This window comes from Eumetopias jubatus, unplaced genomic scaffold (assembly GCF_037043125.1).
Source record: "Eumetopias jubatus isolate StellerSeaLion01/CBP00866 unplaced genomic scaffold, mEumJub1_p1.0 scaffold_9, whole genome shotgun sequence".
Lineage (NCBI taxonomy): Eukaryota > Metazoa > Chordata > Mammalia > Carnivora > Otariidae > Eumetopias > Eumetopias jubatus.
This window is the reverse complement of record NW_028274815.1, coordinates 63,802,041-63,946,219: the sequence shown is the minus strand read 5'-3', so window position 1 is coordinate 63,946,219 and position 144,179 is coordinate 63,802,041.

Genomic DNA, 144,179 nt, shown 5'->3' with positions numbered 1-144,179 from the left:
TATGTGGTTTAATTGCCAAACAGATTAAGATGAACAATGACAGTGCGTAAATATCAGCCATGGCACAAATTTCATCTGTTAAAAGGTCAAGCGTGGTGCCATTGTCTCCCTGCCGGGGAAGTGGGAGGTTGGTTCATTGCTTTGGGGTCAGAGCTGGAGGACATCAGGATATCCCCAATACTTTCCCGGATGCATCTTCACACCTTCTTCATCCCTTCTCTCTGCTTTCTTGGGAAAAGTCTTGAAAGCAGAGTAGAAAATTTGAGGAGAATAAAGAAGAGGGGCTTTGGATCAAAACACACCTGGGCTCAAATCTCAGTCCAGCTATTTTCTGGTTGTGACACCCTGGGTCTGGTAGACACTCGCTCTGAGGTTTACACATCTGTTCAATAAAGTAACGCGGCATAGTTTCCAGAATCGTTGTAGGGTGATTGAAAGAGAAAACCCCTATTAGCTTTCTTCACACTACAGAAAGGTTAGCTATCGCTAAAACCCACAAATATCCCTGTGCTAGGTGACGTTACATCATCCTTTCTGGTTCCACCTTTATTCTCTACTATTTTCTTAAACTCGTAAGTGGTCAGTGCCTGAGATCACAACCATTTCTTAAGATACAAAGGCTGTTACTACCTAAATCTAGTTCATCAAGGGCTCCCTGTTCTGGAAGGAGTGGGAAGCTTCCCTTATTAGAGAAAGGAAATTAAAAAAGCCAGTTTTTCAGGTAGAGAAATTAATCAGCCAATTCTGAATGGCCAGGTAAAGTGGATCAAATTTACCTGCCAGCCTGGGAATGTGTAGGCTCCACATTCTGCCTCAGCCTCCTGCCCCACCATGTGTTGATGACTGGTGACCATGTTGTGCAGCATTTCCCTCACAGCCATGGACTCCACGTCAAAACCTCACGTCTAGCTGCTTTGTCTGGCCTGTTGGGCATCTCAAGGTGTGGCTGCCCTCTGGTGGTAGCTGTCTTCCCCACACCCAAATGTAATGATTTTTTTGTTTGTGTTTTCCATTTTACTTCTGTCCCACTGCCAGAGAGCCCAGGCAGCTGACCAGTTCACTTACCTGCTTCCTAGGCTGCAGCTCCCTGTGCAAACTTCTACTGAGAGGGAACCATTGACTTTGAGCTGCATTTTTCTGCTGAGATGTTTGTCTCCGGAAGCCCTGCCAACAGCTGAAGACATTTACCATTTCTTTCTTGCATTTTCTTTTCCAGACTAAGGTTTCATCTCAGGAAAGGTAGCTCCAGCTGCTTTCGGGGGATCTTCCAGTGCTCTTCTAAAAGGTGACATGTAGAACTGAATATTAAACCCAGCTGTAATCTAATCTATACAATGCAAAGCAGCCCTGGGATGCTGCTTCCCAGGCATCCAGACTTGCAACTCCCACAAAGGGACAGCTGAGGAGCTCTCCTCTGCTCTCCAGATCTCTTGCTCCAGCCTCTCACTTGCATCTCATACTGCTCACCAAACATCTGTCACCTGGGTGGTCTGAGGTGCACCTCAGACTCCATAATATAAAATCACACTATTTCCCCCCAAACTTGTTCTCCTCCTTCTGTATTCAGTGCTTTGGATAAAGGTCTGTTGTGTCAGCCTATAACTGTTCCCTTTGGCTCCATCATTTACTGCCCTAATTATATCTGATATGCATACCTAATAGTGATAACCCCCTGCTTAAAATAAGTTTTTACTGTCGACAGAATAAAAGCCAAGCTCGTTGGCAGAGCACTCTGGGCCCTGAGTAATCTAGAGGACCCATTCTATTCTCCAGACTCACTGCCTCCCTCACTACACCATCTGATGAACCATTCTCCAATTATACCACACATGTTTCTTCTTCCATGTTTGCCCTTCAGCCTAGAGAAATTCTATCTACCCAGATCTAAAATTCCCCTCTAAATAATATCTCCACTCTCAAAATGTCCCAGGTTCTTCTCCATTGCAGCAGAAGTAATGATTCTCATCTTGAGATTCATATAGCATTTGTTGACTCTGTTATAGGACATATTATTCTGTGTCCAAGCTTCAGACAAATTCTTTCAGCCTTGTAGGACTCTAAGTTCCCTGAAGCTATGAGTCCATCTTATAAAACTTTGTAAATCTAACACTAAGCACAGTGCCAGATTTGTGGTGGGTGCTTAAAAATGTTTTGTGGGGGTTCATGGGTGGCTCAGCCAGTTAAGCGGCTGCCTTCAGTTCAGGTCATGATTCCGGGGTCCTGGGATCGAGTCCCACCTCAGGCTCCCTGTTCTAAGGGGAGCCTGCTTCTCCCTCTCCTTCTGCCTGCCACTCCCCCTGCTTGTGCTCTCTCTGTCAAATAAAATCTTTTTTAAAAATGATTTGTGATTTAAACCCAAATATCAGCACAGTTTAAAGTTATATAAGCTTTTAAATACATTGTAGTTATCCTTGTGGTTGACCAAATATACCACCTATTATGTTTTCACCTAAACTAGTATAAAGTGAAATCTCTCTTTCCTGCAGTTATATAGGTGATTTCTTTGGGGGAGGGAGAAGTTGGTCATCCAACAACTGCCAAATTCAATGTTTGGGTTCATCTGCATACCTTGGTTTTAGTCTGAGCATGGTGGTTAAAAAGGCAATCTCTGAAGTTAAATGTCTACACTCAAACACCCACTATGCCTTTTATTAGACCTTACGTATGTTATACCTCTAGAACTGTAATTTTTTTAATCTGTAAAACTGGAATAAAGAAATTACCTATCAAGATAGTTTCAAGAATTAATTGGAATAATCCATGAGAAATATTTACACAGTGCCTAGCACATAGAAACTGCTCTGTAAATGTTAGCTGTAGCAATAATTATCCTACATACATCCGTGTCTATATGCACATTTATTATACATAAAATTCCACAAAACAATGTGAGTCACAGTGTGTAAATACCTTGATGAGAATAAAATTCAACTGAGAATTTCTTGATTTTATGAATGTTGCTAATTTAACTTAATTCACTGTAAATACTAAATGCTGCATTCTCCCTGTAAAAACGAACCTTACACAATGTCCACATTAATAAGTAAATAATGTAGAACACTGAACCACTGCTTTATGGGAGCTAAGTTCCAGGAGTTGTAATGCAGCTCAATAAACAAATAATTTCCTCAGCTGGAATCCAGTGCTGAAGAACCTAGAAAATTAATGTCTCCAGATTGAAATAGGAGATTTCATTATTCTCATTACATATGTGGATACTGCAACTTTTTAAAATTGCAGGAGATCACTGGTATGTGCTTGGTAACTCTGTGCCTCAGTGTCCTTACATGTAAAATGGGAATCGTATTAACAGGAACTACCGCAAAGAGATGTTTTGAGGATTAAATGACAATATATTTAAAGTGCTTAAAACAGATTTCTGGGGAAGTTGGCAGAGTAGGAGGACCCTACGGCCACCTTGACCCACGGATACAACTATGTAACACCCACATCCATGTAAATAACCCCAAGAATAACTTGAAGACTGGCAAAACAGCCTTTCCATGGCTAAATGTAGTCCACACCCAGGAGGGTGGGAAGGGCAAGGACGGGTTGGGGATCTAAACAAACCCGCAGGGCTGTCTATGGGAGGGAGGGACGCTGTAGGCTTGGAAAGAAGAGAAAACAAACCCTCACACCAGGCATTCCAGGCACACTGGACCCACATGGGAAAGACAAATCCCCATAACATTTGGCTTTGAAAGCCAGAAGGGCAGAATTTTGTGAGTTCTTAACATTAGTGGGGCTTAACAACTAGAACCTCAAAAATCAGCAGGCTCAGAGTCAGGAGGTCAATAGAAAACTGAGTCTCCACCCTTAAAAAGCCAGTACAGCAAAGAGACCTTCAGCAACACAGCATAGAAGCGGCAGTTTCAAAAACACCTAGGGTATATGGGAGGGAAATTTGTTTACAAATCTCAGAGAGTGTGCTGGAGGGGCCGGGATCATTGGGGGACTTCAGACACAAAGAAGCTGGCAGGCACCATTTCCCTCCCCTGCCTCCCAAGCTAGACACAGGGACACTTGTGGGAACCAAATCTATACCAACACTCGCTATGTAACCAGCTAACAGTGTGCCCCACCCCCGTGTTCTCCTGCAGACATGCCCCCTCCAGCCAGACCTCAACTCCAGGTCCCCTCCCACAGGAGACCCATGCAAACCTTGCAATACCACGTGCCCTGCCTTGAGTTCCCCTGTGGACCTTCCCCCTCCAATCCACCCATGGCTGGAGCCCATCCCAAGTGGTGGTACAACAAGCTTGGCAGTGTGCAAGCAGCCCCAGCAGGGTCCAACACCACTCCAAAGTGACTCCTGCCCCCAGGGAAAGGGAAAGATAACCACACATAACAGTCAGACTGCAGCCCTAGCAGTGGGTTGGGAGCGCACACCTGGTCTGACAGCAGGTCTCACCTGCCAACTAAAGCTTCTCAGGGGACAACACAGGGGAAAGTACTTCCCTGCAATTCAGTGCTACTGCATCACTGGCATCACCAGGGCTGACTCAACTTAAGTCCAAGGTGGCCCCAGATTGGCATACTAACAACACAGGGATTAAAGAGGCAAAGAGATACATTGCAGATGACTGGACTGAAAGTAAACATGGCTCAGCCACAACAGCAGGGCACATGCAACAGACATAAGAGGCACCCCTGAAACACCAGGTTCTGGTGAACAGAAGGACCTCTTCTTCATAAAGCCATTACTTTCAAGAGCAGGAGATATAGCTGACTTTCCTAACACATAGAAACAGACACAGAGGATTAGACAAAATGAGGAAACAGAGTAAGGAACAGGACAAAGTCACAGCAAGAAGCCTAAACGAAACAGAAATGGAGATGAATAATATGCCTGATTGGGAATTTAAAGATTGTGAATTTAAAGTAACAGCCATAAAGATATTCACTGGACCTGAGAAAAGAGGGGAGGACCTCAGTGAGATCCTTAACAAAGAGATAGAAAACAAAAAAGAACCAATCAGAGACGAAGAATTGAATAACTGGAATTAAAAATACAGTGGAGGAATAAACGGTAGACTAGAAGAAACAGAAGAACAGATCAGTGACATGGACAACAGAGTAAAGGAAAGTGAGAGAAAAAATAATACAAAATGAAAATAGACTAGGGGAACTCCATGACACCATCAAACATAATAACATTTGCATTATAGGGACCCCAGAAGGACAAGAGAGAGGAAAGGGGGTGGAAAATTTATTTGAAGAAATAATAGCTGAAAACTTCCCAAATTAGGGAAAGGAAACAAAAATCCAGATCCAAGATGCACAAAGAGCCCCCAACAAAATCAACCCAAGGAGGTCCACACCAAAACACATAGTAATTAAAATGGCAAAAATTGATGATAAAGAATCTTAAAAGCAGCAAGAGAAAATAGAACAGTTACATACAAGTGAAACCCCATAGGGTATCAGCTGATTTTTTCAGCAGAAATTCTGTAGGCCAGAAGAGAATGGCCTGATACATTCAAAGTGCTGAAGTAAAGTGCTTAAAACAATGACTGCTCCACAGGAAGCTTAAATAGGTATTAACTATTAATTTCATAATACATATGGATAACAAGAGCACCTCAGGAATCCAGAGCAGATGAATATACAGATGTCAAGTAAAATAAAAAAACAAATAAATAAAGACATTTAAAAGACCCCCATAAAATCAGAACTTTTCCCTCCTAACCTTATGAGAGCATTTGCTATTGGAATTATGCAATTGTTATGGTGGCATTCCATACAGCTACTTAACATATGTTTAAATAGGTTAAAGTTTACACAAAGAACTTGGCTATTATGGAATTTAATTATTTATTTTTTTAATTCAATTAATTAACATATAATTTATTATTCGTTTCAGAGGTAGAGGTTAGTAATTATAGAGGTGGCGGTCAGTGATTATAATCAGCCTTATATAATACCCAGTGCTCATTACAACACATATCCTCCCCAGTGTCCATCATCCAGTTATCCCCCTGCCCTCCCCTTCCCCTCTAGCAACCCTCAGTTTGTTTCCTATGATTAAGAACCTCTTATGCTTTCTCTCCCTCTCTGATTTCATCTTGTTTTATTTTTCCCTCTCTTCCCCTATGATCCTGTTTTGTTTCTTAAATTCCACAAAGGAGTGAGATCATTATAATTGTCTTTCTCTGAATGGTTTATTTCACTTAGCATAATACACTCTAGTTCCACTCACATCCTCGCAAATCACAAGATTTCATTTTTTTATGACTGAGTAGTATTCCATAGTATCTTTGGGGTAAGTCCCTAGTAGTGCAATTGATGGGTCATATGATAGCTCTATTTTCAACTTTTTGAGGAACATCAATACTGTTTTCCAGAATGGCTGTGCCAGCTTGCATTTCCACCAACAGTGTAAGAGGGTTCCCCTTTATCCACATCCTCACAAACCTCTGTCATTTCCTGAATGGTTAATTTTAGTTGTTCTGACTGGTGTGAGGTGGTATCTCATTGAGGTTTTGATTTGGATTTCCCTGATGATGAGTAATGTTGAGCATTTTTGCATGTGGCTGCTAGCCATTTGGATGTCTACTTTGGAGAAATGTCTGCTCATGCCTTCTGCCCATTTCTTGATTGGATTATTTGTTCTTTGGGTGTTGAGTTTGATAAGTTCTTTATATATCTTGGCTACTAGCCCTTTATCTGATATGTCATTTGCAAATATCTTCTCCCATTCCGTCAGCTGTCTTTTGGTTTTGTCGATTGTTTCCTCTGCTGTGCAAAAGCTTTTTATCTTGATGAAATCCCAATAGTTCATTTTTGCCTTATTTCCCTTGTCTTTGGAGACATGTCAAGCAAGAAGTTGTATGCTATGGCCAGGGTCACAGAGGTTGCTGTCTGTGTTCTCCTCTAAGATTTTGATGGATTCGTGTCTCACATTTAGGTCTTTCATCCATTTTGAGTCTATTTCGTGTGTGGTGTAAGGAAATGGTCCAGTTTCATTCTTCTGCATGTGGCTGTCCAATTTTCCGAACACCATTGGTTCAAGAGACTTTTTTCCATTGGCTATTCTTTCCTGCTTTGTCAAAGATGAGTTGACCATAGAGTTGAGGGTCCATTTCTGGGTTCTCTATTCTGTTCCATTGATCTATGTGTCTTTTTGTGCCAGTACCATACTGTCCTGATGCTTACAGCTTTGTAATAGAGTTTGAAGTCTGGCATTATGATGCCACCAGTTTTGGTTTTCTTTTTCAACATTCCCCTGGCTATTCAAGGTTTTATTCTGGCTCCATACAAATTTTAGGATTGTTTGTTCCAGCTCTGTGAAAAAAGTTAATGGTATTTTGATAGGGATTGCATTGAATGTATCGATTGCTTTAGGTAGCACATACATTTTAACATTTGTCCTTCCAATCCATGAGCATGGAATGTTTTTCCATTTCTTTGTGTCTTCCTTAATTTCTTTCATGAGGGTTCTATAATTTTCTGAGTACAGATCCTTTACCTATTTGGTTAGGTTTATTCCTAGACGTCTTATGGTTTTGGGTGCAGTTGTAAATGGGATCCACTCCTTAATTTCTCTTTCTTCTGTCTCCTTGTCAGTGTATAGAAATGCAACTGATTTCTGTGCATTGATTTTATATCCTGCCACTTTACTGAAGTCCTTTATGAGTTCTAGCAATTTTGGGGTAAACTCTTTTGGGTTTCCCACATACAGTATCATGTCATCTGCAAAGAGTGAGAGTTTGACTTCTTTGCCAATTCGGATGACTTTTATTTCTTTTTGTTGTCTGATTGCTGAGGCTAGGGCTTCTAGTACTATGTTGAACAAAAGTGGTGAGAGTGAGCATCCCTACCATGTTCCTGACCTTAGGTGAAAAGCTCTCATTTTTCCCCCTTGAGAATGATATTCACTATGGCCTTTTCGTACATGGCTTTTATGATATTGAGGTATGTTCCCTCTATCCCTACATTGTGAAGAGTTTTAATCAAGAAAGGATGCTGTACTTTGTCAAATGCTTTTTCTGCATCTATTGAGAGGATCATATGGTTCTTGTCTTTATTAATGTAGCGTATCACTTTGGTTGAATTGTGAATGTTTAACCACCTTGCAGCCCAGGATTAAGTCCCACTTGGTTGTGGTGAATAATCTTTTTAATGTACTATTGGATCCTGCTGACTAGTATCTTGGCAAGATTTTTGGCATCCATGTTCATCAGGGATATGGGTCTGTAATTCTCCTTTTTGGTGGGGTCTTTGTCTGGTTTTGGGATCAAGGTAATGCTGGCCTCATAGAAAGAGTTTGGAAGTTTTCCTTCCATTTCTATTTTCTGAAACAGCTTCAGAAGAATAGGTATTAATTCTTCTTTAAATGTTTGGTAGAAATCCCCTGGGAAGCCATCTGGCGCTTGTTGGGAGATTTTTGTTTACTACTTCAGTTTCCTTGCTGGTTATGGGTCTGTTCAGGTTTTCTATTTCTTCCTGTTTCAGTTTTGGTAGTATGTAATTCTCTAGGAATGTGTCCATTTCTTCCAGATGGACTAATTAGTTAGCATATAGTTGCACATAATACGTTCTTATAACTGTTTGTTTCTTCAGTGTTGGTTGTGATCTCTCCTCCTTCTCTTTTCTTTTTGATAAGTCTGGCCAGGGTTTTATCAATCTTTTATTTCTGTCAAAGAACCAGCTCCTAGTTTGGTTGATCTCTTCTGCTGTTCTATTTATTTCTATTTCATTGATCTCTGCTCTAATCTTTATTATATCTCTTCTCCTGCTTGGTTTAGGCTTTATTTGCTGTTCTTTCTCCAGCTCCTTTAGGTGTAAGGTCAGGTTGTGTATTTGATACCTTTCTTATTTCTTGAGAAAGACTTGTAATGCTATATACTTCCCTATAAGGACCACCTTTGCTGCTTCCAAAGGTTTTAAGCAGTATTGTTTTCATTTTCATTTGTTTCCATGAGTTTTTTTAATTCTTTAGTTTCCTGGTTGACCCATTCATTCTTTAGTAGGATGCCCTTTAGCCTCCAAGTATTTGAGTTCTTTCCAAATTTCCTCTTGTGATTGAGTTCAAGTTTCAAAGCACTGTGGTCCAAAAATATGCAGGGAATGATCCCAGTCTTTTGTTACCAGTTGAGGCCTGATTTGTGACCTAGGATATGGTCTCTTCTGGAGAATGTTCCGTGTGCACTTGAGAAGAATGTGTATTCTATTGCTTTAGGATGGAATGCTCTGAATATATCTGTGAAGTCCAACTGGTCCAGTGTGTCATTCAAAGTCCTTGTTTCCTTGTTGATCACCTGCTTAGATGACCTGTCTATTGCAGTGAATGGGGTGTTTAAGTCCCCTACCATTATTGTATTATTATTGATGTGTTTCTTTAATTTTGTTATTAAGTGGTTTATATATTTGGCTGCTCCCATGTTAGGAGCATAAATATTCACAGTTGTTAGATCTTCTTATTGGATAGACCCTCTAATTATGATATAGTGTCCTTCTTCATCTTTTATTACAGTCTTTGGTTTAAAATCTAATTTGTCTGGTATAAGGATTGCCACCCCAGCTTTCTCTTGATGTCCTTTGGAATGATAGTTTTCCACCCCCTCAATTTCAATCTGGAGGTGTTTTGGGGTCTAAAATGAGTCCCTTGCAGACAACATATCAATGGGTCTTGCTTTTTTATACAATCTGTTACCCTGTGTTTTTGATTGGGGGACTTAGGTCATTTATATTCAAAGTAACTTTTGAAAGAAATGAATTTAGTGCCATTCTATTACCTGTAAAGTCATTGTTTCTGTATATTGTCTGTTTTTTCCTGGGCTTTCTACTTTTGGTCTCTCTCTCTGATTACGGGATCTCCTTTAAGATTTCTTAAAGATTTATTTATTTATTTATTTGAGACAGAGAGAATGAGAGAGAGAGAGAGAGCACATGAGACAGGGGAGGGTCAGAGGGAGAAGCAGACTCTCTGCCGAGCAGGGAGCCCGATGCGGGACTCGATCCAGGGACTCCTGGATCATGACCTGAGCCAAAGGCAGTTGCTTAACCAACTGAGCCACCCAGGTGCCCTCCCCTTTAATATTTCTTATAGGACTAGTTTAGGGATCACAAATTCTTTTAGTTTCTGTTTGTCTTGGAAGCTTTGTATCACTCCTTCTATTTTGAATGATATCCTTGCTGGATAAAGTATTCTTGGCTGCATATTTTTCTCATTTAGCATCCTAAATATATCATGCCAGTCCTTTCTGGCCTGCCAGGTATCTCTGGGTAGGTCTGCTTCCAGTCTAATGTTTCTACCCTTGTAGGTTAGAGACCTCCTGTCCGGAGCTGATCGTATTTGATCATATTCTGCTTTTTTTTGTTTTGTGCTGTTTTTGTTTGTTTTTATCTTTTTCTTTTTCTTTTTTTTCTTTCCCTTTCTTTTCCCCCGGTTTCAGCTCTTTTCTGATTTGTTTAGAGTATATTTTCTGGGGACGTTTTACACTGTAAGCAGTTTGTTCTCTCATTCATCTATTCTCCGCTGGACAAAATGACAAGATGGAAAAAATCACCTCAGCAAAAAGAACAAGAGGCAGTACCAACTGCCAGGGACCTACTCAATATGGACATTAGTATGATGTCGGACCTAGAGTTCAGAATGATGATTTTAAAGATACTAGCTGGGCTTGAAAAAGCATGGAAGTTATTAGAGAAACACTTTCTGGAGAAATAAAAGAACTAAAATCTAACGAAGTCGAAATCAAAAAGGCTATTAATGAGGGGCAATTAAAAATGGGGGCACTAACTGCTAGGATAAATGAGGCAAAAGAGACAATCAGTGATATAGAGGACCAAATGATAGAAACTAAAGAAGCTGAGAAAAAGAGAGATAAACAACTACTGGATCACAAGGGCAGAATTCGAGAGATAAGCGATACCATAAGATGAAACAACATTAGAATAATTGGGATCCTAGAAGAAGAAAGAGAGAGGGAGGCAGAAGGTATATTGGAGCAAATTATAGCAGAGAAGTTCCCTAATGTGGGGAAGGAAACAGGCATCAAAATCCAGGAGGCACAGAGAACACCTCTCAAAATCAACAAAAATAGGTCAACACCCTGACAACTAATAGTCAAACTTACGAGTCTGAGGGACAAAAGGAAATCCTGAAAGCAGCTCGGGAGAAGAGATATGTAACCTACAATGGTAGAAACATTAGATTGGCAACAGACCTATCCAAAGAGACCTGGCAGGCCAGAAAGGGTTGGCATGATATATTCAGAGCACCAAACGAGAAAAATATGCAGCCAAGAATACTATATCCAGCTTGACTGTCATTGACAATAGAAGGACAGATAGAAGGCTTCCAGGACAAACAAAAAATAAATGAATTTGCAAACACGAAACCAGCCCTCCAAGAAATATTGAAAGGGGTCCTCTAAGCAAAGAGAGATCCAAAGAGCAACACAGACCAGGAAGGAACACAGATAATATACAGTAACAGTCACCTTACAGGCAGTACAATGGCACTAAATTCATATCTTTCAATAGTTACCCTGAATGTAAATGGGCTAAATGCCCCAATCAAAAGACACAGGCTATCAGATTGGATTAAAAAACAAGACCCATTGATATGCTGTCTGCAAGAGACTCATTTTAGACCCAAAGGCACCCCCAAATTGAAAGTGAAGGGGTGGAAAACCATTTACCATGCTAATGGACACCAAAAGAAAGCTGGGGTGGCAATCCTTATAGCAGACAAATTAGATTTTAAACCAAAGACTGTAATAAGAGATGAGGAAGGACACTATATCCTACTTAAAGGGTCTATCCAACAAGAAGATCTAACAATTGTAGATAACTATGCCCCTAACATGGGAGCAGGCAATTATATAAGGCAATTAATAACAAAAGCGAAGAAACACATTGACAACAATACAATACTAGTGGGGGACTTTAACTCCCCCCTCACTGAAATGGACAGATCATCTAAGCAAAAGATCAACTAGGAAATAAAGTCTTTACATGACACGCTGGACCAAATGGACTTCACAGACATATTCAGAACATTCCATCCCAAAGCAATGGAACACACATTCTTCTCTAGTGCCCATGGAACATTCTCCAGAATAGATCACATCCTAGGTCACAAATCAGGTCTCAACATGTACCAAAAGTTTGGGATCATTCCCTGAATATTTTCAGACCACAATGCTTTGAAACTAGAACTCAAACACAAGAGGAAAGTTGGAAAGAACTCAAATACATGGAGGCTAAAGAGCATCCTACTAAAGAATGAATGGGTCAATCAGGAAATTAAAGAATTAAAAAAACTCATGGGAACTAATGAAAACGAAAACAGAACTATTCAAAATCTTTGGGATGCAGCAAAGGCAGTCCTGAGAGGAAAGTATATAGCAATACAAGCCTTTCTCAGGAAACAAGAAAGATCTCAAATACACAACCTAACCCTACACCTAAAGGAGCTGGAGAAAAAGCAGCAAATAAAGCCTAAACCCAGCAGGAGAAGAGAAATAATAAAGATCAGAGCAGAAATCAATGATATAGAAACCAAAAGAACAGTAGAACAGATCAACGAAACTAGGAGCTGGTTCTTTGAAAGAATTAACAAGATTGATAAACCCCTGGCCAGACTTATCAAAAAAAAAAAAAAAGAAATGACCCAAATCAACAAAATCATGAATGAAAGAGGAGAGATCACAACTAACACCAAAGAAATACAATTATAAGAACATATTATGAGCAACTATATGCCAGGAAATTAGATAATGGAAGAAATGGATGCATTCCTAGTGATGTATCAACTACCAAAACTGAACCAGGAAGAAATAGAAAACCTGAACAGACCTATAACCATGAAGGAAATTGAAGCAGTCATCAAAAATCTTCCAACAAACAAAAACCCAGGGCCAGATGGCTTCCCAGGGGAATTCTACCAAACATTTCAAGAAGAATTAATACCTATTCTCCTGAAACTGTTCCAAAAAATAGAAATGGAAGGAAAACTTCCAAACTCATTTTATGAGGCCAGCATTACCTTGATCCCCAAACCAGACAAAGACCCCATCAAATAGGAGAATTACAGACCAATATCCTTGATGAACATGGATGCAAAATTTCTCAGCAAAATACTAGCCAACAGGATCCAACAGTACATTAAAAGGATTATTTACCACAACAAAGTGGGATTTATCCCTGGGCTGCAAGGTTGGTTCAACATCCGCAAATCAATCAACGTGATACAATACATTAACAAAAGAAAGAACAAGAATCATAGGATCCTCTCAATAGATGCAGAAAAAGCATTTGACAAAGTACAGCATCCTTTCTTGATTAAAACTCCTCAGAGTATAGTAATAGAGGGTACATACCTCAATATCATAAAAGCCACCTATTCAAAAACCACAGCGAATATCATTCTCAGTGGGGAAAACCTGAGAGCTTCCCCCTAAGGTCAGGAACGTGGCAGAGATGTCCATTATCACCACTGCTATTCAACATAGTATTAGAAGTCCTAGCCACAGTAAACAGACAACAAAAAGAAATCAAAGGCATCCAAATTGGCAAAGAAGAAGTCAAATTCTCACTCCTTGCAGATGATATGATACTTTATGTGGAAAACCCAAAAGACTCCACCCCAAAACTGCTAGAACTCATACACGAATTCGGTAAAGTGGCAGGATATAAAATCAATGCACAGAAATCAGTGGCATTCCTATACGCCAACAACAAGACAGAAGAAAGAGAAATTAAGGAGTCGATCCCATTTACAATCACACCCCAAACCATAAGATACCTAGGAATAAATCTAACCAAAGAGGCAAAGGATCTGTACTCAGAATATAAAATACTCATGAAAGAAATTGAGGAAGACACAAAGAAATGGAAAAACGTTCCATGCTCATGGATTGGAAGAACAAATATTGTGAAGAAGTCAATGCTACCTAGAGCAATCTACACATTCAATGCAATCCCCATCAAAATACCATCCACTTTTTTCAAAGAAATGGAACAAATCATCCTAAAATTTGTATGGAACCAGAAAAGACCCCGAATAGCCAGAGGAATGTTGAAAAAGAAAAGCAAAGCTGGCGGCATCACAATTCCAGACTTCCAGCTCTATTACAAAGCTGTCATCATTAAGAGAGTACGGTACTGCCACAAAAACAGACACATAGATCAATGGAACAGAATGGAGAGCCCAGAAATGCACTCTTAACTCTATGATCAACTCATCTTCAACAAAGCAGGAAAGAATGTCCAAGGGAAAAAAGACAGTCTCTTCAACAAATGGTGTTGGGAAAATTGGACAGCCACATGCAGAAGAATGAAACTGGACCATTTCCTTACACCACACACAAAAATAGACTCGAAATGGTTGAAAGACCTAAATGTGAGACAGGAGTCCATCAAAATCCTAAAGGAGAACACAGGCAGCAACCTCTTCGACCTCAGCCGCAGCAACTTCTTCCTAGAAACATCGCCAAAGGCAAGGGAAGCAAGGGCAAAATGAACTTTTGGGACTTCATCAAGATAAAAAACTTTTGCACAGCAAAAGAAACAGTCCACGAAACCAAAAGACAACCAACAGAATGGGAGAAGACATTTGCAAATGACATATAAGATAAAGGGCTAGTATCCAAAATCTATAAAGAACTTATCAAACTCAACACCCAAAGAACAAATAATCCAATCAAGAAATGGGCAGATGACATGAACAGACATTTTTCCAAAGAAGACACCCAAATGGCCAACAGACACATGAAAAAGTGCTCAACATCGCTCGGCATCAGGGAAATCCAAATCAAAACCTCAATGAGATACCACCTCACACAAGTCAGAATGGCTAAAATTAACAAGTCAGGAAACGACAGATGTTGGCTGGGATATGGAGAAAGGGAAACCTTCTTACACCATTGGTGGGAATGCAAGCTGGTGCATCCACTCTGGAAAACAGTATGGAGGTTCCTCAAACAGTTGAAAATAGAGCTACCATACGATCCAGCAATTGCACTACTGGGTATTTACCCCAAAGATACAAATGGAGGGATCCAAAGGGGTATGTGCACCCCGATGTTTATAGCAGCAATGTCCACAATAGCCAAACTGTGGAAAGAGCCAAGATGTCCATCGACAGATGAATAAATAAAGAAGAAGTGGTATATATATACAATGGAATATTATGCAGCCATCAAAAGGAATGAGATCTTGCCATTTGCCACAACGTGGATGGAATTGGAGGGTGTTATGCTGAGTGAAATAAGTCAATCAGAGAAAGGCATGTGTTACATGACCTCACTGATATGAGGAATTCTTAATCTCAGGAAACAAACTGAGGGTTGCTGGAATGGTGGGGGGTGGGAGGGATGGGGTGGCTGGGTGATAGACATTGGGGAGGGTATGTGCTATGGTGAGCGCTGTGAATTGTGCAAGACTGTTGAATCACAGATCTGTACCTCTGAAACAAATAATACAATATATGTTAAAAAAAAAAAGAAGAAGAAGAAGATAGCAGGAAGGAAAGAAAGAAGGGGGGGAAATCGGAGGGGGAGATGAACCATGAGAGACGATGGACTCTGAAAAACAAACTGAGGGTTTTAGAGGGGAGGAGGCTGGGGGGATGGGTTAGCCTGGTGATGGGTATTAAAGAGGGCATGCTCTGCATGGAGCAATGGGTGTTATGCACAAACAATGAATCATGGAACACTACATCAAGAACTAACGATGTAATGTATGGTGATTAACATAACAATAAAAAATTTTTTAAAAATGCCCTATTGACATTTTTTAAGAAAAAGGACCTAAAAAGATGTGAGCTTCTCAATGATAACAGTGCACTTCACTTATCAACTTCCCATTGTTTAGTTCTCTTTGAAACTTAGACTCTCAGAGAATATTGATCCTGTCAAGTTATACAAAGAAGGTAGTTTACATAATGAAGTTGGCTGTTTTATATTCACAGTAGATAAAAGCATCAATTAAGTTATCAACTAAACTGTCCATATTGATTCCTTATCATGAAATATTAGCATTTTCAACATCATTAAATTTCTGGTTTTATCATTGTGTGGTGAAATTAAAATAAAAAGCAGATGTAATCTCTTATTTCAATTTATCATTGAAGGAGGAACGTATAAGCAACCTGTAACCTTCCAAAATAAGCTGTGAGAAATCTATACCAGACATGAAAAGGTTGGCTTTGGAGATGTAGGGAAGCAGGCAGTGTAGAGCTGAGGACACTGACTTGGACAAAGCTGAGTTCCTGTCCAATCTGTACCATTCACTACCTATGTGGCTTTAGGCAAATCACTTAATTTCTCTGAACATCAGATTTTTAATTTCTGTCTGTCAAATGAAAACAAATGATGCTGCAGGATTGTTGTAAAGTTTAAATAATATAAAATATATTATACTTTTCAACCATGCCTGACATAGAATGTGTGCAATAAATAGTAGCTTTTATTGGCTCAAACAAAATGTCAACACAGAGAATAACCCTCATAAAAATCATGGAGTATTATTTTCCTAAACAAACACCAAGCATCCTGTGGTTTCATGTATCCATAGGAAGAACTATTTTTAAGTATTCACTATATTTGCAGAAGCGTCACTACTACTTGATTACACATGATAATTCAGGTGGACTGCATAGCTCTACAAAAAGAAATCTTCACTGTGCTATATTTCTACAAAAAGAAGTCTTTACTAGGGGCACCTGGCTGGCTCACTTGGTAGAGCATGCAATTCTTACAACTCTTGATCTCGGGGTCATGAGTTCAAGCCCCTGTTGGGTGCAGAGATCACTTTAAAAAAGAAGTCTTTACTGTGCTACTATTCAAACTTCTACATTGTGTCAGCTACAATCCTTGGCACTGTGGATACAATGATACAACCATGGCCTCTGCTGAGTTTGCAGTCAAATGGGGGGGAAAACAGATTATGATATTAACTAGACAAAGGTAGATGTTATTATTACAAATCCTGTGCTTCTCTGACTCTACATGCCCTAGAATCTGTGGGTATTTTGAGATCCAAAATTCCAACACTTGCTTGAGCTGGGTCTTTTTTTATAGCAATATGGATACTGGAGCATGGAACTCATATTTCTACTGCACTGAGATTGCATTTAATTATTTATATGTAATTTCTTAGAAATTCAATGTTTAATTTTCAAAACCTAATAAATTATTAGTGCATCAATTAATTGTATTTAATCTTTATTAATTAGCTTCAAGTGCACAATATAGAAATACTTAACTCAATGTGCATATTTTCTCAGAAATATAGTCTGATAAACTTCAGAAACAATCTCAGTGAAGTCCTCATCACATACTGTTCTCTGGTTTTTCTCTTTAGAATAGTGACAATAGCATTAAAACTGCCTCACAATTTCCTAAGCACACTTACTTTGTAGAAGAAAAGTTATTTGATGAGAAGCACAGCATAGGGAATATAGTCAATAATATTGTAATAACTTCGTATGGTGACAGATGGTAACTACACTTACGATGAGCATTTCATAATGTAATCGTTGAATCACTATGTGTACACCTGAAGCTAATATAATATTGTGTCGTCTATATTTCAATTAAAAATTTAAAAAATTAAAAAAATACTCTCAACAATAGAGAATTGTGATTGTGTAAAAAAAGAGACATAATTTAGATTGCAGGTAGTCATGGAGTACTTTCTGAGAAAATGATACTTAAATCAAAAATATTTACTTACAGTGAAGGAAAAGTGTTTCTCATAACAGCGACATCACGGTAAATGTATTAAACAAACAGAAATACATTCAATGCATTTGGAGAACTTTTAGGGGTTAGTAGAAATGTGGTTGGAGGTAAGGAGTGGGCTGAGGCTTAGATTATCTTGAAGGCTGCTATGGACTCTATGGTAAGTGCACAGGGCAGCTTTCAAAGAATGTAGTTCATGTATCAGACAGCCCAAACAAACAAATCCCAAAGTGCTCATGGTTATCAAAACAATGGTATATTTTTTGCTCATATGAAATACCTATATGGCTCCACAGGGCCTCTGCTCTATATCTCCTTTATTCCAGGACCAGAGCTGAAAGAGAAAGCATGTTAGCTGTATGACCAAGGGAAAAAGAGTAATGACAAAGCCCTTCAAAAACCGTTATATGTTTCTTCCAAAGTGACACATTTCACTTCTATTCACATTTCATAGTCCAGAATAATTCACATGGCTAAGCCTGACCACAAACAGTCAAAAACAAAATCCTCCCACAGGGAGAACCTAGTAGAGAAGGCAGAAATTATTGTTGAACAATAATAAAATGCACCACAGAACAGAGGAATGAAAACATTCAATATATATTTTTGAAAGATCTTAGGATGAAGAAGAAATTAAAAGACACAAAAATCAAAAGTGGGAAAACCAAGCAAGAGTTTGTTATAGGATTGAAGTTTACAGAAAATGATGACCTTAGCTGAGGTTATTCTGCCTAAGGAAGAAGCAAGCTGGATATTTACTTCACAGTAGAATAGACAGGCTGATCCTGTTTCAAAACTGAATACCAATGACAAGTAAGTGACATTAGCTCCAGTGGTTTGGGCTTCATATCTACTATTTAAATCATACAAAAGGAGAAAGAAGTGAATTTAAAATGTGACATGAGAAGATCCTGATTTAAATTTGGCTGTGACTTCTATTTACCATAAAATTTTTAAGTACCCTTTGTACAAAAACATAACCTTAGAAAAATTATATAATTTGTCAGCATACCAATGTTACTATTGTTAAGAGTAAAATATTACCTACTTGTTGCTATGAAAATTAAATAAGATGCTGACAGATAGTCTTTACTTCAAGATTACTTGAGTCTGAATAGCAGGGAATTACCCGTTGTATAATTTTTAAACTTTTTATTTTGAGATAATTTTAGGTTCACAGAGAGATTTACCTTTACCCAGTTTCCCCCAATGATAACATCTTACAACACTGTAGTACAATGTAACAACCAAGATACTGACATTGATTCCATTGAGATACAGAATATTCCCATCACACAAGGATCCTTCATCATGTCTTTTTATAACCACATTTACTTTCCTCTCACCCCCAGCCCTTCCTTAATCCATGACAAATACCAATGTTTTCCATTTCTATAAATCTGTCATTTCAAGAATGTTAAATAAATGGACTCATAATCTATGTAACTTTGGGAGATAACCTTTTTCACTCAGCCTAATCCTCTGGAGATTCATCTAGGTTGTTGTGTATATCAATAGTTCATTCCATTTTCTTGTCCAGCGGTATTCTATGATATGGGTGTCTCACAGTTTATTTAATCATTTACCCAATGAAGAACATTTATGTTGTTTCCAGTTTGGGGCTATAATGAATAAAGCAGCCTAAATATTTATGTCCATATTTCTGAGTACACGTAATTTTTTTCTCTGGGATAAGTGCCCAGAGGTGCATATTTGGGAGCATGGGATGTATTATAGTTGCATTTGTTTTTAAGAAACTGAAACTATTTTCCAGAGTGGTTGTATGATTTTACATGTCCACCAGCAATGTATAAATAATCTAGTTTCTCTTCATCCTTGCCAGCATTTGCTGGTGTCACATTTTTAAAGCCATTCTGAGAGGTACATAGTGATATAGTGGTCTTAATTTGCCTTTCCCAAATAGCTAATGATGTTGAACACCTTTCCATGAGCTTATGTGTCATATGTATTTCCTTTGGGGGAGAAATATTTCTTTGTATCTTTTGCTGACTTTCTAACTGGATTATTTTTGAGTTGTGTGAGTCCTTTATATATTATAGATACTAGTCCTTTGTGGGATATATAGTTTACAAACATTTTCTTCCTCTTATAGCTATCTTTTCATCTTCTGAGATTTTTCATGGAAAAAGTTTTTAATTTTGGTGACATCAGTTTATCAATGTTTCCTATTATGGACCATGCCTTTATTGTCAAGTTTCAAAACTCTTTGCCAAGTCTTAGGTTCCCCCAAATTTCTATTTTTTTAAGCTTTATAGTTTTTCATTTTATATTTAGGCCCTTAACCCATTCTGAATTAATTTTTGTATAAGGTATGAGAGTTAAGTAAAAGTTCTCTTCATTGCAATGGGTGTCAAACTGTTCCAAGGCTATTTGTTGAAAATGCTGTCTTTCCTCTACTGAACATTTTTTGCACATTTAATAAAAAATCAGTGGGGCAAAATTTTGTAGGTTTTTTTGTCCAGGTTCTCTATTCTGTTCCTTTGATACATGCCTGTCTCTCCACCAACACCACAGGGTATGGACTACAATAGCAATATAACAATCTTAGATATAAGGTAAACTGATTCCTCCCACTTTGTTTTTCTTTTTCGAATTTATTTTAGCTATTCTGTCTCCTTTGACTCTCCATATAAATATTAGAAAAATCTTGTCTAGATATACACAATTTTTTGCTGGGGTTTTTATCAGAATTAAATTTTATACATCAGTTTGAGGAGAACTGGCATCTTTATTACATTGATTTTTCCAATTTATGAGCACCTTATGTCTCTGTTTATTTAGATCTATCTTGATTTATTTCATCAGGATTTTGTAGTTATCAGCATGTAAATTCTGTAGAATTTTTGTTAGATTTATACCTAAGTGTTTCATTTTATGAGCAATTAGAAATGCATTTTTAATTTTGGTATCTGTATGTTCATTGCTAGTATATTGAAATATAACTAATTTGGTTTTTGTATGTCGGTTTGTATTCAGCAATCTTACTGAACTTACTTATTAGTTCTAGGAGGTTTGTGCTTTTTTGTTTTTGTTTTTTGTTTGTTTGTTTGTTTTTGTCCCCTGATTCCTTGGGATTTTCTATAGAGAATCATGTCATTTGCCAATAGGGACTGTTTTATTTCTTTATTTCTGATCTGTATGCCTTTTTATTTACCATTTTTGCCTTGTTGCACTGGCCAGACTTTACATCATAAGGTTGAATTAAAATGGTGACAACAGAGATCCTTGCTTTGTTCCTGTTTCTTAGAGGAAAACATTCAATGTTTTACCATTAAGTATGATCTTGTTGCCGGTTTTCTGTAGATGTTCTTTATCAAACAGCAGAAGTCCCTCTCTCTTTCTGTTTTTCTGATACTTCTTATTATGAATAGGTACTGGATTTTGTTAAATGCTTTTTCTGCATCAGTTGATACAATCACGTGATTTTTTCTTTTTAATCTGTTAGTATAATGGATTACATTGATTGATTTTTGAGTACTGAACCAATGTTGCATCCCTGGAAGGAAATTCCGTTGACCACGGCACATAATTCTTTTTATACACTGCTGAATTTTATTTGCTAATATTTTGTTAAGGATGTTTGCATCTATATTAATAGACATAATGGCCTACGGTTTCCATGGTTTTGTTCTGTTTTTGTTTGGTTTCGGCATTAGGATAATACTAGCAGCATGTAATGAAATAGAAAGTGGTACTTCCTCTTCTATTTTCTAGAAGAGATTGTGTATAATTGGTCTTAATTCTTCTTTAAACATTGGCCAGAATGTTCTAGTGAAACCCACTGGGTCTGGAGAATTCTTTTAGGGAGCTTCTAAATTAAACTCCCTTAATAGTTACAAAGTTATTAAACTGATCTATTTCATATTGTGTGAGTGTGGCATTTTGTGTTTTTCAAGTAGTTGGTGTTTTTCATTTCATCTAAGTTGTCAATTTATGTGCACAGAGTTGTATATAGTATTCCCTTTATTATCCTTTTAACATCTAATGGGCTGTTGTGATTTCCCGTTTTATTTCTGATACTGATAATTTATGTATTCTTTTTTCTTTGTCAATCTTGTCACAAATTTGTCAATTTTATCGATCTTCTCAAGCAACATTTTGTTTTATTGACTTTCCTGTATTGTTTTTCCATTTTGAATTTTATTGGTTCCTGGGTTTATTTTTACTATTATTTTTCCTTCTGCTTGCTTTAGATTTATTTTGCTCTTCTTTTTCTAGGTTCTTGAGATAGGAGCTTAAATTATAGACTTGCAACTTTTCCTCTTTTCTAATGTATGCATTTAATGCTATCACATCCCTCTCGGCATGCTTGAGCTGTGTACCAGAAATTATAATATGTTGTATTTTCCTTTCTTCTAGTTCATTGTATTGCTTGATTTCCTCCTTCCCACTAGGCCTCCACTGATGCTCAGAGAAATGAAGTGATTTGACCAAAGCCACATAGGTAGCAAGTAGTACAGACTGAATTAGAGCTCAGCTAGTCCAAAGCTTTGGCTCCTATACTCTATATTTCCTTCTTCCCCAGAGCTCTGGGGCCAGCCTTGATGTGTCTGATATCAGACAGGAGTGCATCATTGCTTCCCACATGGCCCTCACCATGGGTGGTGGGGAGGAGTGACTTCATTTAGTGGGTATTGTCGAGAGTCCTGAATCTCCACAAGGTTTCCTCTGATACCTCCCCAGTGGGGAGAGTGGGGGATGCCCCATTACTGTTGCCTCTTCTCCCTGGCCCTTTGACTAAAGACAGAAAGCTTTTGTTAGGGTGTCTTTTTTTTTTTTTTTTTCAGTGCCCCATGGTATTTTCAAGTTGCCACCTCCCTCTGCTTCAAATCTGGGATATATGAGGCAAAAGGAAAACCTAGGAAACTCACACTGTGGTGTTCCTTGGGTCCCAGCATCCACAGTCTCTCTTCCTTCTCTCTGTCTTTTGGAATCTTCTTATGTTTGTTTTATATATAATATCTGGGATTTTTTTTTACTTGGACAAAGCAGGAGGCATAGAGACAAATATGTCTCCTTCATCTTCTTGGAAGCACAAGTCCATATTGCCTCAATTTTTAAAAATTCAATAGACAAATTTTTCCTTAGAATACACATTTTTGGGAGGAGGGTGTGTTCTTCTACATTCAAGTGGAAACAACACTTCCTTCCCCGCAGATCTGAGTCCAGGTCACTAACATTTATGTTGATGGCTCTTATGAGCTGTTTTTCAATGATAAAGAGCATTTCACTGTAAACGTATCCCTTACTACTTACACTTTTATTTCAGGATATGAAAGAACACGGAGTTTCACTTAAGAACATACTCAGTATGGAGAAAATTTCAGGGGCCGTATTCAAACACGGACTCAGAACTGATGGGATAAAGGATATCTTGGCTGTAAAACACCAGCAGCATTTCGTCAAACCCATCGATTAAGTGCAAATGCATCATGCAGTGCTCTCCAGAGCCACTGTGCTTGTGAGACTGAGACCCATATAGTGACAAACAGTCACTTGATGGCAGAGTTGTAGCTGCCCTAATTTTAAAGCAGTTGACAGCTTCCACTGTTAAGTGCCATTAGCACAAAACGATGCAACACTTATCACAGCAGCTGCTGCCAACACTCTCCTCATCTCACGTCCCATGCCATGTGAATTCCAGGTAATGAATGTCAAATTGTTTGCAGGGAAGTGGTTGATATATTATGACAGAAAACATGTCCCCTTGTTCCCCTACTGATAAGAAGCCTTCCCACATTGAATATGAGTGAAGAGCTGATAGACAATTCCAGTTTCAATACAAAGATTGTTCCACTCTTTGTGTATGCAGCCATTAATCTCCACTCCCATTTTCCCAGTAGACCTAGCAAATCAATCGCCACACATTCTCTGTTAGCCTGGGTATACCAACGGTAGGATGGCCATGTTTAACAAATGAAACCAAAGAGGGGCACATGGGTGGCTCAGTCCATTAAGTGTCTGCCTTCAGCTCCGGTCATTAAACCAAGGTCCTGGGATTGAGTCCCGTATCAGGCTCCCTGATGTGGGAGCCTGCTTCTCCCTTTCCCTCTGCTGCTCCCCCTGCTTGTGCTCCCTCTCTTGCTCTCTCTCTCAAATAAATAAATAAAATCTTAAAAAGAAAAGTACCAAATACCCAGGTAAATTTAAATTTCAAATGAACAAAAAAAAAATACTTTTTTTAGTATAAGTATATCCCAAATATAGCACTAGACAATCTCATATTAAAAAGTGTCTAGGGGCACCTGGGTGGCTCAGTCAGTTAAGGGTCTGCCTTCAGCTCAGGTTATGATCTCAGGGTCCTGGGATAGAGCCCCTTGTTGGGCTCCCTGCTCAACGGGGAGTCTGCTTCCCCCTCTCCCTCCATCCCTACCCCCCGCCCACACACTCACGCTCTCTTTCTCTCTCAAATAAATAAATAAAATCTTTTTTAAAAAAGTTTTTTTAAAGTGTCTGTTGTATTTTGGAAATCCAAATTTAACATCTTCAGTTTTATCTGGCAACCCTACATCAGACTCCTTCTTAACACGGCACTTGAGGTAACTCCTGTCAATCTGTTGGAATTTGACTGTTACATAAACCATATAGGGCATCACAAGTGTAGAAAAAAGAGGACGAGTGGGTTTTAGAGAATGAATTTATGTCTAAAAACTTGAGGTGCTGGCAGTGTCTTTTCTTTAAGAGTAAAGTAAAGCAATTTCAATGTTTCCTACCCGAAGCAGCAAGAAGACTGAACATATTCCAGTTACATGCTAATCACTTAAAGATGATTACTAAAGACAAAGCCCTTTCATGAGATTAAGTATTGTTTCTCTAATATAGGGGTTCTCAAAGCATAATCCTTAGAGGAGCAGCATCACCTCTGAACTTCTTAGAAATGCAAATGATTAGATCTCAACCCAGACCTCCTAAGCCAGAAACTCGGGAGTGAGGGCCCAGGAATCCAGGCTTAAAAGCCCTCGAGGACAGTCTGGTGCACACTTAAGTTTGAGAACTACCACCCCATCGGCACAGCAAAGAGCAATAGCTGCCCTGCTAGAGAAATTCCACAATTTGAGGATTCCTTTCATTTTTCTGGCTACCCAAGTTTCTGTAAATTCAGAATGAGAAAAGTCAGAAACCAACCCACAGCAGGCTCTTAAAATCCCAGCCAGATACCAACTAGTACAAATCTGACCTCTTCGTACGGAGAAGCTCTAAACTCTGAGCAAACACCGCCTTGTCCCCCTTCCTTTATCCTTGCTGGGAAGGTGGGTGACTCATGCTCTCTCTACTGCCTGATCAGTGGCAAAGCCTGGTTATCATGACCTCTCTAAGCCTAAGTCCGGCAGCAAGTGTGCAGGTTGCCAGGGTAAAGTGTTCTCTTTATCTGAATCAACAACAGTTTTCAGTGTTATGTTTCCAAATCATCTGGTCACACAGACATATTGTCACTATCTTAAATTGACCTTGGTACCAGCTTACTGGAAAAACAAGAACAAAACAAACAATAACGACAAAATGGAGACTCCAGTCTAAAGGGATTCCACTTTTACTGACCAATGCTTATAAATTGGCACCTTCTATATGTACTCTAATTTAATCCATAGGACCATCAGAAGAGGCCAGATTTCCTACCTACAGTTTATGGATAAGAATGCAGACTCAGAGTGTCACATAGTTAGGAAGTAGTACAAGGTAATTCAAAGCTCTGTCCAATATGACATTTTCCTTCTCATCAGAGGTCTTCATGGATGGAGCTCTCAAATGAACAGAACCCACTGAAGATTCAGTTATTTGCATGAACTACTTTCTCCCATGATCTGATCAACTAAAGGATGTTTCAAAGTGTCCTCCAAATCCTACTCTTTCTTTGAGGTTCAACCTAAATTCCATCTTCTGTGAAGCCTACCAACTCACAGTGATGATTCATTTCCTATGTTAAGTAATTATATGCTAATCCCAAATAGTTACTTAATCCTTTCAAAGTTTGTTTTTACTCTGTAAGAAAATGCTAAAGGTCAAAGCTATGTCTTCCATTTCTCTGGCAGTTCCTTCGGTGCTGGGTATCATGTCATATAGAGGAATTAGTGCTCAATAATATCTGTTGCATGGGTTTTCAGCATCCTACGGCATAGCGTCTGCTACAAAGTTATGCCAAAATAAGCTTATTGACTAATCACAAAATTCTAGGAATGCAAAGGTTAAAATGGATGGTCCTTGTTTATAAGGAGTCATAGTAGAGACTCATGGGGAAAAGTACCTTAATGCAGTGGTGCTTTGGTGTACTAGCCATTAGGTCATTAGAAGCATGATAGAAGCTGCTAAATCTTCATGTTAGAGTTACAAAAGACTTGTACAAACTAACCCTTGAGAAACAACTAGAAAAATGAGTGAACAGTTGTCAACACACATGAGGAATAAAATTCTAGGCAGAAGGAATCCCGTTTGCAACGTGTGTAAAGGAAGACTGGTATGGGAGCACATGAATTTCAGTAATACTAAAGCATAAGAAAGGAAGGTCTAGTGGGTTGAATTGTATCCTCCAAAAAGATATAGCCAACTCCTAACCCCCAGTGCCCACAAATGTGACCTTATTTGGAAACATGGCCTTGGCAGATGCAATTAGGGTTCTTCAGATAAGATCATCCTGAATTTAGGGTGGGCTCTAAATCCAGTGACTGGCATTCTTATAAAAGAAAGACAGGGAGATGACACCCAGAGAAAGAAAAAGAAGGCCATATCAACATGGATGCAAGGATTAGCATTATATAACCCTAAACCAAGGAATGCCAAAGGTTGCTGGCAACTATCAAAAGCCAGGAGAGAGGCCTGAGTATTCTCCCTTAGAGTCTCCAAAGAGAACCAACTCAGCCAACACCTTAATTTTGGACTTCTGGCCTCCAGAAGTGTGAAAGAATAAATTTCTCTACTGTTAAGCTGCCACGTTTGTGGTAATTTGTTATGGCAACCCTGGCAAACTAACACAGAAGGGAATTAAGGAGCACAATGGTAAGGCATGAGCCTAGATAGGTACCTAGGCTTCAGATCATAAAGGTTTGTGGATGTTATATATTCAGCAGCTTGGATATTTCCCAGCATTGTAGTGTAAGCCCTGACAGTTGGGTTTTCTCTTTTTTGTAAAGCAAGTGCCTGGCAAGCCTTGATTGCCCGGGCATCCACTTCAAAGAGACTTTCACTTCAAATATGGATCTATCAACACATTGCCAGCACATACTAGATAGCCAGGCTTCCTCCCTACCTTGAGGCTCCTTTGTTTTAGAGATCTTGGTTGATTTCCGTAACTGGCCATTTGGGCCGCTTGTTTTTTGTTGTTGTGTTGTTGTTTTCTCTTCTATTTTAAATTCCCACCTGTGTGTTTTAAATTCACGAATAAAGGGTGACCCCATAAACTCTAGGCCTCATCCTCAACCCCAATAAAAGCAAAACCCCAGGCCCAGTACTGACTCACCCTCTCTCTCCCCCGACCACCACAGCCCCCACCTTGCTGTGTGGCCACAAGTGTGCCATGTAATTTCCAAGACTTCTAAGTAAGACACCTTTCTGTTTTTCTCAAAGTTTCCTGATGGTTATTGCAGTAGGGCATCTTGCAATCATAATAAGAACCACAAGGGCCAGTCCAGCCACAACATTGGTCATGGATAGACTGAGACAGTCTTTTTTTGAGAGGGAAATGAATGATTCGATTTGAGTACCCGATTGTTTTGGTGGTAGAATAGATGTGAAAGGCAAAAAGACTAATTAAAGAAGCTGTCTTAATACTTCAACTGGGAAAAGTCTCAGTTAAGTTCACTGGCAGCAGGGTTTGAGAGGAAAGGATATGAGAGATAAATAATAGAATAGACAGGACTCACACTTGCTGAATATGAAATTTCAGAAAGAAGAAAAAATTTATATTCATATCATTTATGCTATTTTGTAACAATTATATGTACTATTTTGTAAGCTAATAGTCTCACTTAGCAAAACGGTTGAGAATATAAAACAATGATTTTAAATCTTTTTATATAATGTCATTCAATAACTGATTAATATACTATTATAAAGATGAACTATGATTTATATAACCAAATCCTTATTTTTGTCAATTTGTAAATATTTCTATCTTATAAATAATATTACAGGGGCGCCTGGGTGGCTCAGGCGTTAAGCGTCTGCCTGCAGCTCGGGTCATGATCCCAGGGTTCTGGGATCGAGCCCCACATAGGGCTCCCTGCTCCGAGGAAAGCCTGCTTCTCCCTCTCCCACTCCCCCTGCTTGTGTTCCCTCTCTCGCTGTGTCTCTCTCTGTCAAATAAATAAATAAAATCTTTAAAAATAATAATAATAATATTACAGTTAATATCCTTGAATATATGTTTGCACACTTCTCTCATTATTTCATTAAGTCCTTTGAATAAATTCATAGGTTAAGTAAAATATATAGAGATTGTATAGATTTTTTATTTTTTAGTTTTATGTATTGCCATTTTCCCTCTTGAAAGTTTTCTTTTTATTAATTTAAACATTGATCAGCCATGCATAACAAAGGCTATATATTAACATTCTTAAAGAATTATATATCTCTGATAGGCAGGAAATGGCACAAATTATTGTTTTATTTACTTTTCTCTGATTATTATTAGACTGAACAATTTTGTATAGTCTGTTTACAACCTTCTGCACATCTTTCCTCTAGCAAGTCTTATTATGCCCCGTGTCCATTTTGCTATTCTGTCTTTTTTCATTGGTTCTTAAGATATTAATTACATATTAAGTATTATGATTCTTTGTCAATAATTCTTGCATATTTCCCTAACATCTTAATTTTCTTATTTTATTCTCTACTAAAGACTAATTGTTTGTGTTCCCCAAAGTTTATATGTTGATATGTCCAATCCCTAGTGAGGATGGTATTTAATGTCAGGATTTTGGGGGAGTGTTTAGATCATGAGGGTGGAGCCCTGATAAATGGGATTCATGCCCTTATAAAAGAGATCCCAGAGGGCTCCCCTGCTCCTTCCATCATCTGAGGACATAGCAAGAAAATGGCCATTTATGAACCAGAACACAGGCCTTCATCAGACATTGAAATTGCCAGTACCTTGATTTTGGACTTTCTAGCCTCCAGAACTGTGAGAAATAAATGTCTGCTATTTAAGCCACCCAGTGTATAGTATGAGTGTTATACAACAGCTGGATGACTAAGACATGTTCTGTTTTGATTCACAAAAGTATTCATTTTTTGGGTTATTTAATCTATCAGTATTTTTCCCTATGGATGATGCCTTTCATGTTGTGTTAAGAACATTTTCCTTACTCCAAAAATTTTTAAACATTTAGTTACATTTTCTTCTAATACTTTTTATGTAAATAGTTAATTCATCTTACATTTATTTGGGAAAAATTGTGAAATGAGGATCTACTTTCCCTCTTTTTGTCATACACTTCTCTGTTGAATTAACACAATATTTGAAGCCACAACAGTTTGAATAATGACTAAAACTACCAACCAGAAGAGATACTCTATATACTTTGAAGGTGATTATCTGATTGCTCAGTGGTAAGACAGAATAGTTGTGGGTGAAAGCCTGATTCGAGCGGATTCACAACAGAATGGCAGGGAGGTTCAGAGACAAAAAATATGAACAATTCTTTTGAAGAGTTTTGCTGTAAACTGCAGCAGAAAAATATATTAGGAGCTGAAAGACATACAGTCAGAACTTATGAATTCTCTAAAATAATTCTTCAAACATTTTTTTTTTTTTCTGGAGGTTGGATGAACAATTCTAAATAAGAGGTGTGGATACACATTGAAAGGTAATGGCTCTTGCTATCCATATAGTCTCTCTGCCTCTCCAAGATCCCATGCAAAAGACTAAAAATATACCAAACAGTTAGATGCACAGCAGTGTGAAAGATATAAAACTATGTCATTTTTCAGGGCAGGTGTTTTGACCAATTTCTGGAAGACAAAATGAAGATCACAAATGCACCACTAAAACACTAATTTTCACAGTGCAGCTGTGAGCAGAGTGGCCATGAGGGACTGCAAGCAGGAGTTTCAGGGGCAGCAAACTGGATGGATAAGGAAATGACTATCTACATGCATGGCTGGTGCCCCGCACCCCATTCACTAATCACTGTGGAAGATCTATCGCTGTAGTTCTGTGGAACAATGAAATGGATGACTGGAATGAAGAGAGATGAAAGGCAGAACTGAAGATATAGCTAAATTTCCACAAACACCCGGTAATAGGGCTGCCACATAAAATACAGGACGTATGAGCTTCAGATAGACAGTAAAACATATTTTTAGAATAAGTATTTCCCAAATATTGCATGTAACACACTCACATTACATTATTCATTGTTAATACAAAACTAACATTTAACAAGGCATCTTGTATTTTTATTTACTGAATCCAGCAACCCTACTTAAAAAGCAAAATCAACCTGGCAAATTTGGAGGTCCTGATCTCTCATCTTAGAGGAAATTCTGCTTAAAAGCAAAACCACGCATTTACCCAAAACCTCGTTTATCCCTCACATTCAGAGGTGGGAAGCTGTAGTCAAGAAACTTATCAAATGCAAAGGAAACCTTCACCAGTTACATGGTCAACCAGTACTTCATTAATAAATACAAATGATCAGGGGCACCTGGGTGGCTCAGCTGGTTAAGCGTCTGCCTTCAGCTCAGGTCATGATCCTAGGTCAAAGATCACCAATTTTTGAGGAAAAGCAAAACAGAAGGGTCATGGTAAGAAGTAAAATAAAAAAATGGCCTTAATAATGCAGGCAGAAAAAAAAAGTAAAAAAAAAAAAGGAGTTCTAAAATTGTAAAATTTCTCTTGACATGAAGGATTATTTTCCTCTGTGCAATAATACTGTTCTTCTCTTCTTGCATTTATGCCTTAATTTTAGTAGGTAGTTTTAAAGATATATAATACCAATAAAAGACAGACTATTCATTACTAATATCATGTAAAATGTAAAAAAACGAACAAAAATGTGAGGAAAGACCACTGGATTTGTTAATTACAACAAATCCTCAATTTCAATAGATACAACAGAAATCTTTTTTATATTGATAGGTTGATTACGTCCTTTAGAAAAGAAAAAAAAATAGAACTACCACATGATCTGGCAATACCACTTCTGAGTATTTATCTGAAGAAAACAAAAACTAACTGGAAAGATAGATGTACCTCCAAAGTTCACTGCAGCATTATTTACAATATCCAAGATATGGGAACAATTAATAAATGAATATATAAAGAAATTGTGATATATGTATATACGTACATATGTAGGTATATATATGTGCGTGTATATATATATGTGTGTGTGTGTATGTACATACACAATGGAATATTCAGCCATAAAATGAACAAAATCTTGCCATTTGTGACAACATGGATAGATCTTGAGGGCCAAGTGAAATAAGTCATACCAAGAAAGGCAAGGACCATATAATCCCTCTTATATGTGGAATATACAAGAGAACAGATTGGTGGTTGCAAGAGGCAGGGGGTGGCGGGTGGGAGAAATGGGTGAAGGGGACTTAAAGGTAAATAAATAAATAATAAAAAAGAAAAAATAGCTATACTTCTATTGAAAACACACTAACAATATAATATCATCTTTGTAGATACCAAAATAACTTGACATAGAGAATTGTTTCTAGATAATTTACCAATGACAAAACTATCAAGAAATCAAATAGTTTTACTTTCTTTACTTTTGTTTGCATATATGTGTGTGTATCTGTGTGTGTATCTGTGTGTGTATCTGTGTGTATATGTGTGTATGTGTGTGTATGTGTGTGTATATATATGTGTGTATATGTGTGGGTATATGTGTGTGTATATTTGTGTGTGTGTATATGTGTGTGTATGTGTGTGTGTATGTGTGTATGTGTGGGTATGTGTGTGTATGTGTGTGTACATGTGTGTATATGTGTGTATATATGTGTATATGTGTGTGTTTATGTGTGTGTATGTGTGTATATGTATGTATGTGTATATGTGTGTATATATATAATGTATGCACATCTATATAGATATATAAAGATATATCCTCTTTTGATGACATTATAGCTCTTAAACAAAATAAAAATAACTGTTGTTGGATGGTAAAACACCACCACAAAACTTACAAATACTTTATAGTTTCATATTAACATATTGATATTTTTACAGAAATGCTAGTTATAGACATTAAAATAGTTAATGAATAAATGAGTGTTACTAGGAGGATTTTTAAAAAATATCATAACCAAATTAGGTTTAATGAAAAAATAAGAAAAGTAGACAACTACACGTTTTCCCTGTGATTTCCTCTCCTATAATATAAGCTCCACAAAGGCAGAGTATTTCCTTCTATCAGTCACTGCTCTATCCCACATCCATAGAATAACACCAAGACACAGTAAGTTGCTCAATAAACATTTTGCAAATGAATGAATGAATCACTCTTTAAGGAGACTTGTCTGATTTATAACACTTGAAGAAAATTACTACCTCAGTTCCTCAACAAGCAGTGAAAAATATAGACCAAACTTAGCTCTAACCGATTCAGCAAAAATGGAATTTTGTCATGAAGTTATAATAATGTAACTTCATTTTTCTGACCAGTACAGTTTTGAATTCCCTTTGAGAGAAGAACAGGTATAATAAAATTATGAAGAAGCAGCAAACCAATTAAGGTGTTTGCTTCACTAGCTTCACTAGCTGTCTAAAGTTTATCACCCTCAAGCGAGTGAGTCAAGTAACCATGTGAATCCTGGTAAAAGAGTGCGGCCACAATTGAGCCACAGTGGCTCCATTTTAGAGGCTCTGTTATTGTACAGCTGATGTCTCTGAGTTCCTTATCGCTTTCTGTTAACACTGCTCATGTCTATTTCTCTTTCCTACTAAAAGTTAGGGTCTAGAAAATTACTGAAGTTTGTTGACAAGTGACTTTTCTTGCTGGATAATTGAATACAGTTTCCCAGAGCCTCCTGGGCTTGAAAGTAAAAACAGGCAAAGTTGAGAGAAAAGTGAGGTAAGTAAAATATGTTTGATGTTTCTCCTGATATTACAGGTCATTCATTCTTCTACCAGGCTAATGGTTGGTGAGCTCTGTGGGTCCAGAGCTTAATGCTGCAACACGATGAGTTCTAGGGTTGCTGATATTCCAGAGAGAGGATGAAGATGTTATTGATTTTTTACAATAGCCTATTGTGCAGTTTATATATTTTTTCAAACAAGAAAGTAATACTTGTTCTTTGTAAAATGCAGAAAATCAGAAACAAGAATATAAACATTGCATAAAGTATACCTTCCATTACATATTAACCACTTTAAATATATAATGTGTTTTCAATGTGTTGTCATGAAGTTATAATAATGTAACTTCATTTTTCTGACCAGTACAGTTTTGAATTCCCTTTGAGAGAAGAACAGGTATAATAAAATTATGAAGAAGCAGCAAACCAATTAAGGTGTTTGCTTCACTAGCTTCACTAGCTGTCTAAAGTTTTCTTCAAGCTTACTTTCCTCAAAAAATATTACTGAAAAATGTTATTCCTTTAGCCAATGAACTGCTACAGATCATTTTTTTTTTCTCTTCCCCAAAGGTAAGATTTTATGAGTTCTGTTGTAGTGTTGACTGTCTCTGTTTACTGAATCTCTCCCAGAGCGGAATCATATCTGTGAGTTCTTTTATGTATACAAATGCAGAGGTTGAATTTTCTCTATATTATCATACAAGAAAAAAGGAACAGGGAAATTTTTCTTTCGTACTAACACAACTTCCTTTGTCTCTCGGTACTTCTCTTTGCAATGGTATATGATTATTTAGGAGATGTTTAAGAACGCTTGGCAACATCCCACTTATTTTGCTCTAATTCTGTATTTTTTTCTTCCAATACACAAAATTTCAGCACGATAATATTCAGTATCAAAGGATGATGTATAAGTCTGGGCATATCAATCTTCTTTACTTTCCAAATGGTCCTTAGAAATCTACCTTTATTTGTTTTTAAAGCAAACTTCACATGCTGAAAGGGGAAAAGAATAAGAGAGACACAGGGAGAGGGATGGAGGGAGAGAGATGGTGGGGTAGAGAATGAGATGGAAAAAAGCGAACCTAAGATAGAGCTTTTTGATTACATCATGGTACAAGTTCCATTTTATTACTTTGAAAATAGTGACATCTAGTGGATATAAGGTATCAATATCATGGGTATCTTGGTGTCAGAATTTGCTATGATTGGAAAAAGCAAAAATAAGTCTAATTACATAGACACGGAAAATCAAGAGAATTTATAATAACTGAAATTTGCTGATCCACTTTCAGATATATGTTTATCTGCCAATAAAATTCTAGACTGAAAGTGACTTTATTAATTTGGAAGCCTCAAAGACTGCAGAATAAGGGACAATGTTACCAGTTTGGCCTTGAGGAAGGTTAAGGCAAGGGTACAGATTCTGAAGATAGTTAGCAAAATTGCACCCTCTGTATATTATGGGAACAGATGACTTTCAACATTTTCTGCCATGTCCATGTTACAGTATTTACCAACTGCAAATTATTTGTCATATATCAGTTTTCCATTTGATTCCCAATATACTGTCTACAACACATATTTTGATTATGAATGTATAAAACAGTGGTATAAGCCTTTAAATGGATAATGACTATTTAGCTCACATTATGATTCTCCATCAAAACCACCATATGGACTAATAATATGTGCAGTTTCCAAAGCAATTTTTACATACTTTCCCATTGAATTCTCATCAATACATATTAACAGAATTCCCATTTTATAACTTAGTGAAGAAACCTTTAAAATATTTAAGTAAATTAGCTGAGCTAATAAAAGCATTCTCAATAAAAAAGCCAGTGAATCCAGGTAGACAGACGATCTCATTTCTTCCCTGTTGAAATTCCAGGGCAAAGAACAAATAGCACAATGCTGGCTCTCTGCATAAAAAGACAGTCCAGATTTAGATGGAAAAACAGTAGTGAAAATGGTAATGACAGCTACTACTACCAATTATGGAATGCCTTCTATTTGGCAAACCCTACTCTGAGAAATTATTATTCTTAGTAGAAGCATCTGAGATACAGAGGGGTTAAATGCCTCACCGAAGGTCATTAGGCTGGTATCCTTGGGGTAAATATTCTATGCCCTCCTTCTCTCAGCATATATAACAAACCAGTACAACCTGAACCCAGATTCTTAAAATGAAGGTTGCTCACTTGTGTGTTTGTTTGGTTTTAATTGGGCAATTTTAGATTTTAGAAAAAGTATTTTATTTTGATTCGATTGTTTCATGTGGCTTCTATTTTTTAAACAAGAGTGACTGAAATGAGCACTAGGATTAAGATTAGAAGATTCAGGGGCACCTGGGTAGCTCAATCAGTTGGGTGTCTACATTCGGCTCAGGTCACAATTCCCAGGTCCTGGGATGAAGCCCCTGCTTCTCCCTCTCCCTCTGTCTCTCCCCTCGCCTGTGCCCGCGCATGCTCTCTCTCTCTCATAAATAAATAAAAATCTTAAAAAATATTAGAAGATTCAGATTTTATCCAAATTCAATTTTTCCCTAGGGAACTCTGTTCTTAGAAAATGCATTTAATTTAGCTGGGCTTTTTTTTTTTTCCCATCTGTAATCCAGGAAAAAAATCATTTCAAGCTCCCTGTAAACCACTGTAAGAATAAACAGTGTATATGAAAACATTTTGAAAATGGCAAAGCACTGTACCAATTTAAAATATTATTATAATAATGACATATTCATAAGAGTAGTTAGGCTGGCTTACTTTTCCAAAGTAAGGTCAAAAGATGATCTGAATAAATAAGCTTTTGGTGAGTCTTTCAAATTGCTGTTACAGAATTATAGTGAAAAGCCTAAATTTTGTTATAAAATTAAGAGCGAAGAAATCACTAAAATTCAAAAAGTTTGGCATAGATAGATAGATAAATTTATATTATTTCTGTGGGCCAAGACATAAAATATCAGATGATTTGGCTGTTAGAAAATATGCAATGTAGTCTACCCCTTTTAAAGAGGTGACTTTGTTTTCACAAGAGTTCAACTCTATAAGTGTTTTAAAGGCAATATTATATAAAAAATATCAATAGTAATAACTAATTTATTAGAATCATTACTATATCCATTAAGCAAGATTCCTTGCTCCTTAACTGACCAGTTCCTTAAGAAACACACACACACTCACACAGGCATATTTTTCATTTGCCTAATTTCTTCCTAAATATAAAAAATTCTATTTTAAGAGAAGTACATTGGTTTTGGGGGGTTAGAGAAGGGATATGAAATTCATTTGTATTTATTGCACAGTACAACATACACAGCATTATAGGAATAATAAATATATTAGGAAAGAAGTATGGGGTAAATCCTTGGGGTAAATCCTCAATAAATTCACACTATTTATTGGAGGCAAAGGGCTTATTCACCTAATAATTTGGTGAATGTCTTTAAATGTCTTTAATTTATTTAATATTCATCTTAAGGCTTATGCTGATAACTTTCTTTATTAATCCTATATCAGAAAGGATGCTGCTAGTAGGAAAATGATAGTACTGTGATGTTTGCTTAAAAAGATAACTTGTAAAGTAATGACAGCGTGGGGACTATAAGGAATAGTGCAGCTAGGAAGAGCAGGGAAACATCTAGCTTTTTAGCCTGAAAGGGTAGGGGGATGGAGCAGTAACTGGAACCTGGAGACAAACAGAGAGACAGAGAGACATAGAAAGTAGTGCCATCAGGATGCCTGGGTGGCTCAGTATCTTAGGTGTCTGCCTTTGGCTCAGGTCATGATCCCAGGGTCCTGGGGTCCAGCCCTGCGTCCGGCTTCCTGCTCAGTGGGGAGCCTACTTCTCCCTCTCCCCCCTGCTCGTGCTCTCACTCTTTTGCTCTTTCTCTCTCTCTCTCATGCACACACGCAAATAAATAAATAAATAAAATCTTTAAAAAGAAAAGAAAAGAAAAGAAAAAAAGTGCCATCCATCTGGTAGGACACTTTAAGGGACCCAGCCAGACAAAGAGAACCTCGTGTGAAAGAAACAGTATGTAAACCCAGGCTCAATCTCTATCTTTCCTCTGGTCCCTGCCATTGCTCACCACTCGCTGGACACAACCACCAGCTGGAACACGTTATTAGGCAAGAGAGTCTACTAATGTGATTCTTACAACAGTCTTCGGGCAATGTGGGGAAAGGTGGAGAATGGATCTAGAACAAAGGAAAGAGATCTACTTCACCTTCCCACAAAATTTTACCACCTTCTGTGTAAAATCTTAGAGCAATGGACATGGTGGTATACTACTTCAAAAGGCAGCTACTTAATGACATCCATCATTTGAATATATTAACTTTGCATGTTTATTTTAAAAGCAACCTTATTATCACATGAGCAAACACTTCCTTAAGTGCTGAGTAATGTTGGACCAATTACCACCTTTTAAAAAAATAGACTTTTTTCCTAAAGCCTTTTAGATTTACAAAAAAACTACCCAGAAAATACAAAGTTCCCATATATCTCCTCTTTCCCCTACCATCCATACATTGTTTCTCCTAATGTTAACGTGTTGCATTAGTGTGGTATGTTTGTAACCATTGGTGAACCAACACTGACACATTATTATTAACTAAGGTCTGTATTTCACATTAGGGTTCATTCTTAGTGTCATACAGTTCTGTGGGTTTGACAAAAGCATAATGTCATGTATCCACCAGTATAGCACCATACAGTGTACTTTCACTGCCCTAAAAATCTACCATACTCCACCTACTCCTTCCTCCCTCCCCTCAAAATTCTGGCAACCACTGATCTTCTCACTCTCTGCATAGTTTTGCTTTTTCTAGAATGTCATATAGTTGGATCATATATTATGTACTCTTGTTAGACAGGTTTCTTTCATGTAGCAATATGTAAGTTTCTTCTATGTAATTTTGTGGCTGGATAGCTCATTTCTTTTATTTCTGAAGAATACTTCATTGTATAGATGTACCACAATTTGCTTATCCATTCACCTATTGAAAGATAATTTGGTTGTTTCCAACTTTTGACAACTATGAATAAAGTGTTATAAATATTGGTGTGCAGGTTTTTGTGTGGACATAAGTTCTCAACTCATTTCAAATATTTAGAGTGTGATTGCCTTGCAAGAAACTGAAAACTGTCTTCCAGAGTGGTTGTACTATTTCGCATTCCCACCAGCAATGAATGAGAGTTCCTGATGTTCTACACCCCATCAGCATTTGGTGTTGCCAGTGTTTTGGATGTTAGCTCTCTAAAAGGTGTGCTATGGTATGACATAGCTGCTTTAATTTGCAGTCTGCTGATGTCAAACATTGAATATCTTTTCATGTCCTTATTTGCCATATGTATGTCTTCTTAGATGAGAGGTTGTCCATAATTTAGTTGGGTTGTTTCTGATTGTTGAGATTCAGGAGTTCCTTATAGATTTTGGATACAAGTCCTTTATCAGACATGTATTTGGAAAATATTTTATCTCAGTCTTTGGTCAGTCTTTTCCTCCCCTTAAAAGTGTCTTTAGTAGAGAAGAGGTTTCTAACCTTAATGAACGTTGCAACTTTTTTTCTTGGATTGTGCTTTTGGTATTGTATTTAAAATATCATCAAATCCAAGGTCACTTAGATTTCACCTGTTATGTTTCAGAAGGTTTATAGTTTTGCATATTACTCTTAAGTCTATTAATTTAGACCTCTGATTTCTTTCATCAGTTTTGTGGTTTTTCTCATATAGATTGTATACCTATTTTGTTAGACTTACCTATAATAAGTAATTTATTTGTGCTATGTTAATGGTATTGTTTTTTATTTCAAGTTACAATTATTCATTGCTGGTTTACAGGAAATCAACCGACTTTTCTATATTAACCTTATATGTTGCAACCTTCCTTATTAGTTCCAGCTTTTTGTTGGGTCTTTGGAATTTGTTACATAGACAGTCGTATCTACAAAAAAAGATAGTTTCATTTCTTCTTTCCCAATATGTATACAATTTATCTCTCTCTCTCTTTTTTTTTTTTTTGGCTTACTGCATTAGCTAGGACTTGCAGTACAATGTTGAATAGGAGTAAAGAGGGAACATCCTTGTCTTGTTGCCAGTCTTAGGAAGAAAGCATCTAGTTTTTCGCCATTAAGTATGATGTTAGCTATAGGTTTTTTTGGTATATGTTCTTTATTACACAGAAAAATTCCTTTCTCTTTCTGGTTGGCTGAGGGTTTTTATCAAGAATGGGTGCTGGATTTTGTTAAGTGCTTTTTCTGCATCTACTGATATAAATCATATGATTCTTCTTCTTTAGCTTTTTGATATGAGGGATTATATTAATTGATTTTTGAATGTTCACTCAGTCTTGCATATTTGGAATATATCTCACTTTGTCATGGTGTGTAATTTTTTAATACACTGTTACTAACATTTTGTTGAGGATTTTTGCATCTATGTTCATGACAGACACTGGTCTATAATAATGCTTCCTTGTAATATTTTTTCTGGTTTTCATATTTATGTAATGCTGACCTCCTAGAATAAGTTGTAAAGTAGTTCCTCTGCTTCTATTTTCTGGAAGATTGGGGACACTTGGTATAATCTCTTCCTTAAATGTTTGGTGGATTTTACCAGTGAACACATCTTAGCCTGGGGATTTCTGTTTTGGAAGATTAATTGTTGATTCAATTTCTTTAATAGATAAACACCCATTCAAATTATCTACTCCTTGTGTGAGTTTTGATAAATTTTATCTTTCAATTGGCCTATTTCATCTAAGTTATCAAGTTTGTGTGAACAGAATTCTTCATAATATTCCTTTATTATTTTTTCATGTCCATGGGATCAGTAATGATTGCCTCTTTTTAATTTCTGACATTTATGATTTATGGCTTTATACTTTTTTTCTTAGTTAGTCCAGCCAGAAGTTTGTCAATTTTATTGAACTTATTTAAAGAAGCAGACTTTGCTTTCATTGATTTTCTCTATTAATTCCTTATTTTCAATTTTATTGATTTCTGTTAATTGTTATTACTTATTTCTTCTGTTTACTTTTGTTTAATTTGCTTTCATATTCTAGTTCTTAACATTGAAGCTTAAATTATTGGTTTTAGATTTTTCTTCTTTTCCAATGAATGCATTTAATGCTATAAATTTCCCTCTGCTGTTTTTTTATCTCATAAATTTTAATAAGTTATATTTTCATTTAGTTCAAAATATTTTAAATTTCCCTTGAGAATTCTTTGAGACATGTGTTATTTAGAAGTATGCTTTTTGGAGGGGGAAAAGATGGCAGAGGAGTAGGGGACCCTATTCCAACTGGTCCCTGGAATTGAGCTGGATATCTACGAGACCACTCTTAACACCCATAAAATCAGCCTGATATGTAAGAAGACAGATCTGGATCTCTACAAACAGATTACCACAGGTGGTTGGTTTCAAGGTATGAAGCAGGGAGCCATGATTCTGTGGGCAGATATTGGAAGATAAACAGAAGGGAAGGGAGCCAGCCGCTGGGATCCTGCACCACTGGTGAGTAATAGCCTCCCTCACTGGGACAGGGCACAGACTCGCAGACCAGTAGCAGCAGGGAAAGGATTTTAGGGCAGCCCCCCGATGGAAACCCAGAGCAGCGGGGCCCCACGTGCGAACTGGGGACGGCTGGCAGTTTTAGAAGCACAAAGGGCAGAGACGTACCCCGACCTGGAGGGGAGGACCAGGAGCCCTGCTGAGGGGCTCACAACCCAGGATGCTGCAGTTTATAGCAGCATGGATAGAAACGGAGAGAGTATGGCCTGGAGAGCTCACTGAAGAACAGACTGCGATCTCGCCGCTCTGAGGCAGAGGGTTGGAAATGGTCTCTTCTGCTCTGACTCTTGGAAGAGATGCAGAAAGCCTCCAGGGAAAGCCGCCAGAGAACAAAAGCCCCCCAAAACCGGTTCCCACCAAGCACATCCCCCGCCACAGGGGGCAGGGAAACTGCCCAAACAGGGTTGCCTGAGTAACAGCACGGCAGGCCCCTCCCCCAGAAGACAGTTAGGAGAACAAGAGGCCCACAACCCTAAGGTCCCTAGAAAACAGGTGCATCTTGCTTGGGTTATAGTCAATAATTTGGACTCTATACATTCCCTCAACCACCCATCAACAGAATGACTAGGAGGAGGAAACCCCAAAATAGGAAAGACTCAGAGACTATGACTTATGCCACAGATTTACAAATGGATGCAGATATAACCAAGATGTCATAGATGGAATTCAGGCTAGCAATTGTGAAGACAATAGCTAGAATGGAGAAATCAATTAATGGCAACATAGAGTCTCTATGGGCAGAAATGAAAGCTGAATTGGCAGAACTTAAAAATGCTATCAATGAGATCCAATCTAATCTAGATAATCTAACAGCTAGGGTAAGTGCAGAGGAAGAACGAATTACTGACCTGGAAGACCATTTAATAGGTAAAAAGCGAAAAGAGGATGCCAGAGAAAAACAACTCAGAATCCATGAAAATAGAATCAGAAAAATAAGTGACATCATGAAATGTTCCAATGTCAGAATTATTGGAATCCCGGAGGGGGTGGAGAGAGAGAGGCCTATAAGATATAGTTGAGCAAATTGTAGCTGAGAACTTCCCTAATCTGGGAAATGAAACAAACATTCGTGTCCTAGAGGCAGAGAGGACCCCTCCCAAGATCAAGGAAAACAGGCCAACACCCCGGCATGTAATAGTAAAACTCGCAAATCTTAGAACCAAGGAAACCATCTTAAGGGCAGTTAGGGGGAAGAGATTCCTTACAAACAGAAGGAGGAATATCAGAATAACATCAGATCTATCCACAGAGACCTGGCGAGCCAGAAAGGCCTGGTAAGACATATTCAGGGTACTAAATGAGAAGAACATGCAGCCAAGAATATTTTATCTGGCAAGGCTGTCATTTAGAATGGATGGAGAGATGCAGAGCTTCCAAAACCGGCAGAAACTGAAAGACTATGTGACCACTAAGCCAGCCCTGCAAGAAATATTAAGGGGGTTGCTATAAAAGGAGAAAGACCCCAAGAGTGATATACAACAGAAATTTACAAGGACAATCTATAAAAACAAGGTCTTCACAGGCAACGTGATGACAATTAATTCATATCTTTCAATAATCACTCTCAATATGAATGGCTTAAATGCTCCCATAAAATGGCACAGAGTTGCAGATTGGATAAAAAGACAGGACCCATCCATATGCTGTCTACAAGAGACTCATTTGAACCTAAAGATACATCCAGACTGAAAGTAAAGGGATGGAGAACCATCTTCCATGCCAGCGGAACTCAAAAGAAAGCTGGGGTAGCAATTCTTATATCAGACAAATTAGATTTTAAACTAAAGACTGTAATTAGAGACACAGAGGACACTATAGCATTCTTAAAGGGTCTATCCAACAAGAAGATCTAAAGATTGTAAATATCTGTGCCCCCAACATGGGAGCAGCCATCTACATAAAGAGTCATATTGATAACAATATGTTAATTGTAGGAGACCTCAATACTCCACTCTCAGCAACAGACAGATTATCTAAGCAGAAAATCAACAAAGAAACAAGAGCTCTGAATGACACACTGGACCAGATGGACCTCATAGATATATACAGAACGTTCCATCCTAAAACAACAGAATACTCATTCTTCTCAAATGCACATGGAACTTTCTCCAGAATAGACCACATACTGGGTCACAAATCAGGTCTCAACCGATAGCAAAAGACTGAGATTATTCCCTGCATATTCTCAGGCCATAATGCTTTAAAACTGGAACTCAATCACAAGAAAAAATTTGGCAGAAATTCAAACACTTGGAAGCTAAAGGCCACTCTGCTCAAGAATGTTTGGGTCAACCAGGAAATCAAAGAAGAACTTAAACAATTCATGCAAACCAATGAGAATGAAAACACATCGGTCCAAAACCTATGGGATACTGCAAAGGCAGTGCTAAAGGGGAAATACATAGCCATCCAAGCCTCACTCAAAAAAATAGAAAACTCCTGAATTCACCAACTAACTCTACACCTTAAAGAACTAGAGAAAAAGCAACAAACGATGCCTAAGCCACACATTAGAAGAGAAATAATTAAGATTAGAGCACAGATCAATGAATTAGAAACCAGAAACACAGTAGATCAAATCAAGGAAACTAGAAGCTGGTTCTTTAAAAGAATTAAGATCAATAAACCACTGGCCAGACTTATCCAAAAGAAAAAAGAAAGGACCCAAATTAATAACATTATGAATGAAAGGGGAAAGATCACGACTAACACCAAGGAAATATTAACAATTATTAGAAATTATTATCAACAACTATACACCAATAAACTGAGCAATCTGGATGAAATGGATACTTCACTGGAAACCTATAAACTGCCAAGACTGAAACAGGAAGAAATTGACAACTTGAATAGGCCAATAACCAGTAATGAGATTGAAGCAGTGATCAAAAACCTCCCAAAAAACAAGAGTCCAGGGCCTGATGGATTCCCTGGGGAATTCTACCAAACATTCAAAGAAGAAATGATACCCATTCTCCTGAAGCTGTTTCAAAAAATAGAAACAGAAGGAAATCTTCCAGACTCTTTCTATGAGGCCAGCATTACCTTAATCCCCAAACCAGGCAAAGACCTCATCAAAAAGGAGAATTTCAGACTGATAACCCTGATGAATATGGATTCCAAAATCCTCAACAAAATCCTAGTTAATAGGATCCAACAATACATTAAAAGGATCATCCACCATGACCAAGTGGGACTTATCCCCGAGATGCAAGGGTGGTTCAACAATCGCAAATCAATGTGATAGAACACATTAATAAGAGGACAGAGAAGAACCATATCGTCCTCTCAACTGATGCAGAAAAAGCATTTGACAAAATACAGCGTCCTTTCCTGATTAAAACTCTTCAGAGTATAGGGATAGAGGGAACATTCCTCAAGTTCATAAAATCCATCTATGAAAAACCCACAGCAAATATCATCCTCAATGGGGAAAAGCTGAGAGCCTTTCCCTTAAGATCAGGAACACATCAAGGATGCTCACTCTTGCCACTATTGTTCAACATAGTACTAGAAGTCCTAGCAAGAGCAATCAGACAACAAAAAGAGATAAAAGGTATTCAAGTTGGCAAAGAAGTCAAACTCTCTTTTCGGAGATGACATGACACTTTATGTGGAAAACCCAAAAGACTCCATCCCCAAATTACTAGAACTCATACAGCAATTCAGTAATGTGGCAGGATACAAAATCAATGCACAGAAATCAGTTGCTTTCTTATACACTAACAATGCAACTGTAGAAAGAGAAATTAGAGATATGATTCCATTTACAATAGGACCAAAAACCAAAAGATACCTCGGAATAAACCTAACCAAAGAGGTAAAGGATCTATACTCTAGGAACTACAGAACACTCATGAAAGAAATTGAAGAAGACACAAAAAGATGGAAAAACATTCCTTGCTCATGGATCGGAAGAATAAACATTGTTAAAATGTCTATGCTAACCAGAGCAATCTATACCTTCAATGCCATCCCAATCAAAATTCCAATGACATTTTTCAGAATGCTGGAACAAACAATCCTAAAATTTGTATGGAATCAGAAAAGACTCCGAATCACCAAGGAAATGTTGAAAAAGAAAACAAAGCTGGGGGCATCACGTTGCCTGATTTCAAGCTATATTACAAAGCAGTGATCCCCAAGACAGCATGGTACTGGCACAAAAACAGACATATAGACCAATGGAACAGAATAGAGAGCCCAGATATGGACCCTCAACTCTATGGTCAAATAATCTTTGACAAAGCACGAAAAAATATGCAATGGAAGAGACAGTCTCTTCAATAAATGGTGCTGGGAAAATTGGACAGCCACATGCAGAAGAATGAAATTGATCATTCTCTAACACCATACACAAAGATAAACTCAAAATGGATGAAAGACCTCAGTTTGAGACAGGAATCCATCAAAATCCTAGAGGAGAACATAGGCAGTAACCTCTTTAACATTGGCCACAGCAACTTCTTTCAAGATACATCTCCAAAAGCTAGTGAAACAAAAGCAAAAATGAAATTTTGGGACTTCATCCAGATAAAAAGCTTCTGCACAGCAAAGGAAACAGTCAACAAAACAAAGAGGCAACCCACAGAATGGGAGAAGATATTTGCAAATGACACTACAGATAAAGGGCTGGTATCCAAGATCTAGAAAGAACTTCTCAAACTCAACACCCCAAAAAACAATCAAGTCAAAAAATGGGCAGAAGACATGAACAGACACTTCTCTGAAGAAGACATACAAATGGCTAACAGACACATGAAAAAAATGTTCATCATCATTAGCCATCAGGGAAATTCAAATCAAAACCACATTGAGATACCACCTTACACCAGTTAGAATGGCAAAAATGGACAGGGCAAGAAACAACAAATGTTGGAGAGGTTGTGGAGAAAGGGGAGCCCTCTTACACTGTTGGTGGGAATGCAAGTTGGTACAGCCACTTTGGAAAACAGTGTGGAGGTGCCTCAAAAATTAAAAATAGAGCTACCCTATGACCCAGCAATTGCACTCCTGGGTATTTACCCAAAGACACAGATGTAGTGAAAAGAAGAGCCATATGCACCCCACGTTCATAGTAGCAATGTCCACACGAGCCAAACTATGGAAAGAGCCGAGATGCCCTTCAACAGATGAATGGATAAAGAAGATGTGGTCCATATATACAATAGAATATTACTCAGCCAACAGAAAGGATGAATACCCAACTTTTACATCAACATGGATGGGACTGGAGGAGAGTATGCTAAGTGGAATAAGTGAAACAGAGAAAGTCAATTATCATATGGTTTCACTTATTTGTGGAACATATGGAATAGCTTGGAGGACATTAGGAGAAGGAAGGGAAAAATGAAGAGGGGGAAGTCAGAGGGAGAGATGAACCATGAGAGACTATGGACTCTGAGAAACAAACTGAGGGTTTTAGAGGGGATGGGTTAGTCCGGTGATGGGTACTAAGGAGGGCACATACCGCATGGAGCACTGGGTGTTATATAGAAACAATGAATCGTGGATCACCACATCAAAAACTAATGATGTATTATATGGTGACTAAAATAACATAATGAAATAAAATTTAAAAAAAGAAGTATGCTTTTTAATCTCCAAATATTTTGAAATTTTCCAGCTACCTTACTCTGATTTCTAGTTTAATTCAGTTATGGTCTAAGAACATAATTTGTACAAGTTCTGTTCTTTTAAATTTGCTAAGATATACACCATGTCTTTTTAGAGTTCTCTGAACTTCTGTTTATTTTCTAATTTTGCTGGTTTGGAATCAAATGTGCTTGGGCTGCTGGGGTGGCTCAATTGGTTAAGTGTCTGCCTTTGACTCAGATTATGATCCCGTGGTCCTGGAATCAAGCCCCACATCGGTCTCCCTGTTCAGTGGGGAGCCCATTTCTCTCTGTCCCTCTGCTGTTCCGTTTGCTTGTGCTTTCTCTTGCTCTCTCTCCCACTCTCTATCAAATAAATATAATCTTTAAAAAAAATGTGCTCCACAAAATCATGTCATTAAATATTTTGAAATTTCAGGGCGCCTGGGTGGCTCAGTTGGTTGGGCAACTGCCTTCGGCTCAGGTCATGATCTTGGCGTCCCGGGATCGAGTCCCACATCGGGCTCCCTGCTCAGCAGGGAGTCTGCTTCTTCCTCTGACCCTCTTCCCTCTCCTGCTCTCTATCTCTCATTCTCTCTCTCTCTCTCTCAAATAAATAAATAAATAAAAATATTTTGAAATTTCATAAGATTTTTGCTCAAATGAAGAGGGTACTAGTGAAGTGGGGAGGCATTTTGGAGAAAAGCCTCTAGTACTCTTAATCCAGCTACTTGACCATTTGTTAAGTCATTGAAGCAGAAAAAAAAAAAAGATTGTATGCTTCTTTTGGTTAGAGATGACTGCCTAAATACCTGAAATTATCCTGAAGAAATACAAATATAAGCACAGAGCAAAAAATGGAGGGCTTTCTGATTTGGCAAAAGAGGACAGATGTTGAACATTGTGTGTGAATATAGGAAAACATTAATAATTATACATTGGTATTATCAGAAGAATTGAAATAATCTGAGATGTGCTAAAAAAGTTTAAACGTCTTCCTTCTCTAATTTTCATACCTTATCTCTTCCCTGCAGGAAAGCTTTGAATGACCTTACATTTGTATAATGACTTTGCTCTTTTAAATTTTTTTTTCCCCTAAAGATTTTCTTTAGAACATTCCCCTTCAAGGCTGGAAACAATTTAGCTGGGACCTGCAATAAGGTCTGTAAACAGAAGTACATATTGAATAAAGGCTAGGGTTATTACGTCACCTGTCTGATATGTATAGGATCTACTTTAGAACCTGGAATATATGACATGGGGACACTGAGTTTCTTATCATGGCCTATCAAAGGGAAGAAGATCCCTGGAAAACGATAGTGTAAGGAACATCCCTTCCTGCCCCATCTTATTGTATGAATTGTCATGGATTTGGGAGGTGAACTGTGCTGGGGAGACAATCTATGCTGTTATTATATGTGGGGCTTTTAAATCTCAATGAGAGCTTCTACATCTGCATCAGAAGAACTGTGACATTGTCTGAGTCTCAAGGCAAGGGGTTTATCATTAAATCTCCAGAGATGGTTCCTGCCCAGATAAATTTTTAATCCTCCAGTTGTTTGGTTTTCCTTCTTTATATTTTTAAGTTATCCAGATCCCCCATGATAGCAGTAACAATGCAGATGCTGTTTGTCATTTTTCTTAAAAAATTAACCGGCCATTTTACTTAAGGTAAATTTAGTTTAAGAGCTTAAATGATTTTTATTTACCAAAAGGCATTTCTAGAAAGAGGTGTAAATTACATTATAGTGAATCCTTATAAGCCATTGTGATAAAAATTGTCTCCTTCCTATAATTGGCTCTTTTGGTTTGTTTCAGGAAACGTTAGGAGGAACTAAGTTTCCCATGCTGACTTATTAAGGGCTTTCACTTCTTCCTGCTTCCTACATTTTGGACATTTCACTGCTCATTAGACTCTCTGCCAAGAATAATGAAGGGGATAGAAATAAGAAGAATCTGGCTGGTGAAAGGGATTGTCACAATGATTGATACAATGGCTAACAAAAGCTTGCCAAGTATATAGGAATTTTCTTATTATAATGTCTCCTCATGACTCATAGTTAGCTAAGATCTTGTTATGCATACAAGCACTTATTTTACATTGTCAGGAATCATTATTTTAATTCACATGTAGTTTTCTTTGTGTAAGTTGCCTTATATTATTTACTTTATTGTGAAGACTTTTATTTCCTATGCAAAGACTTATTTCCTATGCATGGTGATTCTCAGTTTCTGGGGATCTTCACTATTCAGTGATGCTTGTCATTAGTTTTTGTCCTCTTCCACGCTAAAAATAAGTTTGGTACGCTTAAACAAAGATTCACTGTATCCTAAAATTATGAGTTTTCCTACTTAGGTAATCCTGAAAAATAAAAACCTAATCAGCAATAATGTGCTTTTTAATGACAAATCTATTTTCAAGTTAATCCTTTTAGAAATGTTATATGTTCTTAATTTATATCTAAAACTTAAGACAGAAAAAAACAAGATTCTCAATGTAGCAGCAGATAACCAATCATTAAGTAACATATTTTTCTTTAATTTTTTATGATGCCACACATAAAATGGAGTGAAAACCCTACAGGAACATCAATTAAGGAATATGTAAGTCCTATATGGAGTTGGAAAAAAGATAAGATAAATGAGATTTGACCGAAGAACCATGAGATGAATCCATTAAAACCTAAAGGTTGTATAATTCATGATGAGGGATTTTTATTTATTTTTTTTTGAGGGATTTTTTTAAATCACTAAAAGCACGAGAATCATTTACAAGTGAGGCAAGTCCTCACCTTTGCCCATCCAACTAAGAGCAAACTGGTTTGCAGAGTCTAAGTTTCAAGAAAGAGCATGTTTACATGGTTGTATTTTCTGTAAGGGGTCCCAAGAGCCTCCCCTTCTCACCGTAGCAGAAGAATGGCCCCACTTGTTAGGTAGTCAGTGATGTGAGCCTTCTCTGTACAATGACATAACATCATCCTTTCTTTCATCAAGTAGGACAAGTTCGGGCAGAAACTGAGATGAGAAAGAGGATGTACCATCTGTTTGTTTGTTTTACATTTAGTGGAGGGAGCAAGCAAGCCTTAATAAATGGCAGAAGCCTGGTTAAAAAGACAGTCTCCCATTCCTAGCCAAAGGGCTACCACAAATAGGCAAACATGGCACAGACCTGAGTTCATGCAAACAGAAGTATATGTGTAGGCTGGAGTACAAGAGGATGTTCAGTCTTACAGCGACTGCCCACTTTTCCCCCACCTCCTTCCTTCTGCTTGCAGCTTCCTTCAACCTCATCTCCAGCCTCTTATTTGGGACTTTCTGATGTCTGTACAGACCAGAGAAATGGTCTCTCAGGTGACACCCAGCTCTGAGAATTCCTCATTGGTTCTAATGGAACATTTCATTTGCATCTACTTTGTTTGGTAATAAGAAAAATCCCTGAATGTGCCATCTTAAACACTACCATCAAATTAATCATAAATTCTTCTCAATACTACTTTCTGAATATTTCTTAAATCTCTGTATATTTTTCCATTCTTATTACCTCCACAATGGTGCAGGCCACCATTATCTTCCACTTGGATTTCAGCAGTATCCTGATAACTAACTTTTCTTCCTTTTATTGAAATGCCAAGAGTATTTTATTGACATATCATTTGCTTGCAGTGAAATATACAAATGCTGAGTGTATATCTCCATGCATTTTCCCTTTAATCTAGTAGCATCCAGCACCTTTTTATATGCTGTGTGGATATTCTTATATAAAATTTGGTGAAATATCTGTTCAACTTTTTTCCATGTTTTAATTGTATTATTTTTTCCTTCCATTCTTAAGTTGTAGGTATTCTTCATATAATCTTAATATTAGTCCTCTGTCAGATATATGTTTTGAGAATATCTTCTCCTACTCTGTGGCTTGATTTCTTAATACTTTTTTGGATAAGTAAATATTTTCAATTTTAATGAAGTCCAATTTACCATTTTCTCTTTTATATTTAGTACTTCTTGAGTCTACAAAATCTTTGCCCAAACCTACACTTGTAAAAAATATTGTCTTGGGGCACCTGGGTGGCTCAGTCAGTAAGTGTCTGCCTTCAGCTCAGGTCATGATCCCAGGGTCCTGGGATCGAGCCCTGCATCGGGCTCCCTGCTCAGCGGGGAGCCTGCTTCTCCTCTTGCTTGTGCTCCCACTCTCGCTGTCTCTCTCTCTGTCAAATAAATAAATAAAAAATCTTTAAAAAAATATTCTTATATTTTCTTCTAAATGTATAAATTTAAATTTTACATTTTGGTCTATGAGCCAACTCCAATTACTGTTTGTGTGTATGAGGAAAAGATCAATGTTTATTTTTTCATATGATTATCTATTTGTTCCAGCACTATTTCCTTAAATGAATTTCCTTTCTCAGATTGAATTTGATTCCTTTGACAAAAATCAATTGATTGCATATTTGTAAATCTAGACTTAGAATGCCTATTTTGTGCCACTGATATTTTTTAATGCTAATTCCAATATGATCATGTCTTAATTATTCTAGTTTTACAATATGTATTGAAATCTGGTGGAAAAATCCTCCAAATATGTATTTCTTCTCCAAGATTGTTTTGACTAGTCAAGATGTACGTAATATGGATTTCATTTCTACATAAACTTTAGAATCTATGTATCAATTTCCATAAAAAAGTTCGCTAAATTTTTATTGGTATTGCGTTGTAAGTTTGGATTCATTTATGAGAAATAACTCTTAAAAATTAAGTTTTCCAATCCATTCATTAGCATATTTTTCAATTTACTTTGAATTTCAACTTCTGTTAGCAATATTGTGTAGTTTTCTGTGTGGACTTTTTACTTGTGTGTTAAATTTATTCCTACATTTCTGATTTTTGAAACTATCATAAGTAATTTAAAAATTTTATTTTCCAGGGTTTTTTTTTTCTTTTGCTACTCTCTATATTATAGAAATTCCATTCATGTTTGTATATTGACTTTTTAATCCAACAATCTTGTTAAATTAATTTGTTATTTCTAGTAATTTTTTTAAGATTTTATTTTTTACTTGACAGAGAGCGAGAACATGAGCAGGGGAGGGGCAAAGGGAGAGGGAGAGGGACAAGTAGACTCCCTGCTGAATGGAGAGCCTGACACAGGGCCCAATCCCAGGACCCTGAGATCATGACCTGAGCAGAAGTCAGATACTTAACTGAATGAGCCACCTAGGTGCCCCTCTAGCAATTTCTTTATGATGTCTTTGCTTTGCATTTTTGATAAAATTATGCCATTCTAAAAATAAACATTGTTTTATTATGCTTTTATTTATATATTACTTTTCTTTCTCTCTTTTTCCTTTCTCTCCTTTTCCCCCAGCTGTACCAAGCTAAGACCTACAGGACAATGTGGTATTGAAAGTGCACTCTTCTTCCCTTCAACATATTAGAAGGAATGAGATTATGTCAAAAAAAGGAATTGGAAGTTATGTCAAAATAACCCTGTTTTTCTAGAATAAAACTCTAGGATAAAACTTAGTTATCATGATGATCTTTTAAATATATTACTAGATTTAGCTTGCTAATATTTATTAAGGATTTTTGGAATGAAGAATATTGGTTTGTAATTTTCTTTTAATGTGTTTGTCAAGGTTAAAATAAATTTGGATTTTTTTTTCTTCCTCTACTTTCTGAAATGTATAAGACTAGCATTTTCTTTCTTAAATATTTGGAGAAATTTCATTTTAAAAGTAACTTTCTTTTTCTGATGAAGTACCCTCTGCCAATTTGTTTAGTTGTTCATCTCTAAATTCCTTATTTGTAATAGGTATTTTAACATCATTGTCTAAATTCCAGTATGTGGCTCATCTTTGGGTCTACTTCTACAAGTTTTTTATCTTTCAGAAATTGTAATGGGTGTCGCTTTCCTATTTTTCTTTTTTGTTTGTTTGTCTGTTTGACTTTCTATTATTATGATGGACACTGTAGATGGTATGTTGTAAAGACTATGAATTATGCTATTATCTTGCTTTTGGGGCAATTAAATTACAAGTGGACCATTTTCTCCTGTTTCAAACTTGGGATCTGGGTTTTTTGTGGGGTTTTTTGGCTTTTGGGCTTTTTTGTTTTGTTTTGCTTTGCTTTTTAAGGGTACATTTATTTCAATTTTGCCCTTAGTCCTATAGCAAAGAAGTTATTAAAGTATAAAGTAGTCCTAGAGTGTGATCTTTACTTTTAAATAGTGTGAGCTTTATTATTTGAGGATCTCAGCTGAATGCCTGGCTTAACTATTAAGGTCCAGACCCTAGTTGGGTCAGAACTCCAACATCTTCCCAGAATTCTATGATCTTTGCATGATCAGAAATTTCTACTGAGATGTCAGCCCCTCATCAGCAGTTCCATGGTATTACCATGTCCTGGGGAATTTCACCTTGCATCCCAAGAATCAGAGAAGAACCCCTTTGCAGATCTCCAGGGCTTTTTCACTATTGTCTACCTTCTACCTTCACTACCTTGTCTACCTTCACCTTGTCAATCTGCCCCACAAATTGCAATCACATTAGCAGTCCCCAGACACCAAATTCTGTTTTACTCTACCCAGTGAGAGTTCTCCTTTCTGCTTTCCTGCACTGGACATTGGTTTGGGCAGAAAGCCAGGGAGAATAAAAAGCTTATTTTATGTGTTTTTTTTTTTTTAATCACACGGATGTCAACCTTACACTGACTGGGTCCATTGCCTAAACATATTTGCTTCACAAAAATTGTTTTTATAATTGTTTAGGTGAAAAATCGAATGCCAGTTTCTCTAACAAGACTAGAACGAGAAGTCCTGCCTCCAGTATTCTGTTTCCTTTCAATCCACTTTTCATATGAGGCCAAAATGATCTGCCTTAAGTCCAACTTTAATCATGTCATTACCATCCTAAAAATTATTACATGGTACCCTATTATCTTTGTAATGAAATATATACCCCTAATGTGTCTTTAAAATTCCTGAATAATATGATCTTTGCCTACCTGCCTACTTTAACACTTACCACTCTCCATCTCACATGTCTCTGTTCTACTTGCATTAAAATTTATTCCTTTCTCATTTCTGGGTATTTACATATGCTAGTCTCTCCCTCTTGGAAAACCAGCTTCCCTTCTTTTTCTAGAAAGCTCCTATTTATTCTTCCATCAAGTAACAGCTTTATCTGAGACTCCTTTCCTCACCTCCATAATAGGATAGAATCCCTTGCTATAATGCTGTCTAAACTCTACAATTCTGCCACTATGGCATTGATCCCATATTTTGTGTTTGTTTAATCATCTGCCTTTACCATTCTATTGTAACCTGGGGAATACATTGTCACATCCCTCTAATTTAGTCCTACACTCCTAAAGCTTATCGTAATATCTGACACATGGTGTGGCATGCAACAAATACACTTTAACTAAGTGATTAACTAATTTATATGTTTCTATGTGCCTTTCATAGCATATGTCTTTACTCTTTATCTTGGGTGAAAATAACTGAAAAGTCAACTTAAAAAATATTCATAAATATTTACTATGTCCTAAGTGTGCTGTAGGTGATATAAAAGTTTTCAAAGAAGTATAGATGAGGGTTTCTTACTTGCTGAAAATAATTTCTAAAGCACTAGTCAATTTACAAAGCATTTTGAAAGAAATATAACTATATGCCAGAGAGTTGTTATAGGTAATGTTCTACTTTGTCAACGTTCACAGTTCTAATAGTAGTTTTTGCATAATTAATTTTCATAGTTTGAAAATCCCCTGACATTTTCTTTAGTTACCTTCAAAAGATTTCCTTTCAGGGTTGTGAGATTCACACAAAATAGCTATTTTTAGGAATAAGAAGTTCAGAAGCACTAGGTTTCTTCATTCCTTTCCAACCACAGGTATGGAATTCACAAACCAGCTTATTAGCTCAGTAGTTCACATGACTATTTCCTTCTCCCTTCCTCTAACTCCCTTTAACACAGTCTAAAAAGCATTTTCCAGGTTGAATGCCCAAATAAAAGAGAACCCAAGGTCAAAATCCTAGGAGACCTCACTATCTATAATCTCTGGAACCAGGCTCTGTTTTGAAAAGTATGGGAATTCAAAGTTTCTGATCATATGGAAAGATATTAGGCAATACTCCGAAAATAAAGAATTTACATAAGATCGTGCAGTTTTGATCTCTTGGAACAAAATTGACACTGGGCTAAGGCATGTTACCCATGGCAGAGCGGAGTCCACATTCCTCAGCTCCACAAAGCCGGCTGCCATGAAGAGTTCCTGAAGGGTGGTAGGATGTTTGCATTCTTTTACTTGAAAAATTGGAAAAGTGTGCAAGAGAAATTGTCTTGTTCCAGGTGAGAAGAGACAAAACCCTTCCTCTTCGACACAAATAACTATTTCCTCCCACCCCAAAACACAGATGCACAGAATAGTAATAAAAACAAAACATACATGCTGCCTCCTTTTGAAGCTTACAAAGATCCATAAGGGGAAAAATATGAGGAGGCTTACTGGAAAAAATTTTGAAGCTGTACAGATTCTCTCAGTTCCAGGCAATAGATGATGCTGGGGTAGGGTTGGGGAGTAGGCATTGTTCTGATAGTCACACGTCCTCAGAAATCTGGCTCCTCTGTGGTCTGGCCAGAAAAGGAATAGCAGCTCTGTCTGAGGACACAGCGACTGTAAGAAGAGTAGCATAGACTGGATGCATACTCTGCAGGGCCAGCTTGTAACAGAAATGACTCCTAGTAGAAGAGAGCCCAGATTCCCAACTGTGTTGAGATTGGGGGCTACCCAACACCCAAGTGTATCACAGGTCTCCAGACGCTCAGGTGCTGGGCTCATTGGGTGAAATTATTCACAGCTGCCTCTAGCAAAGGTGGTATACTGGACGCACATGTTTACCTCTCTGTCCTTCCTAAATTCCATGAAACAACCAAGAGCGTGAAATCAATCCCAAAGTACAAAAAGAACTGAAGAGATGGTGAAAACTACCCAATTTTGGCACTGGAAGACAAAAGATGAGTGGTTCCTTACTGAACAAACCAAACAGAGTGTGCAAAGAGCTAAACAAGAAGCAAGCCAATGCACATTACAGAATATTGAAATTTAGAATTTGGAGACATAAATGGGTTCTGGAAGTGAGGGTTTGGTTGGGAATGAATGCCCCACACCGGGGCAGGGAATTTTGCTTGCCTCATAAACACACATTTCCATACTATATAAAATAGTGTTTGGCATGTAGGGGCCATTTAGTAAATATTTACTGAAGAAATAGATTAATGATTTCAAGTCTGCAGAAAGAGCAACTAGACCCTTACAACATGATGGGGTAGTAAGTTTAATTACTGAGGAGTAGAAAAGAGGAAGTCTGGGTTTCAAGACACCAGATACAGCAGAAGGTGGAGGTAGAGATACAAGTCTGAATACTGCATTTTGAATAATGGGATCCCCAGTCCCTTCTGCTTGGCCCCAGAACCCTAAAGCAGCTTACATTCACTGGGAACAACAATCGAGGATTTTTCTCTGGGAAAACAATCCTAACAGGAGAGACCTACACATACTGACAGAAGTCCCTAAATAAACCTCTCTCTCTCTCTCCCTACCCCCCTCCCTCTTTCCCATGTGTGCTATTATATAGAGTCATGGATCACCAGAACTTTGAGGAAAGTCCTTAAGATAAAAGACAAAGATCAAAATCAACAAATAGGGGAAAAAAGAGACTTGGAAAATAGAAACAGTGTGGAAGGCTGAATAGAATTAGGGGAGAGTGGGCAAGCTCTTTTAGGCTCCGAGAGATAAGTAAAGTTACTGTTTCTGTGAAAAAAGATACAGTTACCAAAAAAAAAAAAAAAAGTAGAGAATTTAGAGAACTAGAGTGCTCTAAGGAAAAAAAAAAAAAGATATGACAAACGAAAGGAATAATTCAGAAGTTTTGGAAAGCAAAACTGAGCAAATCCCCAGAGACTCAAAATACAGAGAAATAGAAACTTCAAGAGAAGAGAATTCCAAAGTTGACCCAGAAAGTCTGATTACTAATAAAATAAGTTCTAGAAAGAGGTGGGGCGGGGGTGGGTGGGTGGAGAACAGGACAAAATTTAGAGAATACAATTGTTGAAGAAATAATTTAAAAAAAGATCCACTATAATCTTTGCAAAATGAATGAAGAATGAACTACAACAAAACATAATTACAAAACTTCAGAACCCTGGGTACAAAGAGATGACCCCAAGCACTCCAAGAGAAAACCATAGGTTATATATAAAATATCAGGAGTTAGAATTGTGTGAGATTTCTCCAAACAAAACAGAAACAAACAGAAACAAAGAAACAAAAATAAACATTTACATTGAAACCAGTAAACAAGAAAATAATACTTTCACAGTTTTGAGGAAAAATTATTTTCAATCTAGAAGTTCTTTATTATCCAGGTTATCATACCCCAAACAAACAAAAACATCCAAATGCCTTTTCTTTGGAAGGTTCTAAGCAATTTATTCCCCAAGTGAAGGCATTTGTATCCCGGGGATACGACAAGAAAAGGCTAGAAAGGGGATGACAGCTGGGTAGCAGGCCCAGAAGGCGAACCACCCAAATCTGAGTGGGAGAACAGGGGTTGCTTAAAAGAAAAGGAAATGAAACAGGAAATTTCTTGTGTTTGAATATACTGAGAGGGAATTTTCAGATGTCTGAGACTTTAGGAATGATTTACTAATAGGTACACAGAAGTCTAAGCAAAGTTTAAAAGAAGACATATATGAAGTCCAAGAAAAGCAAAATGTGTACAAGAAATAAAATAGGGAGCCTCGGTGGCTCAGTCGGTTAAGCATCTGCCTTTGGCTCAGGTCATGATCCCAGGGGCTTGGGATCGAGCCCCAAGTCAGGCTCCCTGGTCTGTATGGGGAGCCTGCTTCTCCCTCTCCCACTGCCCCTGCTTGTGTTCCTTCTCTCGCTGTGTCTCTCTCTCTGTCAAATAAATAAATAAAATCTTTAAAAAAGAAGAAATAAAATAGTGTAACATCCAAATACTTCTGAACCATAAATATACCTCATCTGCAAATAATAGTTACACAAACATAATGGTGGGCACACAGAGTATTCAGCAAGCCAAATATGAAATAACTGTCCTGGCTGGGTAGGAGAGACAACACGTACCTGTGTATTTGGGGGGATAGTTTAAAGAAGCTAAATCCTCATCTTGCGCAGTAGAACAGAAGTAAGCATTATATAAATTTAACTAAATAAGAAATTTGCCCACAAATATCCTATGTGGAAATAAAAAGGTAACTAATATAGGAAGGTTTTAACAAGTAAAAAGTGGTTTCTTCTAAGAATGGAAATTTGTGTAAGGTGCAAAGTACAATAAAAAGGACTGTTGATCTTGGCTGTGAGCCTTGTAGAAATTGGATCTCTTTCACTCCATGCAAGCACATCTTTGAGAAAAATAAAATCAAGTTTAAGGAATTCACCAATCCTTTTGACACGAATCCTGTAAAGCTATAAACACATATTAAATATAGCTCTGTTGCCTAAATTCAAATTATTTTATTGTCATCAGTTGTACCAGCCAATTTTTTAACCAAGGCTGAAAAGATTTGATAGCATCAGGGGATGTCCCAGAGGCTCCAGACCAGAACATGGTGCATGCGCGCTCGCACACACACACACACGTTGTATATGCATAGAAACATTTTAGAAAAATAAATAAGAATTCATAAATCTGATTAATTTCTGGGAGAGGGACTGATTCTGGGGTTCAGGGAGATTTACTTTTCATGACATACCCTTTGCACGGTTTGGAGTTTTTGTTTACTATGTGTATATATTAGCACTTTAATTTAAACAAGGATTTAATTTTTTTAAATAAAAGTATAGAGTATGTAAGAGAAAAAAGAATAATGCACCCAAAAATACATGACCAGTTTTATTTCTTTTTCCCTCCAATAATTATTTAATACATACTTGGACACAGTTGCAAATCTATTACAGATTACTTTTGAAGGAGGTTTGTGGCCAATGCACAAAACAAACTTGAAAGAAAAAAATTTTAATTGATCAAACCAGGTGAATTTACTCTTTCTCTCACTTCTAAACCCCTTGAAGCCACGTTCATGTATTCGTTTAGAATATTGTAATGGAATTTTGACTCACTAGTCCAAAACCCATGTTTCTGCATATGCTCCCTATTACATCAGGTCTATGCAGTGCTCTATTATGTGGATATACGGTGTCTTCTTTCACCATTTCCCTATGACAAATTGACTTTTTACAACCAATTTGCTCAGTGTTAGCTGTGTATAGTTTGAGTTCTATTATCTGTTGGTTTACCAGTAGGTGGTGCTGGATAGTAACTATAAATAATCTGGTTTTATAACATTGCTGGGGGATCTGTGCTCTAATAACATACTCTGTGTAGAGCAATGGCACTGAACCAAATCAGGGAAGCAGTCTGAACTGTTTTCCCAATAGCAAAGTGGGTTTTCCACTATTCTATCCATATTCTCTTGTACTCTTCCTCACATGGGCGATTCCAAATACGTTTTAAAGATGACTGCCTGGAAGTAGGGATATTGTCTATGGTCTTGAGGGGAAGATACAAAGCTCCAACAGAGGCCCCACCTCTTTATTTATTTATTTTTCCATAGGCTCAATGTGCTTTCCGTCTTCTGTTTTGACCCCAGCTCTCCAGAGGGCCCAGTTCCTTCATCCTGCCTTCTGTTTGCCAATGGACCTCATTTGGATAAGCTATCTAGATGATCCTCAAAGTGGATCTGCATTTTAAAAATGTGTCTATTTTCCTCCTTCAAAATTGCTTTGTTCCATGTCCCCCTCTCTGTTGGGGCCCCACCTCTTGGTAAAGTACTGCCTCAGGCTTCACCAGTCCTCTACTGCACTCCACTGCTCCAACCTTTCCACCACCAGTTCCTGAGCCCCGCTTTCTGACAAGCCCTGTCCTGAGTCCTTCCTGCGGATCATCCCCAGATATTTCTCATAACTACCATATCAGATCTGTGTTACTGTCCACCTGTGTTGGTGAGGAAATTGAGGCCAGAGGGGGTTAATTGACCCGTTCAACTTTGTACAACCGATATGCGGCAAAAGAAAGTGTCCAGCATCTATAGCCCAGGATACATGCGTTTGAATTCTGGCTCCTTCGCTGACTAATTAAATTGTTCATCTCTGTCAAGGGACTTAACACAACAAAACATTTGTTTACTGATCTGTGAAATGGAAGTAAAAATGTGTGTCTCGCCAAGTGAACTTGATATTAAATGAGACAAAGGATGTTTGGTTCCTAACACACCTTCAGCCTCAGTATAAGAACACTGCAAACACAAAGCAAAAACAAAACAAAAAATCCCCCACAAAACAACAAAAAAACAAACCCAAAACCAATGGATATTCTCCCTTCTGGACTCAAATGCCTTCCAGACTCACATGTCTTTCCCCTCCCTTCTAACTTAAAATCCAGAGTTCTTGCCCTTATATCACCCTCAAAATTTCTATTTCTTTAATCTGCAAGAGAGCATGACCCTTCTCACTCTGGATTAATTGCCACTTTCCAGGGGAAACAGAGGTGGTCATTTCAATCACAGGTTGTTGCTGCTTAACAGGTGTTCCATATTCTCCAGGGAGTAGAGGATGTATCGTATGTGTAGTCTATGTAGTCCTGTCTTTTAAATCCAGCCTGGTGTTCTATGTTTACTGGCTATTTCACAGTAAATAGTATAGTCTCTTTTTTTTCCTTTTTTTTTGTTTTGTTTTTGTGGGGTGGGGAAACCCTTTCAGATGTTTCTTCTCAAAGAAGTTGCTTTTATGTGATTTTTATAGATATTTTCCCCTGACTTAACATCTTTCTTATTACCTGACTTATCTTTCAGGTAATAAGAGAAGGCTCAATGTCATCATTTATCATATCTGTTTTCTTATCATTGGGGCATGCCAATGCATTATGGCTTAATCTTTTCAAAATATTTAACCTGGATATGTGACCATTAGCTTACTCAACTCATCCACTTTCTAGAGTTCACTTTTGAAAAATCTGTGTAGAATGGTCTATGTGTAGTTTGCAAATAGACAATTCATTGGCAGATAAACACATTACAGTAAGATGTATTACACCTATATTCTGAAAAACAAAGAAGTATTTCATTTTTCACTTTCTTCTCTAAGTCCCCATAGACCATGCCCTGTCTATTGCCTTGAGTACCATTTTCATGGTCTCTGAGAAGACCTGTCTGTTTCAAAATTTTTAATAGATCAAATTTGAACATCCTGGGCTGCCTATTGATACATTACTTTATTCATTTATGAATATCGGTTGCTAAGATGTGGACTAATTGTCATCAAACAGTTGGATATGGGAAATATTAGTCCTATTTAAAAATGGTCAATATTTTTACAAAATTGACAAATCTTTCTCTTATAATTGGAGCAGCTTTTCCAGCATACCAAATTGCAAGTAGAGTGAGGCAGCGGGTTTAAAACTGTTATTTCCTAACTTCCTACTATGTTTCAAAACCCTCCCAACTTAAATGCTGCAAACCCTTAATTCCTTAATTCCTGGGCTTCCCAGATTAGGGTTAATAAATCAACATGGAACAAACTGGATTAGATTGATTCAGCGGTATAAATTTAATTTAGAGGACCGTCCTGGATCTAGAGGACCGCCCTGGTAGCTGCTGAGTGATAATGTACCTTTGGTGGTTACAAGTATCCGTCTCTAAGAGATAGTTGGTTTATGTGTGAGTTTGGAAACAACTACTGGTAGCTCCTAGATTGTGCAAAGCACCATATATGACTTAGGGATCTGGTCATGCTTTGTTACTATGGGGAATGCAGTCTTTAGAGTCAAGGTAGGCTGGAAATTCATGAAGCTGTATCTTTAAACCTACTGGCTGCTGCTGATTCCTGCTATTGGGTTCGCTGTTGGTCTTCTCCTTAGTGTAACAATGCAAGTCATGTGCATATTAGCCCAAATAACACTACAACCACCAACGGAAAAGTTAGTAGCCTGCCATTAGAGGGATAAGTACTGGAATTTGTCCTAAATAGCCACTGTGCCCTGGCTTTAGCTCTTAAGTGGTAAACTGAATTTTATGTGATCATTCACAGGGTATATCTTCCTCAAGATAGACGAAGAGATATGTAATAGCTTTCTGAAGAAGCTATGACCCAAAAGGTTAACTCAAAATAGGGTAACAATGGTTAAGAGCACAAGTTTTAGAAACAGAATCTCAATTTGTATCATTTTCACTCTCTTACTGTATAATCTTAGGAAAGTTATTTAACCCCATTGTGCCTATGTTTTCTCATCTGGAAAATGGGAATAATAGTTGTTTATATCACACTGGATTGCTTTGAAATTGAAATGAGTTAAAATTTAAAGCATATTATGTCTGGCACATAATGAATGCTTAGAAATGTTAACTATTACAACCTGATTGAATGGAATCTGTTCTTATGTGGGGGATGAAGGGATAGATGAGACACCTTCATCAAGCTTCACATGGTGACATTTCTGAAAACCTGGTATTATTTCTCATACACTACCCATGCTTCCTGATGGTCCTTACCAAACATCTAGAAACAAATTACATTTTATTTGTTCTACTTACTTCCAGCACATATCATTCCTCTCCCAAAAAGCTGACCTACAAAAGTATAAGTTTTATGTAAAAAAAAATATCTAAAAATCTATCTTACACAGATGACAAGTGTATGTATAATAAAACTAAACTACAGGAAAAACTACTATAATTAATAAGTGCATTTAGCAAAGTAATTGGATAATTTATTTCTATTTGTTGGCTGCAATTAGCAAATAAAATTTTAAAAGGCATAATTTACAATACCATCATTACATCAAGTCTCTAAGTATAAATTTACTGAAAAACATGTAAACCTATATAAACATTATTGAGAGAAATTAAAGAAGATCTAAGTGAAAGTGCTTATATACCACACTCATGGATTAGAAGACCCACAATTGTCAAGACATCAGTTCTCTCTATATTGGTGTACAGGAATCAGACTGCAATAAAAGCTTGCCAACAGGCAGTTTCCTGTCACCTGCCACTTCAGCATATTTGGGTTTTCCAGCCTTCAGCTGAGTTTTTCCACCAATATCCTGACACCAACATTTGGCGAGACTTCATTAGGTGCCCCTCCATCTTCCCAGCAAAGGACTAGAGCACTTTATAACTGAACAAGTCTTTTTTCACACTCAATGACCTGTGAGAGAATTAATGCATGCCAGTTCAAAGGACTGCTAACTTTCTATTGATTCCCAATCTTATGAGCCAACTATACAAGATCTAAATTTTCACAAAGCTGAACCACTGATCTGTGAACAGCCCTGTCCATATCAGAGAGGATAATAAATGCAATCAGAAGTGTAGCCACCTCTGTATTTAGGAGAATCTTGGGCCAGCATCTGAACAACAGTGTAAGAATATTCATTTTTAAACCACCCTCCAGTCAATCCTTAAAAGCAAGCAACAAACACAGCTCCTTCTGGCTTCAGTAGGTCCTTTGTGATTAATTTTCTCTGTTACATTTTCATTTGATCTAATCTCTTTGGTTGCTGGCTTCACAATGCCTTTTAGTCCATTGGTTGTACACCTCTAGATTACTTTTTTGGTTTTTTCTTCTCACAACTTCTTCCCTGGCTTTGGCATTTCCCAAGATTTTGGGTGAGAAAATTCTGTGGTCTCTAGCAAAATGTACCCGGCCCATCCAGTTCCCCTAATCATAATATCTTGGTAGATGGGAAATGGGATATAACCTAGAACAAATACGGAAAAGATTGAGGGAAAAAAGATATAAGAAATTATTTTGGAAAGTTAAACCCCATATAGGAGAAAGCTTGAAAAAAAAAATCAACAATAACCACAGGGTGTCTTGAGCTATGTTCAGAACAAAAGCAGGAATAGAAAATCCTGCTGCTAGAAAGTAGCGATAAGGAGGAAAACAAAACTACTCTGTCTTTTTCTTCAAGGAGAATAATCTCCAAACTGCAAAAGAGATAACAAAAGTGTTTAAGAGGGAATTGAAAACTCAGGTGAGGTAAGCAAGTAGCAGGAGTGCCCCCAGAGACTTTACATGAATTTTTGTCTCTAGACCAAGATGAACTGAATCCTAAGCATTGACCCGACTTGCATTTACAATTGTCCAAAATGTTGCCAGTGATGTTTAAGAATCATGGAAAAATGGCAGGAGTCCCATAAGATTGAATATGAAGTACATTCTGAAAAGAAATAAAGATATTGGTTCTGCAAACTACAGGTTAGAGAACTAGATACCATAACATGTTGGGTTTCTATAACTGGAGTAGATAAAAAGAGGATGAAAACAAATTACTTGAACTGTACCTCACATAGTAAAAAAATTCTAGTATATACATTAACCCATCACCACAAGGTCCCTCTATACAAGACAAACATTTTTATTCCTGGTACTTTTCTTTCTTGTTTTCAAATATGGAAATTGAGGTTTGGGAGAGATCGTCTTTACGTGATATTACATGAAATTATCTGCCAGGATTGTTTTCATTATAACTCTTCAGGCTTCTCCAAGTTCCATTTTGATATTAGAATGCTGCTTTAATCATCTGTTGTTCAAATGGATCTAAAAAGATCTGATTAAAGATGAAATCAATAGTAGAGAAAGTTTTTTAGATATGACAACACACATTTTATATACACTGTATGCAAAAGATAGATATTAAAAAAGACAAATTTGTGCAATATGATCAAAAAGTTATCTTCTTGTAAATCAAGAGACAGATTAAATCTCCCAAATACAAAACTGGACAAGTGACAAGTTAGTATATAAAAAAGTTATTACTAGACATGTAAATGAAAATTAAAATAGAAATATCAGATGGACAATGATTAGCAAAGATATAAAGGAATGAGAACTCTAATATACTGGAGGTAGATGTGTAAATTTTTCATGCTTTCTAAAGCATAATCTAGTAATGTATTATTAAATTTTAATCTGTGTATAATTTAATTCGCTTCTGAAACTTTATCTTAAGATAAGGCTGGTGTAAGTACATGAAAGTATATAACCCAGTAGGTATGTGCTATGTTGTTAATAATGGAAAAATTTTGGAAATATCTTAAGTGTCAATGAATAATGAATAAATTAAACAAATTACAGTACACCTATACTGTAGAATAAAATGCATACTTTAAAAGGGACATGAAGATCACATTTTAAAATAGAAATACATGTATGATATGTAAGTCAAAAAAACAGAAGTATATAGTATGATACAAATTATATAAAATATGTGCAGTATAATTCTGGGAAGGCAAACAATAAATTGTTAATCATGGTTATCCATGGGAGAGAATTTCTGGGAAATTTGGTTTCACTGAACAGTATTTTTTTTTAAAGCATGGTATTTGATGGAATAGAATAGAGAGCCCAGAAATAAACCCACAATTATATGGTCAATTAATCTTCAACAAAGGAGGCAAGAATATGAAATGGAAAAAAGGCAGTCTCTTTAACAAATGGTGTTGGGAAAACTGGACAGCTACATGCAGAAGAATAAAACTGGACCACTTTCTTACACCATACACAAAAATAAACTCAAAGTGGATTAAAAGCCTAAGTGTGAGACCTGAAACCATAAAAATCCTAGAAGAGAGCACAGGCAGCAATTTCTCTGACACTGGCCATAGCAACGGTTTTCTAGATACATCTCCCAAGGCAAGGGAAACAAAAGCAAAAATAAACTATTGGGACTACATTAAAATTAAAAGCTTCTGCACAGCAAAGGAAACAATAAAAAAGAGAACCTGTTGAATGGGAGAAGATATTTGCAAATGACATATCTGACAAAGGTTTAGTATCCAAATATATAAAGAACGTATACATCTTTTTTTTTTAAGATTTTATTTATTTATTCATGAGAGACAGAGAGAGAGAGAGAGAGGCAGAGGGAGAAGCAGGCTCCCAAGGAGCAGGGAGCCCGATGCAGGACTCGATCCCAGGACCCTGGGATCATGACCTGAACCGAAGGCAGATGCTTAACCATCTGAGCCACACAGGCACCCAGAACGTATACATCTTAACACCAAAAAATCCAAATAATCCAATTAAAAAACAGGCAGATGACATAAACAGACATTTTTCCAAAGAAGCCATACAGATGGCCAATAATCATGTGAAAACATGCTCAATAAAACTAATCAGCAAGGAAATGCAAATCAAAACCACAATGAGATATCACCTTATACCTGTCAGAATGGCTAGTATCACAAACAAAAAACAACAAGCGTTGGTGAGGATATGGAGAAAAAGGAACCCTTGTGTACTGCCGAAGGGAACGCAGCCACTGTGGAAAACGTATGAAGATTCCTCAAAAATTAAAAATAGAATTACCATATGATCCAGTAACTCCACTACTGGGTATTCACTCAAAGAATATGAAAACATTAATTCAAAAAGATATATGCACCCCTATGCTTATTGTAGCATTATCTACAATAGCCAAACTAATGGAAGCAGGCTGTGTCTATCCATAGATGAATGGATAAAGAAGAGGTGGTGTGTGTGTGTGTGTGTGTGTGTGTGTGTGTATTCCTATATGTATATATATATATATATATATATATGTATTTGCATAAATATATATAGGAATTCCTATATATATATATATATATATATATATATATATATATATATAGGAATATTACTCAGCCATAAAAAAGAATGAAATTTTGCCATTTGCAACAAGATGAATGGAGCTAGAGAGTATAATGTTAAGTGAAATAAGTCAATCAGAGAAAGACAAATACCATATGATTTCACTCATATGAGGAATTTAAGAAACCAAACAAACAGAAAGACAAACCAAAAAACAGACTCTTAACTATAGAGAACAAACTGATAGTTACCAGAGGGCAAGTGGGTGGCGGGATGGGTGAAATAGATGAAGGGGATTAAGAGTACATCATGATGAGCAATGAGTAATATATAGAATTGTTGAATCACTATATTGTATACCTCAAACTAAGATAACACTCTATACTGAAATTAAAATAAAAAAAACATGACATTTGTTTTAAGTGACACTACCATCTTGAAACCAAGAGTCATTAAGTGTACTATGAGATCATGAGATCCCATACTTGACTCCTTTCCTAAAAAACATTTTTACCACAGCTTAATAAATTCACAAAAAATATCTTTATCCATGTTTTTCTTGACCCAAAACCAGAAGGGCCAATTCACAGGTAAGACAATTAAATTATAAAGACTGTTCTACATTGGATGATGAGATTAAATCTAAAAAAAGACAGTAAATGTATTAATTTTAGAAATGATTAAAGATAGAAGTTAGAATGGGAGATTGTGCCATGGTCATGTGGGAAACTCTAAATATTTAAATTAATGATTAGTTAAATATGAAGAAATACCAGGATTTACTTGCTAATTTAAAATTTCTAATAACATTTTAAACTACTGATACAAAAAGAAAAGAGTATTTGGATCTAGGGAGGTAGATCACATTTTAAAATGTGCAGTATTAATACCCTGATCCCAAATCCAGACAAAAACCCCATCAAAAAGGAGAATTGCAGACGAATATCCCTAATAAACATGGATGCCAAAATATTCACCAGGATCCTAGCCAATAGGATCTAACAGTACATTAAAAGGATTATTCACCACTACCAGGTGGGATTTATGCCTGGGATGCAAGGGTGGCTTAACATTCAGAAGTCAATCAACATGATAGAGCACATTAATAAAAGAAAAGACAAGAACCATATGATCCTCTCAATTGATGCACGAAAACCATTTGACAAAATACAGCATCCTTTCCTGATTAAAACTTGTCAAAGTATAGGGATAGAGGGAACATACCTAAATATCATAAAAGCCATCTATGAAAAGCCCACAGAGAATATCATTCTCAATGGGAAAAAACTGAGAGTTTTTCCCTTAAGGTCAGGAACATGACAGTGATGCCCATTCTCATCACTTTTGTTCAACACAGTACTAGAAGTCCTAGCCTCAGTAACCAGACAACAAAAAGAAATAAAAGGCATTCAAATTGGCAAAGAAGTCAAACTCTCCCTCTTTGCAGGTGACATGATACTTTATGTGGAAAACTCAACAGACTCCACCCCCAAATTGCTAGAATTCAGACAGCAATTCAGCAACGTGGCAGGATACAAAATCAATGCACAGAAATCAGTTGTATTTCTATACACTAACAATGTAACTGAAGAAAGAGAAACTAAGGAATTGATTCCATTTCCAATAGCACCAAAAACTATACGATACATAAGAATAAACCTAGCCAAAGAGGTAAAGGATCTATACTCTAGAAACTACAGAACAGTTATGAAAGAAATTGAGGCAGACACAAAGAGATGAAAAAACATTCCATGCTCATGTATTGGAAGAATAAACATTGTTAAAATGTCTATGCTGCCCAGAGCAATCTACACTTTCAATGCAATCCCTATCAAAATACCACTGACATTTTTTACAGAGCTGGAACAAACAATCCTAAAATTTGTATGGAACCAGAACAGACCCGAATTGCCAGGGGAATGTGGAAAAAGAAAACCAAAGCTAGGGGCATCACAATGCTTGACTTCAAGCTATATTACCAAGTTGTGATCATCAAGACAGCATGGTATTGGCACAAAAACAGACACAACGATCAATGGAACAGAATAGAGACTCCAGAAATGGACCCTCAACTCTATGATCAACTAACCTTCGGCAAATCAGGAAAGAATATCCAATGGAAAAAAGACAGTCTCTTCTATAAATGGTGCTGGGAAAATTGGACAGCCACATGTACAAGAATGAAACTGGACCATTTCCTTACACCATACACAAAATAGACTCAAACTGGATGAAAGACCTAAATGTGAGATAGAATCCATCAACGTCGTAGAGGAGAACATATGCAGTAACATCTTTGACATCAGCCACAGGAACTTCTTTCAAGACACCTCTCTAAAGGCAAGGGAAACAAAAGTAAAATAAGCTTCTGCACAGCAAAGGAAACAGTCAACAAAAGAAAGAGGCAACCCACGGAATGGGAGAAGATATTTGCAAATGACATTTTGGATAAAGGGCTGATATCCAAGACCTATAAAGAACTTCCAAGAAACAAATAATCCAGTCAAGAAATGTGCAGAAGACATGAACACACACTTCTCCAAAGAAGACATACAAATGGCTAACAGACACATGAAAAAACGTTCAATATCACCAGCCACCAGGGAAATACAAATCAAAACCAAAACGAAATACCACCTTACACCAGTTAGAATGGCTAAAATTAAGTAGACAGGAAACAACAAATATTGGCAAGGATGTGGAGAAAGGGGAACCCTCTTACACTGTTGGTGGGAATGCAAGCTGGTACAGCCACTCTGGAAAACAGTATAGAGGTTCCTCAAGACGTTAAAAATAGAGCTACCCTACAACCCAGCAATTGCACTACTAGGTATTTACCCCAAAGATACAGATGTAGTGAAAAGAAGGGGTACATCCACCCCAATGTTCATAGCAGCAATGTCCACAATAGCCAAACTGTGGAAGGAGCCGAGATGTCCTTCAACAGATGAATGGATAAAGATGTGGTTCATATATACAATGGAATATTACTAAGCCATCAGAAAAGATGAATACCTACCATTTGCATCGTCATGGATGGAACTGGAGGGGATTATGCTAGATGAAATAAGACAAGCAGATAATTATCATATGGTTTCACTCATATGAACAAAAGTAGGAGCGCGGAAGACCATATGGGAAGGGAGGGAAACCTGAATGGGAAGAAATCAGAGAGGGAGACAAACCATGAGAGACTTCGGACTCCGGGAAACAAACTGAGAGTTACAGAAGAGAGGGGGTGGGGGGACTGGGTAACCGGGTGATGGGTATTAAGGAGGGCATGTGTTGTGATGAGCACTGGGTGTTATACACAGCTCATGAATTACTGAACACTACATCTGAAACTAATGATATACTACTATATGTTGACTAACTGAACATAATAATAAAAAATATAAAAATAAAAATGAAATAATAAAATTAAAAATAAAAAACCTGGGAATTTCCTGACAGGAGCTGACTTTGTTATGCTAATGAAGTAGGGGGAAAAAGGTGCACTACTGAGCACACAGAAACACCATGAAGACAGGGACTCTTTCTTTCCTCTTGTATTCCTCAATCAATACCTAGAATAATTCTTAATACAAAATAGACACTAAATAAATATTTGTTGAATGAACAAATCAGGAGCAGCGAAAGTACTGTATTCTCAATTGGATACCACATTTGAAGAGAGAATTTCACCAATTAACCTATGGAAGGATTATGAAAAATATAGAAACCATGTAGCATGAGAAATGCTTAAAGCATTACAAAGTCTCCAATTTCCATCTAGAAAGGCAAAGAGGGAAGGACACATGGCAGCTGTCTGTCTTCAAAGATCTAAAAAAGTGTCCCATGCAAGAAAGACCACACCATATGGAATTCTCCATATCACCACAGGGCAGAATTCTGACAAGGGCTTTGGATTTGTAAGGACATATATTTCACCTGAATATAAGTTAAATTTTTCTAAAACTTATGATTGTCTAAAACTGTAAGTATTAAGCTGTTTATCTCTGGCAGTACTCAAACATCACTTCTAAGAAATGATATTTAGGACATCCCTAGATGATGTGGAAGTTTGAGTAATAATTAAATCCCTTCTCATTCTACCTATTGAAAAGTATTGCACTTTGTGTTTTTATCTCAGTTGAAATAATGTTAAGCTATCAGAAATGGGCTTCAAGGCAATATATTTTACATTTTCAATCCTGCCCCTTCCAGCAAAACCATCATAATAGCTCTCTAACCCTTTGGTAATAATGAAATTGATGTTATGAGAAAAGACCTCTCCATCTCCCATAAAATTTCATGCGCTTGTGACTGTATACATTAGTGCACACACACATACACACAAACACATACACATAGAGGACTACATGTTTTTTATTGAGTGGTATTTACAACATGGCTTAAATTAGTTTTAGAGACCAAATCATGATGATGTGCTAGCTCTGATATTAGAACCTTTTCGTTAATCAGAGAATTTAGAGTTATATGTTAGCTTCATCATCTGAATAAAAAAAAATCTAATAAATCAATTCCACTTTAGGTTGAGTCCATCATTTTGAGTAACAACGACTACAGAAAATTATGGGTTTATGTCTTGTCTGGGAACCTCATAAGTCACAAGTACAATACACTTAAGGCACTTTGAGGCCTCTCAAGTAAGACGTATGAAGCTATTACTCATCACAATCTGTAAAGCAGCTATACTATGGCTTTTAATGGTAATTTTGTAAATATTTCAAATTTTTATTTTTAAGAAGATTCATTTAACTCAGTGCTATGTGATATATAGAAATATATGGACACACACATGCAATACACTAATCTTCCAGCTACGTACTTAACTGAATTTACTCTGAAGGCGGCATTAGAGGAAATGACATTTATACAAAACAGCAGAATAAAACATAGTAAAGGACACTAAGGTGCTGTCAGTTCAGTTTCTCCTCAGGTTATATTTTAGTGGTTTTTAATACCCTTATGAATTATTTTTATCTGCAGGCCAATTTGTTTTACTTTAATAGTGTTTGGTTTCTTTTCATCCTTTTTAAATCACCCAATTTAAATTTATGAAAATTTCTTGATATAAAGCACGAGTCTGGGTGTCAAGAACATCAGGATTCTAGTCCTGGTTGCCACCCTGCAGCTCATGAAGGCTGTGACCTTGTGCAGAGCACACACCCCTCTGCTGCTCAGTCCTTCATCAATAAAACAAAGCCATTGGATGGGTGGATCACTAAGGCCTTTCCAGCACATTCTCCATCTGTGCCTGTTTAAACAAGAAATAATTTAGGATGTGACTGACAACCTAGGTCAACATTATGTAGTAAGGACATGAGAAACATTTAAAAGCCTCTCCTGTGAAGTTGGATATCTCAAGTAGAGTTCCCCAGACACAGATTCCGAGTCAAGGATTTGTGCAAGAGTGATATGTTAGAAAAACTAGTAGGCTAGTGAGGAAGGGAGATAATGAAGAGATACATGGAAGTTAAGCAAGAGTGTAGAAAACTCAGCAAAATCCCACAGTGTATAGTAACAATGGCTCAATTCCACACAGGAGCACTGAAGACAAAGGACACTGTGGTCTCATCAGGGACAAGAGAGATGGTGTATTCATACTTCCTCCCCCAAAACTCATCAGAGCTTGGTTAAGGGCTTGGACTCCAGAGGGATATGTATCCCCACATTCAGGTCCAGGGGTCTCTACTGCACTGAAAGCAATCTTGACAAATAGATGGAGAAGCTGGCTGCTGGGAATGAAAACACCCAAGGAACTGAAATGCACCAAAAGAAAGAAGGGATCCAAAAGGACATGAGTGGAGAATGCAAAGGTCAGCAGGGTCAGCCTCCACCTCCACCCTCTCCAAAAAGCAAGCAATGAAAGCATGTTAGGTTCTTTTTCCCCAAAGTGTCATATTATTACATATTCAGTAAAGGTATCTAAGCATGTGTAGATGTCTGACAGATTATACAGGGTGAACAAAACAGATATGGTCTCAGACTCATGGACCTTAGAGTAAAATGGAGGAGACAAATCATGATTATAAATTACGATAATTCTGTGAGGCATCATAATGAGGCCCAGAGTGAGAATGACAGGAGGGGTTCACTATAAAATAAGAAATCAAGGAAGGCTTGTGTGAGACTGTGACATTTAACCCAAGACCTAAAAGATGGGCACAAAGAGCCAGATAAAGAATGGGAATGTGGGAGAATATTCAGACAGAAAAGACCATGTGCAAACACTCTGATGCTGGAAGGATCTTGACAGAGTCAAAGAACTGAAATAAATCCAGGGTAGATGAAGAGTTGTGAGCAAGGTGGAGATAATAAGGTAGATGGGAGTAAAGCATCTTATATCATCTGACAGTGTTTACATTTTATTCTTGGTGTAATGGGAAACCATTTTAAACACAGGGATAGATATGATTAAATGGGAAACCATTTTAATCAGGAGACAGACATTTTAAAAATAACACTCTAAGGGTCAACCAGAAATAAAAGAAGAATTAAAAAAATTCATGGAAACAAATGAAAATGAAAATACAACTGTTCAAAATCTTTGGAATGCAGCAAAGGCAGTACTAAGAGGAAAGTATATAGCAATACAAGCCTTTCTCAAGAAACAAGAAAGGTCTCAAATACACAACCTAAACCTACATCTAAAGGAGCTGGAGAAAAAGCAGCAAATAAAGCCTAAACCCAGCAGGAGAAGAGAAATAATATATATCAGAGCAGAAATCAATGAAATAGAAACCAAAAAAACAGGAGAACAGATCAACAAAACTAGGAGCTGGTTATTTGAAAGAATTAACAAGATTGATAAACCCCTGCGGAGACTTATCAAAAAGAAAAATGACCCAAATCAACAAAATCATGAATGAAAGAGGAGAGATCACAACCAACACCAAAGAAATACAATTATAAGAAAGTATTATGAGCAACTATATGCCAGCAAATTAGATAACCTGGAAGAAATGGATGCATTCCTAGAGATGTATCAACTACCAAAATTGAACCAGGAAGAAATAGAAAACCTGAACAGACCTATAACCACTAAGGAAACTGAAGCAGTCATCAAAAATCTCCCAACAAACAAAGGCCCAGGGCCAGATGGCTTCCCAGGGGAATTCTATCAGACATTTCAAGAAGAATACCTATTCTTCTGAAACTGTTCCAAAAAATAGAAATGGAAGGAAAACTTCAAAACTCGTTTTATGAGGCCACCATTACCTTGATCCCCAAACCAGACAAAGACCCCATCAAAAAGGAGAATTACGGACCAATATCCTTGATGAACATGGATGCAAAAATTCTCACCAAAATACTAGCCGATAGGATCCAACAGTACATTAAAAGGATTATTCACCATGACCAAGTGGGATTTATTCATGGGCTGCAAGGTTGGTTCAACATCCGCAAATCACTCAACGTGATACAATACATTAACAAAAGAAACAACAAGAATCATATGATCTTCTCAATGGATGCAGAAAAAGCATTTGACAAAGTACAGCATCCTTTCTTGATCAAAACTCTTCAGAGTATAGGGATAGAGGATACATACCTCAAGATCATAAAAGCCATCTATGAAAAAACTACAGCGAATATCATTCTCAATGGGGAAAAACTGAGAGCTTTCCCCCTGAGGTCAGGAATGCGGCAGGGATGTCGACTATCAGGAATGCTATTCACATAGTGTTAGAAGTCCTAGCCACAGCAATCAGACAACAAAAAGAAATCAAAGGCATCCAAATCGGCAAAGAAGTCAAACTCTCACTGTTTGCAGATGATATGATACTGTATGTGGAAAACCCAAAAGACTCCACCCCAAAACTGCTAGAACTCATACAGGAATTCGGTAAAGTGGCAGGATATAAAATCAATGCACAGAAATCAGTGACATTCCTATATACCAACAACAAGACAGAAGAAAGAGAAATTAAGGAGTCGATCCCATTTACAATTGCACCCAAAACCATAAGATACCTAGGAATAAATCCAACCAAAGAGGCAAAGGATCTGTACTCAGAAAACTATAAAATACTCATGAAAGAAATTGAAGAAGACACAAAGAAATGGAAAAACTTTTCATGCTCATGGATTGGAAGAACAAATATTGTGAAGAAGTCAATGCTACCTAGAGCAATCTACACATTCAATGCAATCCCCATCAAAATACCATCCAGTTTTTTCAAAGAAATAGGACAAATAATCCTAAAATTTGTATGGAACTAGAAAAGACCCTGAATAGCCAGACGAATGTTGAAAAAGAAAAGCAAAGCTGGCAGCATCACAATTCTGGACTTCCAGCTCTATTACAAAGCTGTCATTATCAAGAGAGTATGGTACTGGCACAAAAACAGACACATAGATCAATGGAACAGAAGAATAGAGAGCCCGGAAATGGACCCTCAACTCTATGGTCAACTCATCTTTGACAAAGCAGGAAAGAATGTCCAATGGAAAAAAGACAGTCTCTTCAACAAATGGTGTTGGGAACATTGGACAGCCACATGCAGAAGAATGAAACTGGACAATTTCCTTACACCACACACAAAAATAGACTCCAAATGGTTGAAAGACCTAAACGTGAGATAGGAGTCCATCAAAATCCTAAAGGAGAACACAGGCAGCAACCTCTTCAACCTCAGCTGCAGCAGCTTCTTCCTAGATACATTGCCAAAGGCAAGGGAAGCAAGGGCAAAAATGAACTATTGGGATTTCATCAAGATAAAAAGTTTTGCACAGCAAAAGAAACAGTCAACAAAACCAAAAGACAACTGACAGAATGGGAGAAGATATTTGCAAATGACATATCAGATAAAGGGCTAGTATCCAAAATCTATAAAGGACGTATCAAACTCAATACCCAAAGAACAAATGATCCCGTCAGGAAATGGGCAGAAGACATGAACAGACATTTTTCCAAAGACATCCAAATGGCCAACAGACACATGAAAAAGTGCTCAACATCGCTCGGCATCAGGGAAATCCAAATCAAAACCTCAATGAGATACCACCTCACACAAGTCAGAATGGCTAAAATTAACAAGTCAGGAAACGACAGATGTTGGCAGGGATGTGGAGAAAGGGGAACCCTCTTACACTGTTGGTGGGAATGCAAGCTGGTGCAACCACTCTGGAAAACAGTATGGAGGTTCCTCAAAAAGTTGAAAATAGAGCTACCATACGATCCAGCAGTTGCACTACTGGGTATTTACCCCAAAGATACAAATGGAGGGATCCCAAGGGGTACATGCACCCCGATGTTTATAGCAGCAATGTCCACAATAGCCAAACTGTGGAAAGAGCCAAGATGTCCATCGATAGATGAATAAATAAAGAAGAAGTGGTATATATATATATATATATATATATTATATATATATAATATATATATATATAATATTCCATTATATATATATAATGGAATATTATGCAGCCATCAAAAGGAATGAGATCTTGCCATTTGCCACGACGTGGATGGAACTGGAGGGTGTTATGCTGGATGAAATGAGTCAATCAGAGAAAGACATGTATCATATGACCTCACTGATATGAGGAATTCTTAATCTCAGGAAACAAACTGAGGGTTGCTGGAGTGGGGGTGGGGTGGGAGGGATGGTGTGGCTGGGCGATAGACATTGGGGAGGGTATGTGCTATGGTGAGTGCTGTGAATTGTGCAAGACTGTTGAATCACAGATCTGTACCTCTGAAACAAATAATGTAATATATGTTAAGAAAAAAAAAAAAAAGAAGATAGCAGGAGGGGAAGAATGAAGCGGGGGAAATTGGAGGGGGAGATGAACCATGAGAGACTATGGACTCTGAAAAACAAACTGAGGGTTCTAGAGGGGAGAGGGTTGGGGGGATGGGTTAGCCTGGTGATGGGTATTAAAGAGGGCATGTTCTGCGTGGAGCACTGGGTGTTATGCACAAACAATGAATCATGGAACACTACATCAAAAACTAATGATGTAATGTATGGTGATTAACATAACAATAAAAAATTTAAAGAAAAAAATAACACTCTGAGTGTCAGATTGGGGATGGACTGGGAAGGGAGCAAGAACAGGGGGCTGTGAGGGTATTCTCATGAAAGAAGATAATAGGTTGAACCTGAATGATATCAGTAAATATGGAAAGGATTTTTCTTCTCATGAACCCGAATCTATATCTCAACATCTCCTTTTCATGCCAAACAAATGAATAAAAAACAAATTGATAAGAATACATGATGATTAATATAAGAAGACAGAGATGGCTGATTTTTTATATTCGAGACATTATTTTAGAATTTTCACAGTTGGAACCACAAGAAAGAAGCAGACGTAAGAGCTGGCCATTGCTATCCAAGGAGAAAAGCCTTAGGCCAATGCACACTTAATCCTATAGAGGAAAGAAGAAAAGAGAGAAGTACCTAAAAGAGAAGAAAATTTCCCCAGGCAGAAAAAAAAAAAAAAAGCTATGGACTATTTTATTAATATAGTTAAAATAAATTAAAAAGATAGAGAAGATAGAAGAAAGTGTCACCTTCATGATGCAACCTTTTAACATGAATTCCTAGTAGAAAATCACATCAGATTATCCACTCCCTCTCTCTTATATTGTACTTATGTGTGTGTGTGGGGGGGTGGGGGTGGAGTTTGAAGAGTGATAGTTGAAAAAGAATACCTATAGTTAAGGAATTTTGAGTGAATTTTATCCTCTAGACTGGACAAATATATAATAAAGACAATCATGGGGTTTTATCATCGAAGTACAAAGAATGAGCCCCTGGGCTCTATACTGGGAAGATGAAGGAAGACTAATAGAAGTAGAAAATCATGTACTAAATCCTGGAAGTGGAGAGAACATGGCTTCTTACAGGAAATTGAAATACAATAATAAGATTGAAATATGGGATTTGAAAGAGGCATGTGCAGAGGATGGGAACGATGAAAGCTTGAGGCACAGGAAGCCTTACATGACATGCTAAAAAGGCTGACACTGACCTGACAGTCTGGTGATCCACTACAGAATGCTTAGCATTAAAACAACATGGCATCTTAGAGAAATGCTGGCCAGAATGTTGAAACTGGATTTATAAGGGAAACCACTTAGAACACTACCATGATAGTTTGGATAAAAGAAGACAAATCCTAAAAAAAAACAATCAGTAGCAATGAACGTGGAAGAAAGAGGATGAAGTTAAAGAATTTTAAGCAAGTGAAATCACTGTTACTTGATGATATACTATCACACCATAAGTGATGGGAAGAAGTGGACAGAAATCAAGAGGTGAAAACGAAGGCCCTGATTCAAATAACTGGGAGAAGAGTGGAATTTTTGAGAGAGAGAAAGAAAAAAAAAAGAATAAGAATAATAAATAAACTAAAATTTAATAATATGAAGACCTGTGAAGCATACAATGAATTATTTTGGAAATGATCTGTGGGGTATCTGGGTGAAGAAGAAAACTGCCAATTTTTAGACATGTAGGTTTGGAAATCAAAACAGAGATTGAAACCAGCATCCAGACATTCCCCTTGTCAGTTCAGAACATTAGAGGTCATATTGTCCCCCGGCACGGCTGGACCAACCAAGGAACACATAGGCCTAGACTCAAGGGATAGGAATACTTGCTTATCATTCAAAGGAACCTATAGGACAAGTAGTTAACCAGTGCTACCCTGGAGATATAATCACCAAATGTACCTACTGAAATCTCTAACATGAAGAATAATGATATTTTTTAGATTCCACATCTCTTGAGATGGAAAAGACCAGACGAGGCGACACCAGAACACCTGCTACCATGACTTCACAGGCCTCTAATCAACAGCGTCGACCTTCTCAGGAGACTCCTGCCCCTGGTAGCTACAAGTGCAGTGGGGAGTGACTTAGACCAGAGGACTGAAAGCTATCAGAAGAGAGGAGGCGAAGGGAGAAAAGCAGGGAAGGAATGTGTTTCATTTTGCAGAACCAGCAGTTCCCACCAAGGAGACACGAGGCCAGGTCTTTCATCCCATGGCCCCTTGCCAGGTATCTGCCTGATAGCCTCTTAATGTGAGCCAGTTTGAGCCAGAATGGACTTGAGCACCTAAGCTCCCCCTAAGTTGTCCTGAAGTTATCTTTAGCTCATTAAAATTCTACAATCTCCTCTTAGGGGCAGGGTTTTCCACCATCTTTTGAACATAAGATGTATGCACTAGCCAGTTGACATGTTAGGCCTGCAAAATTTAACCAAAATGCCTAAGCCACAGAATATATACAAGTTCTTTAATGTATATTCAAGTTCCCTGGCCCTAATGCCTAATACACTGAACAAAAGCTTCCTGTACTAATCCCCAAGAAGATAGTGCTTTGAAAGCAATTTCCCTGTCTCCTTACTTGTAACAAGTAATGAAAAGTCCTTTGCTTTCAACATAGGTCATATTCAATTTAATGCACCACAAGTGGCAAGCCCTTTGAGTTTGGTTACAAGATCTTTGCAAGATATATTGAGACTTGCATATAACAGTTTAAACCAATAGATTAAATTAGATCACTCAGGAAATGCCTGAGAAAAGAATTATTAAAAACTAACCACAGGGAACATAAAAATGAAACATAAATAGAGAAAGAATAGGCCATTTATAACAAGAAAAATCTGTCATGGAGTAAGAGAACCAGGAAAGACAAGTGTTGGGCAATCAACGGAGGAAAGAGGATCAGGAGGGAGCAGTCCTTGAGTCCAAATGCTACAATGATGTCAAATTGATAAGGACAGAGGACAACCATTTACTGGTTAATAGTTTGGTAGAGAGCAGTATGAGAAGAACTCAGACTTCAAGAGGAGCAACGGTGAGTAGGAAGTGCAGAAGTGGAAAACAAGGGAAAATAACATCTTTTTTTTCTTTTTTTAAGATTTTATTTATTTATTGAGAAAGAGAATGAAATAGAGAGAGAGAGAGCATGAGAGGGGAGGAGCGTCCGAGGGAGAAGCAGACTCACTGCTGAGCAGGGAGCCTGATGCGGGACTCGATCCTGGGACTCCAGGATCATGACCTGAGCCAAAGGCAGTCACTTAACCAACTGAGCCACCCAGGCGCCCAAGGAAAATAACATCTTAAAGAAACTAGAAACTGGGCTCTGAGATAAAGGAGAGAGACAGAAGGGTAGCTAGACTCTCACTTTTTTGAGCACAGGTTTTATGTCTATGTTGTTCATCTAAAATATGGGTAAATGACTGACAAAATGACAGGTGTTTTACAATATGTATCCAATAAGTGAAATAATTAAATGGTTATTTGGAAGGATTTGATTTTTATTTTTTACCTTTTTTTTGTTTTTATTTGTTTGCTAAAGTGGAAGAAACCTGAGCATATGTTCATTCTAAAAGGAAAGAGGGAAAGGTTGAAGATACAAGAAAAACCAGGGATTGTTGAACGAGACGTTGAAGCAGTCTAGAGGGTAGGTGATCCAAAGTACAGGGAAAGGATTTGCTTTGACAAGAGGAGGAGCCTTTCTTTCTTTCTATTTTTATACCTTTTTTTTAGAGAGAAGGAAAGGGTGGGGGGGCAGAGGAAGAGGGAGAGAGAGAATCCTAAGCAGGCTCCATGCACAGTGTGGAACCCAATGTGGGGGCTTGATCTCACAACCCTCAGATCATAACCTGAGCTGACACTTAACTGACTGAGCCACCCAGGCACCCCCCCCTTTTTTTTCCTTTCCATAGCAGAGAGGCCGAAAATGGTACAGGTTTGTGAGAAATCATCTTTTGAAAGAGTGTTAAATGTGTTACCCATCTGACCAATATTTATCAAGTGCCTGCTGATTGCCATCCACTGTGAAAGGTGCTAGAAATACAATGGTGAGTAAAAAAAGATAAGGCTCCTGCTCTCAAGTTGCTTAGAATTTGCAAGAGGTGAGAAGACTATTAATTAAATAATCACTTATACATTACCATACAATAGTAACAAGGAGAAAAGTACATTTTTCTGAAAGAGTGCATAAAATACGTATGCAGTGATTTCAGAGAAAAATTCCCCAAGGAAGATATGAGTGAGCTAATAATTGAAGAGTAAATAGACTTAACCAAGAAGTCTATGATGGGAAGGATAGTCCAGACAGGACATGGTCTTTGTGACAGTATGGTGCTTTAAAAATGTTGAGAGTTTTTGAACTCTAAATTCTGTACACTTTGCAAATACACTTTAACAGGTGGTGGGTGGGTGGATATTTATGTCCAGCCTATGACAGCAGAAGTGGTCATCCAGAAATTCTGTCTTTACCTCTGCACCTCTATCTGCCACACTGCTCAAGAGGATTTAGGCAGGGGTAGGGGATAGGGTAAGTTTCAATAGAAAATAGCTAGGGGTATCCCAAGGATTAATTTCCAATGTGACAACCTTCTGTAGGTATGAACTACTACTGTACATATTAGCCATACAAGTTTTATACATATTAATATTGAAGTCTGTTTTCAGTTATAGGTACCAAGTCATAAACTACTCAAGCTATATTTATAAGAGAATATTAAATAAATAAATAAATAAATAACAAAATCACATACTAGTGTAAATTAGTATATTATTTCACAAGACATTCTATTTCCCTGGATATCCCTGTTGATTAAAACAGACATCACTAAACATAAAGTGGTAAAGCCACTAGAGATTTGAAGGATTATCTTAATTAGGTGCCCTTTTTTGGCAAATATTTTCATGGGTCTCCACTCCTGATATAAATTCTGAAATACACATAAGCAAGTGTGTCTTTATTCTTCACCTATGTGATTTTGATCAATGAAGATACATTTTCTGTAGCAGAAATTCAAATCCTGGATCTGGCCCATGAAATAGCTCATCAGGGGAATTCAATAGTTGATTTATTATAGCCACTGCAAAAGAGGAAAACATATTGCTAATAAACAGCAATTAGCCACATGTTTCAGGCCAAGTGGAGACTATTACTCACTCTGAGAGTTTTTGAACTTTGAATGATCTGCATCTTATTCACTCACTTTGGCAGATTATTATTTTCAAAAACATTCGTCATAATGTCCATATACATGAACACTTTTCCTCTTCTTTATCAAAGGAAGTTGAGTCAATCAAACATTCATATTGATCTAAATATTTTTTCTACTTATTACTGAGCCCAAATATGATTCTAAATCAAGAAGTTTGGAGAGGACAATGAGATTCTGTAGGCATTTTCCAATGGGGGTGAGCTAAGAAGACTCAAACTTATATTGAATTCAGGGAGCCAGTCCTAAATCTGAGCTAGAAATATTGAGTCTGGAGCAATGAACTTTCCTAAAGGGAGTTCTTTGGAGCCTATGTGTGTGCCATATTCATTTTTTCAAGGTATTTTTAATTTTATAAACTTCAATGAAACTAAATCTATAACTATGCAAAACAGACATAAATATTTTGCACTCTCAGTATGAACTAAAACTTAGATCAGGCTGCAGAATAAATCATCATAGCCTTACATTTAAAGTAAGCTACTTAAAAGACATAACAAAGAAAAATTCGAGTTGTCTTGAAATGGAATAATCAGCCTTGAAAAGTTGTGAGTTTTCTGTCACTGAAGGCAATGTTGTGGAGAATCATACATTGTTTAATGTATGCTCACTAGGGTTTCTTTCAATATTCACCAGTTATAATTCTAGAAAAGTGATGGATGAAAAATATTATCTAATGGAGTTAATTAAAATCATTTCTATTTTTAAATAAGATGGCACATCATTTGGTGTTCTTGGCTACAAGTACCAACTAAACTTCTAGCTAACATAGAAGAAATTAGTTATTTGGTAGCTCATAGATTGGAATCTGGAGAAAATAAGCTTGGGAAAGTGGGTAGGAACCAAGGAAGTCTAAGCAATGACAACCACTAACAAGTTCATCCCAAAGGTCTAGTCTGATGAAAATGTTGTGTTTGGTAGCATAGCCATCTATCTTGCTGAACCCAGCTGTCATGAATACTCAATACCAAGGCCATATGCCAACCTTGTTGCTGATGCATATCTTACAGAATTCTATAAAGCTCTTGCAAATAAATTCTGTCCCTTCCTCTTTGCATCATTCTCTCCAGAGTTTAAACTCTGGTTGAAGCATCAGTCTGACAAAACCAGAATCAGGTACTTATATCCTAGCTACCAAGGGATAGAGAGAAAACAATTTGTACCCCTTCAACTAAATAATGAGGATAAGACATTCTACCAAAATGGAAGGGGAGTTAGGATTCTGATCTATCAAAATAGAGGCAAACACTTACTCCAATGCTTTTTTTTTTTTAAAGATTTATTTATTATTTATTTTGAGAGAGTGAGGATGAGAGAGAGAGAGAGAGAGTACATGAGAGGGGGGAGGGTCAGAGGGAGAAGCAGACTCCCCACCGAGCAGGGAGCCCGATGCGGGACTCGATCCCGGGACTCCAGGATCATGACCTGAGCCGAAGGCAGTCGCTTAACCAACTGAGCCACCCAGGCGCCCTTACTCCAATGCTTTTATTGAATGTTTTAATATTCAAGAATCTGTGTCTTTATAATGTTGGTGAGTTTTTGAGAAATGGGGGCAAGAAAGGATTTTGTGACTTTTGTGCATTTTGCTTCACTCATAAACTTTTTAATTACCATCTCCTGGAGGTATTTCCTAGAGCACTGCTCTAGTTTCTCAAAACACTGGGTAATGACCATTTATCATGGACTATCCTATACCTTTATTTTCTCTGAATAGAACAAAGTAATCAATCTTAAGGAAATAGCTGCCTCTCCCCAACTCATGGTCTCCAATTACAGGTTTCCTGGGAAATGCCAGGATTGCATATGGCCCATTGTTAATGATCTGAGGCCGCCTATTCTGCTAAATGTTAACTGTGGTATGGAAATGTGATGGTGTCTGAATTAGAGTTCACTAATCAAAATAATTATACCCACTCTGCACATTTCACATGCCTTCACTTAAATAGGATCAAGTATCATTTAATATGAACCTTTATATAAAGCTGCATTCTCAAGAGGCTCCTTCTCCTTCAAACTGGATGAGCTCAGAGTCTCTTTGAGAAAGAACATGCATATAGATGTGAAGGCCCCTATTTTGTACTGATGATGTATACGCTACCACTACCAAATTCCTCCCCATTCTGTGATCCCAGAGTGACATAAAGACAACAGAGATCAGTATGCTTGCCTGATTTGGGGTAGCCATATTGGAAAAAAATAATTAATAAAATTCAGATCAAATTCTGTTAACTCATCACCATACAGAACACCCACACCCTTAATTTGATCACTAACATAACCTTTATCCCAAAAGAGGAGCAGAATATTATGAGAAAATATTGGAGGAACAACTTTTGCCCATAATTTAGAGGTATTTTTTCTTTGAGGCTTTCACTCAGTGATATTTTCTTCTCCTTTGTTCTACAATCTGTGATGCAGAGTACATGCTAATGAGCACTGGAAGCTTCCTTCACCCAGTACTAAGGTTATTACTTTGGTTTATATTGTGTCTTCCTCATCCACCAGTATCCATCATTCCACAAATTGGACAAATATCAAATAACATAAACACTACATAATAAATAAAGGAATAGTAAAGAATCTTTGCTCTTGCCTGCCAATTTCACCATGCTCACAAAAGGAGGCTATAAACGTATTTAAGAACAGAAAGGAATGCCAGATGTCACTGGATGGCACCATTCATGATTTTTCAAATACAAAATATTCAAAATTTGAAAAACAACGTATAGGAGACAATGAAAAGGGGAACGTGGGCCAAGATTGACTGCCTCCACTCTACATTTAGAAAAACCCAATTAGTATCTGCTTTTTTAAACATCAAGAGAGACTATGTGATAAATGTAAGCTACTATCTCCAATAAATAGCATATGGTTTAAGCAGCTCGCAGCTTCAAAGAACATCTGAGAATTCCTATTATATGTGTGTGTTGGTCCTCTGAGAAGCAGATGACAAGTTGGGGTTAAATGTTCAAGGACTTCATGGGGGGAAATGCCTATGTGAGAGAAAGCAGGACAGGAACTGGAGAGGCTGGGTGAGTCATCAGACCACTCCCTGTGTTAGTCTGACCCCAGCCAAGGAGAGGGTGGGATGGTTGGGTGAAAGCACTTTAGCAAGTTTTATGTCTAAGGAGGGGTCAGCAGGGTTCTTGGGGAGTCCTGGAGCCAAAGTCATTGCTCTCCAGGCACGTGCCTGCATTACTGTCCCCAACATGCTCAGTCACTGTGGAAGCAGCCATAGGAGCAGTTGGGGATTTCAAAGCACAGAAGCTGAGATCTTCCAAATATTCCTTCCAAAGTTTCACCATAGAATAAGATTTTTCTGTGTCATTAAAATAGGCCAAAGGCCAAAAGCTTCCGAGAACTTCCCTTCCATGATATAGTCTTGGTAGAGAAACTGGCAAGAAATCTGGATAATTGCTAAGAGTTTGGTCCATCTCCCTCAATTGCTGTCCTAGCTCTGTAACTGGATTCACCTCAAGACATTTGGAATGTCACTTTATTTTAGTTTTCACTTTCTTTTACTTACTTACTCTTCAACTTTTTGCAATACCTTTTTCTATTAAAACTGTTCACTTAGAAGTTCTCATCAACCATCTCATTACCAAATGCAATGTTTTGTTTTGTTTTCTTTTAAATATGAGTGCATTCTAGTGGACTTTTCCTTGAAGCATCTGAGTTTTGCACACTTTCCTTGAAGTACTCCTCCCTTGACTTCTGTGAATCCGTGTTATCTTCATCCTCTAGGTCTCTAATTATATCTTCTAGTCCTCTTTTATTAGGTCCTTTCACTTCTCCCAACATTAAATTAGGACTTTCACCAAGTTGTTGTCCTTAGACTGCTTATCTCTAAATACTTTTTTACTTAGAGTGTTAATTATTTCCCACGTTTCCAACTCCTGAACATACCTGTCTACATCTGAACTATTTTTGCACCTGACATATCTTTCCAAGTAGTTTCTGGACATTCCCCCATGGAAGCTTTCAAAGGCACCTTAGATGGGAAATGTCCCAAATCAAATAACTTCTGTTAACTTCCTTATTTTAGGTAATAACATCACCCCTGCACTATTTTTCAACATATTTTTAGCCATTTTAAGTTTTCTGCTCTTATATCCTTTCTGAGGTTAAATGAAATAGTTCAAACTTACTGCTAAATGTTAGTCAACAGGTAAAGAATAGTTTTATTTTTCATATTTAGAAAGTTTATATTTTGCAAATTATAAAATGAACACATTATTTAAGTAAATTAATTACATATGAAATAGAAAAATAAGAAAAGAACAAAATATATATCATATCATGTTATATTATTCCTAACTTTTTTTTTAAAAAGATTTTATTTATTTTTTTTAATTGACAGAGAGAGAGAGAGAGACAGCAAGAGAAGGAACACAAGCAGGGGGAGCGTCAGAGGGAGAAACAGGCCTCCTGCTGGGCAGGGAGCCCGATGCGGCACTCAATCCCAGGACCCTGAGATCATGACCTGAGCTGAAGGCAGTCGCTTAACCAACTGAGCCACCCAGATGCCCCTATTCCTAACTTTTTAATATTTTAAATTATGCTCTGTGAACACAGTTGTATTTAAATGTTTACATATCTGCATAGATATATCTATCCTATTGGGTAAAAGGCTAGAAAAGGGATTGATGGATCATACTGAATAAACATTTTTGCTAAAATGTTCTGTTAAAAGGATATAACTAGTATCCTCCAGAAATAATGTATACAACTGTTCATTTATCAGTATAATTTTGCAATAAATATCCTTTCATATAAATCTTTGCATACATTCACATATATTTACATTTTGTAAATTCCCATAACTGAATCAATAAACTGCGATTTTGTTTCCAATACATAGAAAATTCACATCATTAAGAAAATGCAAATCAAAACCACAATTAAATATGATCTCATACCTGTTAGAATGGCTATGTATCAAAAATACAAGAAATGACAAGTACTGGTGACAATGTGGAGAAAAGGGAACCCTAGTGTACTATTAGTGGAAATGTAAATTGGTGTAGCCACTATGGAAAATTCTATGGAGTTCTCTAAAAAGGTAAAAATAGGACTACCATATGATACAGCAATTCCACCTCTAGGTGTTTACTTGAAGAAAATGAAATCACTAACTTCAAAAGATATGTGCATGTCCATGTTCATTACAGCATTATCTATAATAGTAAAATATGGAAATAATCTGAGTGAACATCAAGGGATGATGGATTAAAAATGTGATATATATTTCACATATATATCACACACATATGTATACACACACACACACACACATACACACAATAGAATATTATTCAGCCATAAAAAAGGAAATCCTGCTATTTGTGACAACACGATGATCCTTGAGGACATTATACTAAATGAAATAATTCAGACTGAGAAAGATGAATACTGTATGGTCTCACTAACATATGGAATCTAAAAAAAAAAAATGAACTCATATATAGAGAACAGACTGGTGGTTGCCAGAGGTAGGGGTTGGGAGTGGGGGGAATAAGTGAAGGTGGTCAAAAGGTACAAACTTCCAGTTATAAGTAAGTCCTGGGGATGTGATGTACAGTATGGTGACTATCCTTGACAAGACTGTATTGTATACTCAAAAGTCACTAAGAGAGTGTATAGAAGTTCTCATCAGAAGGAAAAAAATGTGTAACTATATATGGTGATGGATGTTAATTAAACTTATTGTGGTAATCATTTTGCAACATATACATATATCAAATCATTATGTTTACACCTAAAAGTAATACAATATGATATATCAATTATAACTCATTTTTTTTAAAAAGAAAATTTGCAAGGTTTTAAGAGAGCTACGGTGGCAAAAGCACTGCCAGTCTGCACTAAAATGGTGCATGACTGAGAAAAAAAAAAGACTCTAGACCTCTAACTTCCTAGACTGAGAAGGTTACTCAGCTAATGGGACCATTTCCTCAAAAATGGCCAGAATGTATAGAAAAGAAAGGACATCTCAGAGGGAAAAGCCAAAAAGTCAGAGAGAATAATTGACAGAGACTCCATTTCTAGGGAGCAGAACTACACTTAAATGAAGGAACACTCCAAAACCAGATGGGAACCTAGAACATTTGCTCAATGAAATTTCAGAATTTCTGTGAACCAGGGACTACTGTGTGTTTCTCATTCTCTTCATTTTCGTAAATAAAAATTTACCGTTTCTTCACTGTATACTGGGTGTTTCGGGAGCACATAATTTGTCTCTTTGGTTATAGGTCTCTGAACCAAGAGGGGCCACATCCAGACCAATATAGATAATAAAATCATAGACTCTGAATTTCATGCTGCGATTGGATCTTCCTTTTGATCGTCATGGGAAGGGGCAAACATATTTTATATTTGAGAGGGATATGAATAATTATGTCCTCCATGAAGTAGAGCATGATAAATTGATTATATTAATATCTCTACTTCTTTTTTCCTCTGTGTATGCACACATTCGCTAAGTAATTTCGTGGCTCCTCTAGCCAAAGACAGAGTCAATTTCCCCATCCTTTGAATGTGGATTTGCTTTGTGAATTGTTTTGCCTACTGGGATGTGGCAGAGACAACCATGTGACTCACGAAAAGAACTTCCCAGCCTAAATCATTCATTCACAGACACAGCAGCTGAGTGATTGTTTATTGTATGCCCCTGAGGTTTTGTGATTATTGCATAGCATTATTGTGTAAACATATGCCCTGTTCTACTTTTTTTTTTTCCCCTTAGTACTTACGACCTTATAACTCACTTAATTGCTTATCATTTTATCTCATGTACCCCATCTGGGCAAGGCATCTAATAAAAGCTCTATATTTTTGATTATTTTAAATTCATTTAGTTAATTGAATTAGAATAGAATATTTTGAGATAGATGGTTCTATTTTAGAAATTCATGCAAGCATTGAGTAGTGGGTTTATTGCTCATCCTGATCTTCACATTAATCAAAGAAAACTCTGTAGAAGAGGTTAAAGAACAAACAGGCATTGGGCATTACATCATCGGGATCTAATTCACGAGGATCATCTCATGAAGTGATTATCTCCTTGGCATTGAACTGGTCTCTATTTTCAATGGGTGTTGTTTGAAATGCCTTGTTTCAAATGAAGATCTCCCCCTGGATAGTTCAGCTTGATGGTATTTAGCAAATCCTTCAATGTCCATAATAATAACCTGCAGCTCACACTGCCAGACTAACTCTCAGTTCCTTCCTCCTAAGATCTATCTAATTTGCAACCTATAATTACCAGAATTATTTAATGAATGAGACTTTTTTTATATTGATTGACTCTCAAATAGTCATTAATTAATTAAAATCAATACAAACTTACATTTGTTTGGATTGTAACCTTTCATCATCATTGCCTGTGTTTGTTCTGTTTTCAACAGCCTAGGAGACACAGTATATAATATAAAATAGACGAAAAATAAACTAGATAAGAGCAACAGCATCTATTTTCCACACTCCATTAATATCTTAGTCATAATTCACACATGTTATTAGAATTTGAACCCAAGTTAATTAACAAAAATATTCCTAAGTTACACTGCTGTCTGTTGCATCTGCAATTGATTGTTATCTACAAATAAACACACACAAACCAAGGACAAATCACAATAAATTTAAGTAGACAGGTACAAGCAAATTGGACTACGAAAGTAGCATGTCTCTTTGCTTAAGTGTCTTCCACAAATCCCAGAGAGATGTGTTTGGATTTAATGTAATTGGATTTGCTGTTTCCTTGCAGTTTAATGCGTGAATAACTGCAATTACATATGACTCTACTCTCCCAGCTAAACAAATTTATTTATTAAGCTATTAAATAGAATCTATAGATCACAGGAACTGAAAATCATTTGGCAATGTTAGTTTTATATTTGGCTAAGTAATTCTTTTTTTTTAAGTAATTATTTTCTGATCACCATTTTCAAATGCTACCGGTGAGGTGAGATTGGAAAGGTTGACACAATTTAAACTTTGAAATGGATGACCCCGAAATGTTCTGTCAGCTCTTTTGTTTTTATTGCAGTTTCTTCTATGCTTCAGCAGTGTTATGGGCTGTGCCTCTTCAAATTTTCATATGTGGAAGTTCCCAGTACCCCCAGAATGTGACTGTATTTAGAAACAGGTTTTCTAAAGAGGTAACTGAGTTAAAATTAAGTTATATGGGGGGCCCTAAACAAATATGACTGGTGCCCTTCTAAGAAGAGATTAGGACACCGATATACAAAAGAAAAGACCATGTGGACACCCAGTGAGAAGACAGCCATCTACAAGCCTAGAGAGGACTCAGAAGAAACCAGCCCTGCTGACACCTTCATCTCAGATTTCTAACTTTCAGAATTGTGAGAAAATAAATGTCTACTGTTTAAGCCATCTAGTCTGTGGTACTTTTTTATGGCAGCTCTAGAAAACCAACATAAGGAACTTCAAAATACTTTTCTATGGGAGTCTGAATCTTAAATCTTAAACTTCTCGTGTTCAGGGAAGTAGACTTGGTTCATATTTAGATATCTGGGTAGCACAAGGCATATAACGCTTTTGTTTTGAGAAAAACTACCTTAATACATTTCACGGACCAAGATTCAAGGGAGAAGGCAGAAATTCTTGGTTCCTCATCTGTAATTATCCATTCTTACCTCTTTACTTATGGAATTCCAATTGTTTTCAGAGCAGCAGTGTGCCTCTATTGTAACTGGGGACTGGATGTGATCCAGTTCTGACAAATAAGATCAAAGATAAGTCAACCAGGTGGACTTTACAGGAGATCTGTTTTCTTCCTAGTATAAAGAGAATAGGCTCAGCTGACAGACATATTTTGCTCTTTACTCTTCCCTCTCTCATGCTGCCTAGAAAATGAACACAATACAAGGAGGCAGAGAAACCATTTTGAAACCATCAAAAAATAAATGCCAGATGAGAAAGATAATGAGGTAGGAATTTAAAAGACCTTGGATCTTCCCTGAGTAGCTGTACAAATCCTGAATTAATTGCCTACAGACTTCCCATAATGTGAGAAAAATGAACTCCTATTTGGTTGTACTATTGTCATCAGGTTTCTGTCACATGTAGTTAAACATAATTCAAACTGATACAAAGGATTTGACTAGACAAGCACACCATCATGGATGTGAAAGCACAAATTCTGACTAGCTATGTTGGTTAAAGCATTAAGCTGCTGGTATTTAGTACTGAATTGACTCTGTATAATAAAATGGTTAGCTTAATGCTGACAAATGCTATATAACACAGCCACTATGGATGTAATTCTTGTTAATTCTTTCTTAGTGTTGTTCAAGGGGGACTGAATGCAACACGCATGCTTAATGAAAATCTACAAATGAGTAAATGTGTTAAGGACATGGCTTGGCAACAGCAACCTTATTAAAAGAAAATCATGATGGCACATATTATGGCATCAATGTCATTTTATTCAAAATTAGGAGACAATGGAACTTTAAAAATATAGGTCAATACAACACAACCCAGTTGAGATATCATATTTTATATTTTTTAATAATGTATATTCATTTGTTAATGTAAAACTTTAATTCCCCACAAACTGCAGTAAGTTTCCACTCAGCTCTCATTCAGTATTGTTGACTATTGAATGTGTGTGTGTGTGTGTGTGTGTGTGTGTGTGTGTATTTATTTAAAAAGATAAACCATATGTGGTTCAATGCATGTATAATATCCTTAAATTTAAGGGGAGGAAGGAAATGCATTGGAGGAAAAGGAACAGAAAAATACACTTCTTTGGGTATAACATATCTGATACATTTTACTTTAATCTATGTAAGTATTTTAATAATTATTATACTAAATTAAAATTTAAATATGTGATTGCTAAATATGAGAAAATAAGTCATATACACCAAACTTTGTACTAACTTGATAGTATGATCACACAGACAGGAAAATTTCAGGTGACTATGAAACAGAGTAGTTTAACTGAATACCCCTACTGTGATATTTCTGAAGGAAAAATATAAAGGAAAATTAAAATCTGAAATTGTGTTCAGTAATTACAATGTTGGTGATAATGTTGATGTTATTATACTGAGTCTGTTGTGTCTGTATTGTGGAATAAAGCAAATGAATAATTACTTCAGTAATTTTGAAATAAAATGAGAAAAAGATAAGATCAAAGAGGTTAAATAAAAGCCGTATAGCCTTGAGTTTGATTAATTATATGAATTATTTGAATTATTAATATATTAAATAATTACATGAGTATACATTTATAATATATTTTATATATTTTAAGTAAACAAGTATTTCTGAGCTCTGAAAACCAAAAAAGGTCTAGAAAACTAACTCAAGGGAAACAAAAATATCCTAGTATTCAAATTATAGTTTCTAAATACTATTTCCCACAACAGGAAACAAGGGCCTTCTGTATGGTTAGATCTGGCTGGCACCAGAAATTTGTAAGATGAACCTGCAGAGTTTTGTCATAGACAGTATGAAAGCTAGCAAGGATTATTAGAGTCATGTCAAAAGAACACAGGAAACAACTTGAAGAGGTTTCTGTATAATAATTTAAGTACTAATAAAAACAATAACTGCAATATTTTGGAATATATCACATATGTTTAAATACCACTCATTCCTTTGAAAGAAAGTAGTCATCTTTGGAAGATTTGAAGGAAAAAAATTATTTTTTAATTGGTAAATAAAAGGAATATATCAATCATATAATCTATATCTTTCCTATACAACCTGTACTTTTCAATATCCAAATAATTTTCCAAGGGATGGATTCACCCTAAAAAATTATTTCATCTAACAAGTGAAGAACAAAATGACAAGAGAAAATCACCATTTTGTAACTGCTAATGAAATATTGGATCTAGGTAATAAAAATTTTTTAAAAAACTATTAACATCAAGTAGCAGCCATGAGGTAGGTATACAGTAGTCCCCCCTTATCCACAGAGGATATGTTCCAAGACCCCCCAATGGATGCTGAAACTGCAGATAGTACCAAACCGTATATATACTATGTTTTTTCCTATACAGACATACCAATGAAAGAGTTTAATTTATAAACTAAGCACACTAAGAGGTTAACAACAATAACCAGTAATAGAACATTTATAACAATATACTGCAGTCAAAGTTATGTGAATGTGTTATCCCTCTCAAAATATCCTAATGTACCATGCTCACCCTTATTATTTTGGTAATGTGAGATGGTAAAATGCTCAAGTGATGAGATGAAATGAGGTGAAGGATGTAGGCATCGTGATGTAGTCTTTGGGATACTATTGGCCTTCTGATGATATGTCAGAAGGAGAATCTTGCAGACCGTGTCTGACCATGGGTAAGTGATACCATGAAAAGCAAAACCACGGAAAAGCTGGGGAGCGGGGGGACTACTCTTCTCCTCAGATCTGTCATCAGAAATGTACATGCCTTTAAGCTGCAGGGAAGAAGAATTGCTCAGAAGAAAGGAAATGGGGAGAGAACGAATTTGTAGGTTAAAAGTGATCTAAAAGCCAAATAACTCAATATTAATATGTGGGTTTTATTTGGACCCTGACTCAAACAAAAAGTATTAGGCAATCAAGGAAATTTTCACACAAGTTAAAAACTTGATGATATTAAGGAACAATTGTTAAATGTTTGTTGTGGCAATGGTTTTGTGGTCATGCTTTGAAAAAGGACTTCTTATTTTAGAAATACACATGGAAGTATTTACAGGTGAAAGTATAGTATTTCTTCAAAATAATTTGAGAATAAGATTAGGCATGGTTGAAAATGGAGAGAGTATAGATGAAACAAGTTTGGCCATGAATTTTTGGTTGTTGAATCTGTCTGATCATATTATTCTCTCTACTGATTATAAGACACAGGTACATTAAGAACGTACAAAATGAATAAGATAAACTCCTTGATCTAAAGATTATGAATTGGTAGAGAATAGATTATGCCACAATCCTCTATAATCTGTGACAGATTATTTTAAATGTTATAGCAAAAAGCTAAAAGACCACAGAGGAGAAAATAATTAGTTCTTTTTGGAGATCAGACCTGGTAATAACAAAGAAGGTGACATGCAAGCTGAGCCAGGAAGAATTACAGCATGTGTGAAGGAAGAACACAAAACATTCTCAGAATGGAGAAGGGTTCTAGTTTTGAGCGAGCAGTGGTGGGAGATACCTCTAAACAGATTTGTAGAATCCCATTGTGTAAAGGCTGGCATGCCACATTAGGTCATTTTTACTTTGCTATTACCTTGTTATTTCAAGTAATTATGAAGGCATCTTTGTCAGTGAAGGAAGATGAAATTTATTTTATTTATAACTCTCTAATATTTAGCTATACAGTACTGGACCTCCATGTACCCTGTTCCAAGCCTGGGAATATTAAGAGACCCAGCTGCATAATGGGTTTAACCAGCTGTGTTCTTCTACTGAAAAACAATTTTATGCTCACTAAAATTGATGCTATAATGATCATTATTGTAAATACATCTTTTCACACATTGTATATATTTCATTTAGGATAAACTTCTAAAAATTGGTAGGGTATATACATATTAAATTTGATAGATATTGTAAATTTGATAGATACTATAGAATTGCCTTGCAAAAAAGTGTGCCATTGTCTTCCCAAACCAATGTGTATGAGATTGCCCTTTTTTTTCACATTATCACCACTGCTGTGTGTTTCTAACTCAAATTTTCCAATCTTATACATGAAAAAAACACTATTTCACTCTTTTAATAGTGTCTTTTAAATTATGAATGATACTGTATATATTCTCGAGTTTATGATTGATTTTTATTTCTTTTTTTTCTGTTGGACTCCTCTTTAAAACATTTGTCTGTCCCTTTATTTTGGAATGTTCGTTCTTTTATTGTTAATTTGTCTGAGCTCTCTCTATACATTAAGAAAATTAACATTTTCCATCATATTTTTGCAATAATCTTTCCAAGTACATTATTTTTTTCATTTTATCTTATGTTTTATCTCATAAAAAGGCTCACAAGTTATATGTAGTCATAATTATCAGATATTTTACAAACCCTGTTTTTTGTTATTTAAATCATGTTAAGAAAGTATTTTTGAAGAGACAGGATCTGCTAAAGTAAAGACAGAATTTATAAAAATAGATATAAGAAAAGGTATACACACATTCATACTGGATTTCTGAAATATATTTGGAAAAAATGATCTTCAGAGAAAGGAAGTGATCGTGTGGACACAAATGATGGGATGACTGCTAAGTTCAGTGCTAAGAATGTACTAATAAGCAAGATACGGAGAAAAGTTTTACATGGTTGGTTAATAGGTATGAGATAAAGAAGGAAAAATTAAGTCTTTAAGTGAGCTAAGATTTAATCTAGAATTTGACCAAATGGAATATATATTTTTTAAAGATTTTATTTATTTGACAGAGAGAGACACAGCAAGAGAGGGAACACAAGCAGGCGGAGTGGGAGAGGGAGAAGCAGGCTTCCTGCAGAGCAGGGAGCCCGATGTGGAACTCGATCCCAGGACCCTGTGACTATGACCTGAGCCGAAGGCAGACGCTTAATGACTGAGCCACCCAGGCGCCCTGGAATAAATTTTCCATAATGATTAAACTGTTCACACATTGTGCAGGGTAAACTGAAACTGTTGTGAAAAAAATACAGTGAAATTAATAGTGAACAGAAGTAGTTAAAATAGCACAGATCAGGTAGCTAAACATTGAAGACAAGGTGGAGAAGTTTTGAGGAGTTTGAGAGATCTAGTCAAGAGGAATGAGAATATGGTCTTGGGTTGAAAGTAAAACACAGTATACAGAGTGTGCATTCTGGGGCACTTCTCAGGGGGCACAAAAGTTGCCAAGATTCTTTGTCAGGATATTATTTTTAATTTTCCATGCATTTATTCACCAGAACTATGTAGAATTCCTAGTAATTGCCAGGGACTATTAAATTGGTGATGTTTCAAGAGTGAATAAGACAAATGAGATCCTTGCTTTCATAGAACTTAACATTCTAATTGGATGAGAGAGAAAACTACAATCATATAAGTGAACAAGCCAAGTTCTCATTATAATCAAAGACTGTAAATGGGATAATACGAGAGAGTGTTTGTGGTGGCTGGAGTTCCTCTCAGAAGTGACACTCAAATTGAAAATGGAATGTAGCACAGACTAAATGTTTTGTGTACCTCCTGCCCAAAATTCATAAAAATCCTATCCCTCTATGTGATGGTATTAGGAGGGGAGGCTTTCAGGAGTTCATTAGGATTAAATTAGGTGGAGCTGTCGTGAATGGGATTAGTGCCCTGTAAGAGTCAAAAGAGAGCTTGCTTCCTCTCTGCTCTCCACCTTATGATGATACAAGATGTCAGCTGTCTGCAACTCAGAAGAGGGCCCTCATCAGAACCAAACCATGCTGGTACCCTGATCTCAGATGTCCAGCCTCCTAAACTGGGAGAAATAATGTGCTATTGTTTATAAGTTTATGATACTTTGTTGTCGGAGCCCAAAAAGACTAAGACAGAATGATATGTATGTAGCTATGCAGATAAGACTGGCATGGTGTCCAGGAGAAGAGAGCATCAAGTGCAAAGGCCCTGCAGCAGTAAAAAAGTTGGGACGTTCAAGGAAGAGAAGGAAGATCATGTGGCAGAAGCAGAACAATTAATTCCAAGATGTAGAACAGTTTTTTGTTTGTTTGTTTTTTAAAGCAGGGGAGTGACCTGAACTTTTGTTTTTAGAAAATCACTGAACTTAGAATAATAACCAAAATCACTTGTGATTTCCCCCAAGGTGAATAAAGTGAGTGCCCAACCATTGCAGAACCCAAAACTGGCCCTCCCCAGCACCAGGCCTACTCCCATGGCTGTAGATGACTCCTGGCAGACTTCCGTGAACCCAAGCCCCTGGCCTATTCCGGTGTCTGCTAGTACCAGACCCCAGGTGGCTCCTGTGGCCCCCGGGAGCTTTGATGGCACCAGGCAACTGTGTTCTCCCACAAACCCAGGCCACTATTATTGAACAATTTTTTCCCGATAACTAAATAACTTAAAATTGTTTTCTATTACAGATAACATTACGGTCAACATATAAGAACATATACTTTTGCCTCCCTGTCAGATTCTCACTTTAGGAAAAACTTCCTTTAATGGAAGTACCGGGTTATCAGAGAACTAGTTTATGTTCCTAGAGATACACAGGCACCTATGGATGTCTGATTTATATGTGGTCACAACCTGAACCCAATCAGATAATTTCTGATTCCATGCCTTCCATAGGCAAAGAGTATATAGTCATAATCCCCTAATATTTCCCACCCATCTATCCAACTCACCACAAAGTTTCCTGACTCAATCAGGATGATATGTGGCTATAAGTGACAGTGAAAAAAACAGTGGTGATTTAAACAACAGAGTTTATTCTCATTTTCTCACATAAAAACTTTTTCATGCCTGACGTGATATTTCTACTCCATAAAGTTTCCACTTGGGCTTTTTCCAGCTCACTCTTTAGCCAACCCTAGGACATGGCCCTTGACCTCACAATCCTATAGGATTGTGAAAGATGCAGCCCTTGCCTCATGATCTAGGAAACAGGTCAGAGAATAGAATGAAGAAGTGTCAATGAGCATGCACCAACTCTTAGAGGATCTCTTAAAAGCCCACACAAAACATTTCTACCTACATATCATTTGGCAAGAGGTGCACCTGGCTAATTTTATAGGAGACTGAGAAATGTAGTCTTTATTCAGCTTGACATATGACTAGCTAAAAACTGGAGGCTGAATCCTAAGGAAAGAAAGGAAGAAGAGAGTATTAGTCTAGGTAGATATTAGTCTCTTCCCTATGCCCAGATCAAAATCCTGAGCACATAAACTTCCATCAGCGTGGAGAGGTCTCAGGCTAGGGCTTTTTATTAAATTGGGACTACTCCAAGGGGTTACATGTCAAGAAGGAGGAGCCACTGATATATAGGTGTCCAAAATTACTTTTCTAGAATGTCTTCCTTAGTTCATCATCAAATCCTCAGAGATGTTTCCGTACACTCCAATGTAGGGGATACTGACTTATTTGTGTAATGTCTTTGAATTACTTCTACCCAGAAGTAGAAAGGTACAAGAATGATTTTAAATTCCTTGTTTCTTTCATCAGTGCAACTAATGCTTCGATTGCTCACAGCCAACAGATGTCACTGTTTTTGGTTAACAGAGATGCACACGATATAAATTTTTTGAACAAAAAGGAAGCATAATACACACGGAGGTCTTAGAAGTGACAAAAGGAAGGGAGAGTGAAATCTGCTGGGTCATTTTCATGGCTCAAGGATCCTCCTCCTTTAATGCCCAAGCAGTAAATTTGTGGTAAGGGAATCCAGTGACAGAAAAGCAAGAAATGAGAAACAGAAGTCAGGCCCTAATGAGCAGCACATGAGAAAGAGATGCAATGGGAGCACGGAGGGAGAAAAGGCATTCAGCACAGTCAAGATAAAGATGGAGCAAGTGTGAGATTGAGAGAAATAAAAGGAACAAGAAGGGAGTCAAGGAAATCTGAAATGAAAAGCGAGTCTTGACCAAGATTTCCAGAGGGACAGGAAGAGGGCAATGAGGGGCACTGGAAGTCAGCCTGCACATATTTAGCCAGTTATAATAAGGGAAAATTGCTTCCTCATTACAAAGCTGGGAATGATGTTGATCATTTCTTCTTCCTCTTAGAGAACTGCATGGAAGTCATAATTGGTATGAGGAAGCATAGGGTGCCTAGTTCAGACCCTTGCACAATGGAAAAGCCCTAGAGGCATGTGCCAAGCTGGATGATAATGACAGCTGTGACCATCAAATCGTGCAGCCTGACTTTCAGAAGAGACAGGGTCAACCCCAGAGACCGAACGGGTTATGTGTAGGTCTCTAAAGAGAAGACTGAGGATATCTTTTCCTGAACTGGCTGTAAAAGTGACAAGTTTATTTAACAGGTATGGAGAGGGTGAAAGGAGATACACACACACACACACACACACACACACACACACACACAGAAAGAGAGAGAGAGAGAGAGAAAGAGGAGAGAGAAAGAGAGATTTTTTTAAATAAAATTCCTTCAGAGAAGATTAGGAAAATGATTCCTGGGAATCTGACATTGTATTTCATAGAAATTTCATTAGTTTGATATAGATATCTTATTTTCTGGTCTATTTTTATTTTATGAATCAAAATGGGGCCTCCTTTCTTTCTTCAAATGTCTAAAAATTTTAGTAACACACATAGACAAGAGCAGGTCTTAAGCATAAAACCCAAGACCTTTGGTATTTGTGAGCTGTTTGCTATTAAGAGTTTATCAATGGGCTAATAATAGAAACATTTTTGCATCATAAAAAAATAACTTCATGATGAGAGAAATGTCCTTTTTGGCTTTATGATAATTTATCTAGATTGCTTAAGTCACAAATTAGTTAATATGAAATAAGTAAACTCCAGACACACATGTGTACAAGGTTCTGATAGAAACCACCCTGGTTTGTTGCTGAACTCAGAGATCTGAACCTAGATTAACAATCTTACGGAAGCTGGTTTGATACCAATGGGTTGTCTTGCCAGATCATGCTAACAGCTAAAACATCTGGAAAAGGGTCACTAAGAAAATATTTCACCTTTAAAAGGTGGTAATATAATCCATATGTCTTTTAGTTATGTAATACCTTTGCTCTAAAGATGAAACTCAGCACTGAATCCTTGGGACTATGTGTGTATGTTTACACTATACTTTGCTATATATATATATCCCTTTTCCTTTTAAGAGCATGGGACTTGCCATTGCAGGTTCCAAGTGTTTAACACTAATGCTACTGGACTTGGTAAATCTCTACTGAACTCAGCAAAATATTTCATATGTAGAAATCTGTTAGTGCCTCTGAAAATTTGAGGAATAATAGAACTTCAGTTTATGTGCCTTTCTACTAAACTTAAAATTATAGATGTCTGACCTCTCAGTTAATGCTCACTCCCTCACCAATCATCCTAGACTGAGGTGAGAATGTCTCCTTAATTTTCCTTTCTACATTATAGACTATTTTATTGCAAGAGAAAGAAAGAAAGAAAGAAAGAAAGAAAGAAAGAAAGAAAGAAAGAAAGAAAGAAAGAAAAAAGAAAGAAAGAAAGAAAGGAAGGAAGGAAGAAAGAGAAAGAGAGAGAGAAAGGAAAGAAAGAAAGGAAAGAAAGAAAGAAAGAAAGAAGAAAGAAAGAGAAAATAAGAAAGAAAGAAAGAAAGAAAGAAAGAAAGAAAGAAAGAAAGAAAGAAAGAAAAAGAAAGAAAGAAAGAAAGAAAAAGCAGGAAGGAAGGAAGGGAAGGAAGGGAAGGAAGAAAAAGAAAAATGGAGTAATGGTTTGTTACAATCTAACTTGTTTATTTACAAATCCTCACATGAATACCTGGAGCTCTGAAGTGATTTGGTTTTCAACAGATTTGACTCTTTGGGAATACTAAACTTACTTCAGATAATTTGATGAAGTACAAAAGCTTCTTTTATACCTTTCCTTGATGAAGGTAAGGGCTTAATTAATGCCACTGTACCTCCTCACAAACATATACTGAAGATCTACTCTGGAGAGACACACTGTTATGCTATACATACTGTGTGGGGAGGCACAGAACGTGTTTCTTTTCTGGGTGGGGTTTGCAATGTGCTGGGGGAGATGGGAATGTGCAGAAAGGGAGATAACAGTGACAACCAGCATTTGGGAAGGATCTATTAAGATATGCAGGAATCCCCAGGAAACAGAAGCCACTGAGGGCCTATGGTGGAGCTGAGGTCCACAAAGATCTCAGAGAGAGTCTGGTACTCAGCCTGAGTCTCAAAGCAAGGTAGGACTTTCACAGTTGATAAAAAAGGTCACTTCAAGAAGACTGGAGCCAAGCAGGAGAATGTACCTGCCATATTCGAGAAAGGGTGGAGTCATTCTTGAGATAGCCCATAAGGCATGGTCTTTGGGATCTGATAACATTTAAAATATATATATATATATATATATATATATAGAGAGAGAGAGAGAGAGAGAGAGAGAGAGAAAGTGTATATATGTGTATATATATATATATATATATATATATATATATATATATTTCTCTAGGAGCTCCAAATAAGATAAAAATGAAGAGATACCTGTGTTTATGATTTAGGAAACCTGAAGCTACTTCCTGAAGGAGTTGCAGTGTGTAATGCCCACCATAGAATGTATATATGTGTGTGTGTGTGTGTGTGTGTGTGTGTGTATGTGTGTGTGTGTGTGTATTTGGCAGTATATATTAAAGCAGGAGACAAAGCTGGCTAGAAGGTGGCCAGACCTTAATGAAAAGAGCAGAAAGATTATGAGAATAAGGGAGAGAATGCCAACCAGACCTTAAGAAGGTTAGATACACAAGATAGATATGCAAGTGTGAGTAGGTTGCATATTGAGATTAGCTTTCTTTGACATGTGGCAGTTCATGTGGAAAACATTAGGTTTACACCCAAAAAACTCCATATGAGAAAGGCTTGGTTTTGGCATGTTTGATTATAATATTATAGTATATTATCTTCTATCAAAGCAATGCTAATCATCAGAAATATTGGAATCATGTATCTATTTAAGTTAATAATTACCAGCTTTTGGGGCGCCTGGGTGGCTCAGATGGTTGGGTGTCTGCCTTCGGCTCAGGTCATGGTCTCAGGGTCCTGGGATCGAGCCCCGCATCGGGCTCCCTGCTCAGCAGGAAGCCTGCTTCTCCCTCTCCCACTCCCCCTGCTTGTGTTCCCTCTCACGCTGTGTATCTCTCTGTCAAATAAATAAATAAAATCTTTTAAAAAAATAGTTATCAGCTTTTATACAAGAAACTGAAGGTAAAGCTAAATTTAATTTTTTAGTCATTTTTTATTAATCTTCTTTGCAACACAATTAACGATAGACTTAGTGGCCTCTAAATGAGAACATTTACAGCCATCGGATAAGAACAATTTCTGCAGTATACTTGAAGAGTTTGATTTTACTTCATGGACTCAGATTTCATTAACAAGCATTAATGACAAATTAATTCTTAGGAAAAAAAAGAAACTGAAGAACCAGAGATATTCCCAGATAAACTCTCTGGCACTTTTTTTGTCCATTTGAGCCATCATCTTACTCAGGAGCCAGCACAGAAACTTCTGGGGCCAAAGGCAATAAAATGACCTATATATGGGATTAAGTTTGTGTTCAAATGAGGCAGAAGATACTTGACTCCACAGGAAAGTGGAATTAGAGTCAAACTTTAAGAATTAGTTTTTTGGCTCATTGTGCGCTCACTTGAGAACCAAAACGTCTGTCGTAGAAATTGAATACAGTTGTAAATATTCTTGTGTCTTATAAGAAAAATCTTCTTGACAATATCTGCTTATTACAAAATTAAACTGAAAAGCTTGCAAACAATGGCAAAAATTCTTATTAATATATTAATACAAAACATTAATAATATTTAAAATATTTAAAATCTTTAACCCATTTGAAGATCTTTCAAAAATTCTATAGGACCATATAAATGTGCTTTTAATATGACTTGAATGTGAGACCTGACATCCTAAAACTCCTAGAGGAAAACATAAAGGGTAAGCTTCCAGACATCACTCTTGGAAATAACTTTTTAGATCTGATTCCAAAAGCAAAGGCCACAAAAGCAAAAATAAACAAATGGGGCTACCTCAAACTAAAAAGCTTCTGCACAACAAAGGAAATCATTAATAAAATAAAAAGATAACCTACTGAATGGGAGAAAATATTTGCAAATCAGGTATCTGATAAGGTGTTAATATCTAAAATATATAAAGAATTCATAAAGGGGCACCTGGGTGACTCAGTTGGTTAAGTATCTGACTCTTGATCTCAGCTCAGGTCTTGATTTCAGAGTCATGAGTTCTAGCCCCGTGTTGTGCTCCATGCTGGGCGTGGAGCCTACTTAATTAAAAAAATCACACAATTCAATAGCAAAAAAAAAAAAAAAATCTGATTACAAAATGGGCAGAAGATCTGAATAGACTTTTTTCAAAGACATACACCTGGCCAACAGGTATGTGAAAAGATGCTCAATATCACTAATCTCAGGGAGATGCAAATCAAACCATAAAAAGATATCACCTCACACATGTTAGAGCAACTACAATCAAAAAGACAAGAAATAGTAAGTGTTCATGAGAATGTAGAGAAAAGGGAACATTAATGGGCTATTGCTGGGAATGTAAATTGGGTCACAGTCACCACAAAAAATAATATGGAGGTTACTCAAAAAATTAAAAATAGAACTATGGTATGATCCAGTAATTCTACTTCTGGGTATTTATCTGAAAAAAACCAATACACTAATTTGCCTTTGCAAATACAATATATAAATACAATGGAATATTATTCATCCATCAAAAGAATGCCACTTGAACAACATGGATGGACCCTGAGGGCATTATGTTAACTGAAGTAGGTCAGACAGAGAAAGACAAATACTATATGATCTCACTTATATATGGAACTTAAAACAAAACAAACAAGGGATGCCTGGGTTGTTCAGCTGGTTAAATGTCTGCCTTCGGCTCAGATAATGATTTCAGGGTCCTGCGATGGAGCCCGACAACGGGCTCCCTGTTCAGTGGGGAGTCAGCTTATCCCTCTCACTCTGGCCCCCACTCGTGCTCTCTCTCTTTTTCTCTCTCTAATAAATAAATAAAATCTTTAAAAACAAAAACAAAACCAAAACAAACAAACAAACAGAAAACCAAGTTCATAGATACAGAGAACAGATAAGTGGTTGTGAGAGGTGGGGGATGGGGTGTGAGGGGGGCAAAATGGGTGAAAAGGGTCAAAAGGTACAAACTTCCAGTTACGAATAAACAAGTGGGTATGTAATGTACAGCAGGGTGACTATAGTTAATAACACTGTATTGCATATATGCAATATCTACTTAAGAAAGTAGATCTTAAAAGTCTTCATCACAAGAATTTTTTTATAACTATGTATGGTGATGGACGTTAATTGGACTTATTTATGGTCATTTTGCAATATACGCAAATACTAAATCATTATGTTGCACACCTGAAACTAATATAATCTTGTATATAAAAATATCTTTAATCCATTTAAAGATCTTTTTAAAATTCTGTAGGACCATTTAAATATACAAAGCTTAGTTTCAAGTGACTTTAATAATGCAATGTGATTTGAAAGATAGCCATATGCATTCATCTGTGTGAAGAACAGAGATGCTAATAGACTTAGGTTTGGCTTCTTTGGTCCTTTACAAATTGTTATGACTATTGTTTGCTGCTCGTTCTCTCTGCAAACTCTCAGCCTATTTCTCTCTCATTTTCTTGTTCAAATTATCTCTGAATTATCAACCTTAATTCTCTTTCTGTAAGCTATTCAAGTCCTGTCCATTCTTTGGTATCAATCTCAATCCTCACCTCCTCCATGAAACTTTTCAGAAGTCTCTACCCTGCAAGTAGTTGCAACAGAGACTACAAGGTCTGTAAAGCCTATTTGTGATCTGTCAACTCCTTTTCTAGAGCAAAGTAGGACCCGATCTTTCCTGCTCCTTCTGTACCATTAATTTTGTACTTATCTTTCATATTCTATGTATTACTTTAAATTTTTGATTGAGTCATCTGAAAATAAATAAATGCCACACCATCCTCATGTCCAACTATTGCAAGCCGATGGAAAATAGTAATTATCATTTTTTGAGTAAATATATCTCAAAATTTTTAAAAAAGTAAAAATACTCAAGCTAATTCCATTTACAAACTTCCAGTTTGTAATGTATACCAACATACCTTCCTCACAAGCTTGCAGTTTGTAATGTATGTTATAAACTGGATAACTGTAATGTATGTTATAAACAGGATAAACTGGATAAAATATAAAAGTTATAAACTCCAGTACCTTCTAGTTTGTAATGTATGCTCCAGTAACTTCCTGACAAGAGAAAATGAAAACATACTAGGTTTTGGTATTGTTTTTACATGTGAAAATCAGCACATGGCTCATCGTTCTAGAGCAGGGGTTGGCAAACTGTAAGCCCTGTGACCCAAATCCAGCCCACTACCTATTTTTTTTTTAAATAATGTTTTATAGGCACCTAGCTACACCTATTAGTTTAGTTATTCTCCATGGCTGACATGGTGCTGCGACAGCCGAGTGGCCCAGCCGTAAAAGAGACTGCATGGTCTACAAAACCTATGTGCAATCTAGCCATTTACAAAATGTAATGGTCCCCTTTCTAGAGCAAGATAGGAACCACCATATATATTTTTTAATTTTTAATTTAATTTTTAATTTTTAATAAGTAAATATATATTTAATATCCAAAAGCCTAGCTCTTGTTGTCTAAATATCATTCACCAATATAAAGAGACAGTGATCCTTGGAGAAGTAGTTGATTCAAAGATAGTAGCAGGGAAGACACAAGATGAGCCTGGAGCATCTGATGGGGACAGTAGTTGAGGGAGTGCTCCAAAAAGGAAGGGGCCATGTCAAAAGGGGACAAGAGCCAACCTGAAAGAGCTCTCAATGGCCAAAGCTGGAACAATTTGAAGCTTCAAAAGTAATGATAGTATTGGATTATAACCCATAGAAAAAATGTTAAAGTCACAAATAAGTCTATACTTATACAAATAAATAAATCTCAGAAACGAGAGACATAGATAATCACCATTAAAATACCACAATAACATTGTAGGAAAAAAACATACACAAATGGCTGCTGAAGTTAGTGAGAATCTGAGGAGAAACAGCATACTGTCAGAGTCTCAAAGTATCTCCCTTAAGATATTTATTAATTTCAAATGAAAAAACAGTAACAGTGGAGAAACCCAGCAGATACCACCTTAACCAAGTGTTCAAGGTTAACATCCCCAGTAAAAAGACATATGGACATCATTTACCCCTTTGTTAAGATGCACTGAGAAGGTCATGCCACCTCTGTGGTATTCTTGCTAAAAATGCAACCTCAATCTAATCGTGAGAAAATATCAGACCAACCCCAACATGAGTTATAGTCTACAAAATAAGTAACAAGTACTCTTCAAAAATGCCAAGGTCATGAAAGACAAAGAAAGATAGATGAACTATCACAGATTGTCTCCTTAGTATCCTCCAATCTGAGACAAACAAATAATTGCAATGTGGGATCCTGTATTGTATCCTGAAACAGAAAAGAGATATAGTGGAAAAACTGGTGAAATATGAATAGAATCTTTTGTAAATTAATGGTATCATTACAATGACAGTTTCTTATCTTTGATCATTGTGCTATAGTTATAGAAAATATTAACATTAGTGGAAAATGGGTAAAGGTTATGCAGGAACTCTTTATACTATTTTTGCAACTTTTCTATAAATCTAACATTATTTCAAAATAAAAAGTGAAAAAACATGCTCAAAAAAAGAAAAATCATAGTTTTTTGCCTAAGTAAAATAGAAAACCAATGTGGTTTTCTTTTAATTGTTTTTCTTTTTTTTCTTTTTAGTGAAAACATTCTCAAGTTATAATATTTAGGTTAATAGCATAGAATTTCCAGAAACTGAAAAGGAGAAGAACTGCTGCCTGTTGTATTGTTTCTAGGTAGAAGTGGTTCCTTTGACTTTCACATACTCACAGAATTTTAGCCTAAGAAAGCAGAAGAAATTGTAAACAAGTCAAAGAAGATGAGGGCATGATAAGATCACGCCAGAATGAATGTCTTTTGTCCCCTCAGGAGTCCTCACAGCCAAACACTCTGTGCATGTCCTGACCGCAGGAAGACCAACCAGATATGGAGGAAGGCTGGATTTCAGAGGCCAAAGTGCTCTTTCCCCTTCCCTTTCCCTATAGAAGAGAAATTGTCTTTTTCTTGTGCCCAGAGAAGGACCTGGTGTGTGGGTGTGGCTTGTAGAAATCACTGTCATTATTTTATAGGTATTTTAATGTTGGAATAAGGAATACAGAAAGTGAGAATGCATCATTTGCTGAAAAACTAACTAGAAAAGGGGAAAACCAGGAGTGCCTGGGTGGCTGTTTGTTAAGCATCTGCCTTTGGCTCAGGTCATGATCCCGGGATCCTGGGATCCAGCCCCGAGTCTCAGAGTCTCAGGCTCCCTGCTCAGCAAGGAGTCTGTTTTTCCTCTCCTGCCCTCCCCCTGCTGACTCATTCTCTCTCTCTCTCTCTCTCAAATGAATAAAATCTTTAAAACAAAAAAAACAAAAAGGGGGAACACCGTCCCTTTATTTCAAAGCATAAATTCTTCTATGAACTATATAATTTTTTTCTAAATTTCTATTAAAATTGGAAAAAATTTTGAAACAAAACACATTACAATATATTAATTTCAATCATTTGGCCCACCACTCTGCTAGTTGCTTTTGGAAATTAAAGAGACCAAGAAAAAGCACATTTTCTTAGTCCTCAAAATGCTTGCAATCTTTGGAAGCAGCAAATGAACTCACAAGAAATAAGAAGAATAAAACCATATATAAAACCATAACAATGCATGCAAATGGAATATTCAGAAAAATGAAGATACCTGCCAGAGGGAGCATTGTTCAGCACTGATGTCATTGAAAAGATTAATCTGCCCCTTTAAAGAGGATAGTAATATAACCAGAATGTTAGCTTTATTGTTAGGATTAAATAAGACACTATAGAAAAGAAAATTAAGTCCCTTCCTTAACAAGATACATTTAAAAAATTTCCAGTATATAAGAAATCTAAGAGCAAAAAATACCATCTTAAATTATTGGAATAAAATATAAGAAAATATCCTTCTTTAAACAAGACACAAAGGGCAAAGCCCTCAAAGTAAAAAATATACATATTTTACTGAATTAAGAATTTTTACTTCTTGATCATAAGACTCTATAAATGGTTAAAAAAATCAAACAAGAGACTGGCCAATTAATAGAAGTGAAAAAAAATAGAATCAAGAATATATAAATAACTAGGAGGCCTAAGAGCCTGAATGGAGATAAAACTACATTTTTATTATCACTAAGCTTTAACTGAAAGTTCAGCATTTTCTTCTACAATAAATGCAGGCTACAAACCAAAGTGGCATGAGTTATACCTGAGACTGTTAAGCTCAGAGTTTATGAATTTTTTTATGTAACATTATAGTTGTTGCAGCCATCTAGAAATAGTTTATACTCATCACTTCCTCCAAATTAGAGTAGTATAGACTATCCATTCAATCTTGTTATTTAATGTATTAATAAAGAGAGACATGTGTTACTTTATTACAATTTGTTTTTTTAAATATTTTGCTAGCTATGCTTTAATATAATTGAGTTCCTTGTAATCCTATGTTATTCCATTAAGGAAATTTTTTAAATTTACTCCGAAAAGGAGTCTGTTATCTTCAACAGGCTACGAAAAGAGCCTATGGCACAATAGAGGTTAAGAACCATTGAACTATGTTGCTATGAATAGGTTATAAACAGCAGTGAAAGAAAACAGCTAGTGTCAAAATGATGTATGTATAATATGGTATGATTTGTATGGGTTTTTATGAAAATCACATGAAATAATGCCATATATTTTTCCCGAAATCATATGCATGCATAAGAATCTATAAATATGAATGTAAGGAGATACAATAAATTCATGATAGTTTTTGCCTCTTGGAATGGGGGAGGTGAATAAGATCTCACATCTTATGTGGATAAAAAAAGACTTCATATTTAGCTAGAGTATTTTATTTCTCTTATTTAAAAAATGAAAGAAAACTGCTATCATTCTTAAGATCTATAAATCCAGGGTAATGGATATGCTGGTGGTTGTGCTTTTAAATTTTTTTAAGCATCTCAAAATAAAGTTTTACTATACTTTTAGAAATTAATTCAAAAAAAGATACTTCCTCAAAGTGTTTTGCACAATTCTTAATATATAATAAACATTTTGCATCTTTCAGGCATTTCTATTATTGCTATTAAAAATAGAAAAGGTGGGGCGCCTAAGTGGCTCAGTCATTAAACGTCTGCATTCAGCTCAGGTCATGATCTCAGGGTCCCAGGATCGAGCCCCGCATTGGGCTCCCTGCTCAGCAGGAAGCCTGCTTCTCCCTCTCCCACTCCCCCTGCTTGTGTTCCCTCTCTCGCTGTGTCTCTCTCTGTCAAATAAATAAAAATTTAAAAATAAATAAATAAATAAAATAAATAAAAATAAAAATAGAAAAGGTGTTTGGAAAACAAATGTGGGAAGGATTGGCCTTCCAGGTGGGGAAATCTACATGGGTAAAGACACATTAAAATGGAGCATGTCAAGAGTTAATGAGATGTTGTCAACAGTCTTTTATAGTGATCCTTCATACCTGAAGTGTTTCTATGAACTATTTATCTTTGCAGTTCATGCCTCAGAACATAAGGCTCTGAATTTCCAGTTATCTGTTATGTGGGCAAAACGAGCACTGGAAGACCTGCAAGTCCAGAGCAGACTCTGGTGGTCTGATGCTTATCGGGTAACTGAGCTTAGTGAGATCTGCCGGGTAAGGGGTGCTGGTATCAACTGACTCAATGGGGAAGAAGTTCATCAAACTGGCTACCCTACCAAACTGGAGTTCCCATCCTTGAAAGAACTCTGGCCAAGGATGGAGGGCCCTCCTTCTCACTAAGCAAAATGAAATAAATTAAAGAAGGCCTTGCTGTATGGAACACACTTGGTTTGATGCAGAAGGCAAACACATTGCAGTGAATATTAGTGAAGTTCTGAAAAAAGTCATTCCAGTTTTCTTTCTTTCTTTTTATTTTCAGGTTGTTTCTCAAAGAGGCATGCCAAAGAAGATGGTTTTGTAATTCAATAATTAAATAAGATAAGAAATACTAAATACTATACAATTTATCCTCTTCTTGGAGAGTCACAATATATATTAGAATATTAAAGACTCTGAGGAATCCTATTTCCTTTTTCAGTGCAGCATCTCCCAAACTGATAATTAACATCTCACAGAATTTATATTTTAAGGAGATCACTTTGGAAACACTTTTCTAGTGTTTCAAAAAATCAAAACAACTTAAAATATTTTTTGTCAGGGAGGGAAATTTCCTAAACATCCATTTTATACTTGAAGCATGACACTAAAAGATGATTACAAATATATTAGAGTGCATAAAGCTGGATGAATTTCCAAGGCAGCAGCTTATCTCAGAGGTCTGATCACTGTCAAAGTCTCTTTATGGTTTATGGTCCTGTCAAAAACCCTCAGTTTTCCCATATGTACATATATGGTACTCTTTCCTTCCCAGTTAATTGTGCCATAAATAATTTCTTCTTATCTGCATATCGATTACAAGGTAATGAATGCCACTTCATATTATGTGAAATACAAATCAAGCCCTAGACCCCATGAGATAATTTTCTTGGCCAAACTCCCAGGCCCTGTACTTGGGATGAACTTCAATTGTGTCTCTAGGGTTAGTGAGTGTTATGTTTCTAAGTGATGATCTGTTTATTTCATGCCACATTTGCAAGCTGTCTTTTCCTCAAATGTACCATTAAGCATTAGACTGAGATTTTTTAAGGTGTTCAATTCACTTTATTTTCGTAAATGTTCTTTATTCAAATTTATCTTACTGTACAATTTGTTCATACCTCATCTCTCCAGAGAGCTTTGAGGTTACTCTTGCCCTACAGGGGCCTTGCAGAAAAAAAAAAAAAAATAGCAGCTAAAATTCATAGTTGACAAAGGCATATTTTCTTCTTCCCAATCTTTAAAATGCTTCCTCCAATGAAAATAATGCCTTGCTTGCAAATGAACCAAAGGAGACTTCTCGTTCATTGACTTTCGTCTTTGTATAAAGTCACATACCTGTGCCAATTCTTTTTGGATATGCTAGGGCAGTTTCCTCCTTCTTTAAATAAAACTTGGGGTGTCAATTTCACATTGGAAATTTATTTGATATCAGTGAGAGGAATATTTCCATCTGAGAGATATTATCTTTGAGATTGAGTCAGGTTCCATGCTGAGAAAAGGATCAAGGAACTACAACAACTGTTGAAGAAGTGGAACTCAATGTGTAAAATATTTTCAAATGTAGAAACAGCATACAGTGAAGGTGAAAGATGGAAAAAAGCATTTTCCTCTGATGATTTTGAATAGCTGTATCTTTATTTGAGGGCTGAAATGCTCTTGTGCATTTGCTTAAAATCTTTTCTCTCAATATCATTGCTTAAGCAATCTCCTCCTGAACGTTAAGAGAGAAGCACTAAAAATTATATTTTTAATATTAAACTCGACTACTTTATCCTAAAATTCAAACCCCTGTGACACAAGGGATTTAAATTATTTTCTGAAATTTTGGGGTTTTCATTTGGTTACCAAACTCTTTGAACTTGTTTGCCCTTAAATGCAAAAGTATGAATTTGATGAAAATTCACATCCCAAATTCATCAAGGGGTATGTAAAAGGTAAACTTTGAAAATGGGCACAGAACATTTTCCAAGCATTCTATAAATCATATCACTTTGCTGTTCAGAAGATTGGTATCGGCAATGTTTTTAAATGAGAGGACAGCCTTAATTGCAGGATCATTCAGCAAGACCATATTTCACACCCACCTCTTGAGACAGCACTTGGCTTCTGACATGGGACCCAATACACCTGAACTATGAATGATTACCTTCTGAAATAAGCCAAAGCAAGTTGAAATATTGCAAAAAGGCTAACCCAAAGGATACTCAAGATACATAATCACTGCAGGGAAAATACTTTTATGTTTTGTTAACTTGAGGATCCATAAATGTAACAGAACCTTTCATATTTCCATGTTTGAGCTCAATTGCATCCTTGTGGTTTTTGGTGCTCTCATTAAAACACATCTTTGAAAACTTACAACTGTATTCATGTTTTTCATCCCATTTAACTACATAGATTTCAGGCTCTAATTGTATTTTGCTCTCTTGACCTTGCCATGCAAATAGCATTGTATAGCTAGAAAATATACTTCTATGGAGAACATAATAAATTTTAAAGACTATATTGGTATTATTTCTTTTGCTCAGTGTTGAAATGATTTTTTGAAATGCTGCTGGATTAATGAGTTTTTCTTTTATCTATTTTCTCTTCATTGTGTGTGTTTCATGTTTTAATATTTTAATGCAGTTCATTCAGTTACTCAGGGAGTAATTGTCTAGGTTGTCCTTTTATTCATGGCAAAATAAAATATTTGCATTTCAAATATTATGCTTTTATTTTTTATAAAAACCCATAGCTTGCTTGCCAATCAGTATGTTCATATGCTAGGAAATATTTAGGTATTTTAAATTATATATACATAAATTATATGTATTTAATACATATATATGTGTTTAAATATATGTATTTGACCTTGAGGAGAAATCTGGTGATATTTCCAACTTACTTGATTTTTTTTTAGATATTCAGATGCAGGGTAAATCTGGATATATTTGTAATTTATGAATCACTAAAGTTCCAAACAACAATTTAAAATTATAGGAAATTCAAAAAGTGTTAAGTCTTTTTCCAGCAACTATTCTTCTAAAATGTATTTTTAAAATAGTATATTGCCTAATCTGAGTCTTTCGCTCTCTCTGCTAACTCTGTATTTGAGGTGCTAAAAAAGCAGCAGAGGAGCCTATGGATATAGGCTAAGAGATATTACATCAGGCTGGGAAATTTCTTCCAGAATTTACCACAAGTCTTAGAGTGAATACAGAGGTAATTCATAAAGTGAAGTCGTTTCAAGCCTGGTAAGGTGTCATGTGAAATCAAGCTGCTCAGTACTAGCAGTATTACTAGAAAGAGAAGGTGCCATGAGGGCTCCAGACAACTCCATTCTCTAGGAGTCCTGGTTCCACCGAGCAGCTAGTTACTCTTCCTCTGATGTTCCTTGTGCAGGTAAATGATTTTACCTTGTTCTACATATTTATTTTTTGTTTTCTGTGAAAGACAATATGGTTTGAATTGACAAAATCAATCTCTCCCATTTGAGTTTGGGAAGAATCTTAACAACCCTAAACTTTGGATTTTCTTTATCTGAAAATGGAGAAATACTACTTCATTTTTTAAGTTGTGATAAAGAATAAATGAGTTAATCCCTATTAGCATGGTACATGATACATAGTCAATGCTTAAAAAAGTCTTATCTGTTATTAATTTCTAAAAATAACATTAACCTCTCTGAGCCTCTTTGTCTCTTTTTATCAGTAAAGTGGGGATAATAATGTCAATTTTATACATCTTTCTGTAGATTGAATGAATGAGCTAATAGATAGTTAAATACTTGGCATAGTGCCTGAGACACATAGTAAACACTCAAGGAAGGTGACTTCCCTGCCTGCCTTCTGGAGCAATGGTGAAACTCAAGATAGAAAGTGTGTGACATTTTGCTCTATATTTCAGCTACCTATTTTGAAAAAATTAATCCTGTAGTCTAGCTTTAGTTTTTATTTTATTTTCTTAAATTTTTTAAAGATTTTATTTACTTATTTGAGAGGGAGACAGAGAGAGTGAGTGAGAGAAAGCGAGCACAAGTTGGGGAGGGGCAGAGGGAGAGGGAAAAGCAGACTCCCCGCTGTGCAGGGAGCCCCAGGTAGAGCTCAGATCCTGGGACTCCAGGATCATGACCTGAGGTGAAGGCAGATGCTTAACTGACTAAGCCACCCAGGCATCCCTAGCTTTGTTGTTGTTTTTTTTTTTAAGATTTTATTTATTTATTTGAGAGAGAAAGAGTGAGACAGAGAGAGCATGAGAGGCAGGATGGTCAGAGGGAGAAGCAGACTCCCCGCCGAGCGGGGAGTCCGATGCGGGACTCTATCCCGGGACTCCAGGATCATGACCTGAGCTGAAGGCAGTCGCTTAACCAACTGAGCCATCCAGGCGCCCACCTAGCTTTGGTTTTTAATAACTCCGTCTTTAGAAGCATAGTACAACTAAAGAATTGACAGCCTTCTTTGTTTCTTTTCTGGCTTTGGGTGCCTCTATCCTCTTCGGGACTGTCACTCACTCTTGGGTCTGTTCTCAGTGTCAGCCATGGTCAGCCCTAAGCATCAGGAGTTTCCTGATTTAGAAAGCACATGTTCTTAAAATATGCGGACAAGAACAGAAGATTCAAAAACTGGTTAGATAAAAGGTCAAAATCGTGTTTAAACTATTTGTCCATATAACTTAAGCCCAGTATTGCTGAATGAGAGGATATCACGGAAGAACAAGCATATGGCAAAATGGTCAGGGAACCCACAGTGTTGAATCCAGTCATGGCTCCACCACCACCAGCCCTGATGTGGGCAAACTGCTTCAGCTTCCCTTAGACGTGCTTTCCTAGACTCTGAAATGGGTCCATAAAACGTGCCTCATAGGGTTGTTCTGAGGATCAAATGTGAACTAGGTAGCAATTTAAGTAGAATGAAATGGTATACTATTACTATAAATTTGCTGGAAAGAAGGGTGCAAAGGAAGGAAAGCAATATGGTCTGATGGGCACAGAAAACAAATGCCGAAGAAAATCAAAATACCCCAACTTATTAATCAGGTATTGCATTCTAGAGTACACTTCTGGCTTGCATACTTTCCTCCCTTTATTTCAAGCAGAGGCATGGCCAAGCCCGCTCTGTCCCTGCAGATCTTATATTGCAATCCCATGTGGAATATTTTCAGATTATCCCTAAACATTTAAATGTGAAAAATGAAGGAGACCTAATTTGTGAAAAAATGAAGTAAAAGTGGAGGATATTTTTCTAATTTGAGAATTTTCAAAATGCAAACTGGATTGATATAGGATATTTCTAATAAGCTCTAATTATAAATATATTTGGGTGGCACAATTTAATTTATTGGGAAACTAATTTTATTCGATCTTTTTTTCTTTTTAATGTGAAAGCAAAACCTCCACAATGTTGCCATAATACCATAAATATAATTTTCAAAACTGGAAACCATGGCAACTGTTTTTAATAATAGAATATGATTGGCTGCATATGAAAAAATAAAACCACATTCTAAATAATTAAATTGTTTCTCAATATAAAATAATAATATCTTGAACATTTTCATGTTTTTATGTGTACAATGTGATACACTGTTTCAGTCTGTAGGGAAGCCTATAATTACTAGACTATCTTTTCATATGTTACAGTCTTTTTGTCACTAATCCATGAATTAAAATGATAATTCAAAGAAAATAACCTGTCTGGAAAAGAGAAACCTGAAAATTAAGTCCTGAGAATTAGGTCCTTCAGAATAAATTCTTTTTATGTTGGCCCATCCAATAGAATACATTTCCTATGATTTGGGAGGAAGAGTTTTATCATTTTTAAAAGGGGTCAGGACAGGAACACTGATTTAAATCAGATGCCTGTCAATTTGGCCTCACATATTTGTATTCATATATTCCAAGAGATTAAACAAAAAGCCAAAGGCTTTTCATTGACACAATGTCTGTCCAAACAACAAAAATCTGCTGAAAAGAGAAAATTTTAACTCAAGCATCCAGCTGTTTTAGCTTCCTAGTGGGCATTTGGCATCACTGCAATAAAACATCTACATGGCTAAAACTGCTCGCCTTTTTACCGCATTGTCTGGCAGGACCTTTTAAAAGCAGTCCATAGTAGAATCGTTTTGCCAAGTTCCAAGACAGAATTCAAACCATATTGCCTATATGTTGTTCAAATGTCTTGAGGAATAAGGTTATGGGAAGACATAAATAGATAAATGACTGGATAACAATAAACGAATGAATAATTCATACACAAGAAAGGTTCAGGCAGGGGTATTCATACTCATGGCCCTGCTATGTGAAAAAGACATCCCTGTATCCAAATATAGTGTCAGGACAAGAACTAGTGAATAATATTTTACTTCTCCAAAGGTCAACATGATATTACTTAGTCTGCCAAATTCTAATAGCTATTGCCCAGTCATTAGCGGCTAAGTTGGAGATGGTAGTAATGATTTTGACCCTAGAAATTTCAATCCTGTTTTCAATGAGTTAATCAGAGGAAGGCATATACTTCTCTTCAACATCTTGAATATGACATATATGAGTTGCTGTTCGGAATACATTTCTCAAAATCATGTGTGCTGTTAATAAATATTTATGGAGAGTAGAAGAGTATATTCACGTATTTCTCAACATGTTGTGATCCACCTTGTAGTTTCAGCATAGATTCTGTTGTATAACAGAGCATTTAATTTTCATAAGGGTACTGACCTAACCAGTAAAACCAATCTTCTTGTCAAGATTACTAGAACCTTTCTTTTTTAATAATAACTGTTTACTTTTTTAAGGAGTTCTCTTTGAGAATCCCAACTGCCACAGAGCTCTCTTCCATATTATTTATTTATACTAGAACGAGTCATGTAAGACCTATTTCCAAGTAACCGTATACTGCACTTCTTTTATATGGCTTATTTAGCATCTATTACCAACTCAACTTGGCCACATAGAAAGGAGGAAAATGTACATTGTAAAAATAGAGAAGCAGTCTGAATATTACCATAAGCTGTTCACAAAAGAAAAAGGAATGTCATCAGATCTGTATTTTGCTGACCAGTACCTGATTTGTGTGTGCATTTCTGGTAAGAGTAGATAAATGAAGGAATACTGATTTAACATTTCAACTGCTCTATTCATTCTGGCTTTGATTATAAAAAAATAGCAGAGAACTCAGCTAATCCATCCCTTCTGTCACATACCCACTTCGAGCTTAGCCCAGGAAATCCCAAAATTCATTCTGTGAAACTCAAAGACTTTAAAGATTTTAATACTACAGTGTAAGCATTCATTCAGAATGAATTTCAACTCATACCTTTCAAATTATTTTATTGAATGTTACATTATAGTACTCTTGATAATTTCATTTTTTTAACCAATTCCTTAAGTTTCTTTAAAAGGTGATTATAGTCATATTTTTTCAGAGGTCATTCTATATACAACTGCAGAGCTGGAAAAAATCCTTTGAGATACATCTAAAGCAATATCTTCAATTCATCTTTATATATGGATGAATGATAGTTACCATGGACAAATGATAAGTATTTTAAACATATTGATAAAACTCACAAAGAGAGAAAAATGAAGGTATATTACTCTGTTTTTAAAGAACAATACAAAAATATTTTGTAATTAAGTAAATTAAAATCTTTAATTGTATATTTAGAGAATGTTTCAAAAGCATATGTTTATCATTCATTAGAAAAATACATTTCTGCTGTAAAATGTGGATATTTTTTGTAAAAAAAATGAAAATAGAAATAGTAATTTCCTTCTCTTCCAAATGTTTAAATTTCAAGTAACAAATATTTGTACTAATGCTCATATTTAAAATAACTTGAATATTACTTAAGTGTTGTTTCCTTTCGAAAGCAAGTACTATCACCCAGCCACCCCCTGCCTCCCACCCCCCACCACTGTTATAGTTGCTTTCATCTAAAAATATATTTATTTTAGACTCTCAAATGAAAAAAAAAAGCAACTACTACCTTGGAAAAACTTCTAATTTATTTTTTTCTTTTCTATCTACAATCAGTTTTCAATGAGAAATCATTCCTAGAATTCATATGTTAAAGTAGCAAAAAAAGGGAAAAGTTATAAAATACTTTGGGGGTTAATATCTGTATCCTGATCAGTAAATTTTGTGACCTAAAGTGACTCCCTGTGTTATCATTTATTACAGTTAAAATGATTGCAACTGGGGGACCATGACACTATTACTTGTTTCTGTAGATTTATTGAAAATTAGCAATTCCATTTATATCTATGAGATTTTAGGGATTACACTGTTATAGACTAGAAAACTGATAGATTTATGTGTCTAGTGAATCTAGTTGTACCGACTAATACAGCAACAGAGAAAATTTAGAGGTTTGTACTCCTAAAGGAGTTAACCTTTGGATAAAGAAACATTTCTCAAGTAGAATGTGAGAAATTATTGAATCCATAAATTGTCACTGCTGCAAAGTTAAAGAGAGAGAGAGGGAGAGAGAGAACCAACAGCACAAGTTTAACTTTTGTACCTTTGTATGAGGAAGAATGAGAAGCAAAAGTTACCAAAAACAATTTGTACTATGACTTGGTTTGTTAATATAATTGCTCATGAGGTATTTATTGCTGAACCACAGGATCTCTCAGCTCAAGGCTCTCTTTTGGGCTGCCTTGCGTCAGACTGTATCACATGACTTGCGGGAATTTCCACAACATCTTGAATCACAGATTACACATCACATATCCCTCCTAATCCTTAGCACTGTCCCAAGCACAAAGTAGACATACAATAAATATTTCCCGTTTGTTGTTACTGTTGATAATTCAAATACGTATTGACTGCTTGTGATTTATGCTAATGCCACAGACGCCAGTTCAGCTTTCAAACAATTGTATGGAGATGGTTTGCCTCCATGGAACTTGACCATACCTTTTATGCCAGAAGATGGCCATATGGTCTATGTCTTGGAAACTTTACTAGGCATAAAAGTCTACTAAATTATAGTCCAAGGGCACATATTCATGAAAAGTACTTTTACTTTGTTCCTTGTTTTATTTTTTAAACCAGGCAATATACACATATAAGTACTTTATAGCAAAGCTGATATTTAATTTGTTCACATAGCATAGGTACTGGGTATTGGTAACAAGAATCTGTTCTGACAGGTCCAGGCCCATGCTGAATCAGTGGTTAGGTATTTTGCATACCCTTTCCAGTCTTAAAGGGTATTACAGAAATACCAAAGACATATAGTATAATCCGTACCATCAAAAAGATTAAAAATGTTTTTAAATCAAGAAACACTTACACACATACCCAGTGAGTGTGTATGTATATGTACACATAAATATACATACATATATGTACACATACATGTTCGTATGTGGACACACACAGGAATAGGTTTGGTGATAGAAAATCAGGGCATCACCTGAGGATGGGGAAGGTATCCTGTAAATAATGGGGCTTGATTTAGGTACTGAAATATAATGAGATTTTCTTAAATGAGGTGGAGTGAGGGCAATGTTTCAAGTAGTTCTCCTGCTTGAACTTAAACTCCTAGCTTAATGTATAGAGGTCACAATGAAACACTTTTCTTTTGAATGTATAATTGAAGAAGAACTGGCAGAAATTAGGGTGGGGATAATCGAAGAGAAAAAAGATTAATTTAATAATTACAATTCAGGTATTCATAATATTCCTCTAATTATCATCGTGAAATACCTGCAGAAAAATTTACACAAAACTTTTTAACCTTTTATGACCGTTGTCATGGAACAAGGGCATGCAGAATTTAAACAAGATGCATCTAATTCTATTCTTTTATCATACGACCTCCTGACTTCCTGCAAGTTTCCTGTGTAAGAAGTTATACTGGGGTGTTCACACTTGGTTTATTTACCATTTATATTCCTTGCAAAATTCTTCTTAGATTGGTATCGAGAGATGACAAATGACAGCAAGGAGGAAAAAGTAGGACTAAACTCCTGAGTTCCATAAATGCCTTTTCAAAACAAGGTCCACATAATTTCTTTTTCTTTTTTTTTTTCATTAAAATTCACAACATGAAAGTCAATTTTTGTTTTCTTAACAACAGATGAAAATTGTTTTTTAAGGTCTTTACATGCCAGCATATCGCCTTTTCCCTGGTCTAATACTAAGTGACAGCCCCATATTGAGCAATTTTAAACCAGGTCTTCGATTTACAGCAGACATGTCGAAATTTGTGATAAATGAAATAGATATTTAATGACACCTAATGTGTAATGATACAGCATAATATAGGTGGTTTGGCTTAGAAAAGACTTGCAAACATTATGCACCAAAGCAGAGCAACTGAAAGCTTAGCATAATTCCATAAGATATTCAGCTACAAAAAGATTTCATACCAAAAAGATCAAGAAAATAATACATTTACTTGAGAATGTGAAAATTACCTTGGAACCTACTTTGCTATTTGCATTCCATCTTGGAACTTGCCAAGGTTTGGAGCTTAAGTTTTTTATTTCCTGTTTATTGGAGGTTCTTAGGTTTCAAGAGAATAAATACTTATTTCTGAGTAAGCATACTTCTGAATTTAAAACAGAATACACATTACTCTAAATAACCAAAAGAATATTAATCTATCAATGGTCTAACACTATGTGTGCAATACTATGATAAAATATCCTTCATTTTATTTAGTTACTAGTTTTATTCTCTTTAATTGAAAGTGTGGATATAGGGGCACCTGGGTGGCTCAGTCGTTAAGCGTCTGCCTTCGGCTCAGGTCATGATCCCAGGGTCCTGGGATCGAGCCCCGCATCGGGCTCCCTGCTCGACGGGAAGCCTGCATCTCTCTCTCCCACTCCCCCTGCTTGTGTTCTCTCTCTGGCTGTCTCTCTCTGTCAAATAAATAAATAAAATCTTAAAAAAAAAAAAAGAAAGTGTGGAGATATATACACACACACACCACACATATATACGTTTAAAAAATATAAGAAATAAAACAAAAATCACTAATGATTATAATAATCTGCTATAGCTACCGTTACTATTTTGATGTGTTTCCCTCAGTCTTTAGTTTATGTATATATAACTTATTTTTTCCTTCAGATGGAATTTTAAAATATTTAGGAGACTCTAACATGGGTTTACAGCAATCTCTATACTCTTAATCAAAGAACAGTCTTATTTTATATGGATATCATCCTTCTAGAGGGAGTGAATACAAATGAAACAGCAGGGGAGGAAAGGAGCATTTGCCCAGCAGGTTAGAGCAACAACAAATGTGCTGGCAAGTAAGAGCATAGGGGTCTCAGAAAAGGAGGAGTAAACAATTAGAGAGTTAAATATCAATAAATATATCTATTGCTTAGAACTAATCACTCTATTCGTAATTATCTATTAGGAACCAATCTATTAGAAATTCAGTGGAGAAAAGTGTTTAGATCAAAAAAATTTGCAGGAACAGACTATGTACTGAGAAGAAAGCCCTTTTCATACCCAATTGGGGTAAAAAGGCTTGAGTAGGGCTGGTTTAACACTGCATGGGACTAAGGAAGGACTTTCTTTTCTTTTTTTTTTTTTTTTTTCAGTGGTTGGGGGAGAAATGAAAGGAAGAGAAGGTAAAGGTGGATCCAGGAGATGGCAGAACATCATGTTACAATATGTAACCCTCCCTATAATTTCTCCTCCCCAGCGCTCCCTGCCCACCTATGCCTTCAACACAGATTCAGACAACACAAGTATTTGCTGTGAATGTTCTTGTGGAAACCAATCTAAGTACAGTGGTTCAGGACAAAAGGGGAATACAGTTGAAGAGAGCAAGATAAAGTGAGGTGTACAATCTACAGAGGGCAAGCAGAAGGCCTCCGGACTCTCACAGAGCCATGGGCACAAGGCTTAAGTCAAGTCTAACTAGATCTCTGAGGGACAGTGTGGCCTTAGCTGCATATAGGACATCCATTTATATTGATTCAACTTATTTTGTTTTTTTAAAAGATTTTATTTATTTGTTTGAGAGAGAGATAGTGACAGAGATAGTGAGAGAGAGAACAGGAGCAGGGAGGAGAGGGAGAAGCAGGCTCCCCGCTGAGCAGGGAGCCCAACATGACCAGGGGCTCCAACCTAGGACCCTGGGATCATGATCTGAGCCAAAGGCACTTAACCAACTGAGCCACCCAGGTGCCCCCTTATATTGTTTATAAGACAACACTTTTGTAAGCACATTTCTATTGGCTCTATAATATTATTATGATAAAGTATTCTAGCTTTTATATCCTACTCTGTTTCCAGCTTTTTAAGATTTTAAACAAAACTGTCAATAGTAATTTTATATAAATTAGGCAAGCAAGTCCAGTTATCACATTAGGACAGATGAATGCCTAATCTTGCATTGAAAAATTAAATGTTTACAAGTTATGATATACATCACAAATCTCTTTGAGATAATTTGTATTAATTTGCACTCTCACCAGCAGAGAATAAATGGATCTATTTTATTATAACATTACCAGCACTATTATATTTAATAGTCTTTAACTCTTTTAACATTAAAAATATTGTCTATTGGGATACATTTAAGTATTTAAGAACAGTTCCAGCCCTCCCTTTTTAAATTGGGAATTAGGAGTCATCAGAGCAAATCTAGAGGTGGACAGAACCGATCATTTGAGCCAGGAAGTGGTCATTAATCAAAGTTGACATACCCATTACTTTTGTTTTATATAAATGAGAGGTTCATGTCCTCTTGAGAGGAAACAGAGACTCTGAAGAGGTCCCAAAGGAGACTGAGATGAGGAAAATGTGGTTTACTAGTAAATGAGATGCAGTATAATACCATGGAGGCCATATGGCTACTATATGGACTAAGCTGAGAGGCTAACGAACATAACAAACAGCTGAGCAGACTGTTGATTCTAACTCAGATCAGACGGGCTAAAAAGGGAATGCATTCTTCTGGGTGCCATTTGCTTTAGAAATCATCCCCCAAGGGAATCAAAGAGGCAAAGGAAAGTAAGTGGTTCTGAAGTCAAGCAGGCTGGAAAAATAAACTATGGGGAACAGGTAAACCATGTTTTCCCTTTCTAGGGGAGTGAGGGAGGACTGAAAAATGTCCCACAGAAGCTGCTGGAGGAGCCATAAAGCAATATTGATCAGTGTGGTCCTAGTGGTTCCAACCAGCTCAGTACTGGGGCTTCTAGAAAATAGGCTTCTTGGGGAAGAAGAGAGCGTGTGGGGAATCAGAAGAACGATAGGTGGGACTACTTCTGGCCCGTGGAGCATCTTTCTACCCATGTAATTCTCTCCTAACCTGCTTGTTCAATATGAGATGGAACTCGGACAGGATGCAGACCTCCTTCCAGGATTTAATCAGTTTGCATATAGCCAAGCCCACAGGTAATTAAAACCCAGATGTCTACTGCAAGACGCTACATATGAGACTGTAATATAGAAATTATAAAAACTGATACATTTCTGAGAGTGCAGAACTCTGTTCTCAAATTGCACACAACTCAGACCCTAACCCTTGACTCTTGTGGTTGTAATGCACAGAACAAAGAGACAAAGAAGAGAGACACTCGCTCTGCGTACGCTATTGGCAGGGCAGCAGTTGAGACCATAGGAAGATAGGGAATAAGCAGAAGAGGAAAGAAAGATGGAAGATGCTAGTTTTCTATAGGCTGAGGATATATAAGATGTTGCCCTCCCCTTCTTTAGTGGTAGGGTGGTGTACATACTAGCAGTTTATCCATTTCTTCTTTCTTCCCAGGGACCTCAACAGAAGGCAGGAAAATTGAAAAGCAGAGAGCTCCTAAGAATGAGAATGTATTTGCTCGGATTAGATCAATTTCTCCATTTTAGCTTTTTGTAAATGTTCAGGGATGAAGTAAGAACCTCCCATTCTGCACACAAGCATACATTCCTCATTTTCAAGGCTCAGCATTGGGGATCTGGTGAAGAAAAGATAAACCTACCTGTAGTCTGGATATCTCACTGGGAGATGTATATGGGAGGTGCTATTAGATCATATATCCACCTGCAGGTACAAAGAGAGGTGTTCTGAGAATGTTGTTTTTCCTAATTCATATCTACTTTGCATCACTTTCACCAGTTTCTGGAACTAATTTTTAATGGCTCTATGTCGTAAGATGTGGAGGGATAAAGAGGATTTTTGTCCTAAGCCACTGAGCATTGCCCACACAATTGAAGCTAAAAACGGATAATATCTGGATCCCTTAAAGAGATTACATTATTTCGGAAGGGTTAACTTCATATTCCATAAAAAAGTTTACCAGTGTACAAATGCTTCTAAACATACCAGGATGGAATTTCTCTCTCTCTTTATTTCTCTAATATGTGCCCTCTGAGAGGAAGCACATGGGCCCTTACTCCCTGACTTGATCAAATACACTGTGAGTATTAGAACAAATACATCACTGAAGGACATTCTTCTAACCACAGATGAACACTTCCATGGGCAACTCTTAGCTATATGGTCAGCCATTTTTTCCTTGTCAATGTTTCAGCAATGCTTACAGCAAAACTCACGGCATGAAAACAGGAATTTGCGAGTAAGAGGGTACCTCAGGACAAAGTCAAAATATCTGCTTCTCTTTTATTTTGGTTAACCACTGATTACCTCCTCTTCTCATTCATATATCTCTGACTAGTTTTTAACAAATTAGGCTCAGTTAGGAGTTGGAAACATTCCACAGCTGTTCATTCTTTAGGATTATAATGTGGGTGGCATGCTGCAAAAAACTTGGGAAAAATTAATCTCCCCTATTCATTAATGTTGTATTGGAATTTTCTCTCCCAGTGACCTGTGATTGCAAAGCATGACACATGACACAGCGTCTCTTCCTTGCTGACCATATGTGAAAACACACTGTTGGCCCACAGCCCCAGATATTATTCCTTAAACCTATTACTTTTTGTAATTCTGCTTCTGAGAATGTTAATATGCTTGAAATTTTTGCCCCCAGAGATTTCTTCCTACTGCTAAGTGGTGGTGACATCCTACTGGCTAGTCTGGCAGCACTGAATATTTCCAGTAAAGCCATTTTTTGAGAACCTATGGATATACTGAGCTTAATAACAGATATATGCACCTAGTATCTGCCCAACTTGACTTTGATAATCATGGCTATGCACACCTACTCTATGGCTCTTATAATTACTATAATTTATTTGCCTTTCAATATGACAACTAAATACTTTTCTAAATGTAGATAAAGGCATGCTAACGAATATAACATTTATTCTTTTATTCAGTAAGCATTGATTAAACATCTTTTAGGAGTCTGATACTCTTTAGGTTTGGGGGATATAATCCCTGCTTCCACAAACCTGACATTCTAACATCATAGAGTGAAAAATTGTAAGAAGAAAAAAGTAGGGCAAGGACTAGAGAGTAACAGGAGAGAAGCCAGAAGCCTGGAGTTGGGTGAAGAAGGGGGAAATGGAAGGAAACGAGGTCAGAAAGAGAGAGCGTAGATATAGTGGTGTGCTGAAACCAGCTCACACGGTGTTACATGAGCTTTTTATAAAAATTTCAGGAATTTTGTGAGCCTACTATTGAACCACTGGCACCTTAACTTCGGCATGGTGGGACCATTTACATGGAAATCAGCAAATGCTACACATCCAAGATTCCCTTCCCCCAGAGATCTGGTTGTTAAATATTTGCCGGCATACCACTGCCTAGAGCACTACGGTTCTATAGTCATGGAAAGTACTGAAATTATAAATTAGATAGAAAATTATTGGAGAGTGGTATGCATGGCAGTAAAAAATCTCTGGCTACTGCATTAAGAGCACACTTTGGTAAAGAAAGAGTGGAAACACAAAGACCCTCTGCAAAGTTTTTTGCAGTTGTTACTGAAAATCCTCCAGCTGGATGGAATCAGAATTTCTCAGTCTTCCAATTATTCACAAATGAGGCAGCTTGAGCAGATTATATGACCTGAGGCAGAGTTGCCTGAAAATGGACCTTTCGCAGCAATGGCACGACTCCAAGAAATCTTTGGCCAAGGATGGCTGAGAAATGCTCACACTTCTCTTTTCAAGGTATTGATACAGTTCATCCGTTGATTGTTAGTGGGCCTTAGTTGGGTGCTAAACTTTGGATCACAAAATAATTGTTTTAAATGTATATTTACTCCTGATGAAATTTTAAAGTACGCCAATGCTGCACTTCCCCAAAACTCCCAAGAGAAATACTCAAACTTTCATAAGATGGAGATTTGAGGTGAAGGGAAAATGAGGAAGACTAGTTTCTGAAGTAACCTCCAAGGTTCTCATGTACTTCTCCCTGAACGGCTCCTTTGGGTAAAGGGAAATAGAGAAAAGGTGGAAGAAGTCAAAAAATAACTGTGTTCTGAAAAATTCCAAAGCCTCTAGAGATTAGAGAAACCAAAGAACTAAAGAAATTCTTCCTCTTGACACCACTATCTCAAGTATCAATGGTATTTGATTAAAATATTTTATTAAAGTTGTGGTCTTTTAATTACTGGCTGCTGTTGATAACTCCTAAATACATCAAGCTTACCCACGATGACTGGTACCTTGAAATATATAGTGCACTGTTTGTTTTGTTTTTGTTTTTCTACTAAACAGAGGAATTAGTTTGCTGGTATTTTCCTGGAAAAAGGGATACCATCTCTTTTTCTTTTTTTTATTTAAATTCAATTAGCCAACATAAAGTACATCATTAGTTTCAGAGGTAGTGTTCAATAATTCATCAGTTGCATATAACACCCAGTGCTCATCAAATCACGTGCCCTCCTTAATGCCCATCACCCAGTTACCCCATCCCCCCACCCACCTCCCTCCAGCAACCCTCAGTTTGTTTCCTATAGTTAAGAGTCTCACATGGTTTGTCTCCCTCTCTGATTTCTTCCCATTCAGTTTTCCCTTCCTTCCTCTATGGTCCTCTTCACCTTTTCTTATATTCCCCGTATGAGTGAAACCATATGGTAAATGTCTTTCTCTGATTGACTTATTTTGCTCAGCAAAATACACCATCTTTTTTTCTTTTTAGGTAAAGCTTTTGGCTAAAGTATATCACACAGCTCAGTAACAATCCACCCATTGTAACCAGCTTTAAATTGAAGAAAAAGAATACTACCAGTATCTACTACTTCATGCTCTCTGTCACTACTCCTGCAATCACTGCCCTAGCTGATAGCACTCAACACATGTTATTTGTGTAGCAATATATTCTGCATTCTCATTGCTTTATAATAATCCACTGTAAGAAATACATGAAATGTGTTTTGTCCATTATACTGCTGCTTGACATTTGGGTCGCTTCCCATGTTTGCCTATTGTGAATAATAGTTCTGTGAACATTGTTTTAAATGTCTTATGATGAACAAATATACATATTTCCTTTGGGCATATGTGCAGCAGTGGAATTGACGTGTCAAAGTGTGCACATGATCAACTTTGGTATATACTGCCAAACAGATCTCAAGAATGTTTTTAATGTTTATACACCATGAGCAGTGTAAGAAAATTCCAGTTGCTCTACATCCCAACCAATATGGTTGGGATGGTATCCTCAATCCTTTCATTTGGATACTGTTTTGGTGTATATGTAGTGGTATTTTTTGCCATTTAAATTTTCACTCCCTTGATGATTAATGAGAATAAGTAATTATTTCAAATTGTTTACTGGCTATGTAGATATATGTCTTTGTAAAATGTCTGTTGAAGTCTTTTGACCATTTTTCTATTGGGTGATTTTTTAAGTTGATTTTTTCAAGTTAATTTTTTCTAAATACCAGTCCTTTATCCTATATGTATGACATCTATTTCCACTATTTCAATGATACTACTTAATAAACAGAAGGTCTTCATTTTTAATGTAGTACAATTAATTTTTCTACAGCTAGTATTTTTGCATCCCATTTCACAAAACCTTGCATTCCCCGAGGTCACGAAGATGCTCTAGTAGGTTTTATTTTAGAAGGTTATTGGTTTATCCTTTACATTTGGACTGGTGATCCAATTGGAATAAATACTTTTTTATGGTGTGAAGTATGGGTCAAGGTTAATTTTTTCTTATATAATTATCAAATTCACCTGGAACCATCTATTGAGAAGGTCATTCTTTTCCCTATGCCTCAGCTATAGACCATTTATCATGAATCAATTGGTATATTTGTGTGACTCTGTTTCTGGCTGAAGCACTGTGCTAATTGTTTGTTTCCTGGCTTCTAACATTTCTCTCTGTGATTCCTCTTCTCCAGCATCTTAACCTAAACTGCTCCTCACCATTTCCAAGTAGAGAGTTGCCATATTTCATCTAACTCCTCTAACTCTTTTCAACAGGAGCATTGTCCACCACAAGCATGAATGTGTCTGAAGCAGAAGTACCCAAAGTTATCATCATGCACTTACTTTAAAAACAGAGCCTTTCACTTTGGTGACAGAGAGAGCATAAAGACAGAATCACTAAATTCTACACCTGAAACTAAAATTCACTGTATGTTAACTAGAATTTAAATCAAAACTTGAAAACAAAACAACACAACAAAACAGAGCCCTTGGGGAACCTACAGTAATTCTTGAATCAGCAGAAAATTCACATCATGACAACTCAGAGGATACAACGGGGGGTTCCCATTTTATGTCTAATTCCTAATGAATATTTGCAATTCATTAAAAAGTACTGTTAGTTTAAAAAAATTAAGTGAATAAAACACCTTATTTAATTTTTTTCAGGAATGCCCAAAATAAAGACTAGTTGTAAAAGATGTTGAATAAACTTGAGAGTTTTAAATGCACTTAATAAAAAGGTGTTATTTCTGAAATATGTAAGTGTATTTCAGGAATAAGGCTGACTTGAAGCATCATGGTAACATCAGAAATATGAATTTGGAAGTATAAAACTGACCAAAGAGGTACTTTGAAATTACTCAATGTTATTAAATCTGGAACAAATTTAGTACCGTGCATAGTGACCAAATCATGGTTCCTGACTTTCAGAAAAATACAATTATATACAGTTAAAAAAAAAAAACAGAAAACATTTTCTAGGCTTCAGAAGTATATGTAATGGTCAAGATCCCAATAGGAAATAAATAGTGCACTTAAATTATAATAAATCAAGGACAGGTTATTTATAAAGGCACTGCTTTGAGGTCCAGGTGAACCAGACCAGATAGTGGGGTGACCTGTGATTAGTAGCAGTAAAATTATTTAACTCCTAGATGTGAAGAAACAAAGAAACAATTACCAGAACCAGAATAGAAGCATACAGAGAAGGTCATCTTGAGAGGAACAGTGATCTTAGCAGGAGGATTGAAAGGAGAGGGTTTTCCCTACAGAGAAATAAATACCCAGAATACTCTGACCTGAATCCCCTTTTCTCTTTCCAGGCTCCTGCTGACCAAACCCAACCAGATGTCGGAGAGCATAGGAAGCCAATATTTGGAGTCCATACAGATCAATCTCTTTCTGGATACAGAGCAAAGTAGGGTAGAGAAGTTGGAAAGTGGGAGATATCTACAGCAAAAGGGATTTGAAATTCTACCTTTGCTACTATATATTTACTTTGTTGGCTCTTCTTCAGATTTAATTATTTTGTGCTAAAATATAATTTCAAATCAATTAGACTTTGGAAATTTAGGCAGATTAGATTCAGATAGATGATGAGTATTTAACCTTATAGTAAGTATAAATGTGTATTTTGCGTGTGTAAGATCTCAGGAATGAGTTTTGCGGGAGAGGCAAGGGATACAGATCTATCAGAAATATTCCTCAGAAGGTTCTACTACAATCGTTATGGAAATAAAAAAGCATAATTAGTTCACCTGGGAACATTTTTGAATCCTTTAAAAACCATTTGGCATTGCTATTCCCTATAAGGAAATCTAGATTAAAGGAATCAGTAATTAAAATAGAGAGCTTCAAATGTACTTAATAGAGATGTTCTTTACTGAAATAATAGGAATAATATTGGCTTGAAGCATTACTGTGATTTAAGAAATAAGAAGTAGGAGGCATGCAGCTGGCTAAGGTGGAGTATTTATAGACAGTTTTTGGATGTAAATCAAAACTCTACCAGGAAGGTTTAGAATAGAATGGATACTTTATTAGGTAAGGTTCAATCTACAACTGTGAGTCAATTGAAAGTTAATAGCAGCTTTGTTAAAGGTCATAGATAAATGGCTACTGTAGTTTTAATGAATATTTTATTCATGTCACCTTTAAATTAGTCAAATTTGGAAAGAATAACGATGTAATGCCAAAGGCTCCTTCCTGGAACATTAAAAGCAGAATTTAATTTTAAGGCTTTAGTAACAGTTTTAGCTCCCCAATACAAGATTTTAAGGTATTCGGAGTCTTCCTTTTTTTCCTTTTTAACATTCATTGTATGTGAGAATCTGTTTCTTAAATATATATGTTTTATGAAAACAATGTAGCAGAAAGATCATGGAATTTACAATGATATAGAACTCCTTTTCAATGCAAATTCCATCAATTCCTACCATGTAAAATCAGGGAAAATCATTTAAGTCATTTCTTTGAGCCTCAGTTTTCTCTTCTGAGAAATGAGGAATACTTAAATTTTTGAGCATTAAGATAGCCTTCCAATTAATATCACTTACCCTTTTCAATTTTGTCTCTGTAAGAATAAAGCCCCTTTGTATGATTCAATAAACAGCAACTCTACTAAAATAGAGAAACCCAGGGAATTTTTCTTGTAAACTGTGTGACATTGAGCATTACAAAACTGAAACTCATGAATTATGAAGGCCAGTTTGAGTGAAGAAGCTATGTGACAGTTGCAGTCAGAGAGAGACTGCACGTAGAATTTCTAGATGAGGTTCCCAGACATTAAGAGGAAGGAGCCTGAACAGAACAAGCTTGGACCTGTCGTGATAAGCCCAGCCTCAGAATCATGACTCAGAAACCGGTGTCAGGGATGAAAAATAGGAAAACAAGAGGAGATCAAAGGAGCTAGGTAAATGGAACAAGAAGATGTTGGGGAATCCAATATTCACTTGCATGGGGAGCATCTGTCTTGGATCACTTTAAAAGGCCAGGTGAGCACTCACACTGTGCAATGTCTGCTAGATCTTGAGCGCCCCTGACAATTTCTTCCTGCTGAGACAAGATGCCCTAAAGAGCCATGAAAGCATGGAATATTTCGAATGCTTTCCTTAGTCATCAGTTACTGAAGCTTTATTAGATAAAGTTTATAAGGCCTTCTGGAATCACATAATAATTTAAGCGATTGAAATTATCTTGTCAGTTGACCACATACTGTATACTGCACATCACTTGAATTGTTAAATGCCTTTTAAAAAGTAACTTTTCAAGAAAAATATTAACTACTGAATAACGACTTGACCACTTGGAAAACAATCCCATAGTTTGAAAGTCTATTAGAAATTGACTCAGCCTAAACACCATAACTCCTGTTCATTTGTCTAAAATGTTGGTAAAGCATGATACAAAAATACATTACTTATAAAATGAAATTGTCTTCTAGTCATTATTAATTGCCTTTGGAATTGCCAGATAAGTAGGTAACCAATGATTTCCTAATGGACTCTATCTAAGGCAATTTACTGTCAAACTCAAAATCCTTTTACCAAAGAGTATAATTAATGCATGCACAATTATTCAGAAATTCATTTAATCAATGAATATTTATTTAGCCTCTATTCTATGCCCTGCCTTGTTTTAGGAAGGGAGGATACAGTTGTAAATAAGACAAAGTGCCTGGCCTTATTAAGTGCTCATATTCTACTGGAAGAAGAGAGTTGACTAAAACAAACAAAAATCTAAACAAATAATATACAGTATAAAGTCAGGTAGAAATTAGTGGAAAAATAAACCAGAGTGAAAAGACAGAGAATAGAGACATTTTAGATAATGTGGTCAGGGAAAGTCTCTCTAAAGAAATGATTTTTGAGCCAGAATCTTGAATAAAGAGCAGAAGCAAGCCCTACAGATCTCTGGGGAGAAAGCTTTCAGAGCAGCAGGCACAGCAAGTGCAAATGGCCTGAGGTGGGAAGTTGTTTGATGTGTTCAATGAAGAGCAGAGACTTTTTTTTTTAGCTAAAGTGAGAGAGGTAGTCAGAAGCCAAATGATAAGGGCTTTATAGGCCTTACATGGGTTAGGAATCATGTGGTTTGTCTTATGTTTTAAAAGAATTTTGGTTTTCTTGGGGAAAAGACAGTAAGGAAACAGGGAGACCATTAGGAGTAAGAGATCCATTAACAAGCATCATAGCAATCCAAGCAGAAAACGATGTTGTTATAACTTAGGAAGTGGCAGTAAAGGGAATGATGAGCACTTGGAGTTTGTACATATTTTGAAGAATGGGATTTACTGATTCACTGGGATATGGTTATAAGAGAGAAAATTGAATTAGAAATGACTCCAAGTTTTTTTCTTTTTTTTTTTTGCAATTAAGTAAATTTTTTTTAGATGGGTAATGCTGGGAGCAGGTAAAATTTGGGAAGGAAAAAGATTTTGGTTTTAGATATATTAAGTCTAAGATACCTATTAGCCATCCAACACAAACATGTGAAGTGATGTTTATATATTCATACCAGGAGTTAGGGAGAGATAGCAAAGCAAATGATCTTTCGTCTATAACTGACATCTACTGTCTACCTTTTAACTTGGCATTACAGAAGAATTTCTGAGGAGACTCATGCCATGAAATCTATGGGGCTCTTTAAGGCATGTTTCACCAGAGTAAAGCATTTATGCCCATCATTGATCTCAAGGAATCACCTCAGTATATTTCTGATTGTTCTGAAGACGGTGGCAGGCAGACCCAGAACTTTGGGAAATCTTGCATCTATAAAAAAGGAAAACCTAAAATGGGAAAAGCTATAAGTTGCTTTTTTTTTTATGATTTTATTTATTTATTTGAGAGGGGGCGGGAGAGCACAGAGGGAGAGTAAGAGGGAGAAGTAGACTCCCCGCTGAGCAGAAAGCCCAACGCAGGACTCTATCCAAGGATCTTGAGATCATGACCTGAGCCAAGAGCAGACACTTAACTGACTGAGCCACCCAGGCACCCCATAAGTTGCTTTTCTAAGACAAACTGAGAACAGATAAAACTATTTCGTCCAAAGACATGGATTTGCTTCTAAACATGAATTGTCTAATACAATAGTCACCTGTGGCTATTTAAACTTAAACTAATTTAAATTTTTAAAATGTAGAGGTCAGTTCCTCATTTGTACTAGCCACATTTCAAGAGCTCAACAGCTACATGTTGGTAGTAGCTACCATATTGGACGGTGCAGAAGTAGAACATTTCCATCATCACAAAAATGTATTACAAACTAGTGGACTATCCTAGCTTTTGTCCTCAAATATTAATTTGAGGACAAAATGAGTCATAGATTCACTCAAATTATAAATGTAATTTGGCTTTCAATGGTCTCCTCAAGTTTGTTGTATTCTGTATTAGTACTGTCAGTTCTGTGTATCAAAGTCTTTTCTGAGAGAAAGTTCCAAAGTCAGACCTGAATTCTTTGCAAACAGAAGCTGACGCACTCAATCAGTCCTGAAAGAGATTGTAAACTGTGCATTATTAGTTTATGTGGTAATCCATTTACCATTCACTTATTTTGTTGGTTTTCTTCCTTTTACCCCCTTGAATTAAGCTAAGTCATGTTATTTGCTTTAGTCATTGAAATGTGAACAAATTTGATGTAAGTCCCTTCCAAGAGGAAAACTTCAACAGTTGAATCATGATTTATCATGCTCCTTCCCCTCTGCCACATCAACTGGCAATGTTTCTGATGGTGAAACCTCTGTGAGACTGGGTCTCTGAGGGAGGACAATGAAAAACACTACATAAAGCAGGTAGAATGGTTGTGTAGAATAAGTGAGACATAACTCCTATTTGTATTAGTCAGCTTTTGTTAGATAAGGCTGTAGGAACAAACAACCTCCAAATGGGAGTGGTTTACAATAACAAATGCTTATCTCTCTGTCATGTTACATTATGGCCATGGGTCAGCCACAGCTCTGAATTGCTATTCTATGTGTAAACCCCATCTCAGTAGGCAGCCCTAGAAAGCACCCATGTCTTGAACTAATGCTATGGAGAAAAGAATGAGAGTAGAAGAAGAATCCTACAATGGCTACTAAAGTGTCTGTTTGAATGTGGTATACATCATACTCATTCACACATCATTGGCAAAAGCAAGACAATGGCCTAGTCTCATGTCAACAAGGTAGGGGTGTACATTATCCCACAAAGAGGCCTTGTATGTCACATGGGAACCAACAGGGCTATATGATCTTGTGACAGGAAGGAAAGCAAAAAATTGGAAACAATAATATAATCTACCACATTACTTTAAGCTATGGAGTTTGTTTCTTCAGCATAACATAGCTCATCCTTTCTAATGCAATGTATTAAATGCCTCAGAAGGTATCTATCAATCAATTAAAAGCTATTTATCAATAACTTATTATCTAACAAAGATAGATGTTGAAAAATTCTAAATGCCGGCCCTAAAGAGGCTAACAGCAAGCATAGACACACTTATGTCAATCTGAAATCAACCTTATTTCCAATAGATCAAGAAATTATAATGTTTCAAAGGGTCAGTGGAATACTTCAGTAAACATTACTTGGCCTATAATAAGCTTCCTGGAACTATGAGTAATGTTTGTTAGATAAATGAATGTAAATTAAATTAGTAAGCCCTATAATATTCATCACTAATATATTAGATCCCAATTTGATTAGAAATACATCATCTCATTATTAAGAATGCTTAAAACCCATATATCTTCTTCTCTATCTAATGAAGACGTAGGTTAATTACCAGTCTGTCAAAAGATAATGTGATACTCTAGAAAGTATTGTAGACAAATGACTGGTACAGCTATGAACCATCCTGAGAAATCTTGTGACAGAAAGAAATTAACTCATGCCATTTGTACACTGTAGGCAGTAAGCAGAAGTTCAGAAATAATTACATGGCTAAAATCAAGTAAAATCTTCAGACTTGCCTAATTACATGGGATCCAGTAGAATTAATCAAAATGACTTCTTTAATGATTCACATTCCCACTGTACTCAGTCTCCAGTTCCCATTCTCAAATTTGATCTGTGTAATATCAGGAAGAGTTTGTTCACTTGAACATTTGTTCACTTAGCAAATAGGTACTGTATGCTTCCTGTATGTCAGCCACTGTGAATAAATAAGAGATTAAGGTATTCATTGCTCTGCCCTCTTGGAGCATCCATTTAAGACACCCAGAATATTCTGTTTTGTTTTTAATTTTGAAGGCAACTTATTTCACATACTTTCAGGAAGAAAGTGTAGTTCTAATTAAACCACAAAAAAAATGGGCATAAGAATTATTTTCAACCAAAAAAATGAGTTGAGCTCAGCTTGTCTTTCTTACATTTTGGGTAGCATGAAGTTTGAGACTAAAGTGCATGCCTATTAGTTTTCTGTTTTTCAAGTTCAAGGTGCCATTTCAACTACTAAGAATTATGTGAGTTTTTCTACATGTCCACAATAAAAATAGTAAAACTTTACCATTAGCTCAAAAACATGAGGTAGTTGAATAAAAAGGATAAATCAAACATCAAAGAGGCAAATTTATCAATAAGATCAGCAAAGTGAAACAGGGTGACTATATTCCCTTAAATATGTTCAAAGTATGGTAGAATCAGGGACTAGTTGATGGTTTTAACTGGTTTTAAATATTAATTATTAAATATTAATCAGCAAACCCACAGAATAGTACCACAGTTTAGCCTATTTGTGTTAACCTAATCACACACAAATTCTAACCACGGATATATATTTATAACCCCACTTATCTACAGGTCATTTATCTGGATTTATGGTTCATATTCCCCACCTGTCTAATTTTAGAACATTTTCATCACCTCATTATCAGTCACTTCCCATTTTCCCCCAAACTCAGCCTCTAACAACCACAAACCTACTTTCTGTCTGATGAATTTGTTTATTCTGGACATTTAATATAAACAGAGTAATATGTGGGGTGCCTGTGTGGCTCAGTCAGTTAAGCATCTGACTCTTGATCTCAGCCCAGGTCTTGTGTGAGTTCAACCCCAGCACTGGGCTTCATGCTAGACATGGAGCCTACTTAAAATACTTTCTCTCATTCCATAGGTTGCCTTTTCATTTTGTTGAGTGTTTCTTTTGCTGTGCAGAAGCTTTTAATTTGATGTAGTCTCACCTGTTGATTTTTGCTTTTGTTGCTTGTGGTTTTGGTGTCATATTAAAAAAAAAATCATTGCTAAGACCCTTATCAAGGGAGCTTTTCCTGTCTTTTTTATTCCAGGAATTTTATAGTTTCAGATCTTATGTTTAAATCTTTAATCCATTTTGTTTATTTGAGTGGTGTAAGATAGGGATCCAACTTCATTTTTCAACATGTGATTATCTAGTTATCCCAGCACCATTTATTGAAGAGACTATCGTTTCCCCCATTGAGTATTCTTTGCTCTCTTGTCACATATTAATTTGTGAGGGTTAATTTTTGGGCTCTTGATTCTGTTTTATTGCTCTATGTGTCTGTTTTTGTGCCAGTACCATACTCTTTTGATTGATACAGCTTTGCAGTATTGTTTGAAATAAGGAGATATGATGCCTTTCTTCTCCTTTCTCAGGATTGCTTTGGCTATCTGGGATTTTTTGTGGTTCCATACAGAACCACAAAACCATACATTTTTACTTAAAAATAAAAATAAAAAATAAAAATAGGGACACCTGGGTGGCTCAGTGGGTTAAGCATCTACCTTTGGCTCAGGTCATGATCCCAGGGTCCTAGGATCCAGCCCCACGTTAGGCTCCCTGCTCAGTGGGGAGCCTGCTTCTCCCTCTGCCTGACGCTCCCTCTGCCTGACGCTCCCCCTGCTTGTGTTCTCTCTGACAAATAAATAAGTAAAATCTTAAAAAAAATAAATGAAATAAAAATAAACAGAGTATCATGTATATGGTCCTTAGAAACTGGACGCTTTTAATTAGCATAATGTGTTCAAGGTTCATCAATGTTGTAACATGTATCTCTTATTCATTTACTTTGTTACAGAATAATATTCCATTGCATTGATAAGCCACATTTTGTTTATCCATTTTAGTTGACATTTGCATTCATCTATTGAGGGAGCAAACTCTTATGATAATGTTATAAATATTTATGTACAAGTTTTTGAGTTGATACATGTTTTGTTTCTCTTGGGTAAATACCTTTAAGTTGAATTACTTGTTTATATGGTAATTCTATGTTTAATATTTTGAGAAACTTCCAAACTGTTTTCCCAAGTGGCAGCATCATTTTATAAATCTACCAGCAAAATATGAGGGTTCCAATTTCTCCACAACCTTGTCATCACTTGTTACCGGCTTTTTTTTTTTCAAAGCCATCCTAATGAATGTTAAGTGATATTTCATTGTGGTTTTGATGTTCATTTCCCTAATGGCTAATGATGTTGACATTTTCTCTTGGGCTCATTAGCCATTTGTATATCCTCTTTGGAAAAACCAAATCCCTATCAAAATTCTAACGGCATTTTTTCACAGAAATAAAAACAAAACAATTCTAAAATCTGTATGGAACCACAAAAAATCCCAGATAGCCAAAGCAATCCTGAGAAAGGAGAAGAAAGGCATCATATCTCCTTATTTCAAACAATACTGCAAAGCTGTATCAATCAAAAGAGTATGGTACTGGCACAAAAACAGACACATAGAGCAATAAAACAGAATCAAGAGCCCAAAAATTAACCCTCACAAATTAATATGTGACAAGAGAGCAAAGAATACTCAATGGGGGAAACGATAGTCTCTTCAATAAATGGTGCTGGGATAACTAGATAATCACATGTTGAAAAATGAAGTTGGATCCCTATCTTACACCACTCAAATAAACAAAATGGATTAAAGATTTAAACATAAGATCTGAAACTGTAAAATTCCTAGAATAAAAAAGACAGGAAAAGCTCCCTTGATAAGGGTCTTAGCAATGATTTTTTTTTTAATATGACACCAAAACCACAAGCAACAAAAGCAAAAATCAACAGGTGAGACTACATCAAATTAAAAAGCTTCTGCACAGCAAAAGAAACACTCAACAAAATGAAAAGGCAACCTATGGAATGAGAGAAAGTATTTGCAAATCATATATCTAATAAGGGGTTGATATCCAAAACACATAAGGAACTCATACAACTCACTAGCAAAAAATTAAACATTTCGATTAAAAAACTGGGCCAAGAACCTAAATAGCCATTTTTCCAAAGAAGACCTACAAATGGCTAACAGGTACATGAAAAGATGCTCAACATAACTGATCATCAGGGGAATGCAAATCAAAACCACAAGATATCACTTCATACCTTTTGTATTGGCTATCATCAAAAGGAAAAGAAATAAGTGTTGACAAGAATGTGGAAGAAAGGGAACCCTTGTGTGTTGTTGGTAGGAGTGTAAATTAGTGTAGTCACTATGAAAAACAGCGTGGAGATTCCTCAAAAATTAAGAAATAGAACTATCATATGATTCAGCAGGTCCACTTCTGGATATATATACCTGAAGGAAACAAAACCACTATTTCAAAAAGATACCTGGGGGCACTGGGGTGGCTCAGTCAGCTAAGCATCTGACTCCTGATTTCCACTCAGGTCATGATCTCAAGGTCATGAGATCAAGCCCCTCATTGGGCTTCATGCTCAGCGGGGAGTCTGCTTGAGATTCTCTCTCTCCCTCCCCCTGCTCTCTCTTAATAAATAAATAAATCTTAAAAAATAAAAATATATCTGTACCCCCCATGTTCACTGAAGGACTATTTACAATAGCTAAGACATGGAAACAACGTTAAGTGTCCATCAATGATAAATGGATAAAGAAGATGTCAAATATATATCTATACTTACTTATATTTATAGATATAGATATATGAAGGAAAAGTATTTCTATAAACATATATATATATTCTAGAAGGAAATCCTGCCATTTGTAACAACATGGATAGACCTTGAGGGCATTATGCTAAGTGAAATAAGTCAGACAGAGAAAGATAAATTCTGTATGATCTCATTTACATGTGAAATCTAAACAAAAATGGACACATAGACACAGAGAAGAGATTGGTAGTTGCCAAAGGCAGGGCATGGGGAAGTGGGCAAAATGGGTGAAGGTGGTCAAAAGGTACAAACTTCCAGTTATAAGACACATAAGTCCTAGGGATGCAATGCACAGCATGGTGTACATTTATACTTAACAACACTGTATTGTATACTAGCAGGTTGATAAGGGAGTGGATGTTAAAAATTCTTACCACAAGAAAAAAAAATTGTAACTATGTGAGATGATGGATGTTAACTGAACATCTTACAGTAATCATTTCTCAATATGTGCATATATCAAACTATTATGTTGTACACCTTAAACTAATACAATGTTATATGTCAATATTTCAATAAAACTGAGGAAAATTAAAAGCAGGACTACCATATGATCCAGGAATACCACTTCTGGGGATATATTCAAAGGAAGTGAAATCAGGATCTTGAGGAGATTGTTATTCACAATAGCCAAGACATTGAAACAACCTAAGTGCCCATGTACAGATGGATGGATAAAGAAGAGGTGGTATATAAACAATGGAATATTATTCAAACATGAGAAAGAAGGAAATCCTGTCATTTGTGACAACATGGATGGACATTGAGGATATTTTGCTAAGTGAAATAAGTCAGACAGAGAAAGGCAAATACCATGTGATATAACCTATCTAGGGAATCTAAAAAAACAGCCAAACCAATGGAAACCATGAGTAGAATAGTGGTTACTATGAACTAGGAAATGGAGAGATACTAATGAAAAGGTACAGAGTTCCAGTTATAAGATGAATAAGTTCTGGAGATCTAATATACAACATGGTGATTATAGATAACAATACTGTATTATACACTTGAAAGTTGGCTAAGAGAGCAGATCTTAAATGCTTTCACAAAAAAGAAAGAATTATGTGAAGTGATGAAGGTGTTAACTAATGCTACTGTGGTAATCATTTTGCAATATATAAGTGCATCAAATCAACACATTATACTTCAAACTTCCACAATGTTATATATCAATTAGATCTCAATAAAACTGGAAAAAATTTAAGTAAAGACAGAACAAAAAAATCCTTCACCTATTTTTAAATTAGGTCATTTTCTTGTTATTGTGGAGTTGTAAAGTTTCTTGATATATTTTGGATACCAGCTCCTTACCAGATATATGATTTGCAAATATTTTCTCCCATCAGTAAGTTGTCTTTTCACTCTGCTTGATGGTGTTCTTTGAATCAAAAAATTTTCAATTATGATGAAGTTCAATTTATGTATTTGTTTGTGTTGTTACTTGTGATTGTGGTGTCATAACTAAGAAACTATTGCTTAAATTAAGGTCATGAAGATTTACTTTTCTACTTTCTTCTAAGAGTTTTGTAGTTTTATTTAACTCTAACATGTAGGTCTATAATCCATTTTGAGGTAATTTTTTACATATATAGTATGAGGTTAGTATTCAACAACCTTTTGAACAGAGATATCCAGTTGTTCATACACCATTGGTTGAAAACACTATTCTTTCCCTCATCGAACTGCCTGGACATCCTTGTCAAAAATCAATTGACCAAAAATATAAGGCTTTATTTCTAGATTCTCAGCTCTTATCGACTAATGTCCATCCTCATGCCAATACTACACTTTCATTATTACTGTGGCTTTGTAGTAAGATTTGAAATTGGAAAGTGTGAGGTGTCCAACTTTGATCTTTTTCAAAAAAGTTTTTGGCTGCTCTGGGTACCTTGTATTTCCATATGAATTTTAGATTCAGCTTTTTGATTTCAATATATAAAGCAAATGAAATTTTGACAGGTATTGCATTGAATCTGTTTATCAAGTTGGAGAGCACTGCCATCTTCATAATATTGTCTTCCAATCCACAAACTGTGGTATCTTTCTACTCATTTAGTCTTTCTTTACTGTCAACGATGTTTTATAGTATTTAGTGTACACATCTTTTATTTATTGTGTTAAATTTATTCTAATAGTTTATTTTTTGATGCTATTAGAATTATTTCTTTAATTTTATTTTTGGATTGCTTATTGGTATTGTACAGATACACATTGATTTTTATGTATTAATTTTGTATCCTACAACCTTGCTGAACTTATTAATAAGTTCTAATAGTTTATTTTTGGATTCCATAGAGTTTTTTATGTACAAGATCATATCATCTGCAAATAATGATAGCTTTATGTCTTCCTTTTCAATCTAGATAACTTTTTTCTTCCTTAATTTCCCTTGCTAGAACCTTCAGCACGATGCAGTAGTGAAAGAAGACATTCTTGTCTTGTTCTTGATCCTAGCAGGAAAGCATTCAGTTTTTCACCTTTAAGTATGATTTGAGCTGTGGGTTTTTGTACATACTTTTTATCAGGTTGAGGATGTTCTCTTCTATTCCCCGTTGGCTAAGTATTTTATCATGAAAGGGTGTTGGCTCTGGTCAAATGCATTTCTACACAGGTTGAGGATGTTCTCTTCTATTCCCCGTTGGCTAAGTATTTTATCATGAAAGGGTGTTGGCTCTGGTCAAATGCATTTCTACACCTACTGGGATGGCTGTGCGGTGCTTATCCTTTATTCTAATAATATGTTGTATTACATTGATTTTGATTGATGCTAACCAACTCACTTTCCTTAGATAAATCCTACTTGGTCATGGTGTATAATCCTTTCTATATGTTGTTAAGTTTGGTTTCGTATTATTTTGAGGATTTATGTGGCTATATTCATAAGGGAATTGTTCTGTAGTTTTCTTTTCATCTGTATTTCTACACTGAGTGTCAGAATAACTCTGTCTTCATAGAATTAGTTGGGAAATGTTCTCACCTCTTCTATTTTTTGTAAGAGTTTGTGAAGGATTGGTGATAAATCTTTTTTTTTAATGTTTGGTAGAATTCACTAGTGAAGTCTACTGAGTCTGGGTTTTTCTTTGTGAGAAGATTTTGATTACTAATTTAATCTCTTTAACTTGTTAAAAATGTATTCAGATGATTTCTTCTTGAGTCATTCTCAACAGTTTATGTCTTTCTAAAAATGTTTTCATTTGTTTTGTTATCTAATTTTTGACATACATTATTCATAGTATTTCATTACAATCTTTTATTTCTCCTGTCATTCTTGATTTTAGTAGTTTGAGTCTTCTCTTCCATATTCTTATCAATTTAGCTAAATATTGTCAATTTTGTTGGGCTTTTCCAAAACCCAACATTTTATAAAAATCATCTATTATTTTTCTATTCATTTATTTATGCTTTTTTTTATTATTTCCTTCCTTCTCTTTGCTTTGGGTTTAATTCGATCTTCTTTTCTAGTTTCTAGGTATAGAGGTTAGGTTATAAACTTGAAATCTTTCTTATTTTTTAATATAGGCATTTACCACTTTAAAGAAAATTCCTATTAGCACTGCTTTAGCTGCTTTCCATAAGTTTTGGTTTCCTGTGCTTTCAGTCTCGTTTGTCCCAAAGTACTTTCTAATTTCCCTTGGGATTCCTTTTTGACCCAATGATTATTTAGAAGGGTGTTATTTAAATTCCACATATTTATGAATTTCAAAATTTCCTTCTGTTAATGACTTTTAATTCAATCCCATTGTAGCTAGAGAATATACTTTGTATAAGAAATTATTTTCACCTATCCAAGCTTCTTTTTTTTTATTTATATAGTACATCTTTAGTTTCAGATGTAGAGTTCAGTAATTCATCATTTGCACATAACACCCAGTGCTCTTTTAAGGTCTAACATATGCTACAGAATGTTCCATTTGTACTCAAGAATGTGCACTCTGCTACTGTTGGTAGAGGGTTATAAAGATGTTTTTATGTCCAGTTGGTTAATAGTATTGTTCAAGTCTCCTGTTTCTTTGTTGATCATTTGCTTAATTGTTCTATCCATTATTGAAAGTGAAGTATTAACCTTTTTAAATATTTTCGTTACAATGTTTATTTCTCCCTTCAATTCTGTCAGATTTTTGTTGTCATTTGGGGGCTCTTTTTTGTATGTATGTTTACAATTCTTAAGTCTTTCAATTCTGTTGTCGTTCGTTACCATATTTTTTAGTCATTTTTCTTAGTGGTTGCCCTGGCAATGCAATTAACATCTTAATTCATAACAATGTGGCTCAAATTAATGCCAATAAATTATAATAGTATACAAAAACTTTGCTCCTTTCTTTTTCTTGGATCATCTTTATTTTTTCTTCCAAGATGTTACTTAAGTTAGTTAACATATAGTGTAGTATTGGTTTGAGGAGTAGAATTTAAGGATTCATCACTTACATATAACACCCAGTGCTCATTACAAGTGCCCTCCTTAATGCCCATCACCCATTTAGCACAGCCCCCTACTCACCTCCCCTTCAGCAACTCTCAGTTTGTTCCCTATAGTTAAGGGTCTCTTATGATTTGCCTCCCTCTCTGTTTTTATCTTATTTAATTTTTCTTTCCCTTCCCCTATGTTTATCTGTTTTGTTTCTTAAATTCCACATATGAATAAAATTATATGGTATTTGTCTTTTTCTGAATGACTTATTTTGCTTAGCATAATATACTCTAGTTCCATCCATGTTGTTGCAAATGGCAAGCTTTTTCCTTCTTTTTGATGGCTGAGTAATATTCCACGTTATATATATAATAATTATAATTATATATATAACGTGGAATATTATATATAATATATATAAAGTGGAATATAATATTTTATATATATTATATATATAAAGTGGAACATTATATATATATATATATATAATTCTTTATCCATTCATCTGTCAATGAACATCTGGGCTTTTTCCATATTTTGGCTATAGTGGACATTGCTGCTATAAACATTGGGGTGCATGTGCCCCTTCGGATCAGTATTTTTATATCCTTTGGATAAATACCTAGCAGCACAATTGCTGGGTTAGGGTAGTTCTATTTTTGACTTTTGGAGGAACCTCCATACTGTTTTCCAGAGTGGGTGCACAAGTTTGCAATCCCACCAACAGTGTAAGAGGGCTCCCCTTTCTCCACATCCTCGCCAATATCTGTTGTTTCCTGAGATCTTAAATTTAGCCATTCTGACAGGTGTAAGATGTTATCTCATTGTGATTTTGATTTGTATTTCTCTGATGATGAGTGATGCTGAGCATGTTTTTCATGTGTCTGTTAGCCATTTGTATGTCTTCTTTGGAGAAGTGTCTGTTCATGTCATCTGCCCATTTCTTAACTGGATTATTATTTTTTGGGTGTTGAACAAAAACTTTGCTCTTAGAGTTCCAATTCCTCCCCCTCCTTTGTGCTGTTATTGTCACACAAATTACATCTTTACAAATTGCGTGCCCATCACACAGACTGTATTACCTTATTAACCTGTCTTTTAAATCAGATAGGGTAAAAAAGGTTTAGAAACAAAAGAAGGGTTACAGAAACTAAACTATCTTTTATACTTACCTATACAGTATTCTTTATTCATATATTTGATTTGCTAGCATCCTTTCATTTTACCCTTTAATATTTTATTCTAGGGTATTCTAGTGATGAATTCTCAGTTTTTGTCTATCTATGAATGTCTTACTGTATTCTTCATTTTTAAAGGATAGATTTGTTGGATATAGGACACTCAGTTGACACTCTTTTTCTTACAGCACTTGGGATATGTCCTTTTGATGCCTTCTGGTCTCTGATTTCTGATAGGAAGCTAACTGTTAATCTTAAAAAGACTCCCTTGCACAATATGAGCCATTTTTATCTTGCTGCTGTCAGATTTTCCCCTTGTCTTTGACTTTCAACAATTTGACTATGATCTGTATAATTATGGACTTTTTTGAGTTTATCTTACTTGGAATTAATTAAACTTCTTGGATGCATAGATTATTTTTTATTTAATTTGGGACATTTTCACCCATTCTTCAAATTTTTTTTCTGCCCTTTTTTTTCCTTCTCTTTCTGGGATTCCTTTACAGGTATGTGGTACATCTGATGGTGTTCCACACGACTGTGAGCTGTTTATTTTATTTACAATTTTTTTAAATGTATAATCTCAATTGATCTGTCTTAAAGCTCACTGCCTCTTTCTTCTACCAACTCAAATCTGATGTTGAAACCCTCTAATAACACTCAAATTTCAGTTATTGAACTTTTCAATATCAGTAATTCTATTTGATTCTTTTTCACACTTTCTATCCTTCATGGTATACTCTGTTTAGTGAAACATTACCCTTGTACTTTAAATTCTTTAGACATGGTTTCCTTTAATTTATTGAACATGTTTATAATAGCTGAGCTAAAGTCTTTGTCCCAAGTAGCAGGCAAACTAATGCCTCTTCTCCAAAGATGTCCACTCCTTAATCACTGGAATCTGTATATATGCTATCCGACATGGTTCAAAGAACTTGGTAGATATAATTAAGGTTTTAGACTTTAAGACTGGGAAATTATCCTGGATTATCTGGGTAGGCCAGATCTAATCACATGAGTCTTTAAAAGCAGACAGCCTTTCCTGGCTATAGTCAGAAGAGATGCAAATATGAAAAAAGAACCAGAGACATACAAAGTGTTAAGAACTCTTATCTTCCATGGCTAGCTCTGAAATAACAGCCATGAGCTGAGGAATAATGCCATGAGCTGAGGAATGTGGGTAACCTCTAGCAGAAAAAGGTAAGAAAATGGAAAATCCCAGTGACTCCAGAAAGAATTCAGTCCTATTGACTCCTTGATTTTAGCCCAGTGACCCATGTCAGATTTCTGACCTACAAAATTGTAAGATAATAAATTTGTATTGTTTTAAGTCACTACGTTTTCGCAATTTGTTATGTCACCAGGAGAAAAATAATGCATTTAGTAAATCTAACATCTGAGCTTTCTCAAGGATAGTTTCTATTGATTGCTTTTTGTATGTGTATATAAGCCATACTTCCCTGTCTCTCTCTGTCTTACAACTTTCTTTGAAAATTGAATATTTTAAATAATATAGCATAACAATTCTGGAAATTAGATCCCCTGACCAGGATTTGTTATTACTATTGTTTCTATCTGTTTTTGTTGTTGCTGTTGTTGTATTGTTTATTTAGTGACATTCTTGCACTAATTATGCAAAGTCTGTATTCTCTGTT